Raw genomic sequence first — 129,837 nt, 5'->3', positions numbered from 1 at the left:
CAATCAAAACTAAAAAAGTAAACAAACAAAAATTAAGTCTTCAATAAAATTATGCGATAGCATGACGTGTATTTACTTATTTGAAAAATCGTTACAAAATCTTCTAAGATTGACCAGATACAGAAAAAAAAATAATGACAAATTTGCAAATATTAAAGATTCTTTCGGAGCACTAAACAAATATTTTATTATCTAAGACAGCAAATCAACATTCTCTTTAAGCTAAAATATATAATTATAATTAAAAAAAAAAAGAAGAGTCTAATGTATAACAAAACACATGTTTTTCTTACGGTATACACTTTTCCTTTTGATTTATTTTTAATTTATGTGAACAATTTCTTCAATCAACAATAAGTTATTATTTCTCTGAATGTTTTTTTTTTCTCTTTTTGGTAAACAAATTTCTTAACAAAAATAAGTAAGTAGTACTTTTTTTGTATAGTTTTATAGTTTAATTAAATTTATGTGTGTTTCTTTTTAACAACTCTTGCTGCTTATTGTTTTGTTCGAATTTCGGATTTTTGTTTTTGTTGTAATATCAAAAAAGGAATGATAAAAAATAATGATTAAATATTTTACATGGGGCCATCTATGGCACTAACTTTAAGGCGGAAGTAGTATACCGCTCGGGCGAAGAGAAATGTTGAGATTAGAAAAGCGCCAACATACGCGACGAAAACTCCTCCGTGTTCCTTTTAGAAAAACAAAATATATTTTTCAGTTAATATTTGTATATAGAATTAAATCAAATAATAAAGCTTACTTTGGCATATGAATATGTTCCAATTGTGGCACCAATAGCGATCAGAAGAAACACAAAACCAAACACAGAAAAGATTATTCCACGACCACGAGCAAACTTTGAGCCAACCGATGAAACTTTTCGGCAATGGGGACAACGGGCCAACGCATTGGTGAATGTATTAAACTAAATGACAAAAAGAAGAAAATATTATATGAGAATATGCCCATATACAATTCAATTCAATGATTCAAAGAAGAATGTTGCTATTTTTCCTTCAAGGACCAACCCCTAAACGAATATACAAAATTCTGTGAGTTGCTATAAAAATGTCTGGAAATTCTCAATAAAATAATAAGTATTTTTGACTTTTTTGTTCGAAATTCTTTTCGATTACTCATCTTACCAAAAACGTATCCGAACAATGGCCACAAGTGACACGACACATGCCAGGCATTGCAGGCACAGGGGGTGTAACTGGACTTGGTGCCAGATTGATTATTCGCTTACAATTTGGTCGTGGGCATGCAATTCGTTGTGATGAACTCTTGCAAATCAACAAACAATTGCATGGACAGCGTACATATTTTTTACCAGGTGGAGCGTTACGAATTGGCTACAAAAAAAAAAAAAACAAAAACATTATTTTATTAAACCAATAATTTTAATTTTTGTATTATAACTTACTGTTGCTTCATTACACTGACCACATTTGACAACATGCTGCTCTCGTTTGGTTGTTATGTCAATCATACTCTGACATACCCGGCATGTGACCATTGGAACACCTCCACTGGCCGCCTGTTGGTATGGCGGGGGCAATTCATCTGGACCAATCGATGATACCACCGATGGAGCTACACCTCCTTTAAGTTAAGAAAGAAAAACGCAATTTTAAAGAATAATGAGTGTAAGTTATATATGTATGTATGAAGTAATAAAACAGAATTTTTTAGTCTAAATACATTTGAACTGCCCCTAACTTACAATCTTAAGTGTAAAAGGATGAACTTGTACATAGTTTATCTTAATTCTTATCCGTTGTTATATGCAAGCTTTCCAGATTTTTTTGCCCAACTAGTGGGCTGATCACAGAAGGCTTAGTATTAATCCTCAAAAACAGACATCGTCCTTTTTACACGGAAATACAAGATCCCAGTAATTGTACCTCCTAAAAAAAAGGTGTTCCACTAATTTTTACCAATGAAGCCAACTATCTTGGTCGGATATTGGACCAAAAACTAAGTTGGAAACCTAACATTCAGCAAAGAATTAAAAAAACTACAGTAGCTCTTTTCCTTTGCAAAAAAGCCATAGGAAGCAAATGGGCTTTTTAACCGTGCATAACCTATTGGCTATACACATCGGTCATCCGACCAATACTTATGTACGGCGTGCAGTATGGTGGACTGCACTGGAGAAAGTCACATACTACGTACTGCATGTCTCTGCATAAGCGGGGCATTGAGTGGCAGCGAGTACAGCTATAAGACTCAACGCCTCATCTCAATGGACCAACAACAATCATTTTGAACCTTTTTGGTTCTATACCAAAGTACACAGACTACACTTTTCCTAATCCCCGATTTGGAAAAAACTTCCATGTATCCATTCCATCCAGAGATAAATGGGAAGACAAAAACCTGGATGACAAAAGCCATTTTTATACAGATGGATCCAAGATAAATGAAGGAGTTGGTAGAGGTGTGTACTCAGAAAAGCTTAATCTAAGCATTTCATTCCGCCTCCCTAATCATTGTAGCGTCTACCAAGCGGATATTTTAGCGATCAAAGAGGTTCTGGCTAAGAGAAAACGTGATATCAACTACTGATATTCGCATCTTCTCTGACACTTAGGCTGCTATTAAATCTCTTGACAGTGTCTCAACCAAATCTCAAACGGCCCTCGATTGTCGATCGTCTCTTATGGAGATGGCGCAGCAATTTAGCATTCACCTGTGTTAGGTGCCGGGCCACAGAGACATCACAGGAAATTGTAGAGCCGATGAACTCGCTAAAAATGGAAGGAAGAAGATACACTACCGGTCAAAAGTTTGAGACCACCTTCAAAGGGTTGCTTTATTTGTACCTGGCGCTTGGGTTTATGAATGAATATAGGATTTTTTACCTGGATTGTTAACTTAGACCAAAAGGTGCAAGTGAAAACACCCCAAATATTAATTCTTTTTCTGTAAATTATGAGGAATTTTGTGAAAAAAAAGTTTTTAAAAAAAACAGTATTGGGTTTTTGGCATATATTTAGATTTCCCATAGTTTTTATTTTGTATGACTTTTTACATTCAATATTGAATTTTTTATGACTGCGGTAATATTAAAGGGTAAAAAAATGTAAAATTTTAATACCTACACATTCAGGATTTTGTATATAATGCTCGGTTTGATCCAATTTAAATTTATTTGAGACTGTGAAGAAGGCTATTCGGGCGGTTTTAAGGATAAACCGAAGTCAGGACGACCTAGAGTTACGACGAAAACAGAAGATCTGCATATCATCACCATAAGCAAGCATTCTAGGAAGAAAATAGCAACAGAAATACTCATCGAGATCAATCAAATCCGGGAAGAACCATTGTCTGTATCAACGATACAACGAAGGCTAAGGCATGCTGTACTTTTTGGGCGCGTTGCAGTGCGGAAACCACTTCTACGGCCGCAAAACAAGATCAAACGGTTGGAATTGGCCAAAACCCATAAGGATTGGACAGATGAAGACTTCAACAGAGTCTTATGGAGCGATGAGTCCAAGTTTGAGATATTTGGCTCAAATCGCAGAGTGTACGTCAGGCGCAGTGCTGAATAGAAGATGCTACCAGACTGTTTGGTCCCAACTGTAAAGCATGGAGGCGGTTCAGTAATGGTGTGGGGTTGTTTTTCCTTCAATGGAGTAGGGGAACTAAAACGAGTGATCGGAAGAATGGATAAAGAAGTCTATAAAACGATGTTGGAAGACCACGTTTTAGTATCTGGACTCCGATTAATCGGTGAAGGTTTTGTATTCCAGCAAGACAATGACCCGAAACACACTTCAAAACTTTGCCAGGGATACCTGAAACAAAAAGAAGATGAGAAAATTCTAAAAGTAATGGTATGACCACCGCAGTCTCTAGATATTAACCCCATTGAGCTCTTATGGCAAGAGCTTGACAGAAATGTCCGAAATCACCACATAACATCGGAATCTGTTCTTTGGGAAACTCTACAAAATTGCTGGAATAATATTCCACAAGAAAAAATACAAAACTTTGTAAAAAGATTGCCCAGAATTGTAAAAAAAATTATTGAATTTAAAGGAGGGTTTTTTGATGAAAACTCAATTTAGAACTTATATTGGTTTTTTAAATAAATAATTTATGTTTAGTACAAAACTAGTTTATATTTTTCTGTCATTTACAATTAGACATGCTCTTCACTTTTTTCAGGTATTAACTCTTTTCCTAAAACTTCAGTTAAGAGGTTAAAACTCGATATTTTTCAAATTTCAGAGGTGGTCGCAAAACTTTTGACCGGTAGTGTAGGTATACCGATAGCTACATGTAAACTTCTCCTAAAAGAAACAGGTTTTGCGATAGCAAACTTTTGGTGGCACAATCATATGGCCTTCACTAGACTAAAGCGCTTTAAAAGACTTGTTATCTCAAAGCTGACGTCATATTAGCTCCCTAATAGGTGTCCTTGCGGGACACTGTCTCATAGGCAGACAAGCAATACGACTTGGTGTAGCCTCAAATGACTTCTGCAGGAGCTGTATGGACGAGGAACAAGAGGAAACAATCTCTCACCTTATCTGCACTTGGCCTGCTCTTTCACTAAGACGCAAACTTCATCTGGGAGACTACTCTTTTGATAATCCCAGTAAACTAGCTGAGAAGGATATCAAATATCTTTTTCGCTTTATAAAAAGCTCAAAATGGTTCGACTAGTAAGAAGTAATTTTCTAGATTCATGTGGTATCACAATGGGCTTTTTCTTTTGACCTAATTATGTGGATTCTGAATCCGCAGCCACTTAAACCTAGCCTAACCTTAACCAACTCAGAATACTTCATTTGTTATTACTCAGGGACATTTCTTTAGCTGTTTTTGAAGACACCAAAATGGTACTTCAACCCGTTTCTAAATTGATAAAATGCTGGTACAGCCCATGTGTGCTCACCAATGTTGTTCCTCTACATGCCGACTTTGATTGTCTACCTTTCTACGTAGACAATTGTGTCAACAATGTAGACAAGGTAGACAATGTCGACAATGTAGACAATGATGTCGACAATGAAGAAAATGGGGAAAAATGCAGAGCATTTTATATGGCATAGCACATCTATCATATTGGAAATCTTTAAGCCAAAGACTTAAGCGACAAAAATATTAATGCCAATGTTGCTTTGATTTTAAAAGAGTTCAAAGAAGATATTAAGAGTTACGTCGAGCTTCTTAATCCAGTTTGCACATTAATAAACAGGTGTCAAGGGGATGATTGTTCTGCTGGAGAAGCAGTTCATCTTTGATTGTGTTTAAACTCCCAGATAGATTTAAGGCACAACACGAAACATCTTTGAAATCACGCCTGGATATGGCTCTAAACAAATATGCATTTTCAGCTTATTATTTTCACCCTCATTTTGACAATTTGAAGCTGACGTTTAGTCAAAATGAAATCGCGTGCCAGTTTTTGTCTAAGCATCGCTGAATAGTGATGGAATTTAAGATTGGGACTATTTTAATAGAAAAATCAACTTTTTTTTGTGTTCTTTATAAAAAAAGATATTAAAATACCAATTGTTTTTTGGAATATGGCTTCTATAAAACATCCAAACCTGGCAAATTTGTTAAAAAAAAACTTATTCTTATTCCAGCCTCTTCCGCTCAGATCGAAACAGTTTTTTCAAGTTGGTCGTATGTTCATTCCATGTCGAGAAACCGCTTGACTTTTGAACGATTGAAGAAACTCCTTCATTTTTATTATTTATTGAGAATCAAGGATAATGAATATAATTGTTTTGATGAATACGTCGAAGACGAAAATGAATAAGGCTTCTCATTGTATTTATGAAATACATATGTACATAAGCATTTACAATTTTTATTTTTGTTTAAATAAATACAAAATGCAAAGTGAAAGACTCAAATAATACAAATTTGTTTTGTTTAAATGATTAAAAAAAGAAAAAAAAAGTTGAAAAATTGAAACAAAATTGATTGTCTACATTGCCTACATTGACATGTAGACAATGATGAATTGTGTACGTTGAGTTGTCTACACGTAGACAATCGTGTAGTCTACAATTTTTGTCTACATGGAACAACACTGGTGCTCACTCAACGCCGTAACTAACACAAGGTTAGTTTAAAGTGGCTGTCCATGATAAACACGGACACACTTTGGCCCATTGTAATACCCATAAATCTAATGGCTTCCTCCTAAACTCAATGGAACCAGTTTGAGTCTTTTACGAAACGTTTGAGACTGATTATGCTGATATGATTTAGATCGTTAAAGAAGAATTCTCCTAGGTAATTCCCGCGTTTTTGAGCTAGAGCAGGGCATGTACAGAGAAGGTGGAGAACTTTTTCCTCCTCTTCCTCGTCTATACAGCATCTGCAAAGTCATTTGAGAATACGCCTAGCCGCGTGGCGTGCTTTCCTATTAGACTGTGCGCGGTTATGACACCTATTATGGAGCTTATAGGCGATCTGCTTAGAGTTAGCAACCACCTTGATCGCTTTAAATCTAGTGTTGGCCAGATGTTTTTCGTGACATGACAAGTGGTGATTTTGCTCCACCTGGTGTTTGTTTTCTTCATAGCATTTACAAGTTTACAAGTAGCGATTGGTATGCCAGTATGTGCCAAACGTGGTAGGATGGGCTGCACTGTACCTATCCTAGCGAGTTCATGTATGAATAAATGTCTCTATGGCCCGGCACCCAGCAAAGATGAATGTTAAACTGTTGTGCCATTAGAGATGATCAGCCGTTATGGAATGCAATATAGTTAGTAGAGATTTGATAGCTGCCTGACTATCTGAGAAAATACGGATATCAGATGTTGATATCACGTTTTCTTTCAGCAAGGACAAGATTTCTTTTATCGCCAAAAGAAAAGTTCCGCTTGGAACACGCTACAATGATTGGGAAGGCGGAATGAGAGACTTAATTTCAGACGTTCAGAGTACACACCTCCACCAACCACTTCTTTTGTTTTTGAACCATCTGTATAAAAATTGATTGACTCATCTTCCAGGAATGTCCTATCCTCCCAGAAAGATCTGGGAGATATAGAAATCTGGAACTTTCTGTCAAATTGCAGTTGGGGGATCGTGTAGTCTGTGTACTTTGGAATTGATTATTTATACCTGAGAATTACGGAGTGAGCAATGTTCTTGTAAGCGAATAGCAGAGCTTGCAACTATTTGATTGCTAAAAATTTCAAGAGATGTTAGGTAGAGTAAGGTATCGAGTGTCGCAGATGGGGTCGTGCGAAGCGATCCGCTTATATATAGGCAAGCCGAACGTTGAACTTTATTTAAAATATTTTAAACATAGATAAATTCCCCAATACATTCAATTTGAGTGGAAAGTGTATATTTCAAATCTCAACACCCCGGTAGCGTTTTCTTGTTTTCCCGATTCCAAAAACCGATCTAAGTCTCATTTCAAGAATATAACTGTTAAAATATTGTTGTTGGTTGTTTTTAAAAATGAAAAAACACAAACTCCACAGTTTCTAAATTTGTAATCATAAAATTGATTTTTTTTAATAAGGTTAATATGTCTCGTTTGTACCCAGAAAAAGTGATTACCATAATTTAAAAACACAAACACTTTCGTTTTGTTTTAGTTATTTTCTATGACTGATATCTTTTTTCTCTGAAGTTAATACATTTTTCATTCAAACTTTATTTTTTTGTTTTACTTTCTTAAACTTTTGACAATTTCTATCAACCTTAAACTTAATTAACTTCTTTTTTAAAAATCCACCAAAAATTCTCTTTCAAACAAAACAATGTTATAATAATCAAAACTAATGTTGTCGCTGACATTTGACCAATCATTTCCCGAAGGTTTTTTTTTCTCATTATCGAAAAGTCTTACTATCAGCTTCTCAATGAAATTAATTAATTGAAGTCACAGTGCGATTAGCTAAGCTTTTATAGTAATTTTGATAAAATTTTCAACTAAGGATCAATCCCGACTGATTTCGTAAAAAAAAAAACAAATTTTAAAGACAGGTTTTTAATAAGTAAAAGAAATAAATATTATTACGTTTTAAAATCACTCAATTTACACCTTTCAAGGCACGTTATGATTTTACCTTTTTTGTAATAGAGATTCATCTCGAACTACTTTACACAGTGAGCTCAAGAATAAGCAGCTTGATGTGAACTGATTAAAGATAACGGGCATGAATGAGCTAGCAAAAAGAATTTCATCATAGTTTTGTTTTTTGCTAGTTTATAAAAGAGTAATGATACTCGTAGCTATTTATGTCAATGTTGACGAAATCTTATTTGAAATCTTTAATACAATTCTATCTTTTGTTGTTTTTATTTTTCTATTAATTTAGTCATCCAAAAGTATTTGGAAGAATACTTGTAAATACATTTAAGTTTTTAAATGTGATATATTTTGTTTAGGGCCGAATAATAAATTCAAAAATTGTGTAGCTTGTTTATAGAAAGCGTTCTTCTTTTGCATTTGTTTTGGCATCAGAGATTCTAAGTAAACGAATTAAAAAACATATTTTAAAAAAGGTTTAGCTTACAAAGACAAATATTTATGTGAAATATGATCCAAATTCAAGAAGATGCAGATGCTTTCAATAATTATTCTTTTCATCGGTTGCCTACAACTGCTGGCTGGGAGCTTTAATGTTATCTATCTTTTTTTTTTAAGCAAACAATTGAGTTTACTTAATATAAATATAAAATAATGTAAATTTGAGTGAATGATGTCAGAACAACCGACAAATTATTTTCAAAGATTTTGTATTGGGGCTAAAATAATATTTCAATATAATGAAGTTTTTTTTATATCGCGAAGAAGTACCTTCCAAACCCTGGGTTCCTTTTCAATGTGTAAAATTTGAGTTTATGAAGAGAAGTGCACAACGATTTAGAAAATAAATAAATTAGGTGGCGCAACAGTTAGTTGAGAACTAGAGCCAAACGTGGTAGGATGGTGACTTACAACTCTCAACCATTCCTAAGTGCGAGTTCCGTTGTTAGGGATGAAGGGGAACTAAAGTTTAAATGCGAATCCGAACGGCTAATTTGAGAAAGCACTTTTATGACAAGATTTACTCTTGGAGAATTTTCCTTGCAAGAGGCAGTACCCGTGACAAAAAAAAAAACTTTAGACGGCATAGACTCGGATTGAATCCAAGACCTCTGGCATGACAGTCCAACGCACTAACCATCATGAGAAGAATTTTATTCGTGATTACTGATGAATCTCATAAAATCGCTAAAAATAATAGATAAAAGAAGTAACATTTTTGAATAATTTGGAAACGATTTAAAGAAAGTTACAGTCAATCCTGACTACTATAGTCATGATTACTGACTATTTCGTTCATCAATTGAACAACCAGATTGTTAACAATTGAATGAATTTATAGGTATGGAATTGCCGTCAGCTCGGTTAGCAATTTGATATAAATGTATATAAAAAGTTCTTTTCATTACAAAATAATAAATAAGTATAACTATTCAAATTCAGATAATAGCAACATCCTATACTTGGAGATATCTTTCAAGAATGATGCGAGGGGTTTCCAGTTCGTTTCGTTCAAAAGTTTTATTTTTTCTTGCATTGTTAATGTTTTTTGTCCGCAATACGATATCCGTTGAGATTAAAAAATGGGACATATACTGATAAAATGAAAGCAGTCTTCTTTGGATTTAAGATTACATAAGGAACAAAATTGGTTAAAACTTCCATGGTAGGGTCCTCCGTTGAGTCCTAAGAGTTCGCATCTTGCTTTAAAAATTTAGGAGATTTCGTTGAAGCTCAGTGAGTCTTGGAAGTAATTTGCTTGATTTACGCTCATATTGAGTTGGGAGTACAACACTCTACTGTGGAACTCGCGAGCAGTAGCTTTAAAACCATCCCGAACAGAGTTTTCGTGCTTTCCAATTATGCGATAGAGCTGCTCCTTCTAATCAACCAAGTTTCTTTCTTCCATCAAAACTTCTTCATCAAAACTGATTTTCATATTTTTCCATTTCCTCATCCACCAATCCTCATTTCTTATTTCGTAACGCAGCATTTTTTTGGATAGGCGCTCATCTGGATGATTAAAAGTTTTTACTATATAATACGCCTGAGTCTTTAATGTACTGGTAAACAGTTAAGGAACACCTGTTTCTATGTATAAAGTATAGCTTGGAGTTTTCAGAGGCAGGTTAAAAAGTTTTTTTTTTTTATTTCGGTGGAATTTTTCAATTGCTTAGTATTCACAATAGCGTCAAAAAATTTGTATTTCGCAGAGAGTTGGACTCGTTAACATCACTTATAATTTGTTTGCTAGTATTGAACGATAAATCATTTGATTGAATTCTTGAAATTGATGTTACTAGAAACCCATAGCTTGATGCCAAAAATAAGTATAAAAACTCCGAACATTCTTTTAAAAATGCTTGGCGTAGCTTCGAGCCATGTCCCCCGTGGAATTATGATTGGTTGCGAGGCATGTAACATGCATTATTTTTGGGTAGAAAACTTGAAAAGCTTGTGCCGCTTTTATGATATACGGAGCAGCATCTGATAAAAAAGTAAGATCAAATCTTTATTAAAATCTTCACCCAGAATTCTAACCAAATCATCGAAGAGCCGGGTGATAATGGTTGAATGATTGTCATTTCCGTTTGAGCTACATTTAATACAAATGTTTCTTTTACGAACGTCTCATCTGGATCCAATATTCCAATGATAACCTTTGCAACACATCTGTTTGCTACGTCTGTCGTCTCGTCCATTCAAACCCATAAAAATAGATTTTGTATTTTGTTTTTGATTGCATCGACAAATTGTATTCAAATTTTTACCGAAGGGTTGTTTCTGAAGGAATTTTGTGCTCGGTATATTATACCAAAAAAGAACGAAAAGGTTGCCAATTTATTTTAATTGCTTGCCTTTACAAAATAAGAAGAATATGCACGTTACGTAAACGTGAATTGGTCTCCAGCATCGTGCGATTTAAAGTGACTTGAATATTGTCTGTGGAGTTAGGTGAAGTTGTCGAAAAGCCCAAAACCTTTGAACTAGGAAGACAATATTCACTGCCTTATTGTTATTTACGGCCATGTAGGAAATGTGACTGATATAAATAAATAGTATTTATATTTCATTTTGAAAAAATCAGAATACATTCTTTAATAAAGCTGAATTTGCTCTTATCTCGTGTTCTCGAGTTTCCCACTGAAGGTTGGAGTTTAATTTTTAAATTACTTTTATGTCAAGAGGCTTTGCAGGTGGTTGCATGACATGAGGGCAGTTTCAAATCAATCAAGATTGAACTGCATATTTTCGACTTATAGAATTATAGAATCATCTTTTTTTGTGCCTTTTTAATATCTACAGATTTTACTTCAAAATATTTCAAGTATGGACTTACTTTTTTAAATATAACTTTCGGTTATAAACACTGATGACATAATGCAATAATTCATATCGTGCCCTCATCATGTTGAATTTGCTTATCCAATACTTGGATTAGTGGTTGGTATTTTGCTACATTCTAAAGTCATCCGTTCGTAAAGTGAAATTATCTTTTACAAAAAATTGAAAGAAAAATAAAAAAAATACTCCAAACTATTCCTACTTAATTAAAAAAAATAAAGGAGTTAATTTGTCTATTACTATTGGAATAAGTAACTATTATATTTTTTGAATTCCAAATCGTGGCATATAAATAATAACCTGAGTATGTGATATAGGAACAGTGTTTTAAAAAATCAAGCGATCTTATCTTAATTTATTCTGAGCGTACAACATTATGTAGAGCAAGTTCATACGACCTATTCAAATAATCTTTTCACTGATAGTTCATGAAGAACAAAAAAAATATACTGCTGACAGGGGGGCTGGAAATTCGATAAGAAGACAGAACAACTCTTGGTACCAAAATGTATCATCGCACAGCACAGAATTCTTATCAAACATTTAAATGAGCATAACAAAAATAGAAGCAATTAAATAAAGAAAAATATACTCGCGTATGAAATTAATATCATCCAACCTAGCACCTAAGCCAGCACACACAATAATATAAAGCGAGTGCTTTGAGCTTCAGCTTCTGCTGCTGGAGTTGGATTGGAACAAACGATAATACACAAACAATGAGACGCATTGAGAAAAACAAATCAATGTACCACTCTGATGAGTCATTTGCGCGATAGGCGATTGCCGAAGCGAGTGCCATCGGTGGTGGCAACAAAAAACAATACAAAATAAAACAAAAAGCAAACCAAGTTGATATCAAATCACACCGAGATTGAATATCGTTTCTGGTTTGAATGCTTGTATCAGTTGTATCTAGAGAAAGTGAGATTTTATTTCATTGCAGTTTGCAGCAATTTGCGGCTGCTATTAGCTAATTGGCAAAAAACGCACTTAAAGGGTTTCATTGCAATAAAAGTTCAATAACCAGTCGAATTGGAATTGATACGCGAATGCGTTTTCCTGATCTAATGATGCTAATTCTATATTCTGTTTGTATGACGGACCGAAAGAATATGCAGAATATTTTTGTCTTTCTTTTGATTAAATTGATACGACATACCTGTGCTAGGATTCTCCGAGCCTTCGCCGGCAGCCGAGTACATTTTAGCTTCGTCGTACTCACCACCGCCGGGAAGAAGTGCTTTGGATTCGTCGTCTGCCATGGTTTTACTTGTTTTTCCTTGTTACTTATTGCAGCTCAGTTGGATTTCAGGAGCTTTAATTATCAATTCCAAGAGAATGGACAAGAAAAGATTTTCTTTTTTAATGCAGTAACAATGGCGAATAGGGTTTTTCTTATTCTTTCTGTTTCTTCCTCTTTGTTGAAGTTTCCTCCCTATGATAATCCAGAGATTGGAATGTATATTTTTTCCCTTGCCGCTGTTGTTGATCAATGCTAGAAGGAAAAGTTTTGTTCTAGAATTTTAAACTTTTAAATGTTTATGTTGTATAATTTGTGTGTATTTAATTTTGGGCAAAATTAATTCTTGCATTTTAAGTTGCAGGGAAAATTTTGAAGAAAATTAATCACCTTTCAACACCAAAAACTACTTGCGAAATAGGAGAATCACGAAAAGTACCAACAAGAACAACATGAACAAAACGAAGTAAACAAATGTCAGAAAATTGAAGAGTCATCTTGATGTGAAAAGATAAACTAATTGGGGGTAGATTGCATTGGTTATTGATTGTGTTTTAAGGGGCCAGTTATAGGTACCATTGGTTTCCATCTTTGAAAATGTTGTTTCAAGATTTAAAAGCAATTAAAAATAATTAAGTTTGTAATTTTTAATAACAAAATAATTTACATTTCACACGAGTGTTTTGAATTTGATAGACACGAGCAAATAAATAATTATTATTACAATTTAAGGCAAGAGAACACTTATTTCTATTTTAAATTGATTTTCAATACAATATGATGCCAGACACCTTTCTTTTTTGGATTCCATTGAAATTGTTTTCAATTTTATTTTCAAATTATTAATAAAATTGAGACCCCCATTTAATTGTAAAAAAAGTATAATTATGCCTTAGCAATTAAAATGATTCTATCAGCTAAAGAATTTTTGCAATTAAAAAGAACTTTTATTTAAGTTAATATTTACTTTTTTAAATCATCATTTTGACTTTATAATTTTTAACACTAAATTTTCGGTGTATACCCACCAATCGGTAATGCTTTCATTTATCAACTTTCGTTTGATTTAATTTATCAATCAAAACATATTTTTAAATAATATAAATTTTCATTGATCGCTATAACCTGTCAAAAAATCCATGATTTGAATTAACTGTGAAAACCAATTATAGTTATAAGTGGTTCCTTATAATTAATTCTAAAGGATTAATTTTAAAAATTTAAATTTGCTAAATCAGATGTAAACGTCAAATTTTACTATTTTTCAAGATTGTAAGTGCAATTTAAAATAAAAACCTGTTCAAAGAAAGACAAATTTATTTACAGATGTTTTGAGAGAATAAAAATAATATACGTGGGGTCTCCATTGAAAATTTCGGATAGGCCGATAGTCCTGTCATCAAATAATCCAATAGAGACCAACGATCCAAAATCCAGTCCTTGATCTGGGCATCACAGTTTGGATTTTTTGAGCGGATCAAAATCCTGTCATCAAATTTGACGTTTGTGTTGTATGTAGTGGTGGGCGTCCATTTTTCACAGTCTTTTTGAATTGTCGTAGAGTACGGTCATACCTATGTTAATATTTTGTATACTAAGTAAGTAAAATTAATTCAAGAAAAGTGTAATATATTTAATTTCTTATATTGTTGTTGTTTAATACATATTAATTTCCGTTAGCTGTCGACCGACATCCTACACGAATTTTTATAGTCTGCATCGTCCTCCCATAGTAAGTCTTTGAGTAGGTGCACCTCCAAATCATGAAGTTTCCTTAGTTCGAAAAAAGGGTTCACAAAAAACCTGTGTTTTCTTTTAAGTCTTGAATAGTTGTTCTTAACAGCAGTAATTTGTTTAAAAAGGATAATTTTTGTTTACTCAAAGGCATTTTTTTATATAATTTGAAATTTAATTTTGTTAAATAAAAAAACAACAAAAGTAAACAACTGATTAACCGTTTTGTCAAATGTGATTTTTGAGGTTTCTCATGGCAAGACATAATATGCCCAGTCAAAAAAAAACACTGGATTGCGGAAGAGAAGTTGGGTTGGATTTTACTCTTGTGGAGGCTCAGGGATAAGAAAAGTTTTTTTTTCAAAACTGGAAAACTGAAAATTTCCCTAAATTTACTTTATTTAAGTAAATATCTCATGAAAAAAAATCTGAGCATATAGCCCTTCAAAAGAAAGGCGTGTTTCGCAGGAATAAATATCACTTTTATAACATCCCCGCTTCAAGCCAATTCCAATTCCATCCGTTCCCCAATTGAATAAGGAAGTATTCATAACTGGAATGGGACATTACTCACTTCTCATCTACAGCTCGACCTAAGAACATCCTTCTGCGCATTGAACTTACATTTTCTATTAATAACTTACATTTTCTATTAGTATTTCAATTGATTTCGTAAATTGTAATTAATTCTTAATAAAATAACATTAAATTCTTTATACTTTCATACTTTTTGCAAAATGTTTACAATGCAGTCAATCTTTACTATCACCAATTATAACCCTTGAAAGGTGAAGTGGTTTACCCCTTTAAAACCAATGAAAAGCATTGAATCAGTAATACATATTAAAAAGTAACTTCTGACCGTTCCGAAAAGGTACTAAAATCCAAAAATATACTTCTTCATAATCTTAAGTTATTTTTTCCAAACCATAATTTTCATGCATGTATTTATGTTTTTCCCTTCAATCATGTTTCCTGAACACACTCATTTAAGTGATGCCAATCAACTCATTTTATCAACTTCTCATCTGGCAACATCATTTCCATGGCATTTTATCCCAAACAACACACAAGAAATTTCTTTTAACAGATTTTTCTTTGATTTTTAATTAAAATACTTGTTTTAAACTTGAAAAGAAAACATCTTACAATTTAAATCTAACTCTATTGGTAAGTTTTAGTCCCAATTAAATTTAAAAATCATATCAAATATTTTATAATGCGTCGTATTCCATGCGTTTTGCATTTGCCTTTGCACCGCAGTAGCAGTAGCAGAACATAAGCTAAGCAAATAAGCAGCACAGCACAAAATACGATGATTTCATTTCTCCTTGATTTTTGATTTTCTCTATCTGTCAGTATTAAACAAAAGAAAAATCAAATAAATTTTCTCTTTTTTTATTTTAATTGTTGCAAATCACCTGTTAATAAACAACATTTCATTGTTTAATCAATTGAAACAAAAATAGTTCTTCAAATTCGATTCGGGTTTTTTTGGGATAGGCAAAGACACAAGTGCCCAAGCCAAGGCACTGCGTACATCCAATCAGTAATCAGCAACCAACAAAAACAACAACAACAAAAACAGCTTCACATTTTATTCACAGAAAAATGGACTCACCTCCAATGTTTAATAGTGTCGAAGATGAATGCAGATACTGGAAAGAACGAGCAAAGCTTTATCACAAAGAGTAAGCCTGCGGGAAAAGTCTTAACATTTCTTAGATAATTTCTAATTGAATAACTTCTTAAAGATGGACAGATGTGAAGCAAGAATTCGATGAATATGTTGAACAATCCAGACAAATGGAAGCCGAAATGGATGCAACGTTAGAACAGAAACAGAATTCCATCAAAGATCTCAGAATAAAAGTAGCAAATTTAGAAAAAGAAAATGATTCCTTACGAGTGAGTACCTATTGAATTTTGTTTGTTGTTGCTTAGTTTTAAGTTCAAACGATTGCATAATTACTTTTTCATGAACACGAACAACAATTAATTATTTAGATGAAACAAGATTCACATATAATTGAATTTGCTAATGTTGAAAAACAATTGGAAACTGTTAAAACCGAAAGAGATTCAATGAAGCAATACCTGCGTCAATTGGAACAGAAAAACGACGATCTCGAGCGTGCTCATCGGATATTGAACGAGAGCATTGCATATTTCGAAACTATGCTTGACAAGGAATACGAAAAGAATGCCTTACTCGAAGTGGAAGTTGATGAAAAAGAGAAGCTACAAGTTAAGCTACAAAGGCTGATGGATGAAACAAGAGGTAAGTCAAAGATTTTTCCTATTTTTTTTTTTTTTTATAAACAATCGACATATTTTTTAATGGGATGTTATGTAGTTGTTAATCGATCGAATTATGATTTTCTAATTAGACCTTTCTGGAGTGACTAAACAAGAAACAAATGACTTTAGGGGGGATTCTGAGTATTGGAAAACATGTCCTTGCTGTTTAGGTTAATCATTTGTGTCTGTTTTTCTGAGGTACATATTAGCTTGATCAATGAGTTAGGGTGGGCAATAATCGATAACAAATCGTTAATGTTTATGGATGGATTTTCCTCACTGTTGAAATTTGCTTAAATTATTTGTTTTAAATAGTTTTGTCAATAATTTTAATTATAAAATTTTGGTTTATTAGTTATTGGGAACATATATAAATTAATTTATTTGACTGTACTAGTTTTAATAACTGGAAATGTTTGCGAAAAAGTATATTGACTCTCAAGTGCCCTAAAAAAGGAGACATTTTGATTTCGATACGTTGATTTGCGATCTACGATCAACTGGTGCAAGTGTTAAAAGTTTATGATTTTATTTGTCATTTCAACACTACAAACGATTTTGATAAGAGGGAGATCAAGTAGAAATATTGGTTGAAAAGGTTGTTCCTTCCTTTTTTCTCTGAAGGTGAAGAGGAGAGGTGAATCCGCAACATGAGTTGCGGTCTTCCTCTTCTGCGCCGCTCCTCGGTATAAGATTCGAAAAGTTTCTGGCATGGAGCGTTGATGTCCATTGTGAGTCATTTAAATTGTATTCTTTTGACTAGATCAGTATAGTTGTACAGTGTATATCCTGAACAGTTCCTCATTGTATCTTCTTATCTACTCTCTTTAAGCTGGGTATTTCATATAGGTTGTACGATATGCCCCGTCCGCTACCTAATCTTGATACTATCTAGACAAATTAGTTGGGTCGATTTTATTTATGTTAGGTCCTTAGGCCTAATAGGTTTCAAATTAAAAAGGGTAGCTGAGGCCTACTTAGCTCAGTAGAAAGTGTGTGTTTTTTTTGTTGAAAATGAAAAACTATTACTGAATATGAATGAAATTCTGTCAAATAAACTTATTCTAATTTATAGCCTGTGTTGCACTTTTCTTAAACAGGTTATGGGCCTTTAAAGTCACGATTTAAATTAGATTCAATTAACATTTCAAATAAATGTACAATTAGAAAATTTTAATTTTGTTTTTTTTTTTTAAAACAAATTTATTTTTTGCAAATAATTGTACACGATTACATAGTTTTTTGTTGATTTATAACCTGATAGGTAAGAAATGGCTTCATCATCGATCACATTTCCATTCGAGAAGCTGTGTGGTCGTGAGAACTTCGACATATAGAAGCGACATGCGAAATCATACCTGGCATTGGTGGAATATAATCGAAACAGTATTATCTGCACAGCCGACCAAAAGAGAGTTGGAGTTGAATGAGCTTGCATTAGCATGCCTTAGCTGAAATAACCTTAATAGTTGAGCCAAGTAACTTTGCACGTACCGCAACATCTACTGTGGCAAAAGACCCATCGGAGGCTCTGGTTTCAGCGTAGGATGACAGTGGGTTAACGAGAAAAGTTGAATTGCTAAAGCAACTGGTACAACTCAAGTTAACCGACTGGGAATCAATGCTGGAGTATATCAATACGATGGTTCTGACGCCACTGAAAGTCCAAAACGCCGCGCCGGCTTAAATATTGACGACGAATTAACAGCATCTCTGATGCTTGCCGGGCTGCCTGATGACTTTCGGGCACTGGTTTTGGCATTGGATAATTCTAAAAAGGAGCTTACTGTGGACGTCATGAAGAATTTGCTCCTACAAGACGTTAAGTTTGATAATAAAAGCGCAGATAGTGCACTTTACACAAAAAAGAAATCAAGTATAGTCAGATATGGTTGCCATACGTGTAAGCATGTTGGCCACTTTACAAAAACCTGCCCAAATAGAAATATGAAATCAAACACCAACACCAAGAATAGGAGAGATAAAGTTGTATTTTCTTCTCTCTTCGTCAACAACAAAAGTTCTTTCGACTGGTTTGTCGATTCGGGAGCTACGACTCATATGTGGTAAGAAGAGAATTTGTTGTTCAATAAAAAACAGCCGGTCACAGCCGGACTTTTGCAAAATATATGATAGTGAAAGCAACTTAATTGCCACAACAAGAGATATAAACTATTTGTATCGTCTTAATTGTGAACCCATGAAAGTGCCGGCACATAACGAACAAGCATATGATTTGTGGCATCGTAGATTAGGTCATATTTGTAACCAAAGTTATGAATTCTTCATTTGGTGTCAAACTCTCTGCGGGGAATGGTGAAAATTGCATTGTTTGCATTAAAGGCAAACAAACACGTGCACCTTTTAAAGAAACTGGAACTCGTAAAAAATGTCTTTTTGATCTAGTGCATTCTAATGTCATGGGCCCGCTGACATTAGCTAGCATGGAGCAAGATTTTTGGTCACATTCGTCCACGACTTTCGCAAAGTGTTTGTGGTGCCCATTAAGCACAAATCTTACGTATTTGACGAGTTTGTGAGGTTCAAGAGCCTTGTTGAAAATCAGTGTTCAAAGAAAATCAAAGTGCTACGTACCGACAATGTCACTGAGTACACTGAAAATGTTCTTAAAAGTTTTTTGGAAAAGAATGGTATCATACACCAAAAAACTGCTGTCTACACGCCCGAATAGAATGGCGTTGCGGATAGTATCAACCGCACTATAATTGAAAGAATGCATTGTGTGCTGTTAGGTTCCGGTTTGGACAACAGGTTGTGCGGAAGAAGCGGCCACAACTGCAGCCTTCTTAGTGAATCGAGTACCTTGTAGGAGCAACGACTGTTCACCAGAAGAAATTTGGTCATGGCGAAAACCAGATTTGGGACACCTTCGTATTTTTGGCTGCAAAGCCATGGCGAATATTCGAAAAGAAAAGCGAACCAGATTAGAAGCAAAATAGTGGGATGTATCCTACTTGGGTACAGTTCAGAGTTGAAAGCCTATCGATTTTTCAACCATAGACGAAGAAAATATTTCGAAAAAGATTTGTCGGTGATCAACAGGTGTCAACTTAAATATCTGTCGTTTTGGGCTGAAAACTCTTTCTGTTGATTTATTAAATTGATTATTTAAAAATCAATTTTACTGTTTAGCTCATAGCAGCTTATCCGCATAATAATCCTACACGTTTTCCACTGCGCCACATTTAAAACCCATAAAACTGCGAAATTTTTTTCTCAAACCCTTACTCAGTTTTAAGTCTTTTTTTAGTGATTTCAAGTGCATAGCTTCTTTATCCCTTTAAATTTTCTATCTAAAATTCACAAAGAATTATAACCATACACTTATTTCAATTGGTTAACGTATCACCACCTCTTTCACAAATATGTGTGATTGTTCTCAAGGGTTGAACACAATCAAGTTACACTTTAAAGAGAATCGATTTTTAGCACAAAATAGATATATTGCGCCATATAAATCCTAGACGATAGCCAAACAGTTATTTAATTTTATTTTGTATGTTCACTGTATTCTTATTGCTTCATATTCCAATATTTGCACAAAAAAAAGAAGGCAAAAACAAATGGGGGTAAAGTAAATGGTGTTATCATAGGTTAGTTACATTGTCATGACTTTAGAGTCTTTTTTCTTTTGTGTTGAAATGAAGAAGGGATAGAGGAAGTCTATGTCGTCGTTCTTCACATCGATATACATATTATTTGTTCATGTTCTATTTTAGTATGAATTATGTTAAAAGTGATACCTCGTTTAAAGTGGAATATTTTTTTGGACTTCAGCTCATTTATATTTTCTGTATTTAAGTCGACCCTAATGTATTTACATATGTAGATGCAAACATATAGTACGAGAAGTATTTTTAACTGCGTCATGTGATAATAAATAAAAGAAACTCCGCATCGAAAAATGTGTTCATAGTTTTTAATCACGCTAACTTGGATCGATGTTTTATTATTTATATTCAACCAACTTAAACAACACACATTTAGTTTCATCACTCTTGTAGGCTGTATAGAAAGAAAAAAATATTTTAAAAATGTCAAATTGTAAAAGTTAGTGGTGATGTTTCTTAACTAAAACGTCTGCTTGTAAATGTGAATAACTCATCATTTATTTTTAAAAATATTTTTCATTTTAGATTTAAAACAAGAACTAAATATTAAAACACGATATCCCAGTACCACACCGAATGGAGTTGCTGAAAGTTCAGTTCTATCAGAAAATCTAAGTAATCCGACAATTGCAACCATACCAACTGGCAACAGTCAGTCATCGTTGAATGAATATAATCAAAACTCTTTAAAAAGTAAGATAATTTCATCATTAAAACAAACCAAGCGAGCCTTAAAGATCTCCAAATCATGTCGCATGTGATCTGATTTTTTTTTTATTTAAATCAAAAAAGTCTTATTTATAAGAAAATATTTTATAAAAATTCCTCATCTATCTAAAACCATCCATCTATCCATCCATCGCATTATTATTATATATTTTAAATTTTATTCATTAAAAAAAATATATATTTCTGTAAATTATTATGCACATCACACTCATATAAGAATAAAATAAATATATAGCAAACATAATATAATAATAATAAAAAAAAAAACTAAAAACAAAACACTATTTTTTCGAAGGCAGTTCATTTTTTCCATTTTTCATGTTGTAACTTAAGTGTTGTGTAAATGGATTCTATTTCTCTCACAGAAAAAAAAAAACAAAGCTCCTTTTGCTGTGCTTAAATCGAATGATGTTTTTGAGAAATCTCTTTCAGATCCAGACAATATGCTGAATGGAAACGCTGCCGCCATGACTGCAAGCTCCCGCACAACAGCGTTGAATATTGTTGCTGATATGTTAAGAAAGCTGAATGTGAGTACTGAACATGCAAAATGTATAATATTTTGGAATTGGTATGGTTTTGGAAATATTTAAGCTTATTTTTCTTTTCCTTTTTTTGAAACGTCCTGCACGTACTTTTGTTTTAATTTTTCTTTCCCAAAAATGCTCTTTTTTCAAATATTTTCTTTCAGTTGGATAAAACACTTATATGTTCACGTTGTAGTAAATTTCGTTGTATTTGCAAAGAACAGAGCACACTTCAAGACGATAGTAATATTTTAAATGACACAAGCAGTACCAGTCGAACGAACAGTAACCAGTCAATTGGTTCGTCAAATATTTTTAAACGATTTGCACAACGTTTCAGCGGCGATTTTCAATGCACTTCGCCATCAGTCACATCTTCGACTTCAACAATCGATGATCCAAGCAATGTAACCAATTTTATTTTGTTTATAATTTTCTCTCTTTGCATCTTCATATCTGGCCTTCTTTTCAAAGTTTTCTAAAATGGTTTTTTGTAATAGAGTTGGAAACAGTGTGAAACATTTTGACTTTTGAACACGTCTCCAAGCAACATTAATTCTAAATTATTCTATATTCTCTTCTAAATTCTTTTCATTGCATCTTTAAAAAGAGCATCAAATTCTTATTTACTAACATTTTTAAATACACAAACAACAAAAAAAAAAAAACACTTCACGTGCTGCGACTGTTTAATGTTTTATCAAACTGAAATAGAATATTTGCTTAACTAAACCCATTTTTGTAGTGCCAAACTAACAAACCAAAACCCCGCCCCATTTTGTGATCTTCTCCTCTTAGTTTCATTTCTATGATTAAGAAACTTTAATTTTGTATTTGTTTTTCCAGGCTATGGAAACAAAGCTGAAAGCGTACCGTGAACAGCCGCAAAGCATGCAACCGCGACAATGACAACTAGCCAGAGTACACCACCCTGTTGCGGATAATTGCGCTGCTTAAAAATTACCCATGTCAACAGAGGTCTTGTACTGTGTGCGAAGTGTCCTCCAGCAAGGATATTAATTGTTTTCATTTGTATTATAGGTACTATTTATTTTTTGTTTCAATTTCATTTAGAAAGAAGAAGAAAAAAGTGTTTTTTTAATTCAGAGACGCAATTCCATGATGGGAATTCCAAACAAAAAAAGTGCTTTTGTGATTTATTTAATTTTTATACAATGACGCCCAGGCTTGGGGGAACGAGCGAAAGACTAAATGTTTTTACCATACAACAGACAACTTATTTTATATATATTTTCGCCTGAAAACAACCAAAACACTCTTAAGCTTAATTTTCACTGAACTCCGGCAGAACTAACTAATACTGGTTTATTAGTTTCTTAAAGTATCTGTTGGATAGAAATGATAGCAACAACAACACTGGACAAAAATATATATTTAAACAAAACAAACAACTGATACTGATGATCATTCGATGATATATAAAAAGAAAAAAAAAAACAAAAAAAGGATGGATAGACGTATGAGATAGAAAACAAAAACACATAGGATATAAAAATAGAAGTAGTGCAAAGCAGGACTTAAATTTAAAGAGAAAGTATTTCCTAAGCATTATGTAAGCCTATGAAATAGTTTAACTCATAATTAGAATATCTATGATAATGTATAACCCCAGCAATTATATATATATAAAACACAAAAACAAAAAATCAAAAGAATCCTTCCTATGTGTTTTAATTTGCCTTATTAAATAAAAAAAATATTAATAATAAAAAAATCCGTGAAAAGGATATTTATGTGTTAGGCATGATGTACAATTTTATTTAAAAACAATGAGAAATCCCTTTTTAAAACCTAAATACTATTTAAAAATAAAAATGTTAAATTAAACAAAGTTTATATCAATCTTTCATAATTAGAACTCAAAAACATACCGTCCATTTTAAAAAATAATTAAATTGCCGAACTTTTATTACAGGGGTTAAAATGCTTGTTGTATGGCATTTTTGTATAAAACTTAAAATGTTACGAAATAGGAATTATTATTAAGGAGGTTATTTTAATATATCTAGCAATTTTATCAGAAAAAATTATGGTACATATTTTCGCGGAAACATTTATATCAAAAACCGTTATTCAATGGGGGTTATCGCGATTTAAATGTTTGCCTATCTCGAACATTCATAATCATCTTCGACTCAACAACAGTCCATGTCTAGGAGTCCACCGAGTTTACTAAGGAGCCAACAATTCTCTCGAAGGTACCTGAAAAGTTGGAGTGCATTTTACTTAACATACAGGTGCTGGCAGACCCATTGTCCTGGGGGGTTATTATGAAAAACGAAACTGGTTCAAAATAACGCTTATTCGTTAAATTGCGATTAGAAAAAAACGATTGTAGTGGCACTAAATCGTCAAATTGCGATTAAGAAAAACGAGAATCGTAAAAATGACGATACTCGTATTTTTATTTACGAGTGCCTTCAGCTCTCGTTCAGCTTTCGTTTTGGGGGTAGATGTCAAATGTCATTTATTTTTTTGTTTGGTTGGTTTTTATTTTGTTAAGTGCGCAAAAAAATGTAAGTAAATAATAAATAAAATTGTCAAAAACATACAAATAAGTTATTTCTAACCTTCTAGGCCCACAACTAATGCTAAGCAGTTGGATTTGCTGGTAGCTTTTATGGAAACCAAACATTTGGTTTGGGATTCATCTTCGCTTTCATGGAAATAGTCGCAGTGAAAAAACATTTTATAGAATTTATGCAAATTACATTTATTTTTGAAACTTCCTCGACTTTATTTATATTTTGACATTTGTTAATAGGAGGGAAGTTAGTTGCTCCTTTAAAAAATTATCATTTTTCGTTTTTGCCTGGCAACTTTTTTTGCTTTCTATTTTCGTATCTTATAATCGCTCTTCACCATGACTTTCGTTTCTTCGAGTTTCGTTTTTTCTGCCGTTCGTTTCGTAATTCATAATAAGGGCCCTGTACAACAGAATGTTAGAAGTTATGGTAATTTAATTTTGTTTGAGGGAAATTTATTTTACAGTAAAATATAATATTTTAAGGGAAAAGAAATTCACCGGGCACGAATATAACATAAAATTTCAAAGGAAATTCATTTTCCTGAACAGCTGATACTTTCATGTTCAAAAGTGAAACGTATCGTTCCACTGATTTGTGTTCTTACAATTCCAAAGACAGATTTCTGAGGGGTTATTATGAAAAACGATGATCGTTTTTAATACAGAGTATTTGTAGTACCAGCGTGATGGTTAGTGCGTTGGACTGTCATGCAACCTAACTTTTTTCACGGGAACTGCCTCTTGTGAGGAATTGACAAATTCTCCAAGAGTAATTCTTGTCATGAAAAGTGCTTTCTAAAATTAGCCGTTCGGATTCGGCATATAAACTGTAGGTCCTTTCCATCTCTGACAACATTACTCGCAAACAGGAATGGTAGAGAGTTGTAAGTCACTAGGCCCTGGTTCTTAATGGACTGTTGCGCCACCTATTTTATTTATTTGTAAAATTGCGATTACGAGAATTGTAAAAAAACGATACTCTTATTTTTATTTACGGGTGCCATCAAGCACTCCTTCAGCTTTTGTTTTGGTGGGTTTCGGTCAAGTGTCAAACATTATTGTGTTTTGGTTTGTTTTTTTTTTTTTAATTTTGGTTTTCATTTTGATGAGCGAGTAAAAATGTAAGTTAAATAATAAATATAATGGTGAAAAACATAAAAATAAGATGTTTCTAATACTTAGGCCTACAATGCTAAACAAATAGACTTGATGGTAGCTTTCATGGAAAGTAATGCAAATGTTGCTAACAATTACGTACCCAATAACCAACTTCTATCACCATCATTCCATTTTTGAACAAGGTGCCTGCGACACCTTTGACAAGTAAGAAAAATTATAATAGAAGAGAATGCTTTTGGAAAAATGTATCAATTAAAGTGGATGGTACTTACGATCATTGCATTTATACTATGGTTACCTTTTCTATAAAAGTAAAGGTCTAAAGGTGTTCATTTAATACTGGTCTTATAATTTTAATGTGCGTACCATCTACACACGCGATAATGCCATTAAAACTATATTTCTCATAAAAATATGAAATAAATGTGTACTATTTTCGTATCTTTTAACTTTGACAGTGCTACAGGCAACAGCTACAGCTACACCATTCTGTTCAAGCAGTAAGAGTGCCCTTGCTACACGCATTTCTCCTTCGGATTCAGATTCATCTTCGCTTACAAGAAAGTATCATTTTTGCCTGGCAACATTTTTTGATTCCATTTTCGTTTCTCATTCGCTCTACGCCATGAATTTCTGCCGTTCGGTTTTCGGTGGATTTCAATCAGGAATTTTTTTTCAATTATAGAAATTTGCAATATTTGTTTTCAATGATGAAAATCAATGACAGCTATAACTGGCGCCTAAATGATTAAACAAAATATTCTTTTGAGATCTAATAATTTTAATTTGTAAAGTACCCATTTGCAGCAATAGTTGAGACTAATTTGTTTCTTTAAGCTTAGGGACTACAATCAGGACCAGGCCAGTTATATGTGCACAAGTGATGAGGGCGCATCAGGAGCAAGAAATGTTATTTGGTCTTCCACAAACAAATACTCATGTTTAAATTTTAACCACAAAACTTATTTAAATAATCTCAAAATAAAATCCCTTCTAACTCTGTTATATGTTGCACTTAACTAAAATTATCTTCAAAGCCATGAACAATCATTGAAATCGTCAAATTGCGATTAAGAAAAACGAGAATCGTAAAAATGACGATACTCGTATTTTTATTTACGAGTGCCTTCAGCTCTCGTTCAGCTTTCGTTTTGGGGGTAGATGTCAAATGTCATTTATTTTTTTGTTTGGTTGGTTTTTATTTTGTTAAGTGCGCAAAAAAATGTAAGTAAATAATAAATAAAATTGTCAAAAACATACAAATAAGTTATTTCTAACCTTCTAGGCCCACAACTAATGCTAAGCAGTTGGATTTGCTGGTAGCTTTTATGGAAACCAAACATTTGGTTTGGGATTCATCTTCGCTTTCATGGAAATAGTCGCAGTGAAAAAACATTTTATAGAATTTATGCAAATTACATTTATTTTTGATGGTAGCTTTCATGGAAAGTAATGCAAATGTTGCTAACAATTACGTACCCAATAACCAACTTCTATCACCATCATTCCATTTTTGAACAAGGTGCCTGCGACACCTTTGACAAGTAAGAAAAATTATAATAGAAGAGAATGCTTTTGGAAAAATGTATCAATTAAAGTGGATGGTACTTACGATCATTGCATTTATACTATGGTTACCTTTTCTATAAAAGTAAAGGTCTAAAGGTGTTCATTTAATACTGGTCTTATAATTTTAATGTGCGTACCATCTACACACGCGATAATGCCATTAAAACTATATTTCTCATAAAAATATTTTTTACTTGCAGTTGCCAATGGAAAATATTCTGTGATTCGTCTTCACAAAATATTTTCCATTATTTGCAATATTTTTGCTAGGTGACCGATAAAGTTGGTTGTTCCATACTAACAAGGATATCCTGTCCGGTTCCTCTTTGATATCGACCCTCTACCAGAAAGCGAAGTGTTGCAGGTAATTTCAATACATTTGGTATGTATGTATGTAGAATTAAAGCTTGGAAGGTGTGGATCAATCTCATCCAATACATATTTAAACGCTTCCTTGTTCAGACGAAAAAGGTGCTTGAACCTTGAAAATATTTTAGGAATTTACTTATATACAGCATGAACAAAAGGATTTTCATTTACTTACGTGGAACTTGAAAGGCTCATTGGGTCCTATGAAACTCTTTACTGCTTGAACAGAATGAGATGCGACGCTTATTTTCCATTCAAAACCAAAATGAAACAGAAACCTAAATGATTGAAAAAGTGAACGATTAGAATAGAATGAAATTTGCAAATTTTATTCGCATCCAAATGAAGCATATACCAAAACGATTGAAAAAATGAACGATTGAAAAGAACGAATCATTGAACTGAACGACATATGAACGATTGAATCTTTTAAAACGAACGATTGACACACCTCTAAGATGCAGCTGTAGCTAAAAAAATCGCTGTAGTATAAACTGTCAATAAAAACGCTCACTAATGTAGCAAAGGTCGCCCACAATGGTGTAGCGCAGGAAATTTATTCGGGCATGTTCAACGCATATGAAATTTATATTTGAACTGAATTTGTATGGTAGCATACTATAAAAAAGTTACAAAACCAGACAAAATTCTCAAATGCATTGAACGCTCCCAAAAAAAAAAGTGAAAAGTCAAAGAATGAAATGGGTTTCCCCCATCTGTCATCTCAAATGTAGCTTGGAGCGTCGCCAAAAGTTAAAGTTGAGTCAACTTGCGCTGCAGCTACTGCTACAGCTACAGCTACAGCTACAGCTTCTCATTGTGTCAATGTGTACTATTTTCGTATCTTTTAACTTTGACAGTGCTACAGGCAACAGCTACAGCTACACCATTCTGTTCAAGCAGTAAGAGTGCCCTTGCTACACGCATTTCTCCTTCGGATTCAGATTCATCTTCGCTTACAAGAAAGTATCATTTTTGCCTGGCAACATTTTTTGATTCCATTTTCGTTTCTCATTCGCTCTACGCCATGAATTTCATTTTTTTCTGCCGTTCGGTTTTCGGTGGATTTCAATCAGGAATTTTTTTTCAATTATAGAAATTTGCAATATTTGTTTTCAATGATGAAAATCAATGACAGCTATAACTGGCGCCTAAATGATTAAACAAAATATTCTTTTGAGATCTAATAATTTTAATTTGTAAAGTACCCATTTGCAGCAATAGTTGAGACTAATTTGTTTCTTTAAGCTTAGGGACTACAATCAGGACCAGGCCAGTTATATGTGCACAAGTGATGAGGGCGCATCAGGAGCAAGAAATGTTATTTGGTCTTCCACAAACAAATACTCATGTTTAAATTTTAACCACAAAACTTATTTAAATAATCTCAAAATAAAATCCCTTCTAACTCTGTTATATGTTGCACTTAACTAAAATTATCTTCAAAGCCATGAACAATCATTGAAATCGTCAAATTGCGATTAAGAAAAACGAGAATCGTAAAAATGACGATACTCGTATTTTTATTTACGAGTGCCTTCAGCTCTCGTTCAGCTTTCGTTTTGGGGGTAGATGTCAAATGTCATTTATTTTTTTGTTTGGTTGGTTTTTATTTTGTTAAGTGCGCAAAAAAATGTAAGTAAATAATAAATAAAATTGTCAAAAACATACAAATAAGTTATTTCTAACCTTCTAGGCCCACAACTAATGCTAAGCAGTTGGATTTGCTGGTAGCTTTTATGGAAACCAAACATTTGGTTTGGGATTCATCTTCGCTTTCATGGAAATAGTCGCAGTGAAAAAACATTTTATAGAATTTATGCAAATTACATTTATTTTTGATGGTAGCTTTCATGGAAAGTAATGCAAATGTTGCTAACAATTACGTACCCAATAACCAACTTCTATCACCATCATTCCATTTTTGAACAAGGTGCCTGCGACACCTTTGACAAGTAAGAAAAATTATAATAGAAGAGAATGCTTTTGGAAAAATGTATCAATTAAAGTGGATGGTACTTACGATCATTGCATTTATACTATGGTTACCTTTTCTATAAAAGTAAAGGTCTAAAGGTGTTCATTTAATACTGGTCTTATAATTTTAATGTGCGTACCATCTACACACGCGATAATGCCATTAAAACTATATTTCTCATAAAAATATTTTTTACTTGCAGTTGCCAATGGAAAATATTCTGTGATTCGTCTTCACAAAATATTTTCCATTATTTGCAATATTTTTGCTAGGTGACCGATAAAGTTGGTTGTTCCATACTAACAAGGATATCCTGTCCGGTTCCTCTTTGATATCGACCCTCTACCAGAAAGCGAAGTGTTGCAGGTAATTTCAATACATTTGGTATGTATGTATGTAGAATTAAAGCTTGGAAGGTGTGGATCAATCTCATCCAATACATATTTAAACGCTTCCTTGTTCAGACGAAAAAGGTGCTTGAACCTTGAAAATATTTTAGGAATTTACTTATATACAGCATGAACAAAAGGATTTTCATTTACTTACGTGGAACTTGAAAGGCTCATTGGGTCCTATGAAACTCTTTACTGCTTGAACAGAATGAGATGCGACGCTTATTTTCCATTCAAAACCAAAATGAAACAGAAACCTAAATGATTGAAAAAGTGAACGATTAGAATAGAATGAAATTTGCAAATTTTATTCGCATCCAAATGAAGCATATACCAAAACGATTGAAAAAATGAACAATTGAAAAGAACGAATCATTGAACTGAACGACATATGAACGATTGAATCTTTTAAAACGAACGATTGACACACCTCTAAGATGCAGCTGTAGCTAAAAAAATCGCTGTAGTATAAACTGTCAATAAAAACGCTCACTAATGTAGCAAAGGTCGCCCACAATGGTGTAGCGCAGGAAATTTATTCGGGCATGTTCAACGCATATGAAATTTATATTTGAACTGAATTTGTATGGTAGCATACTATAAAAAAGTTACAAAACCAGACAAAATTCTCAAATGCATTGAACGCTCCCAAAAAAAAAAGTGAAAAGTCAAAGAATGAAATGGGTTTCCCCCATCTGTCATCTCAAATGTAGCTTGGAGCGTCGCCAAAAGTTAAAGTTGAGTCAACTTGCGCTGCAGCTACTGCTACAGCTACAGCTACAGCTACAGCTTCTCATTGTGTCAATGTGTACTATTTTCGTATCTTTTAACTTTGACAGTGCTACAGGCAACAGCTGCAGCTACACCATTCTGTTCAAGCAGTAAGAGTGCCCTTGCTACACGCATTTCTCCTTCGGATTCAGATTCATCTTCGCTTACAAGAAAGTATCATTTTTGCCTGGCAACATTTTTTGATTCCATTTTCGTTTCTCATTCGCTCTACGCCATGAATTTCATTTTTTTCTGCCGTTCGGTTTTCGGTGGATTTCAATCAGGAATTTTTTTTCAATTATAGAAATTTGCAATATTTGTTTTCAATGATGAAAATCAATGACAGCTATAACTGGCGCCTAAATGATTAAACAAAATATTCTTTTGAGATCTAATAATTTTAATTTGTAAAGTACCCATTTGCAGCAATAGTTGAGACTAATTTGTTTCTTTAAGCTTAGGGACTACAATCAGGACCAGGCCAGTTATATGTGCACAAGTGATGAGGGCGCATCAGGAGCAAGAAATGTTATTTGGTCTTCCACAAACAAATACTCATGTTTAAATTTTAACCACAAAACTTATTTAAATAATCTCAAAATAAAATCCCTTCTAACTCTGTTATATGTTGCACTTAACTAAAATTATCTTCAAAGCCATGAACAATCATTGAAATTGTGTGTCAATAAAAAAATTATGATTAAAATCGACTGGATTTTTTTTGACAGAAATCTATCATTTGAATTGTGTAAAATTAAAACAAAAATCAGTGAAATGATTCGTTTCATTTTCCCTTACTAGTTCTGGTAACTATTTATGTTTGCAACAAAAATGTCTGCTTCGTTTGAAAGTGAGTATCGTATTTTTGTTGTTATCACAAGTGACTAGTGACGGTCACTTAAATACAATCTAATTAGTTTCCTTTCAATATTATTACAAGAGAATTACTAAAAATAATCTTTCGTATATGGGTTAATCAAAATCCACATAAAAGTTGAACACAGCTTTAGGTAATTAAAAAAAGTTGTATCCTGAAACGCGAACCACCAAAACAAAAACTCGATCTGTCATACTAATGACAACTGTCAACCGAAACTGTCATTTAAGTTTTTGTTTTCGGTGTGCAGAACACGTGCACTCTCGGTTAATAATTTTGAAATTTTATAAAGAATCTTAATAAAAATGGGTCGTAAATTAATAAAGAAAAAATCTAAAGTAGTTCCAGTGGAAATACCTAAAGATGAAAATCCACCACTTCCATCAAAAAGATTATCAGACGATCCTATCCCTAAAAAAGTAAGACTACAAAAATTTGGTATGAATTTTATCGTCCACTAACTATTTTTTTATTTTATAAATTAAGGAAAAATGGACAAATAAACAACGTGTTTTAGTCTTTGCCGCTCGAGGTATCAATCACAGAGATCGTCATTTAATGAGCGACATCAAAACTCTTATGCCTCACCACAGACCTGAGTCCAAAATGGAACGCTCCAAAACATTGTCGCTTGTGAATGAAATGTGTGAAATGAAGCATTGCAACAGAGCCATCCTTTTCGAAGGCAGACGTAAACGAGACTTGTACATGTGGCTATCGAATGTTCCAAAGGGTCCATCGGCAAAATTCCTAGTCGAGAATATCCACACAATGGGAGAATTGAAAATGACTGGCAATTGCCTCCGTGGTTCTCGGCCATTGCTTTCATTCGATTCGAAATTTGATGAAATTCCACATTTGTCTCTCCTCAAGGAGCTCTTAATTCAGACCTTTGGTGTACCCAATCACCATCCCAAGAGCCAGCCTTTTATTGACCATGTCTACACATTCACATTCCTCGATAATCGAATTTGGTTTAGGAATTTCCAAATACTTTCCGAGGATGGTGGTTTGGCTGAAGTAGGTCCGCGTTTCGTAATGAACCCAGTGAAAATATTCGAAGGTTCATTCACTGGTAATGCAATTTGGGAAAATCCCGACTATGTTAGTCCCTCAAAGCAGAGACAATTGTTGAAGAAGGCATCCAGCGATAAATATGTAAGCAGAGTTGAACAAAAGGTTCGTCACGAAGCATCGCGGCCTATGCATGCTTACGAGGGTGACGACTACGAAGATATATTTGCTGCAAAAGATGCCATAGCAACTGCCAAACTAATTGCAGGTAAAGATTTAAATCAATTAATTTTTTATTTAACTACAATTGTTTGCATCGGTTAATTAATTTATTAACTTATATTTAGCAAAAGTACAGAGATAAAAGATTTGGAAAATTTAATAGGAATATTTGTATGATTATTTTTGTAATTTAATTTCGAGCCTTCAGTATTTCTAAACTCTTTAAATTTAATCTTTCTAAAAAAGATTGTTAATTAGTTTAATGTGTTGTGGACAAGGATCATACAAAATTTGAGAAGCATTTTTCATTACAGTGAAAACTATTTGACTGTACTATTTGACTTAATATTTGTATATCTTAAACAACATGTATAATTTAATAATTATAATATCATATCCTTAAACAAATATTGAAATACGACAAGTGAAAATAAAAATGTTCCTTTATTTATTTTACAGCAAAACAAAAAGAGAAATCTGAAAAGAAAAAACCGATCAAAGCGAAATTGGACCAAAAAATCAAAGAAAAACAACTTAAGTTTGTACAGAAAACAATTGAACAGAGAAAAAGCAAAGGCAAACCTTCAAAGAAGACCACTAAAAAAGTTGAAGCGTAAATAAAAGAGTTTTGTGTTTTTTTTTATATTTAATAAACAATGGTAGTACTACCATAAACAAACCAAAATGTTTTTAATACAATTAAGATTGGTTTTAGCATAGAGACACCATATATACAGTTGTGTCCATAAAAAAACAGTGCTTTTGATTTTATAATTAAAAAGTTGAAAATCCATTTTTTTCTTATTTTTCGGTAAGTAAATGTCTTATTATTTAAAGTTTTAAGTATTGGTAACATACTGGCATATAAAAAATTAATAAATATTAGCTAAAAAATAAACAATGGAACGGTCAAGACACTGCACTGAAGAAATTCTAAAACTTATTCGAATATTCAGAGAATAAGCATTGTAGCAAGTTACTTTATTATCCCCAACGATGCCAATCGCTATTGACATGATTTCATTTGTGGCTGTAAAAGAAGGATGGCTTTGGAACCAATGTGACAGCTTTGCAATGTTTGTGTTATCTGTAATTTTACGTGCCTCCCCAAAATCTTCATGTTGCTCACTATTAGAAAAAAGAACACCAGTGAATTCTTCGAGTGATGAGAAAATTTCATGAGCAGCAGTTAGCCCTAGAACTAATTTGCTAAGTACATTATCAGTGATTCCACGCCATGTTGTCAAGCCATACTCTTCATTCCACGGATTAGAATTTGTTCAATCGTCTGGCCCGACCACATCTCTGTCCAAAATCGGTCAGTTCTTCTCATAGTAAAGTAACCCTCTTGCACAAATTTTTTAAATTCATCTGGGGTCGTCACAAAAGTCACTTTTATCATTTCCTGCAAATATAGGTGACATGATTTGGCGTACGAGAAGTGCCACGGAATGGAAATATGGAATCATATTCTTCACGCAGTTACAGCATCCTTTCAACAGAAACCGGGGCGTATGTATATAGTACTCATTAACTCTTCCAGGCCACTTCCACTCATCAGAAAAAAAATTGGAACAACATAGGATATTAACAGGTTATATCCACCCAATCTGACTTCGCATTTTGATAGACGGGCCTCTGATAAAGCTACAGCAACAATTTCTTCAAAAGTTACCACCAGGCTTTTTTAATCAAATTTGCAACACAAAATTCCAGCATAGTGCAATGCAGTGTAAAGTGTATTATAATCGGACGGTGGAGATTTTATGAACGGAAGAGGAATGATTTTAGTGTTTTTGTACTAAGCAAGTCTGTTGTTATTGAGTGCATGTACCCTTTCCATTTTGGGAAATCGGAAATACGAATAAACTTTGATGCTAACCAAAGTGTGTCATATGGTTTTGGCTGTAACATTTCTTCCCAACACGCATTCACATTTCCAAAAACTACATTTTTAATTTGCCATCTGTTTTCTGAAATGTTTCCAAAGGAAGTACTCCAAGTTATCCAGTTGATTTAGCATAAGGTAGTTTTTGTCAGCTTTTGCCTAGTACTGGAGATATGAATGATCTAAAACGCACAACAGATAAATTGCTATGCCCTATTGCGATGCACTTTCTATTTTCAATGCTCGGTTTCTTTAGAATAAAACGTTTTTAGTGTTTTAGGTACAGAATCGTCATTAACGTGTTTGAAGAAATCATCATATATTTTCCTGACATGCCTATAGATTTATTTTACAAACTAAACCAAGTACAAAAAAAATGAATATAATATTTCTTTAGAAAAGTTAATAAGCTTTAATTTTGTAGAAGATTATGTTTGGTACGACAAATAGTTTTCGAGATAAACGTGAAAAACTGAAACAATCTCCATGTTTCTCATAACTGCCACTAGAGCTCACGTCGGATTACATCCTTTAGTAAGGGTGCCAAGTTTCAAAACTGTTGGATTTTTTTTGAGGTGAAGGCAATTTTTTTCGTTACTTGACTGGACTATACGTAATAGATCCAGTACTTTGTCATGCATTGCTATTTTTATGAACAGCCATATATTTAAAAAAACGTTTTTTTTACTGTGACAAAGCTAACGGTAAAAAATCGATACTTATTTTCTGTTATTATGAATAAAATATTTTAGTTTTGTATTAGAAGTTTAATGAAATATATTATAACGTTGATATTGAAGGCCTTTCATTTTATTTGGAGAGCACTGCTATTTTTATGAACACAACTGTATATATGGTGTGTCTATGGTTTTTAAATTGTAAAAGAGTTCTCAGTATGACATCTTACAGCCTGTTCACACGATCCCGAATCGGCGGTTTTGCCGTATCGTCGATTTTACCGTATAAGCCAGTGTCAATATAATTTAAATGAGTACGGTAAAATTACCGATTAGGTCGATTTTGTCAATCGGTTTTGTCTCTGCAAATCGTTTTCGGTCGTACGGTAAAAAAACCGATTCGGCTTAGAGCCCGTTCACACGATTCTATATTTTCACCGTATCGGATATTTTCTCGATTCGGTGTCTTTCGGTTGGAGTGATCAGACGGTTCGGTAATTTAACCGTACACCGTACTCAACCCTACACCGTACACGTACTCGTGCACAAAAATGACTATTTACAACGAATCGTCTTCTTTACCGTACGACCGAAAAAGATTTGAAGAGACAAAACCGAATGACAAAATCGACCTAATCGGTAATTTTACTGTATACAGTTAAATGCCGTATCGTCTGAATATACTCATTTAAATTAAATTGATTAATATTATATATATTAAAATCGACGATACGGAAAAACACACGATTCGGGATCGTGTGAACGGGCTCTTATCGTGGCAATGTTTTTATAGACAGTGCGTTCAGACGATTCGATATTTTGACCGATAGTGCGTCATTTTTCGTCTGGGCTACTGTCGAATAATTTGTTGCTAGTATATAGTATTTTTTGTGTACGAGTACGAGTACGGTGTAAGGTTGAGTACGGTGTACCTTTAAATTACCGAACCGTCTGATCACTCCAACCGAAAGACACCGAATCGAGAAAATATCCGATACGGTGAAAATATAGAATCGTGTGGACGGGCTCTTATAAGGAATGGGGCTTTATCCACAAGAGTGACTTATTCATTTAATATACAGTCGTGGTCATACAATTAAGCCATTAATACTTAGCAAAAGATTTCGTTAAAAATTACGAAACTTAACACAATGAACAATAAATTGTCAGCATAATCCCTATTTAAATGACTGTCCAAAATGTCCTTGTACATTTCTCCTGCCATATTTTCATGAATTTGCACCAATTGACTATTAAAAAAGTCCTCATTCTTCGAGCAATATTTTTTTTGACAGGTTGGGCTTACGTCTACCAATTCGTCCATTCAAATTTTTTTTTTGAAGTAGCCTTCATATGGTTCTTGCTGATATTCGTACATCATAGTTCTTCTCCATTTGGGCTCTTAATTGAACGGATGTTAAAAATGGATCCACTTTAGATAGCCTAACTAATGTTCTGTCCTCAGTCGGAGTCGTTTTTCATATCTTTTTTCGAGGTAGGTTCTCAAAGTTTTGGTGTTTTTTTTTAATATTGAACTGCGCTCCTAACTTTACCTCTACCAAAACCTATTAATTTGCTTACTTTCATTACATTTTTGAACTTTTTGAAGCATTTGACAATAATTTTTCTTTCACATGGAGTAGAGGTTTAATTTTTTCCAATAACTATATTCCCATAAATATTTTAATTTTTAATAATACATTTTATTAATAATTTTATTAATAATAAAACCAAAACATCTTTGAACCTTAGGAGACATACGGTTTTCATATTGAGATAATTTTAGTTGTTAACCGTTAAAAAAAAACGGACACAAAGTGATACAGGAAATCTTTATTGAAAAGGGTACATTCGTTTTGTGGCTTAATTGTATGACCACGACTTAAGTTTTAACAATTGTAACAGAAGCTTGCTGAACAAGTTTTCGATTTTGGCCCAAAAACAGTTCCAGATTACTTTTTGTCCAACGGCCTATGTGACTATTAATACGGCTATCCTCACAAACGCAGAGACAAATCGTATCCAGAGTCATCTAAGAAATTTTATGATAAAGTGAGTTCTATGTGAGAAATATTTAGAAAACTTACTTCAAAAAACGAGAAAACTATATTTGCTATGCAGTAACCAAAAATTGCACTTAATATCAGTGGAGCTGTAAATAAATGCACATCTTTCAAGTCGTTAACTAAAAAAACTCCAACGAAGCATGTGATTAGAGCGACTATCAGTTTTAGGAAAAATAACATTAAAAAAGCCATATCGCGGATGCTTCTAAGTAGATCCGGTCCTTTTCTAATAATTTTCCATGTCTATAATTTTAAAATAATGTTGATAGTAATTTAAAAAATATATACAAAATATAATAAAATTATGTGAGTAATAGTCACACATTTCTTCCAGCTGGACACAGGTCGATATGTTCTATCGCTACCATAGTATATGCAGCAGGGTGCAGAAATCCTACTTTCGATTCAAGCCAGTCCAACTTTTGTGTGATGTATGGTTTGGAATTGATTTGTTTTACTCTGAAAAAAGATTTCTATGAATTCTTATAACAGATTCAAATTTTTCTCATAAGTTAAATTACAATTTCCCTCCATTCAATATAACTAATTTAGGTATTTTCCAAAATGTAAAAATAAATGAACCCTTTGCTATAGTTCCCAGATGAAGTTGAAGTTGCAAAAAATTATGTTTTTCGGGCAATTGAAAATAGAAATGAACAACTAAAACGCCAACAATAAACTGTTCGAAGGCAACCATAAATTCAGTAACCCATAGGAATCCAATTATATAAATCCAGATAAGACTCCGAATATTGTTGTCTTCAACGTATTCCATTCTATTAAAAGCTAAATACAGACAGAATATAATGGAAATCGTAATCATTAAATTAAAGGACGAGTATATCCTTACATCTTAAAACATTATTATTTTCTGAGTTTTTCTCAATTTCTGTTGTTGGAATTATTTTTGCATAACTTGCAGTCGTCAAACAAAGCATCACATAACTCCATAATGAAAGAACGACAGCAATCACAAGTAATGCAACCAAAGGAATTATCATTAGTTTCTTTAATTTTTTCCAATAGTTTGTTGTTTCATTCAGAAGCAGTGTTATTTCGGAAAAATACTTCCTTAGGAAAATTAGTGCAAAAAAGAATATAATCTAAAAACAAAATAAGACATTAATTTATTTAAAACATTGAAAAAAGGAAAAGTTACGTTACCATTAAAAATACTAAGATGACTCCTGATGTGTAGAGAACTCTTCTATTTGTTATAGCTTCTTCTAGGGTGTAGTATTGTACTGTCTTTTCATCGGTAGAATTCACAATATTATACTGAGGAGGTTTTTTATTCTCCTCATAGAACAAGAGCATACAAAGTCCAATATTACACAAAAACACAAGAGAACAAATTATCCAGCAGATGAATTGAGTGCAAAAATAAATAATCGGCCAAAATGCTAAAGAAATAACTAAACACAAATTATACATTCTTATGGGTTTTCTTATAAGGGAGGACTTAGTTCTCTTACGAATTGCAATCCCACTTAAAGCCAATACGTAAGGCCACGATAAATAAACGGCTATAAAGAACATTTCAGCAAATTTTCTTTCAGCACTTATAGCTCTATAAATCCCTTTAGCATATTCTAATTGAGTTATCGGTATGCAAACGTGTCTGTATATTGTGCTAAAAGTTAATTCATGTATTAATTACTTTTAATAGATGTCATATTTTCAACTTACCTATTGAAAACATTTTCATTAGGGCAATACCGTATAATGGTTGCATCTGATGCTTTAATGCCAGTAATTTGATAATCACAGCGGTAATTTTCAAATTCTCTCCAAAAATCAATAGCTACCTCATGGAAATAATGGGTATCAATGAAACAGTTTTCAAGGCAAATTTTAAAAACAAGTGGAATATTGAAAATATCCATGTAATATAAATATGGTAATTGGGTTGTATCTAATCCAGATTGGGAAAAATTTGCATAGTTTACGTTATCCTTTGAACCACATATGTTGCCAAAACTATCATGACCTTTTATTATGGCATTGTAGCCACTGTTGTTGATCGATATCACTGCAATTAATATCTGAACAAAAAAAATAGCATTTATAGTTAGGATTTATATCAATCTTTTTTTAGCCAATAAACTCAGCTTTGTATTAATTATGTTGAGAAAATTTAAAAAAGATATGGAAGTGAAATAAAATCTTAGTATTTAACTTAGAACGTATCGACCTACTCTATTATTTTGATTTTAAAACTTACAAGCAAAGCCAAAAACGTTAATAACAAAACAAGCCAAACGATATCTGTGCACCTCTTCAAATTCTTATTACGATTGATGTCCATGATTAAAGTTTCTTTTTCAAATGTATATTTGGTTTTTACGAGTATATTTCAAAAATGTACCGATGAGGGTTTATTTTTCGAATATTTTTAATTCACGTGAACATGAAATATTCCCTTTTAACAATTTAGTGGACTCAAAGAGCTCTAGGAACAGAAAAGAAAAAATGGAAGGTTTTCAACTAAGTAAAATCAAATTTTTAAAGTATCTATCATCGATTGGCGTAATTGACCTCTGGGAGGTATGATTTTAAAATTTAATCAATTTGCACATCATCAACCTTTATAATAAGATTTTTCGTTTCAATATGCGTGCTTAAGTAATTAAAGGCTTAAGCTAGCCACAGACGATGAACATGTTGGTGTGATTTGTTGGGCAGCGGTTCGCCACTCACGGGCCAACATGTTTATAAACTTCATTTTTGTGTGACTGTCGTGAAGTCAAGATGTGCGATAGAAGTGCGGATGATGCAATAGCATGTTCGATAATTTATTTATAATATAATAAATTATAATTTACTTATTTTCCCATATTGCCGGCTCACATTTTATCGCTTCAATGAAATTTTTAATAAATAGTTTGCATTGCGACGACATGTTAACTCATTGAAAGTAACAACACAAATGACGAATTGTTGTCCCACAACGCCATACACGACGAATATGTTGGAAAACTTCAAAACGTGTTGTAAACTTGCCCATACACAGCCAACATGTTAGCCCCAACTTCACGGTTTACAAAATATTTCATAAACCGTCGATTTGTTGGCCAACACGCCCATACACGAATGATTTCCAGCCCAACACCAACAAATCACACCAACATGTTCATCGTCTGTGGCCAGCTTTATGCACGCTTGTTTAGGCAGTTGACACTTGATGTAATGAAAAACTAATAACCAGAAGCCTATTCAGCTTTTCGAGAGAGAAGTTAAAAACGAATTTTAACTTTGAACCTAAAAGAATTAACATAGACATAATCTTTAGTGTTTCTTTCTAAGCCAATCAACGGTTTTAACTGAACAAAAATATTGAAGAAATGTTTATTACGACAAAATATTTTCAGTCTTATTTAAAAACGTAATCTCTATAATGCCTCTAAACGCAAAAATGCTATTTATAAAACTTTTGCAAGGTTGCATAGTCCCATAATAAGCTAAACTCGTTTTGAGGTTGAATAGAGCATATGTACATAGGAAAATTATTGTTATTATTATTTTGTAAGATGTTCAAATGGTAGACATGTGTATTCTCAAAACCCACCTCTGTCTATTAACTCCTACTCTCACCTTCCCGTGGTGAACATCGGGTGCCTAGTACCTCAACAGGAGATTGGGTTCCAACCCCGGTGGAGAGTTGTTGGAGGAGCAAGTGAGAGAGAGGGGGGGGGGAGAGGTGTTTCCGCTAAGGAACCTCTCCTTATCCAGACGACAGCGGAGGAATCCCCGAGATGGAATCAACGGTGGCGTCTACAGTTCCAGTAAGGTTGAACTACTTAGTGAACACCTTATAGTGCTTCTACGACTTATCCGAAGCCCATGCCTATAAGGAGCGGTTTTATCCGGCTCCCCGTCCTTGGAGTTATACTAAGGATCTGGCCCCCAGGATGGAGTTTGTGCCATCGGGGTGACTTTCTGACCAAGTAAAAAATACCTTTGTTGCGAGGCACCAACAAGCCTCGAATACGGACGGATTTACTGTTGACAACCTACGCAAACGAATTAAGGGCAACGAACTTCGGATTTGCACGTGGAATGTTAGGTCCTTTAACAGACGACGACGTGCGGCTATAAAGCAGACATCACCGCCATCCAGAAAATACGATGGGATGGGCCTGGCAAAAAGAAGATGGAAAACTGCGATATTAACTATGGTGACTGCTACCGCGAAAACCAGCAGCGCTTATTTGGATGCTGCTTTGTCATTGGAGCCAGACTTAGGCCATAAGCCTTGAGCTTTAGGTGCATCAATAGAAGAGAAAGATGACAACACCAAGGATATGTTCTTGGAGCTCTTAAACAAAACATATGAGCAGTGTCCTAGCTACGATACTAAAATTGTCCTATGGGCGATTTTAATGCAAAGCTAGGAAGTGAAGACATCTTTGGTGGAATAATCGGGAAAAACAGCCTGCACGACAACACTTGCCACAACGGATTCAGCCTCATAGATTTTGCTGCGGGGCGAAACGTCATGGTTCACTATTTCCACACCTCAACATCTACAAAGGAACACCGACTTCTCAGAAGGAAAAAGAGAGGGCATGAGAAGCGTGCGCTCCTAGATGTTGAGAGGTTTTAAAGCAGGAATGAAGTTCGAAAGTTTTATGAACAGGTGAAACGAAATTCACAGGTACATAAACCTAGAGCCGAAGGCTGCAAAGACGAAAGTGGAAACATCATAGTGGAACCGCAGTCAATGCTGATGATATAAGGAAGGAAGATCCATTCAACATAGACGACGAAAGCCAACAATCCCGTCCTCCCGACTTAGATGAAGTAAAGATTGCCATATCTAAGCTGAAGTCTAATAAAGCCGCTAGAGCGGATGGTGTGAATTCCGAGCTCTTTAATGCAGCTTAAAATAAGTTGGTTAGGAGCATGCACCAACTTATCTGTAAGATATGGTCGGAAGAAAGCATGCCCGATGAATGGAACCTCAGTATTGTTTGCCCGATCCTGAAAAAAGGAGACCCTCTAAACTGCACCAACTATAGAGGAATCATTCTACTTAACATCGCCTATAAAATCTTCTCTACGGTAATATGTGAACGTCTAAAGCCCATCGTCAACAACCTGATAGATCCTTATCAATGTGGTTTTAGACCAGGAAAGTTGATCACAGTTGATCAAATATTTACAATAAGGCAGATCCTGGAAAAAACCCGAGAACACCAAATCTACACCCACCATCTTTTCATCGATTACAATGCCGCATATGACAGCATCTACAGGGACGAGCTGTATAGAGCCATGTCTAGTTTTGGCATCCCTGCCAAACTCGTCCGTTTGTTCAGGATGACCTGACCATGGAGAATTCACGCTGATCCATAAAGGTTAGAAACAACTAAACAGAACCTTTCGAAGTCAAAAAAGGTTTTAGACAAGGTGATGCGCTGTCATGCGATTTTTTTAACATCGTGCTTGAAAGAATAGTGCAGAGCTCACACGTCAACACTATCTTTCAAAAGTCTGTCTAATTACTAGCATATGCTGATTACATTGACATTATCCAAAGAGCTCAGCGTGATGTCAGTGGGGTATAAACTCATTTATGTATGCGTAAAAAAACGTCCATTTTTCTCGTTGAATTCGTCCACATTACAAATACAACAATGTTAACAAATGGGTTTTGGGGGGTAATACGTACGAAGAATTTATATCTTCATATATAGTGTTTTTGCTCTGTACTTTACAGTACGCCCAAAATTGGACTAAATGGTAAATTGATGAGCATCATTCTTAGATACGGGTAATACGGTTGAATTCTTTGAAAGCATATATGATGAAAGAATATTTCTAGAGTTTTCCTTTTTTAAATTAAACAACTTCTTCGTACGTTGAACAAAAACAGAATAATACAAATTTTATTTCAAAGTCAAAACATATTTTACAAAACATAAGTGATCATATATAATTAGAACAGTAGATTTTATATAAAGTATTTTTCATTTGCAACATTCCCACTAAAACTTTATTTGATAAAATCTAAAAAATGCCCATTAATTTCGAAAGTTTAATATTCTTTGCAAGAGGTAAAGATTTAGTAAAAATGTCTGCAACCATATTGTTTGTATCTATTGTTCTTAAAGTGATTTGCTTATTAATAATTGTTTCTCTTACAAAATGATGACGAACTTGAATGTGTTTTGTACGTTGTCTATAAGCTTCATTCATAGCAAGATCAATCGCTCCTCGATTATCACAAAAAATGTTGGTTGGAGTTAGGTTTGTATTAAAAATTTCTTCTTCAAGACCTCTTAACCACAACGCTTCTTGCACTGAGGATCCTAAAGCCATATACTCAGCTTCGCAGGTCGATAATGCTGTAGTTGTTTGTTTTTTAGATCCCCAAGAAATCGCTCCACCTTGACTGAGAAACACGTAACCTGTGATTGACTTTCTCTCATCTGGATCATTGGCATAGTCAGCATCACAGAAACCTTTTACATTAAATTCTTCTGACTTGAAATAGTTCAATTTGTAGTCAATTGTTCCTTTTAGGTATCGCAACACACGTTTAGCTGCCTTCCAATGTTCATGTCCGGGGTTATTGTTGAAACGACTGAGTAGGTTTACTGCATAACATATATCGGGACGAGTTAACTGTGCAGCAAACAACAAACTTCCGATTAACTCTTGGTAGGGAATTTTAGCCATTTCTTCTTCTTCTTCTTTTGTTGAGGGACTTTGTTCTTTGCTCAATTTCACATTGGAATCTAAGGGTGTACTAACTGGATTACATGATTGCATGCTAAAACGTTCAAGCATTTTTAAAATGTATTGTTTTTGATTTATTGATATTTTTTTCTTAAAATCATATTCTAAATGTAGTCCCAAAAAAGACTTTGCTGGTCCAAGCACTTTTAATTTGAAATTTTCTTGAAGATGTTCTACTAATTTATTTCTTGAAATTTCATTTTTCCAAAGTATAAAAATGTCATCTACGTATACCATCAAAATTAAAAAATCTTCAGAACCTTCGTCAAAAACATAAATACATTGATCTGTTTTCAACTGCTTGAATCCAAATAGTTTTAATACTTGAGTTAACTTCATGTTCCACATTCTTGACGATTGTTTAAGTCCGTAAATTGGCTTGTGAAGTTTTAAGACTTTACCTTCTGGTATATCGAGACCTTCTGGAGCTTTTAAATAAATCTCCTCTTCAAGATCACCTTGCAAAAAGGCTGTTACTGCATCTAAGTGATCAATATGTAAGTCTTTGTTCAGTGCTAATGATAAAAGATAACGCATCGAGTTGTATCTAATAACTGGTGAATAAGTCTCTTGATAATCCACTCCACTACGTTGTCCACATCCTCGTGCTACAAGTCTTGCCTTGTATCTCGATATTTCACCTTTTTCATTTCGTTTGGTCTTAAAAATCCATTTTGTTGTTAAAGCCTTTCTTTCCTCTGGTAGATCTGCTATAGTCCATGTCTTATTTTCTTCCAATAAATTAACTTCATCTTTTGCTGCTTCTGACCATTTTTTTGCGTTTTCACTGTTTATGGCTTCATAATAATTTTCTGGATCATCGTCACAGTGAACGTTATCAGCCAAAAAACTAACACATTTACTCCTTTTTGTTTGGTTTCGAATTCTTTCAGAACGACGAATAATTATTTCTTTATTTTCTGTTGGCCCTGGTATTTCTTTTGGTTGAGGTGGTATAACATCTGCGTTTGAAGTACTAGGTAAATCTAATTTAACAGAATCAAGATTTCCTTCTTTTTCATAACAGTTTCCCACTAAATCTTGATTTTTTGCTGTTTGTTCTTGGTTGAATTGTTCAGATTTTTCTGTTGCTGGGAAATACATTTCATTTTCTATAAATGTAACATCACGACTTATTAGTAGCTGTCTCTGGATTGGGTCATATAATCTATAGGCTTTAGTTGTTTCGGAATATCCCACCATAATACACTTTGTGGATTTCAAATCCCATTTCTTGCGTTTTTCCTTAGGCGTTAAAACCATAGCAATGCATCCAAAAACGCGCAAATGAGACAAATTCTTGTCTACGCCACTCCAAATTTCTTCTGGCAACTTATAATTTATCTTTTTTCTTGGAATTCTATTAAGTAAATACGCAGCAGTGCATATAGCTTCTGCCCAATAAAATTTCTTCAAATTTGCATCTGCCATCATGGTACGAGCCATTTCACATAAGCTTCTATTCATGCGTTCCGCTTTCCCATTCTGTTGAGGGTTGTACGGAGCTGAAGTTTGGTGAACAATGCCATTTTCTGCACAAACTTTTTTCATATCAGCATTGCAATATTCCAAGCCATTATCCGTTCTTAATATTTTAATCTTTTTTCCAGTTAGATTCTCGGAAACATTTTTGAAAATTTTAAAATATTTAAAAACTTCAGATTTCATTTTCATAATGTAAACAAATACTTTTGATGAGAAATCATCAACAAAAATTACATAATACCTTGAACCACCAATTGAATCTCGTTCCATAGGACCACAAACATCTGAATGTACTATTTGTAGTACATCGGTCGTAGAACTTTTTGAATTTTGATAAGGAATCTTAGATTGTTTACCGAAAAGACATGAAATACATCGTTTTTCTTCCGAACTTCTTGTAAGTTCTATTCCTCGAGCCTTGACTTGAGATAATTTTTGAAGATCGTCGTGATTTGTATGACCTAAACGTTTATGCCATAAATTGGTCTTTGTAGCTTGAAAAATCTTATGATCCTTTCTTATATCAAGTTTATACATATTATGAACTACCTTAGCTGAACCAACCAATTTACCTTTGTGCAAAATATGACATTTTGAATCATAAAAATTGACAGTCAAACCATTCATTGTCAACTGGCTAACAGACAATAAATTTGCACATATTTCTGGCACCAATAAAACATTATGCAATGTAACGTCATAATATTTTTCGTTCAAAAACACTTGTAAAGGAACATTTCCTCTTCCAATGACTCTTAACTTATTGTTATTAGCCACTGTTACAAACTCTTCTGTTTTGAACTCTTGAAAAGTTGAAAAAATATCTCTATTTTTTGACATATGGGAAGATGCACCTGAGTCTATAAACCAGTTCGTTCCATCATCATTAAAATGTGCGATAAATGAACTGAGAAACCAGCTTGAACCCATACCACCATTATTCGAACTATTTATTTTCGATTTGTTCTTGCAAAATTTAGCAACATGACCTTCTTCGTTACATTTGTAACATACAACAGGCTATACAGAGCTGCAGCACTTCCGCCGCTTGCACCTGCATCTTTATTGTAATATTCGTAATCTTGAAGTAGTTTTGTTTTTATTGCATCGCCAGTTATTTTTAATTCACTACTTTCCATTGCCATAATCATGGGTCTAAAATGTTCTGGTAACCCCGAAAGTAACAAACTTCCCACCCATTCTTCAGTTACTACCATTCCTATTTGGTTCAATTTTTGGGCAGTATCAATAATAATGTCAACGTACTCACTCATATTTGCACAATTTTCTAGTTGAGTTGTTGTAAGCTTCCGAAGTAAGCCCCATCGTCTTGTAAGACCGGAATCATCATATATTGAACATAATTTTGTCCAGATATCCTTAGCTGTTGATATTCCCTGAATATGCGGATATAGGTTTGGAGATATATACAATATTAGTCTTGACATTGCCTTCTCTTGAATTTCTTGAGACTCTTCTGTCCCCTGGACCGCCTTCCAAAATCCTTGAAGCTTGAGAGCATGTTCGACCGTGAATTTCCATTTATGAAAATTTTCTCTTCCTTTTAGTTTTTCAATTTGTTCTGAAAATTTATCCATTTTTAAACAATATAGTTCTTAGTTACGTAAGTGGATGTAGCGAGGGCCCATAACCTGATGAAATATTCGTCTCCTTGAAGAATATTTCTAGAGTTTTCCTTTTTTAAATTAAACAACTTCTTCGTACGTTGAACAAAAACAGAATAATACAAATTTTATTTCAAAGTCAAAACATATTTTACAAAACATAAGTGATCATATATAATTAGAACAGTAGATTTTATATAAAGTATTTTTCATTTGCAACAATATATGTAATATGTATGCAATGGAACTGGTTATGGCCCTAAACCTTAGGGTGGTGCTGAAGACAAAAATGTTTCAGTTCGGAATTCTGTCTAAGAGACTCAAGTGAGTTAATATGGAAGTTCTACTAAGTTCTACTAGAGTTTCGAACGAATAAGGGCTTTTTAAATTAAAGCCAGAAGGGTGAAAAACTTCTTGTATTGACTGACACTTAGTATCGTTTTTGGCAGTTTGAAATACGGTCTCACTCTACAAGAGCACTTACACATACCTAGAATTGAAAGGTGTTCAGTCTTCAAGATGCAAGTGCCACTTTGCGACAAAAGACATGATTTTTGGTTCCCCATTGGACAATGCTGCCAAGATCAGAATGAACTTATCGTACACAGGAGTTGCTAGTCCACCTCCGAAGAAGAAGGATGTGAATTTAAAAACTAATATTAAAAACTGAAGGTAATATCTTCAGAAGCGTAGTAATTTAGAGGATTAGAAGCTTCATTTATTTAAGAGAGCTTTACGCCAAACTATATAAAAGGCTTTTGAAATATCAAGTGTAATAATCTTACTTTCTCCAAAGTATAAATCCTAGACGATCTTTGAAAGTAGCAATCTCATAAATGACATTACATTTAAAAATAATATCCTAAGGATTTTAAAGTTCAGTTAACACACAATTTTGAGCTGGATTTTAGTGTTGGGGACTATTTTCAGGTCTATGTTAAAGAGCAGAACTTTCGTATTTGGCGCTCAGAAAATCCTCAACAATTTGCTATTTGGTGCGGTTATTAACTTCCCATAGGAAGTTATTGTAATGGGTCCGATTTGTCAAATTGAAAATTTTGACATTTCTCGACGTTTCAAGGTCCCTAGAGTCGAAATAAAAGATTTTTAGAAAGATGTCTGTGCGTGCGTGTGTACGTACGTTCGTACGTCCGTACGTCTGTACGTCCGTACGTCCGTACTTTCGCGACGTTTTTTTCGTCGTCCATAGCTCAAGAACCAGAAGAGATATCGACTTCAAATAAATTTTGTTATACAGATAATAAGGCAGAAAGATGCAGAAAGGGCTCTCAAGAAAATTGCATGGGTGGTTTTTTAATCATAGCAGTTTAAAAAAAAGGTGAAAATTTTGGTTAACCCTTAATATCTTATGAACCAAAAACGCTAGAGACTTGAATTAAATTTTATATAATAGACTGTAACGTGATCTCAAAGAAGTATATTTTTTGAAAAAAATCTATCTAACGGTTTTTTTTCTAAATCAAAAAAACTAAAAAAAAAATTTGTCACCTCCTAAATTTAACGACTAACATATGATTTCATCTCCACAACAATTTTGAGCAACGGAGAATAATATTTTAAAAATGTGATAAAATTTTGAGAAAAATCGAATTGACAGTTTTTTTTATAAAAAATAAAAATCTAAAAAAAACATTACTCAAAGTTCGTAAAAATTAAATATCGATTCAAATATCTTATCAAAAACTTGAAATTAAGGCTTCAAGCTTATTTTATCTTATAAGAAATATTGTTTTCAACATTCAATAAAATTTTGAGAAAAATGGAATTGACACTTTTTTTACAAAAAAATAAAAACCTAAAAAAAAATGAATAAAAGTTGGTAAAAATTGATTTTCGACTCAAATATCTTTTCAAAACTTTGAGATATTGGCTTTAATTTACTATCATCTTTCAAAAAATATTGTTGTCAACATTCACTAAAATTTTGAAGAAAATCGAATTGACAGTTTTTTTATAAAAAATTAAAAACCGAACAAAAATTAACAAAATTTAGTAAAAATTGAATATGGATTCAAATATCTTTTCAAAAACTTGAAAGTTAGACTTTAAACTTATTTTATCTTATAAGAAATATTGTTTTAAGCATTCTGAAAGATGTTGAGAAAAATCGAATTGACAGTTTTTTTACAAAAAATAAAAACCTTAAAAAAAAATGTATAAAAGTTGGTAAAAATTGATTTTCGACTCAAATATCTTTTCAAAAATTGTAGATATTGGCTTTTAACTACTTTTATCTTTCAAAAAATATTGTTGTTAACATTTAGTAAAATTTTGAAAAAAATCGAATTGATAGTTTTTGTACAAAAAATTAAAAACCTAAAAAAAAATTTAACAAAAGTTGGTAAAAATTGATTTTCGACTCAAATATCTTTTCAAATCTATAAAATATTGGCTTCAAACTAATTTTATCTTATAGAAAATATTGTTTGCAACATTCGATAGAATTTTGAAGAAAATCGAATCGACGGTTTTTTTACAAAAAATAAAACTCTAAAAAAAAACAATACTAAAACTTGGTAATAAACATTTATTTTCGACTCAAATAGCTTTTCAAAAATTCAAAATATTGGCTTTAAACTTATTTTATTTTACAGAAAATATTGTTTTCAATATTCAGTGATTTTTATATAAAAACCCAACAGTCCGTTTTTTCATAAAAAATAGTACGCAAATTTGGTAAAATCGATACTAGCACATAAAGACAAACTTTTAAGCAAGACAAATCGACAGACGGGATGGGAAGTTATCAGTGTGGGTCGCATCCCAGCCTCTTTTTTATTAATCATTTTATAAACCCAGAATTGGAAGACACTAATGTTGACGACGATTATTTTAAAAAAGATGGCACTTTAATGTTGCACATACGCCACCGTGTACAAAATGATTAAACAATCATATGCAGTTATTTATTTTCTTTTAATAAAAAACGAAAGAAAAGAAAGCACCACACTGCAGATTCATTTTTATTATTATGATTTTTTCCTCGGATGTTTGCAGTTAGCATTAAAAACTTTTAACGTCTTTGTGATTTATTTAAAAAGCCATTTTTTAAATACAAATTTTAAAAATATTAAAATGAAGATTGTTCAATACAGTTATTATTTAAGAATTAAGTCTGGGAGTAATTTAGAAATTATTATTGCTTTAATTTATTATATTTATTATTTATTAAATAAATAATTGAAATAGCCTGAAAATGAGAATGACACCAGGTATGAGTCTTTTTTAATGTTGCTAATGTTTGCTTTAATTAATTCTTAAAATTAAAAAAACTTTTACTCAAAGTACCACAAACCAACAGCTGCAATCAAACAGAACTCTTGACATGTGAATAAAAATCCAGTTGTCACAAATAAACCGAAAATATGAACCCAGACCAGGCTTCGAATAGATTCTTCTTCAATGTTTAATTCTGGTGTAATTGTCTATTATATTTGTTTAGTGGATTTTTATAGTCAAACATTAATATTTTTTTCATAAATTATTGTGTAGAACGTTGAGAGACATCGACTTTGCCCTTGGACTTTACTTCAATAAAAACATTCTTCTGTGATCCGGAATTGAAAAGTTCAGCAAACTTACTTTGCTCCCAGCGACCACAATCGTTGTTTAATTGCTTATCCTTACATACACACATCAATATTGAAGCCATAACTTTCTGTAAAATAATACATTAATATCAATCATTGTTTTTTAAGTATTCATAAGGTACTGATTATTTTTAATATTCAAAACTCACTCCAAATAACGCGAATACAGTGTGAGCAATTAAATAAGCAACTAAAGCATTGAATATAATTGGTGCCATATAGAAATATACTTTTTTATTGTCCCTCAGCAATTGAACTCCAATAATACATGTGACATTAGCAATTGTTAGTTTTGCCAAAAATAAAATAAATTTTGATGCGTTGTTGAGATTTTTTTGACCAGATGAATCAAATGATATTTCCTATAATTATGTTTGTTGTTGTTGTTAAACATAATGTTTTAATTTTTTTATAATTTAAAAACTTACATTTCGCCTTCGAAAAAACGATTCAGTTTTTGCTTCCATTCCTATAAATTCATATGCTTTGTAATTCCATTTGGTTGTGTTATTTTCAATTGTACTTAATTTTTCTTTAAGACCTTTTAGACACTTAATATTGAATATATGCAATCTATAAAATAAAGTAGTATTAAAGAATGAGTATAACGGTATAAAGAAAATATATACAGTTCTGTTCACTTTATTAGACGCATATATTTTTTTTTACATAAATTTGATTTTTTTATAAGTGTGTGCAAGAATTATCAAGCAATTGCATTTTTTAGAAAGCTTATTAAGTTCTCAACAAAAAAACACCAAAAAATGGTAGGTGAGTGGAAGATAACGGATATTTTTTCTCATTTTTGTAGATATATGCTGTAAGAAAAAGTGATGTTTTTTTTGTTCACACTTTAAATTATTTCCATATTTGGTCGCGATCTAGTACGTGGATTTGAGTTCGCTTCAAAGTTTAAGCATTTAAGAGCATTTAATATTGTTTTTAATCAAAAATGGGAAAAAAAAAATTTTAACCGCGGAAGAAAAAGGAAAAATTGACGCGTTCCATTCCGAAGGGTTTGCCATGAGAAGTATTGCCAAAAAAATAGGCCGAAGTGACCATGTTATAAGGAATTACATAAAAAACAGTGCTTCATATGGAACGAATTACAAGGGACAGACAAAAACCGCTTTGACTCCTCAGGACAAAAGAAAACTTATAAGAATTGCGTCAAATTCAGCTGCCTCCACCAGCAAAATAAAGGAAAAAGCGGGGATAACTGTAAGCATATTAACTGTTCGGCAAGCTATTTTGATCGCAGACCATCTGAAATTAAAAAAAAACTTAAAAAACAACTTCCACTAAACGCCGTACGATAAGAACAGCGGTTGGAATTCGCACGCCTTCACATTACGTGGGATACCGAATTGGCGAAATGTCGTTTTTTCAGATGAAAAAAAAAAATTTAATTTGGATGGCCCTGATGGGTATAACTACTATTTCCATGATGTAAGAAAAGAGGAAAAGTTTCTGACACGTCACCATTCGAGGCAAGGGGGAGTAATGGTTTGGGTAGCCATTTCGTACTATGGGGCGTTCGATTTAGTGTTCGTTTCCAACAAAATGACGGAACTTTCCTACAAAACTCTTTTGGAATCAGCCTTCCCCGCTATGAAAGAACTGTTTGGACCTATACCTTTGATTTTTCAACAAGATAATGCGCCAATCCACAACGCTCGTGTTGTTAAAACCTTTCTGGCCGCCGAAAATGTGGAATTGTTGTCATGGCCACCTTATTCACCTGTCCTAAATATAATTGAAAATGTTTGGGGATGGCTCACGCGTCAAATTTACGAAGGAAATAGGCAGTATGAGACCTGTGAAGAACTGATTGTCGCCATCAAAGAAGCCTGGAAGAAGATTTCCTTTAAGTATTTAGAAAAATTGTACGATTCACTAAAAAATAGAATTTTTGATGTGATTTTAACACATGATGGTTCTACAAAGTACTAAAAATATAAAAGGAACATAAAAAAAAATAAATGAGAAAAAAGTAAATAAAAAAGTCTGTGTTTCATTTTTACTACCATTTTACAGGCGCGTCTAATCATGTGAACAAAAAAAACTTCACTTTTTCTTAAAAGAGAAAAAATATCCGTTATCTTCCACTCACCTACCATTTTTTGGTGTTTTTTTGTTGAAAACTTCATAAGCTTTCTAAAAAATGCAGTTGCTTGATAATTCTTGCACACACTTATAAAAAATCAAATTTATGTAAAAAGAAATGTGTGCGTCTAATCAAGTCAACAGAACTGTACACTCCGCTCCACTTGAATAGAAACAAACTTTTTTTTTAATATCAGACCGTGCAGCGCTTCAGGAAAACACTATTAGCTTATTTTAACCACTTTTCTAATTACTTGATTAAAAACACTGTTTTTTTTGCGCCACTTGAATAGAAACATTCGCTTAAATAAGGAAACAAATTGAAAAAATGCAGTACAAGGTTATTTTTTTTTAAATGATATTTTAATTATGTGTGCTACCACCTTTATTTGAAATAACTTCAAAAACCCTGTTGGGAAGTAATTTATATAGTTGTATTAAGTAATTTAGTGAAATTGCCCTCCATGCCTCTTTGATAGCAGGAGTAAGTGATTCTTTGTCATCATACTGTCGTCCAGAGTAGTACACTCTACAAACCATCCATCCCCATACGTTATCTATAATATTTAGGTCCGGGGAGTACGGTGGCCATTTAAGTAAGGGAACATTTTTCTCGGCTATCCAACTTTTAATGATCCTTGCGTTGTGGATTGGCGCGTTGTCTTGTTGAAAAGTGCATGGAATTGGTCCAAATACATTGGTAACCTTAGGGAAAGCTTTTTGGAATATTTGCTTGTAGAAGTTTGCCATTATTTTCAACGTGGGAAACTCCAGATCAACTGTTCCAAACCAGGAAATTGATCCCCACACCATTACACCGCCTTCTCGGCTACGGTGGCGCTATAAAAACCTTGGTTCCTTTCTCTTGTCATGAAAACATGAAACCCGTCCGGGCCATCTAAATTAAATTTTTTTTTTCGTCAGAAAATACCACTTTTGTCCACTCCTGCTTCCACGTCATATTCCTTCTGCAAAAATCTATTCTATTTTGTCGTCGGCGCTTCAAATGTTGTGACCTACGAATGACACGTCTAATAGTGTTAAGACTAGATGCAATACCACTCTTCGCCTTGATTTTAGCAGCAGAGTCGCTTAAATTGGAGGCTAGCCTAATAATCTTTCTTCCGTCTGCTTTTGTTGTGGCTCTTGTTTGCCTGCCCTTCATATTTGTTCAATAGCTGTCTTTATTTCTAAGGTACGACGACGACCAAACAATTTTCACACTTCTTTCTACTTATTGTTGGCAATTGTGCGTAGGGGAAGCTTGTTTTCCGCGTATACTTCTATTTTAGCCTTTTCTGCAATAATCTAAATTTCTATTACTAAAATAAGAATTTTTGTCGTAACCGTAACCAATAGAAACAAAACGCACACTGTTTCTATTCAAGTGGCGTAAAAAACAGTGTTTTTTTTAATTTTAATTAAGCAATTAGAAAAGTGGTAAAAAATAACCTAATGGTATTTTCTTGAAATATTCTAACCATGCAGTTTAATTTGCAATAGATTCCTCTTATAGGAACTAAAACAAAGAGGTGAATTTATAAATTTGCCAAAGTGATACACGTTCTGATAGTAAGAAAAAAGTTTGTTTCTATTCAAGTGGAGCGGAGTGTACATATTGTTTTCCAATAAGAGGTATCATTTTTTATTTCAGTTGTTACTTTTGGAGCTGTAATATTTTGATATTAGACAAGTAAATACTACGCCATTGCTATAAACGTTTTTAAATTGTTAAAATTAATTTCAAGCTTGTAAATTTTATGAAAAGAATATGGTCGTTCAACCGTATTTGTGGAATCCATAAAGGCAATCCTTTTTTACATTTAAAAATGTAACCTCTTCTTGAAAAACCTTATATTTTAAAATCACATACACTGCACTAAAAACAAACAATAACTTCCGAGGTACTATCAAAAGTGGTGTTATTATAGCATCTTTTACAACTGTTCCCAGATGATATCGAATTAACCATTTTATAATTTGTTTATATTTGACATTTTCTTTGCCTTCAAAGTACCACAAACCAACAGCTGCACTCAAACAGAACTCTTGACATGTGAATAAAAATCCAGTTGTCACAAATAAACCGAAAATATGAACCCAGACCAGGCTTCGAATAGATTCTTCTTCAATGTACTCTACCTTTTGGTACACTATAAATAATAAAAAGTAAGTTCATAAATTAATATTGATAAGGTAGTTCATTTCGTGGTTTCAAGATGATGGTACTAGTTGACACCTTTCAATCTCAGCTGTCAGTGTTATAATATTATGGGGTTTTAAATGGATAAAATAAATCAATTTATGTTTGATCTTGAACTGTCACAACAAAAATTTCATCTATTTTTCTGGTCTGGAAATCTGAATTTACCCATGAAAAACCCAATTAGTTGAAATTTAAACTGGAACTGGAATTTAAAATCAGCAAACAAAAAAAGCTTACCTCTGTATCTGTTGTCAAAAGGCCTTGATAACTGCATGTCTCTTTCCGGAAGTCTTGTAAATGGTAAAATTTCAGGTTTTGAAGCTGTGGTCATACAAAGCATAACGTACGTCCAAATCCATAGATATCCACAAAGTAAAATTGAAGTAATAAAGGGAAAAATCAAAAGACTTGGCAGTTTTTTTAAACAGTTTGTTGCTTCATAGAAAAAAAGTTTTGTTTCAGAAATATACATTGCCAGTAACAAACATAAAACAACTGTCATAATCTAAAAACATAATAAATCAAAAATCAAGTTTTAATTTAACAAGTACTATGTAATATGTCAAAATTGTTACCGTTAATTTTAAGCTTAAATCCAACAGAGTAAAAAGCACATTATTATTAATATTATACTCTTTCAAAATCATATAGAAAATGGAGTCTTCATTTGTAACGGGTATGTTTTCAGAAGCATATTTCAGCGTAGTGTAAACTCCTCCTTGTGCGATTATAGCAAGACTTAAAATAATCCATAATGCGATCCTCGCTTGTAGGAATATTATTATCAACAATATTATTATTGAAAACACTGCAGATGTTATCAATATGTTATTCTCATCAATAGAAGGTAATTGAAATTTTAATAATACTTACGCAGAGCACCTCCACTTAAAATGACGGTATATTCCCATGTTAAATAAATGTTAGCAAAAAATAGTAAAACGGTTTCAAAAATATTATTCAAATATGAATAAAATGGCGCAACATCATCCATATACGCCATTGGAATGCATCTTTGTCTTATGTTGGAACTTTAAACAGAATCAAAATTGTATGACAAAATTGGTTAAATGTTTTAAGAGTTGTCATGTTACCTTGGAAAAATATTACGAAACGGGCAAGGTCCAACACTCGATTTATAATTTAAATATGGAAAAAATTGAACCAGCCTCAACATTTCAAAATCGTATCGACAATATTTAAATTTTCTAAATTTCCAATTCGATATCAGAGCTAATTCAGTTTCTATTAATTCTCTGGGACATTGATCAATGCAAATTCTTAAGACTGTCGATACATTTTTCCATCCAAAGAATAAAACAAATGGTTTAGATGATGTATCCATTCCGGAAAGTGATATATTCTTATATGGTTTGTTATGATTTATACCACAAATATTTCCAAAGCTATCGTAACCATTGATTATGGCGAGATAGTTTCCGTTTTTTATTGCCAATATTGCAGTAGCGACCTAAAATATAAAGTGGAAAGAACATCTCAAAACGAAGGTATCCATATTAGAATAAAGGTTACGGATCTCCTATGGGGCCCGCCATCAAACTTTTTTTTTTCAACTAGTGCTTATTTCGAGAAGGGTAACACTTCTGATTTGACAGATAATTAGTTATATCCTTCCGCTAAAAGAATATGGTTGTGAATACGCTTGAACACCGCTTGGAACAACGCTTAGAAACGATGCCGATTTTGCCAAAAAAATCATCTTTTCAGATGAAGCTCATTTTGATCTTGGCGGTAATGTAAACAAGCAAAATTGTCGTACTTGGTTCAAAGAAAACCCAATACACCCACAACGAGTTACTGCTTTGTGCGGATTTTGGTTCAGAGGCATAATTGGGCCATTTTTCGAAAAAGAGCTGGGTGTGGCCGTTTAAGTCAATGGCGATCGTTAACGGGCCTTTTGAACGAATTTTTGTTCACAAAAATTAAAGAGGAAGAAATTGGCAACATTTGGTTTCAACAGGATAGCGGCGGCACGTGCCACACAGCCGAAGCTACACTCGATGTTTTTTATAGCATTTTCAACAAAAAAAAAAGTTATTTGGTGGACCCTATATTTTGTTTCAACGACTTCACTGAAGAAATAAGATCATCGCTTGAAAAAAATAAGAAAGAGTTTCAAACAAAGTTGATAGAAAACCACGAATTGCCATTGAATTTAAAGAAGTCTTGAACCATTTAAGGTGATTTAAATAAAGTAAACAAAGTAATACAATTTAACTCTTTTACACAAAATACAAATGTTTAAAATTATTTAAATGAATATCTGGAAGAGCGGGATCTCCATTCCATAAGCCAATTTGTATAAGAATGTCCCATTCCGTATCGTCCGAGTTATTATTTTCCGAAACCAAAAAAATATTGTAGAGCGGAGTAAAACAACCAAAACCGTGTAGGTGTTGCAATCTTTACACGCAGAGGTATAAACTGCAAAATAATTCGCAAGTCTTCACCAGATAGTGAAGTCGAATACTTATCCATTGAAATTAAGTGTAATTAAAGTATTGCTGGGATCGGTATATCGTCCAAATCAAAATATTGAACTAACACCGTTGTTTTCAATATTAGATGAGTCAACCTTTGTTCATAATTGCGGAAGATTTCCACCATGATATGCTAAGGAGCTCGGAACTTGTGGATAGAATGGGCTCATTGAATTTATTTCTTGTAAATAAGGCTACTGCATCATGCTTCTTTAATCATGATTTAATTTACCTTACATTTGAATGTTCATCCTATGGTTTCTTCTTCAACTTACTACTATAGAGATTTAACAAATGTTAACAGGCGGCAACTAGAAACTGATTTGAATTATATTGAGTGGTACCAAATATATAGTATGGCTTCTGTTGATGACCAAGTGCTATTTCTTCAAAATTAATTTGATTATCTCTTCAACCTCCATGTTCCACTTGTTACTAAGCAAGCTAGTAAGAAAGACCAGTTGTGGTTTAGCAACTATTAATTAATTTTGTATATAAGCGATGGAAAATCTTTAGGCTTGAAGCATTGCATAATAAATACAAAATTTTAAGAAATAGAGTATTCTTATTCGGGAAGCTAAGCAACAGTGTTATGCTCCAAAACTTAATCCTTCTTTAGCAAAAGACAAACTGTGGAAGAATTTGAAGGAAATAGGTGTATGCAAGCAAATAAGCAACAAGAATATTTCTATCGATTGTTACGGGCTTAATAATAAATTTGTTACCTTGAACTCGTCAAGTGTTAAAACCCGAACCTATGAGTTGACAGATATGATAAATGATGGTTCATCTTTGAATAATTTTTGCTTCTTGCCTGTTAGTGACTACGATGTTTTGGATAGTGTTATAGGTGTTAAATCTTACTCTATTGGAACTGATGGCATCCATCTGGTTTTTCTTTAAGCCATTCTTCCGTATAGAGTCAAATACATAACCTACATATTACCTTTTCTTTCGAAGGCTTTGGAGAAACTGATAAATAACCAAATAAGAATTTTTCTCACAAGTAATAAATTGATGTGTATCAATCAATCAGACTTTCACCTTAAGCACAGCTGTACTACAGCTTTGATAGACGTTGTTGAAAATATCAGAAATGAATTAGATAATAATTATAAAGTGACTATATTAACGCTTCTTGACTTTTCAAAGGCATTTGATACCGTCAACTTTGTGAAACACTTAAAGGTCAATTTCATTTCTCTTTTGCATCTGTCAAGCCTATTCTATCCTACTAAACCGGTAGATCTCAGGCAGTTTTTGCTAACCATGTTTTGTCTACTTTCCTTCCTCTGTAGAGAGGTGTCCCTCAGGGTTCTATTTTGGGCCCTTTATTGTTCACGATGTATGTCAATGATCTTCCTTCATGTCCACTGAAATCTTCTGTGCACATGTATGCAGACAACGTTCAATTATACAACAGTTTTCAACAAGCATACTTGAGAATGAAATGCATGAAGTCAACTAGGATTTGAATACAATTGTTATGGGGTCCCGCAAAAACGATCTTTGTTTAAATCAAAAAAAACTAAATGCTTAGTCATCTCTAGTACTATAACGAATACCTCAAATTTTCCAGAGATATATTTAAACAACTGTGCTATCGAGTTCGTCGATTCTGCCAAAAATCTTGAACTTACATTTAATAAAACTCTAAGTTGGACACTCATATATTATAGTAATACCAGACCAGATAGATATTTTAGAAACAATAATATCAAAAGGATCCATTAAGTAAGACCCGACATCAACATGTAAAAAAATTGTAAATTGTTGATGAAACATTTACAGAAAATTATAAAATAAAAAAAAAACATTTTTTCTTTGAATTTTCTTAGTTTTTAGTGGCTTATTTAAGTCAACATCAAATTGTTTAGGAGATACAAAATACTCTTACGAGTACTTTGGTAGGCTCCATTGTACTTTATCACGTTTATAGCACTTGTTTCTAGGTAGACCAAGTAGACTAGGTAGCCCAGCACCCATATATTTTTGTCCATTCCCCTTCATGGTTATTTGTATAAATAGAGTTTTAAACTATACTTAATATTATATTAGTTTGGAAGAATCAACCCTTATGAAAAGAAAGCTTTGTGTAAAATCATTTTCCGTAACATAACAAAATAAAAAACATAAGACTTGTTCCCAAACATCTTTGATCCAAAGTAACCTTATAAGTTATATCGAAATTTTTATTATTTAAGGTGTACCTCTTTTAATTTTAAAACAAGCCTTTCATATTTGGCTTTATCACAGGTTCAGAAGATTTTTATTACAAATAGAAAAAAAAGTGTCATATATTAAGTCTACATTTAAAAACAGACACCATATTTAAATTTCATGATAAATAGTTTTCGACATATAACTGGGGTTCCATTTAATATATTTCTTCTAAATAAATTCACAGGTATGAATGAATGTAGATTTACCATTGTACATAGGAATAGAATGAAAATAAAAAGCCATAAAATATTGGTACAAGATTTTTTTTGTTGACTCGGATTCTGAGAAGTATTTTCGTTTTCCTTGTTATTCATGCTAAAACGTTTTCAACTTAACTCACTTATCTCAAAAATTAAACTGTTCATACTAAACTAGACTGCAATTTTGTTACCTCATAAATAGCTTTTATCATAAGTAGTTTGCATCCTTTAGGGAGTTAAAAGCATTTGATCAGAAAAATTAAATCATAATTATACGGATAAGTACTTTGACGTTTTAATTACTTAAGCTTTTATCCATTTATCTAACTGTAAATAAAATAACCAACTTTTTTCTTTTTTTAAGAATAAATGTATATCGAAATATGTTTTATTTGTTTTGTATAAATAATTATTATAAAATTTGTTCGAGGAAATAACCATAAATATTTAGTTATATAAACATGAAAGCTAATATTGTACGTTTCGTGTATTTTATTACTTTGTGCTTAAACATTAAGATACATACTTTAAAATAAGTGTAAATAATAAAAAAGATTGTAAAAAAAATCAGTTGAACAATGGATGGACAACCCAAAAATGGGATATACAATTTTGTTTAGAAGATAATTCGCATAAAAAGCCTCCTGAAGGTTGGAAAAACAAAAAAAAATATGTATAACAAAATATTAATTTTCACGATGAAACATTGAAAGTTGTAGAAAAATAATATAACATCACGTTTTCAATTGAAATTTTAAGATTCAATAGTTTTCGGTTAGTTGAAAATCTTTAATCTCTTTTAATGAGTGTACGAACCGCTCCTGGTCTTTATGTTCACCGCAAGAAAATGATATTTCTATGGCCCATTTTTCTATAAATAAAACACGTCTTTATGCGAATTACAATATAAACTAATTGCTGAGCTTCCAACTGGGATGAGTCAAAATTAAAATAAAATTAAGCAACTAGGAGATCCTATAAATTTGGAACTGCAGTTATCGAGCTAAATGGCTGCTTATTAATTGGTGTCATTTCAACAACTTGTATAGGAGCTTCTTCTGGTCCAATGGGTTCTTCACCCAATAGTTTAGCAAGATTACCTTGTGCCCAACGACCACCGCGACCATTGATTGTTTTATCCTCACAAACACACAGGAATAAAGTGTCCACAACCATCTAGCAAATTCAAAATAAAGCATTTTATTTGTTGGGAAACTTTAAAAGACAAACAAAAGAACTTACCTCAAATAATGATAAAATAATGTGCGCGATAAAGAACGCAAACACTGCAATAATAATAACTGGTGCAATGTAGAAATTAAGGTCAGTACGATCTTTGAGCATTATAATTGCGATAAGGGATGTCAAAGCCGCCACAACCAATTTGCCCAAAAACAATACAAAGTCTCCAACACTGTTGATGGTTGCAACTTGAATGACATTTGTTGCCATTGCATTCCAAGCCTAGAAATTTTAAAATATTCAAGTGCTGCTGAAGTTATGTACTGATTATAATATTCTTACAATTCCTGCAGCTGGACAGAAATTAATAGACTCAATTGCAACGACAGTATAAGCGTTGTGATTCAAGAAGCGAATGAACTTTTCAAGAAGCCAAAAACCACAGATACAACACTTCAAACAGCAAGCCGCACATTCTGACCCCTTATCTTCACCCTTCTTCAATCTAAACAAAAATTATCGGATTAAGTAACAGTAGTTTTTGTGAGTTTATAAAAAAAGAATAAAACTTACTTTGCATAGAGATAAGTTAAAATCAATCTTGGAATCTTAAAAATTGTAATGACGAATGATCCCTTTGCCACAGTACCCAAATGGTACTTTAATAGTTTTCCAATTGCATACCATGTTGGTGAGTTTGTAGGCTTTCTGAAGTACCAATAAGCAACAGCTGCAGCTAAGGCAAATTGTTGACAGGCGAATATAAATTCAGTTGTCCATATGAGACCAATAAGGTACACCCAGAACATGCTACGAATCCATTTAGCTTCAAAATACTCAATTTTCATGAGTGCTAAGAAATAAAATAAAGTTTATAGCACTCGTACAATTTTGTGTTTAATTTCAAACCCTTACATTTATAGTCATCCTGTGAGTTGCTTTTTCCACCCAACAGCGTTGTATTGTGATGTATAACATTAGCATTTGGATCCAAGAATCTACTTTCAGGTGAATTGGCAGTTGCGATACACATCACTACATAAATCCAAAACGTTAAAAATGCAATCAACACAACAAAGGCAATCAACGGAGCAATCATTAAACCCGGCAACTCTAGCATACAAACTCCGGCTTCTTCGAAGAGTGCGGCAAGACCAGCAAGCTTATTTTTCAAGAAGTAAACAATGACAATCAAGATAACCATGGTTATGGTAGCGAGAATAGCTAGAACAAAGACGGCTTGTTCGTTTCTTATGAACTCCTCCAACATTGAATAATGAACTTTAAGATCGGTCTTATGTTTAATATTGTAGTAGGCATACCAAAGAACGGCACACAAAGCTGTACTGGCCACTACCACCAAAATACAAATCAGCCACGATACGATTCTAGTCAGCCAATGCATCATAATAACAAGGACGATAGAGAGAACTGTAAAAATCAACCATTTATTAAATATTCAACGACGGAAAAAAGGATTTTCTGTCCCTACGCAGTGCAAAGCCACACAACATGGCTATGTAGTGCCATGTTGAGTATATATCACCAAGGAACTGTTGAGCAACATCCCAGGTATTCAAAAGACTATAGATCTCTTTTGTAGTATCGATACTTCCTTTAGGAACACATCTATGAAGCACTGGAGAGCTGTAAAGAGAAATTTAAATAATTAAAATGAATCATCTCAAGAAGTTGGACACATGATTCAAAACAGTTTAAAGTATCAAATGTGATTCATGGGCAGCAAGGTTATGAAAATGTTTGTTAATATTTATAGATAATTTTTAATTAAATACTGACCTCTCCATAACAGGAAGCGGTGGACATGGTCCCAGAATATTAAAATAATCCTTATTGCTTGGAAAACTCTGTTGATTGAGAATGGTCATGTCGAAATCATAACGACACAATTGAGTTTTTTCGTCTTTGTAATAATTGTATAGCTCATTAGAAGTGCTAATCTTTCGCTTCGGACATTGATTAACACAAATTTTCAATGATTTACGTAATTCCTTGACATCGAAAAAGAACAAATCGGGTTTGTTGGAGGTGTCCATTCCTGATAATGGAAACTCCTTGAAGTGTTCGTTGTGTTTGAGGCCACATGTATTACCGAACGAATCAAATCCATTTATGATACGAATCGGATTGCCATAAACAAACGAAAATATTGCTATCACAATCTGTAGGTGAAAAAAAGAAAGCAATTGGAATAGTCATTAAATATAGGCATGCACAAATTACATACAATTTACTTTAAGGTATTACTACATTTATGAGTATATCTATTTTCTATGGGAACATGCAATGAGATCATTTTAATTGGTTTCTTTTTAGTCTTATGCGAACATGTTCTTTATGTAGCTTCATATTTAATTTAAGATTTACAAAGATTTATCAAACACCCACTGTTGCTATTCTTCCTCCCAAATTAAAGATTAAATTGGCACAGAATGGGAAACAAGGCTCTGTTTTAGTTTTGTTTTAATTTTACTAAGAACCTCCTCTTCTCACTTGTTTATGGCCGCCTCGCACGGCACGCTTGGGCATAATTACAATTTCGTTTGAAAGTAAACACTTCTACTTTTACTCGACCTAATTAGATTCTTAGTCAATGATTAATCAAAATACTTTTTGCTCATTCTAAATAAATTAACATAAATATAGCTACATAGATCCTTTGTGAATCATAAAATTACTAAAATTTAAATAAAATGCTTACCAGAAAAAGCCAAAAGACAATGAACAAACCAAGCCAAAAAGTGTCGGTACACACCCTGTACTTGGGACGGGTGTTTCCTTCACTATCCCTGCTCTCAGTGCATCCCATGTTGGTCCAAACGAAAGGTTTTTAATTGTTTTTAGATCACTTTTATTCTTAAAGGGTAGATTATATTGTTAAAAATAAATTTGTTAGTCAGTTTAGGGTCTGGATAAAAAAGAAAGCGGCTTTGGCTCTTTTGGGGGTACGAAATACAAGACAAAAACGAAAACTCTAAACCGAATGAAGTAACCAAACCAAGCCAACTAAATAAAAAGAAAAACAAAAAGGCCGTGTTTTGGTATTCCAACCAGGGATGACAACTATATTTTTTAGATAGTAGTAGTAATGTTAGGTAGAAGTACTATTGACTTGTAATATCGGAATGTACAAATTTTGCAGGTTTATTTCTTTACCATTTGCAAAAAGTTTAAATGAAGTAAATATATCATAAATTATTTACTAAGATACGAGCAAATGGTCTGTCATTTTTCTTAACTCGAACAAATTTCAATTAGAAAATTTGGTTTCACAAAAGTAAACTGTAACGTATTTTCGCCCCTGTGATGTCATCATGGATTATTTACTTTTCTTACCACAGAGCTTCAGTGCATGTAAGTAAATCACATTATATCGTATCAATAGGATGATATCGATCCTGTCCGTTAAAATTTTTAGAAATTGCATTTTTCAAAACAATGTTCTATTTAAGATCATAAAATAGTCTGAACAAATGTTTCTTAGCGCAGGGGATTCTTTCATTCATTCTATTTGAAATGTCAGCTTTTAAGACCAGCAATCAGCTACTCCTTTCCAGTCTGGTTTACAATCTCGAAGGCAGCCATGAAGAAGATTTTAGTATCGGAAAGGAAAATTCTCGGGATTTGCACCAGCCTGTACTTCGACCGACAGAGACGGAAACACTACAGGAACAATTATCTATACTCTGAAGCTAAAATAATCCCGCTTGACAAATACCTAGTCCTGTCAGCGAAGAGACTTGTATGGAACATTCTGCACTGCCATTGGACCAGCCTTCTACCGAGGCTAAACACCACTTCCCCAAAACCTACAACAAAAGTATCATTGATAACCAGAAATGAACACCCTGGGAATGATAAATCAGCTGACTTTTAACATTTTTATTGACATGTAATTTATATTTCTATATCAATTATTAATCATAAGTATCATATTATTTAAGCTCCAAATGGTTTATAAAACAAAATTCTAGTTCTAATTCTGATTTTATTTCATTCAAGAACTAAAATTAAATAAATTAGGTGGCGCAACAGTCCATGAAGAACCAGGGCCTAGTGACTAACAAACTCTCAATCATTCCTGTGTGCGAGTAATGTTGTCAGAGATGGAAGGGACCTACAGTTTATATGCCGAATCCGAACGGCTAATTTTAGAAAACACTTTTTCATGACAAGAATTACTCTTGGAGGATTTGTCAATTCCTCGCAAGGGGCAGTACCCGCGAAAATTATTTTTTTAATTTGAACCCAAGACCTCTTGCATCACAGTCCAACGCACTAACATTCAAGAACTGTTATTCAATAATGAACAAAATCAACTTCTTGGCTGAATAGACCCTTGCAAACATTCTTTTTCAGGTTCCCTTGGGAGAAATTAAAGTTTGACTTACTGAATGATAAGTATTTGAGGGCATTCTCTTAAATACACTACAAAATTTGGAATAGGTGCGAAGTTGGGAATATGCAAAGTTTCTTTTGTGTTTAAAGATTATAAAAAAAAGTTCAATTAAGTTCTTAAACAAATTTATTTGTGGATTTTGAAAACTCGTACTTCAGTAAAATAAAGTTTATCCCACCAATTTTGTCAAGCTCAAAATATATCCATCAAGCTAACAGAAAATGTGTACACAAATAGAAAAACAAAATATTTACATTAAAATAAATGAAATGCATATTTTATTATAAATCAACAACACCCTGTGTTGTGTACATTTACGATATCAGTTAAATTGACAAGTTGAATAATGACATCTTCTGTCATTCGCATTCATTGAAAAAATCACTTCTTTATTGAAAACCAAAGGTAATTTTTATTTTCATTTAAATTAATTATTACTTAAAAAAACGCAAATAAATAAAAACACATGTAATTTTTTAAAGAATCACAGCTATGCTCCGTCGACTTTCCCAGACATGTCTTTCTAATGTTCGCTCGAGATCAGCAAACTTCTCCACTCAACCTCAATCCAAAGAAAAATGGGATCTATATGCGAGTGTGCTAGTCGAGAGATTACCAGTGATTTCAAAATCATTAAATCCCATTGAAATGGAATTCCAAAAACTCCTCTGGCAAACTGAATTCGAGAATAGTTTAAAATCAGACCATGAAATGAAACACGAAAAAGATTTAATTCAAGCTGAGCTATTAAAGAAAGGAGAAGCCGAAATTGATTTTGATGATTCTATATCGAAACAAACCGCCCAAGATTTAAAAGATTCTTACATAGAAGAGGCTAAAAAATTCCAATTGGCTTCTCGTGAAACACCCGATGACAAAACAAATAATTTAAAATCGGTTAAGCGACGTCTAGAAGATACCCTTTATTTGTTGGTTGAACAGAAAGTAGGAAAGAATACTATGTTATTGCTGCCACAAGGAATTCGTGAAGAAGGTGAAACAATGCGACAAACTGCTGAAAGAGTGCTTCTTGAGCAGTGTGGAGATCAATTGCAAGTTGTTTTCTATGGTAACGCTCCATGTGGATTCTACAAATATAAATATCCAAGTGCAATAAGAGGTGACAGCGTTGGAGCAAAAGTGTTTTTCTACAGGACCACATTGAAATCTGGAAACGTTTCGGAGGCTAGTAAGAAAAAATTCGAATGGTTAGATCAATTGGCTTTGGGAAAGAAATTAAATGTTCCCGCGTATTCGGAGAGTGTCCAACGAATGCTTTTGTAAATAAAACAAAATAGAACAAAAAAACGTTAAGTTTCAATTGAAATTTTATTTGTACATTTATTTAATAGAACAAAAATTTTTTTAATTTATAAAAAAGACTGAAATTGTTGGTTTTGTTCCCTTAAATGTTGATAGTTTGCTTTTGGAGCAAATGTCTTCAAAAACGTGGAATAAGATAGATAGATACCTATATAATTTGATTCTCAAAAAGATTTTACAAAAAATTAGTATTGCTGGTTTAAAATTAGTTTTGACAATAACTTTAAGTTGCCTGTCAGGTTAAAAAGGAAATTTAAAAAAGGCTTGCTTAGTAAGTAGATTAAGTTACATAGGTCGCATTCACAAAGCTAGTGGCTACGTAGTCAAAATTCAACTAGCTTTGTGAATGCAAAACTACACCACAAAGCTAGTCAATCTGGAACTGTCATATTATTGAAAAATGCAAATATATAAAATAAGAAACTTTTTTGATTTGATAACTTTAACTTATCTTTTGTGTTTTTAAATTCAATAAAGCAAATTTAAGACACAATTTGAATGATTTATATTTTTATTTAAATACTGAACGATTTATTTCATTTTGAATTCGTGTGTCTTTACCGAGCAGCTGATTCTGAAACGTCAAAAGCATTCTTCACTAACTTTGTAGCCAAATTTTTTACACTACGTCGGAGGGGAAATTTCAACTACTTTTGTAGTTAGATTTAACCAATCAGAATCCCTTGACTACGTAGCCTCTAGCTTTGTGAATGCGGCCATACATATAATATGAAAATTCATTTATAAAAAGATTGAGATATTTAATTGACGATTTTAAAAAGTAGGTAATATAAGTTTGAGTAGCAGTAGCCATTAAGAATGTTGAGAAGTTAGAATGACTGTACGTTTTGAATACTGGGCAGGTTCCAATAAAGTGTATGGTATTTTCCGATTCATCAATATTACATAATCCTTGGAAGGCTCTTCCATTGATATAAAGGAGCCCGGTATGCCAGAGTACATCAAGTTGGAATATTCATCGTGAAATTGAGACTGTGTCACACAAACTGTAAATTTAGTCCAGTGTTTTTCTTGCATTTTCAGTAAGAGAATGTTATGTGAGCTCGGCCATTCAAGTAGATTCATGTCAAAGGAAAAATCCAACGAATATCCGTGGAAAAGATCATACCATTCCTTAGCCCAAAAGATTTTCTTGTTTCTAATGGCTTTCGATAAAATGTTGGATAATCTATTATTAGAAAGATTTAGATTTCGTCTAATGAAAGAAAAATGTAGCTGGAGGGACGTTTAAAAACCCTTCGGTAAGCCTGTTTCAATGTGCATAGCATAGTTAGACGTATTATCGGGCAGTAAAAAGAATCTTTTCATGAAGAAACGCTGCATTTTTTCGACTTGGTTGTATTTGCGGTATCCCCAAACTTGAGCACAGTACAACATAATAGCTTTTGATGCGGCATTGTATATTTTGAATATTGTTGAGTGTTGGACGGTATTGTCTCGCAGCAGTCTCGAACACGTAGCAATGATGGAATTTTTAGATGCTCCCAATCTGTTTGTCAGATGCTCATTCCAAGACATTCTGTAATTAAACACTACGCTAAGATATTTGTATTGATTAGACACCTTTATTTCTTCTTCCACCATTGCAAAATATTACTATTTCCGACTTATGAAGATTTATTTCAAGATTCCATTGAATGAAGTAAGTCTTAAAACCCTCAATTAGCTATTGCAAATTGGAAGGATTATCTGACAACAGTAAAATATCGTCCTCATATAAAAGGGCGTTAATTTGAAGATCGTCTAACACAATACTGATTGGAAGATCCGCATGAAGAGTCGATAGCTTATAAATAAGAGCATTCCTGTCAATGCTATTAAAAGCAGCCTTAAGATCGATTAAAATTGTAGAGTTTCTTCTTTGGCAAAGTTGAAGTTGAATTATGCAAGCAAGATTATAAACTTGGTCCACAGTAGAATAGTTGGTTCTATATGCAGCTTGAAATTCATTGATGATGTTGTTTTTTCTAATCAAGCTGACAGTCTGTTCAAGAGAACTGTAGTAAACAGCTTATAGAGTGTATTCAGAAATGAAAGTTTGAAACAACATTCGTATCTCCTTTTTTGAACAGTGGGTATATAATGGACCCTGTTCGCATTTTGATGCGAAGTGTAGTGAACTTTAAAGTTTAAGCAGAGCAACAGGTCATAACTCAATGAGTATTCACATGAACAGAATGGGTATCAGATTATAATAGCCACCTTTTACTTTCTCTCTGGAATAGCCAAGCTGAAAGAAGAATAAAAACACTAAGTAAATACTTTCTTGACCACTGTATCCATCATTTTTTGATACGTTCAACATTTCTGTATTAGCTATGGCAATGATCATATCACGAAAAGGAGGGATTCATGACTTGGTAGTATTTAGTTTACGTCGGGAGCAAGAGATTTAAAGAGAGTTTCAACACAATATTTAGAACACAAAAAAGAAGGTAGAAACACATTTATAATTACTATCTCTCATTCCAAGGTTTCAACCCTTTTTTCTAATTATTTTACTGGACAAAACAGAAAATTCTAAAATTTTTGACACCACCAAACTAAATTCTTACCAACCTCCTTCCCTCACCTAACATAATACTTTTTTTATATACCTACGTTTTAGAGTTGTGCATTTTGTGTTAAAATAATAAAAAAAGATTTAAATTAAATAAGAAAACAATAAATTAAAACATACAACTTAGAACTCAAAGTTAAAGTTAAAGAATTGAGTAATTTTAAACTTAGAAATTGTTTGATCATTTCCCGTCATAAACCTCCATCAAGGCTATCCATAAGTCTTCATTGTACTAATCTGCATGACACGGCATAGATATTTCTTATCCTTTGACTAGATCTTACGTTAAGGATTTATCTTTCTATATTTTGTTGACAAATCCTTAGTTGGTTAAATGATTTAAAAGTTAATCTCAGAGTTTGTAGTTCAAAGGCCAACACATCAAAATAGTGAAGAAGATATTTTCGGGTCTCTATCTATTTAAGGTTCCAGAATTGCTTCCAGGTGTTCCTGTTGCGTCTGCTTATTTCTTTGCTTTCTTGGTCCTTAAAAGAGTTAATTTGTCCCTAATATATATAGTCTACCACGTATTTAATTTTTGCTTCACCTGAAATTATTTCATCTCTGGTCATGACTTTGATTTTTGTTAGTCAGTTATATCACCATTTTATATGTGTATTATGAAGGTTTTGTTGGAATGAGAAGTATGTCATCAACAAGTCTTAAGTTGTTTAGAACTTATCCATAAATCCTTATTCTATATTTTTTCTTTTACTTCATCTTTTAAAAAATATCCACCATGATTAAACTAAAAAGCGGAGGTAAGTGCGGGTCCCCTTGCCTGACTCCGCTTGCTATCCTAATAACATTTGAATTTATGTTTTAAATTCAATAAATAATCCTAATCCTTGTCATATCCTTAGAAGCACAATGGGTCCACAGTGATGCCTTTCTTTCATTGCTGATGCATCACCTAATACAACCTAACCTAACTTTAAATGCACTGTGGTCGTCTTAAAATTAATAATCTAGACAATCTTTTCCTTTTTTTCTTCCTTTGCAAGTGATTAATGCTTAGAAAGTTTCCGAGGAATCTGGTTACGAGAAAAACAAAATGGTTATCATTGTATTGGTTGCAGCTGCTTTAATTATCGGTTAATTATCTCGACAGCTACTCGCAAAATACGAACTGTGTTGGTATTCCGCGAGCTTATCTCGGGTAGTTGAAAACACATGTTTCCACTTGCAAATGACTTTTGAAAGGATCGAATGTCGAGACCGAGAGTAATGTAGTAGTCTACTTGCGAGATCGCTCTCGAGAGCAGCTTGAGAGCGACTCGCAGCACGTTTACTCTCAAATGTGTACCCAGCTTTACGGTACCGATATTAGCAAGAGAAACAATTATTTCAGATAAAATGAAACTTTCCTTTATAATCACAATGAGTTGAAATAAAAAGACTGTTTTTGTTTATTTGACATGAATCTGTATTTTTTTATTATTGTTTTGCTCATTTAAATATATAATTTACTATTATATACGTGTAAATATATTATTATATTCTTTTTGTTTGTAGTAAAAATTATTTTGATAAAAAGCCTAGCTTTATATTATGCTGCCGGTTGTTGATAATATTTATTTGAATAAAATGGGGATATCAACTTTTTTTCTCTAACAAACCAGTTTATAAGAAGTTATACATTTGACATACATTTATATTGTTAAATACAGTAGGTATATATTTATGTAGATTGAAGATATATTTCGTTATTTATTTTAGAAAAAAAATGTAGTAGGATAATTGTGTTTTGAAAAATGAATAGCAAATACGTTTTATTTTTTAAAGCTACTCGCAACATTTTTGTTTTTCTTTTTTAGGCAAATTTTAATTTGTATGAATATAGTTTTGGAAGGAAATATAACACTGGTTCGTTTGGTAGATGTTTTTTTTTATTATTTTTATTTTAATTCGTCGATTATGTCTATGACATCAATTTTTTATAAATTTGTTCTTCTATGAAAAAAGCTTTTTCAGCTGTAAACTTAGCAGAAACTATTTATTGTAAATGCATTTGAATTGTTGTGAAAACATGGCGCACATATTCTTTATAAAATTGAAGCTTCTCTTGAGAAGTTAAAAGAAGAAAAAAAAGAAACAAAAGAAATGCAGACATATATTTTTGTTTCTGTTTATCAGCAGGGACAAACCTTGACTTAATATTGCGTTTTAAATACTTGATTTTTTTTTTTATAAATATAAAGACTCTTTCATAAAATACTTAAGTTCTAAAATAAAATTATGATGTTAAAACGTTAAACAAAGACATATCCCGTTGGGCGATGCTTAATTTTGGAATAATGTTCGAGTGAAATCGATATAGTCAAGGGCATCTTTGATAGACTGGCCAGAGCGGGTGTCACTGTAGGGTTTCATGCGCTGAACACAATAATCCGCCATGTCCTTGGTAAGGTTCTAAAAAAAAGAAGAGATTTCATTTAGATCACACTCGAAAGAAAATTTATATAAAAACTTACGCAATAAAGCTCTTCCTTTGTAACATAGGGACGATCGGAGGCAGTAATAGCGCGGAAAGCATTTTCGATTTCTTCATAACTTTGAACATTTTCTGTTTCTTTGGAAATCATAAATGCAATATATTCTTGCAATGATACATATCCATCGCGATTGGGATCGACAACATCTAGAATAGCCTCGAATTCTGGGTCGGGTTGTCCTTCATCGACCATTGGCAGATCATAACCAAGAGCGCGCAGACAGGATTTGAATTCTTGATGATTAAGTTTGCCGGACTTGTCTTTGTCAAAGTGTTTGAACATCATTGAGAATTCTTTGAGTGAATCCTCTGATACTCCCGAATGGTTTCTGGCTTGAATTTGTTGTTCCAAATTGTGTTGCATTCTCATTGATAGTTGATCCAATTGATCCCATTGCTGGGCCAGGCCGACAGTTGAGTGTTCTGTGTAACGATTGTCCAAAATTAGATGCTCCTCTAGAAGTGCACCGAGCTCTTCGATTTTCTTCAAATCGACACGACGTGCACGCACTTCGGAGGCTTTAATACGAAGGGCTTCCAGTTGTTGTTCCAGAGAACCAGATCCTTCCATCATAGATGTTCTATTAAAGAGCAGAAAAACGAGGTGTTATTAAAAATGAAATTTAACTTCATATGAAACGCAATCCAAGAAACACAGCTCGAGTATACGTTTGGTTGTTAAAAAAAAAGCTTTCATTAATTCGTTGTTGTTATGGACAAAAATATTTACAAAATGGTTAATGCAATTGGCGAAATCATTTTGTGAGTAAAATTCAAACAAGAGCTTGTCGAAAAAAACGACAGAAAGTACTTAAAAGTTCCTCAACGACAAGAGGGCCAGATAGAAACAAACTCGTTGTAGAAGAGAGATTGCTTAAACCAAGATTTTGGTTAGACTCAGAATTCACCTCAGCAATTAATCGAGAACGGCAAACGTTCGGGGCGACAACCGACTCTTTTCCAACCTTTATTTTAAGTCAGTTGAAACACAACACACTGGCGGGCGCTGAGTTAATAGAAGCTTTTTCAATATTATTTCACCTTGGGCGACAACTAAGCTAAGCACTCGTTAAATAGCAAAAAAAAGTATATATTCACGCTATTTACAAAAAATAATGTTTATAGTTTACCCTTGACCATTATAACCGAGCATATAATATCTAAAAAATGAAGATTTTTATTTCCAAAGAGAAGAGTAATAGAATTTCTTTGAGAAAAAACAAATAAAATAAAATTGCGAACACTCACCTTGTTTCAGTTAACCATTGATGGAATAGATTGGCATGTTTGGCAAATTCCTTTCTAAGTTTGTCATTCTCTTCTTGACGTTTGGCCTCCTTGGCTAACTCACCATCACGTTCCTCGATGATCTTTTGCAAATTACGCCAAGTCTCTTCGAGGGCCTCCATTGTGAACCAGGTATATGGATTTGGTCCAACATTGAAACTCTTAATCTTCTGGTCGAGGGCAGCGAGAGCTTTGAAGTCAGCCTCAGCCGATGACAAAGATGCCTGGAATTGGGCATGAGCCTCACGAAGGGCACGAATTTCTTCGATTGAATTACAACGAACTGGATCGGTAAGATCCTCTTCGGCATTCTCGAACCATGAGTTGAATGCCGAAGCCTTCTTGGCGAATGTCAAGTACAACTCCTCGATTTGACGGAATTGCTCTTGCATGGCAAGAAGGCGCTGTTTGCGTGTCTCGGAAGCATCGCGAAGTTTTTGCCAACGCGAAAGAACATCCTCGTGACGCTTGAGGATTGCTGGCGATTGAGCGTGATTTGCATTGATCAGTTGATCTTTAAGGGCTGTGATGTTATGGATTCCCTCCTGTTCAAAGGCATTGAGACCTGACAAAAAAAACAATAGAAGACAATATTTTAGAACATATACCAATTTGTGTTTGTTGTTGTTAACTTACCAGCATCGAATGTCTCTTGTTTTGTCAAAAGCGTTTGAACCGTGGACAAATCACGGCCATATTCATCTGATCGAACATAGTTTTCTTTGTCGGCAATCCAACTTTCAACAACATCTGCCTTCCACATGAACTGCAAGTAGGCTGAGTTATCCAACAAAGCTCCCTTGCGTCTGGCTGCCAAGGAGTTCAAATTCTCCAGCTTAGAACGAAGTTGCTGGCATCTTTGGGCAATCGATTCTCCGTGGTGGTTCTTGGCCTCTACTAAGTCAGAACCTTGCTCGCAAATCAACGAGCAGCGATCTTTGTGTGCAGCGAAATCAGTTTCAAAAGCATCGTGCTTCTTCAAGAGACCCTGAACAGCAGCCATGGAATCACCATAATCATCAACGGACAACAGTTGTTGCTTCTCGGTAATCCAAGCTTCTTCCTCTTCGACCTGGGCCAAGAATTGTTGATAAGTCAATGATTCATCGAGTTTTTGTCCACGAGTGGCAGCCAAATTCTTGAGTTCTGCCCATGCTTGGTTGAGAGCCTTCAATCTTTGTTCGATTTCGGGTACTCCCAAATTTGAAACATCCATAAGTTTCTCTCCAGCCTCTTGGACGGCTTGAATTGCTGGCTCATGAGAAGCCAACTCAGCTTCCAAACGCTTATGCTTCTTCTTCAAGTTTTGCACTCCGGTCAAATCGCGACCGTAATCATCGGAGCCAACCAATAACTTCTTCTCCTTGATCCAACTCTCTTCGTCGGCAATATCGCGGAAGAACTGGTGCAGAGTAAGGGCTTCATTCAAACGAGCCTGGCGATGGGCAGCCAAATTGCAGATGCGCTCATAACGTTCATTGATGCTTTGACGTTTTTCTTGAATTCCAGCACTGTCAAACTGACCACTATCTACCAAAGAATCGGCTTGGTTGTTCATGTCCTTGATGCGGTCTTCATGAGCAAGGATATCGGCCTCAACAAGTTGATGCTTCTTCATCAGGTTTTGAACGGAAGCAAGATCCTTTCCAGCATCCTCGGTTGTCAGCAGGCTTTCTACTTCACCCAACCAGAAGTCCAAATCCTTGACAGCAGCAATGTATGTTCGTTGTTTGTTAGCTTCTTTAAGTTTCAACGACTTCTCAGTAGTCTTGTGGGTAAGGTATTCCCATTGGTCAGCGATTTGGGTAAGACGCTTTTGAACAGCATCTTCAGAGCCACTGCACTGCTTCTTGTCAATCAAATTCTCACCCATTGCCAATACACTTTGGATACGATCAGCGTTGGCAGCCAACTCAGCCTCGAAGGCTTGATGCTTTTGGTGCTTGGATTGAATGTTGGCTGGATCTTTGTAGCTCTCTTCCTTGGCCAATTGCAACTTTTCGGCGATCCAGTTCTCAATTTCATCAGCATCGCGTGAAAATTGCTGCAATGTCTGCTCATCTCCCAAACGAGAACGCTTTTCGATCAATCCCTCCTTAAGATGACGCCAGCGTTCCAAAACCTGCTTGCGCTTGTCATCGATCAAATTAGCAGCATAGTGATTCTGTGCAATCAGAGTGTCGGCCAACACTTGCAAAGCTGCTATCTTCTCCTCATGGCCATTGATGGCCTTGTCAAAGTCCTCGTGCTTCTTAATCAAAGCCTCAACATTGTCGCCCTTTGAGTCGACTTCCTCGGCATTCAAGAATGCCTCACGAGCAGACATCCAGTTTTCAGCTTGTTCACAATCGCGCATGTACAACTGCAAGTCAAGATTCTGCTCCAACTGCAAACGACGTTCGGTCCATGCCTTCTCCAAATTCTCCCTTGTCTTAGCCAAATCGTCAATCTTCTCCCTGATTTCAGGTGAAGCATAGTGATTTGCCTGCAGAAGCTCAGAGCCGAACTGCTCGAATGCAGCAAAGGTTCCAGAACGGGCATCAATTTCTGTACGGTGTTCCTATTGATTTGCAAACAAAAATAATTATAGAGGGATATTTTTTTTGAAAAGTTTGGGTTATAGTTAAATTTAGTCCAGAACCACAGAAACAGGAGGCATTTAAGTAAATGAATGCTTGGCAACACTGACAAATTTTATGAATGAATGAAAGATACAATATGTATATATGGACGTGTGTATTTTGTTACAAAAAAAAACACTGTTGATGAATGAAATGGTGCTTTCTTTGAATGAATGAATTTATTACAAAAATGAATTGCAACACAAAAATACAAAAAATATAATCACATATGTATGAATTGGGTTAAGACGAAGAAAACATTAAATATTTCAACAACGCAACGCAACGTTTGGGACGTATATTTTTAACAACATCGCGGGCGGACGTAGGTTAGCTGTACAATGAAACAATTACAAATTAACGACTTTATACTAGCTAGCATTTTATGTTTTATTGTTTAAAATATGGATAAATGTAGGTAGGTAAGAATGTTTATAATTTGATCTAAGGTTTTCAATTCGAAATTTAAGAAAATGTTTTTTTTTTAATAATACTCCTAAACTGAATAAATTGAATATATTTGATAAAAAGTTCTAGGAAGGAGTAGACCATGAGCAAACTACATAATAATCAGAAATAAGTGGAAGCCGATAAGGACTCGAATGTATCACTAGAAACCAATCAGCCGGCGCTAGAAGTGCAAGAGAGATTTAGATCGTTGTGAATTTATATTTGAAATATGTATTCGAACAAAATAAACAACCGAAACAAAAGAAATGCTTACAGTGATGGAAAAAGAAGATAAACAGAAGCATTCATTTTATTCAACGATTAATAACTTATCTGTACCGCAAACAAAACAATTCTTTTTTAAATGACTAAGATGTCCTAAACTAAAGTTTCGGCTTTAAATTTAAATAACATAAAAAAACGAAGTTTCTGATGCTACGTTAAAACTCAAAATATCTCTTAATAATAAAATATATGATGAGCGCAAGAGTACAACTCTTTGTCTTCTAGGTACAATTTCAATTATTTTAGTATCTTTCTTAGTTTCTGGAGATTCTCATTAGTAGGGCTAGGATTTCCAGGCAAATGCATATATTTTTTTTTGACAAATTTAAGAAGTAAGCGAACAAATTATCTTTACGAATCATTTATTTTCCTTTAAAATTGCATTCAATCGTTAATGCATATTTTTATAATAAATGCATATTGTTCGTTCATATTTAAAAAAAATGAACATAAAATAAAACAAACATCGGTTTCAAAGAAATGCAAAGGAACCATTAAAATTAGAATCAATGAACTAGGTCAAAATACAAACAAATTCTTCTCTTTTTAACCGATGCGGTTAAGGCAGCTAGAGAGTTAAAACTATTTTATCCGAAGTTGATAAATGTAACGTGTTAAGCTTATGCAGTGCATCGAGTTGCAGAGAAAATACGTAGTACTTTTCATAATGTTGATTTATTGGTGCAAACGGAAAACAAATATTTTTAAAAGCACCATCTCGCGTGGAACTTTTTATAGAAAAGTACCCTTTAACACCTCTTTCACCACAGCCTAACGTTATCAAATGGGGAACTTGACTACAAGCAATTGCCTTTTACGTAAAGCACTATGAGAAGTCTGTTAGTCGTTAATAATTTCGATAATTCTGATCCAGTTGCAATTAAAAATGCAAAAGATACTTAATTAAAACCCAAATAATATTCATTAGCTCTAACTGGGATCTATTGCTCCAGCCATACAAAAGAAGCTTGACAATGTTCTAGCAAAAAATGAAGAGTTTTCAACAATGAGAAATATATGCAACTTTACAAACGATGAAGTTTCTTCCGTTAAGTATGCACCACTTACGTCAATTGACGTAGAACGTTCCTTTTCGATGTATAAGACGTTTAAAGGCGCAATCGCCAAAGCTTTGTTTTTGAAAATTTAAAGAAAAATTTCATGATTTATGTCAATTTTTCTATTGTTTGTGTTATTTTTTTTTAATTTGAAAAAAAAAAGTATCAAAGGGATGTCTTTTTTTTATGTTGATGTAATTTTAATTTATTGTTTATGTTTTGTGTATTTTTTTTATGTACCTTTTTGTTTTTTAGCTCCTTTAAAAGATAAAATAAAGGTTAGGTTAAAGTGGCTGTTGGTTGCGAAGTCCAACACACTTAGACCAAAGTATGGTCCGTTGTGATACCACATGGATCAGTTGATCAGCTTAATTCGTCGAGCCAATTGGAGCTCCGAATGAAGCGTAGGAGACAAATACTGTCAGAATTTTTTAGATCGCTGGTATCGTTGAAGTAGTAGTCTCCAAGGTGGATTCTACGTCTTTGTGATAAGGCAGGGCATGTGCACAGGAGATGAGACGATGAGAGATTGTATCCTCCTCCTCCTCGTCCATTCAACTCCTACAAAAATCTTTTGCAGAAGCTCCAAGTCGAATAGCATTCCTTCCTATAAAGGAGTGCCCAGTCCGGACACCTAAAACGTAGCTAATGTGAAATCTACTCAGAGAGATTAATTGTTTTGAGCGCCTGGCGCTAAGATCAGGCCAAATTAGTTTTGTCGCTAAACAGGTGTTGGTATTATTCCACCTGAAGTTTGTTTTCTCTAGTGTATCTTACTTTTGCATGAGTTTACATGTAGTTGAAGGGGTACCTATGCTAGCATTGTGAGCCAGTAGAGGTAAAGTTGTTCCGCTTTTTGCAAGTTCGTCAGCTTTGAAATTTCCTGGAATGTCTCTATGGCCCGGCACCCAGAACAGGTGAATGTTGAACTGTGTAGCCATCTCCGTAAGAGATGATCGACAAATTTGGGGCTGTTAGTGAGTTAGCGGAGAAAGAGTCAAGGGACTTTAACGCAGCTTTGCTATCCGAGAAGATGCGTGTATCATTAGTTGATATCGTCGTCATTCTCCCTAAGTCCATTTTCCGCAAAAATTAAATAAATACACTAAGTTCATGCAAATGACAAAATCTATATTTTTTTTCAAAAATTCCCTAAGCTTAACGATGCACCAATTTTAAATTATAACGAATTAAAACTCCCAAAAGCTATTGATTTGCATATTGATTTCAAATTTCTAATGCAAATATCTCAAAACACAAAAAATGGACTTAGGGAATTTTAATAGAACGACGATGATATAACGTTTTCTCTAAGTCATGATAGGACATCTTTTATAGCCAGGATTTCAGCTTGGAACACGCTACAATGATCGGGTAGACGAAAGAAGGGACTTAAGTTTAGTCTATCTGAGTATACGCCTCCACCAACCCCATCCTGTATACCTACTAAGTTTTTGTGTTCATTGAAAAGAGGGAGATAAACATAAAATATATGATTTTAAATGCATATTTTAAGTTATCATTAGTTATGCCTCTTTATGTGACTCCATATGAAGTTTTGTGCTCGAGTTTTAAAAATACCCGTTTCAAGTTTATTTTTATATTTTTTAATATAAGTATATTAAGGTTTTGATTGTTAAGATAAAACGTTCGTTAAAAGAACAAAAATTACTTTCAAACCATTTTACCTTTTTGTGTTGAAAACAGATGACATAATTATGAATTTTTTCGAATATAACATGAAATAATATAAATAATTGACCTCAATATTGAAGAAACGGATTATACTCGTAGATTTGGAATATCATCACGGATTTTATTTGATATACGTGTTTTTCGAATTTTTAAAATTAATATTTCAAAAACCTGACGTGATACATTAATTTTGAAGTTGGTCTTAAATCAAGGCCATCAAAAGCCATTGAAAAATTCAATTTTAGTGGCACGAAGAAAACCTTGTTCTAAAATGTACTCAAGCTAAACACTTAAGTTATAATGGTAAGTGTTTTTGTTATGATTCATTCTAACAGATTATTCTTTTTATTTTAAATGTCAATGCAGTGGACCCTGCTCAGGCTCACGAATGAATACATACAAGTCGGCCGGCCGGAAGTACTTGGCGAATAATGGTTGAACAGGAATCAGCACGACTGGGGCTAAGTTAGAGAGAGCTGAGATATATCTCCAGAAATTGTAAACGATGGCGAGTAGTAGCTGTGGAGGCCCTATGCCCCGTGAGAGAACGTTAAAGGTCCAAAGACCTAAGTGATAAGTAAAGTTTTTTAGCAGTAGTCAAAAAATAAATACTTCCACCATGCAATGAATATTGTCATACGCCTAAAGGGCTGTAAATTTGATTCCAAATACACGCAGATGACAGTTTAGATTTTTGGCGGAATCACTATTATCATCTGAAGTTGGGGCAATTTTATATAATAAAGGAAACAAAGTGCAGCAGATGAATTTCGGACTCTGCCATTTGCCGAAAAGGAAATTCCAATTAAGTAGGATGTAAGGCATGTACAAAATTTTCACAATTTTTATCGTTGAATAACTCTATTCCAAAAATTAAAACAATAGCATTCTTAATTTTGATGTAATAATTTTTTCTAAGACAAAACCGCCGGAAATATTTTATAATTTATTTTATTTGTTTAAGATTACCAATTTAATTGATAAGTACATTTTTAAATTTTGTATACTCTTTTCAATACAAATTACGATACAAGTTTCAGCCAAAGATTGTTTCCATATTTTTTTCCAACACTGTATTTACACTTATACAAAGGGCTGCTCTTTAGATCCACTTCAAATGGATCAAGTTTTTCAAAATATTCTTTAAAACAATCAAAACATTTTTCTAAGCGTGTCCATGAATTTTAGAAACAATTTTTCACTAAGCTTTAAAGATCTCTAAACACTTAAGTATGATTTAAGTTTCTTCTGGGATATAAAATCTTGATTTATACAATTTACTTTAGAAGTTTGAGAACAAGAAAAGTTTGCTGGTCAGAGCTTTACGGTGGTTGACACACATTATTTCAACGTTTCGAGTCTTAAACAATTCTATAGTTGAAACTGTTTTGTGAAGGTTACCGTTTTGACGATGTAGAATAATTCGACGCCTTTTTTTTTTGTTTTGCACATTTTACCTCTCGTTAAAGGCTTAAGGTGTCTCAAGTGGCTGGTGGGACGGTGTCGCATGTCCGGTTATTGCAAATAAACATGCTATAATTTGTATGGAGGGATAATATGCAGAATATGTTTATGTTTTATCACCTTTATGGATAGGCTTTAACAGCTAAACAGACTTCAAAACTAAACGTAAATTTAAGCTTTAATTCTTGCCTTTCACATCGAAATTCTTTAATAAAAATGATGTGCTTATTTATTTCTACTTTTTTTAAAGAAGATACAAATTTCCTACTCCTTGTAAGCAAAATAAATCGCGCCTAAATACTAAGAAAATCTTAAAATAGTAATTCCCATAAATGATACATTCACAGTGCCAAAGTCAAAAAGCGCCTACAATAGTTTATCTTATCAAGGCTAAAAATATAATGTGCAAACTCTTTATTGTACAATTTTGTGACTGACATTTTTCAGCAATTGGAAAACACTTCATCAGGCATAGACAACAAATATTTTGGTAGTTTTTAGGAATTAGCAAGACAGAAAAAAAGGTTTTCATATTTGACTTGGGTTTAGAAATAACATTCCAATTTAAATAATAACGAACAACTTTACCAAATCACTCAGAGTGATCAAACTGAGACAAGACGATGTTTAATTAGTATATATAGTAAATCCTAATGAAATGCGATAAGCTAAGTTTATTTAGTTTTAATTTCTTAACATACTGCTGTCATATTAAAAATTATTTTACACTTATATAAATAAATAAAAAAAAACGAACGAATTTTGTTAAAACGACAAATAAGACAAAAAGTACACAATAATTTAAAGATTAAAATAATATAAAGCTGATTAAAAATTATATTTTATAAAAGAACACAATTATTATTATTGCTTTAGAACGAAAATAAAATCGAGTGTCAATATTTGTAAAAAGAAAACAAAATATAAGAAAAATCTATTTTTCCAACTACCTCTGGCAATAGATTGATTCCATTAAGGAATTCAATTTCGGCGCGATGACCCTATTTTCATTTTGAAATTGTATTTTATGTTTTAATTTTTTTATTTTGCGGGGAAATTTTGGTGGTTGCAATTGAGTGACGTGTGTGATTTTATCCAGCAAACGAACGAAAAAGCAATATAAAAACGAAACAAACGGAAAGAGAAAAATTAAATAAAAAAAAGTTACATATGAGTTTTGTTTTTTGTTTTTTGTTTTTGATTTTGATTTTGTTTGTTGTTGTCGACTTTAATCCTCATTGTGTCCAAATGAAACAAATTCTATTATTAAAATATTCATTCTTTTGTTTTGTGGGTAAAACTTCAAAGCATTTGGATGGAAACAATATGTTTAAAAGAAAATGATAGAAGTTTCGAATAGTCTTACCTGGTGGCGTTCAATTAGTGCCTCAGCACCGGTTACATCGTTGGCGAGTTCATCAGATGTCACGAGTCCCATCATCGAGTTGATCCAGGCCAATAAGTCACGGTAATCGCTGAGGAATCGCTGCAAGTCGTATGAATCCAGCAACTTCTCTTTGCGAGTGGTGGCCTTGGTGATGATTTGATCCCACATCTCGTTGATTTCCTTTTGCTTGTTGTAAGTTTGATCGGCGGTGTCGGGATGAGATTGCATCAAACGGTTTGCAGTTTCGTCGAGCTGACGAATCTTATCGCGCAAAGCGGCCAAATCACGTTCAACTCCCTCGTGCTTCCTCTGCAGAGTCTGTACGCTGCGTAAGTCCTTTCCAAGATCATCATTGTTGAGGGCGTTCTCCTTTTCAGCAATCCAATCCTTCGTCTCGTCAATGTCACGATGGAAACGTTGCACTTCATGTGCCGATCCCAACTGGCTGGCCTTTTCAGCCGTCAATTGTTGCAAGTTAGTCCACTTGTCGTTCAAATCTTGCATCTGGGTTTGGATTTTCAGGGCTGCTTCAGTTTGGCCCAGAGATGTCAACTGGACGGCGATTTCATTCATATTGGCTAAACGCACTTCGTTAGCCTTAAGATCGTCATTGAAATCGTCGAATTTCTTTTGCAACACTTCAACTTCCTCAAGATCTTCTCCAACAACGTCGGCAATCTGGGCATGGTTCTCCTTGTCCTTGATCCAAGCAGCCAAATCAGCGGCTTCACGGACCAACACGTAGGCCTTTGTGGTCTCGTTAAGCTTGTTTTGACGTTCCCTAGCCAAAGCCAGTAGGTTGTCATATTGCGAGTTGATTTGGTTTTGCCTCTTTGAAATCGAATGGTTGTCCACAAGATTCTGCTGACTGGCGCTGAGTCCAGCTTCGATTTTCTTAATGTATGCAGCTGGAACGAAACCTTGACGGTCATTTACTTCAACCTTCCACCAGTCCTTGTTGTTGGAGTTGAGGAGTGTCAAAACATCTCCCTTCTTCATGGATACCTCGCGAGGGGACTTCTCAGAGTAGTCATACAAAGCTACAACGCATTCCTTTCCGGTGATGTCCACTACGGGAGTTTCTTGCTGGCGACAATTCTTAGCTTGTTCTTGCAGTCCTTGGATGGTGTTTCCGAAAGCCTCCAAGTCAGACACTAAAGCTTCGTGTTTCTTAAGAAGCGCCTCAGAGGAATCTTCATCCTTGCCATAATCATTACCGGTGGCAATGGGTTCCTTCTCACGCATCCAGGATTCTGCTTCATTTGCATCAGCAAAGTATTGATGAGCCTGAAGGGAATCTTCCAAGTCCTGCTTGCGTTGGTTGGATTTCTCCTTCAATGAGTTCCATTGCTCTTGCAGAGTATCCAACCTTTGACGAATGTCCTCACTGGCGAATGGTTGATCCTTCAATAGATTCTCTCCTGAACTAATGACATTAGCAAGACGAGCATCATGGTTATTAACTTCAGCCAAGACAGCTTGATGTTTTTTGATGAGATTCTGCACACCAATCAAGTCACGACCACGGTTGGTAGAAGCAGCAATGGGCTCCTTCTCACGGATCCAAGCAGCTTCGTCTTCAAGATCTCTGAACAATTGCTGCACCTGAAGGGAGTCCAACAAATGCTGTTTACGTTCTCCCATTGGTGCTGCCAAAGCTGAGTAGCGAGCTGTCAAGTTTGATTCTTTGTTCTTGATGTTATCGGCGTCAAAATGTCCAGATTCGATGAACTTATTGGCATTCACTTTGATGCTCTCAATGCGGTCTTGATGGGCCATAACATCGGCCTCCAACAGAGCGTGCTTCTTTTGTAAATTCTGAACGGATGTCAAATCCTTTCCATGATCTTCTGACAACAATTGCCCTTCGATCTCGCTCAACCACAACTCGATGTCCTCAATGGTTCGGTTAAATTGTTGCTGCTGGCAAGCTTCTTGCAATTTGCAACCTTTCTTGTCTGATGCTCGCACCAGAGTTTCCCAAAGAACCACAACTTCTTGCATCCTGGTGTTAATCTGATCGGCAGCATAATGCTTCTTCTCGATCAACTCGGTTCCCACGGTTGTGATGTCCTCAATGCGGGACTTATTGGCATTCAGCTCGTGTTCGAAGTTTTGGTGCTTTTGCATTTTTCCGTTCAAGTTTGTGGGATCCAAATAGCTGTCATCAGTGGCGAACTTCAGTTTTTCGCTTATCCATCCCTTAGTCTCATCACAATCCCTTTCGAATTGCTGGTAACGATTTGAGTCGTCCAACAACTGTCGACGTCTGGATGATTTCTCCTGCAAAGCCAATCGGCGGTTGAGAAGCATTTGACGCCGCTGAGCAACATCATCAGCTGCATAATGCTGTCCATCAATCAGCTTGGTAGCAAAGATGTCCAAGGCCTTAATTTTTTCCTCCTGAGCAGCCAAGCTCTTCTCGAAGTCTTCGTGCTTCTTGATCAAAGCTTCTACGGAATCAAGTGAATCACCAAGATCTTCATTTGCCAAGAATGCCTCTTGCCTTGCCATCCAAGTGTCGGCTTGTTCAGTGTCACGATAGAACAACTGCAAGTCCATGCACTGCTCGTACAGAATACGACGGTCCTCCCACAGGGACAACAGCGAACTCTTGTCATTTTCCAGAGCAGCCAACTTTTCTTGGATTTCGGCGGCGGCATAATGTTCACGCTCCAACAACTTCTGTCCGGATTCGGTAGTTAGCTTGAAACTGTCTTCACGGGCATCAATCTCTCCCTTATGCTCTTGGTGACGTTCCAATAGGGCTTCAGCACCAGCAACATCCTTAGCCAACTCATCGGCAGAGATGATTGCCTTCATGCCATTGATCCATGATACCAAGTCACGGAAATCGGCCAAGAATCGGTGCAAGTAGTACGACTCGTCGAGTTTCTGCTTACGCTCTCTAGCCTTGGCTGTAAGACTCTGCCAATAATCGGCAATCTCAGATTGCTTATCACGAATCTGGTCACTGTGGTCCGAGTGAATCGAGCAAAGACGTTGAGCCTCAGCGCCAAGGGTCGACACTTTGTCTTCCAAGGCAGCCAAATCACGCTCAACCCCCTCATGCTTTCTCTGCAGAGTCTGCACACTAGCCAAATCACGTCCATAGTCGTCGGACGATAAAACCACATCCTTCTCGGAAATCCATGCAACAGTCTCGTCGGCATCGCGATTGAAGCGCTGAATCTCATGTGCTCCGAAAAGTTTCTCCTGCCTAACGATGGCCAACTGCTTCAATCTCTGCCAAGCCTCATTTAACTCTTCCTTCCTCTTGGTGATTGTGTCTCGCTCTGGATGACCATCTTGAATCAGCTTATCAGCTAACTGATTAACTTCTGTAACGCGGTACTCTTGCGAAGCCATATCCTTTTGGAACTCGTCAAATTTGCGCTGTAATACTTCGACATGCTCCAAATCCTGTCCGAATTCATCGGCAGTCACAAATGCCTCCTTGTCCTTGATCCAGAACATGACTTCTTCGCATTGACGCAAAAACTGCACCAACACTAAAGCCTGCTGCAATTTCTGACCCTTTTCGGCCAAACGACTCAATAACAACTCCCACAACCGATGGAGTTCATCAAGGCGCTTCTGAATGGTTTCCGAAGCAAAATGCTGCTGATTGATCATCTCCTGACCGGTGTTGTCCAACGAAACAATTGCATTGCTGTGAGCTGATACTTCAGCCTCGAAAGCCTGATGCTTCTGTATTTTGGCCTGCAAATTTGTTGGGTCACGATAACTTTCCTCGCTGGCCGCTTGCAATTTCTCGTTAATCCAGCTTTCCAACTCATCGGCATCACGCTTAAAGTATTGAAAGCGACGCGAATCTTCGAGCTTCTCACGCTTGTGTCTGGTCTCGATTTTAAAGTCATTGTATCGAGAGAGTACCTGCTCACGACGTTCTTGAATATCCTCAACGGTTTCGAGGATTTTCACCTCTTTCGGAGTAAAATTCTCCATTCTGTGTCAAAAATGTGGTTGCTTCGTTCGTTCGTTTCTTTTTAATAATTGTAAAATGGGATTCTTTTTTATTTACTCTTAGTTTTGTTGTTCTTTCTGGAATAAATATATAAAAAAAAAGAATATTTAAATTTCATTTATTATTTTGATTTTTTAAATTATTATCTCACTAACCTAGTTTTGTTCTTCCTTTCGCTTTTAAATCTTCTCTTTCGATTCTATTTGACGCTGGCTAGCCTATTGAACAAATAAAAAGATCATGAATAAAATATGAGTCATTTCAAATTCAAAACGCTTACATAATCAACGAACGAAACCGACTGACTGAATACCGAATAGAATGTGCAATAATTTTTAAATAATGTTAATTATAAAAGAGAGCTTAATGTTTTAAACAAATATATTCACAGACTTGATGATGATCGGCAAAACAACGATGACGTGATTGTAGCCGACATTAGTTAATAGTTGTGCAAATTTTGTGGATGTGAAATTAGTTCATTTTAAATTGGACTTATGTAGTTATAAAACTACCGCCCGTCTCTTATCTTATTTTCACAGATACCAACATATTTTTGCCATTGATTAAGTTAAGGAGTGGTTTTTTGTTTGATTTTTTTCATAAACAGGTGAAATATTGATAAAATTCTTGTTCAAATTCAAATAAAAAAGATAAGGCAATGATATTTGGTTGTAGAAAGTTTTTCTATCGCCAATTCTTTATGTTGGTGGATAAAGTTCAAATTTTAAAACTTATGTGATTTACCCATGTTTTAATATGAATTAAATATTAACAATTGTTTCTACGAACTGTATCGAATTGTTTATTAAAAGAATTTTATTGTGTTTTTATAAATCAATAAATTGCGTGACTAAATACAGTGCAACAACTGGAAAAGGACATATTTTGGTCATGCATGGAAACATGAAGAACACTATTGACATAGACAAAGATATTAAAACAGACTATTTGAAGACTTAGAAAGATTTTAACTCAGTAGCCTTAACAGATATCTCTTCGAGGCAGGAATGGATGGTATTTTATTCATAAATCTTGTTCTGCTTCATAAAATCCTTCTCTGGAAAGACCAATAAAGCTTACATAGGACTGTCAGTGTTTTTGAAGCAGATGTATTTGCGTTTTTGAAACAACTAGAAGATCTCTCCTCTTCCCACAATGTAACGATACCCAAGCGGCACTAACGGCTATCTCCGGCATTGGTAAGGCAGTACGGTAGGGAGCTTCTATTCTTTAGCAAAGCCAACACGGTTAGCCTCCGTTGATTTCCAGAACATAAAGTTATTTAAGGGAATGAAAGAGCTTGCAAATTGTTGAAAACCTGATGGCAAACAAATAAGAAAATTAACATAATTAAAAGCAAATAGACAGCCCTTAAAGTTTTCCCGGTTTCAAGACGTCAATGGACGAATATTTTCAAGGAAAAATACAGGACCCTACTCTGTAATGCCGTTCGAAAGGAAATATTTTCGAAAACGTATTATTATAATACGGATAAGAAATCTAGTACTTACCGAATGACAAATCCGCATTCGGATTTTTCGTATCAGGCATTGCGTTTCTGAATGTCGTTAGCGTTCGAAAACGAAAATTTTGTTTTTACACCAAGAGAGGTAATTACAATTCGAAGGTCGTTTTTAAAGGACACAAAAAGAAAATTGTGTTTAGTTGTGCGAAATAGATAAAATATAAGTTAGGAAATAATTATTGTATTCAAAATTTAAAAAAATTAATCCCATTACAGGGAATCATCAGCGAAAAATGTGCATACCACACAAAAGCAATTTGAAATTATGGTGGAATTCGTATGACTGGAAGGAAGAAAAATATAGCCTGACTATGAAAAAAATCAGCTGAAACTTTCTAAGCTTGAATTAAAAAAAGAGATGTGGCAATTGCAAAGCAATGAAGTGTAAAAAAGACATTACGATAATTCTCAAGTGATAATAATGACTGAATTTGTATTTTTATTTTTTCATCGTCTTCTTTGTGATTTGTTTTGATTTATTTTTTGTATATTTACTTTGACAAATCTTATAAAAAATACTTTGAGCAAATCTATTATATAAATAGAAACAGTACTAGATGATTGTTTTATTCGATTCGAACATTTTACAGAGTACGAATTCATAAACGAATCGAATATCAGATTCGAATCGGATTGGCTTTCGAAAACGCATTATAGAGTAGGGCCCCTGGATTGTGTTTTGCACAAACTCAATGAGTACCCTCATTAGCAGAAAATGTATCAGCTAACTTGATGTAGATGTTGCGATGAAAGAATGACTAGACTTTAACATCTCAATATACCATCTGTTTATAGATTTCAAAGGCCTCTATGACAGTATAGCCAGGATAGAACTTTGTAAATTCAGTAGAGAATTGGACATCCCAAATAAACAGATAAGATTGTTTAGGATAACAACGACCAATTGAACAATGTTTCAAACCAAGTTATGGTATTCGGATTACTATTCAGGACCGTCAACATCTTCAATGGGCTCTGACAAAGGATTTAGAGAAAGAAAACTGGGAATCTAAAACATCTACCTACCAGAAGCAAAATCGTCAACAATCTCAAACAACAACTGGCTTACGCAGATGAAGGAACCAAAACACTGTAGAATACTTATTTATCCAGATCGAGCGAGCAGCGAAAAATCTAGGATTGCACATAAATGAGGGAAAAATAAAGTCTATGGTGGCTTCGTCTGCGGGAAACGTTGGAAACTAAGAAGCAATAACACTAGGTCAATAGTAAATAAATTAATAAATTGGGTGGCGCAACAGTCCGTTGAGAACTAGGGCCTAGTGACTAGTGGGCCGCATCTATCTAAAAAGAGGAATGCCTCTGGTGGAATGAAGCCGCTCAAACGTGTACTTCCAAAATACTCGTCGTTCGGATAGAACGCCCCGAAAATAAAATTGTTGGTCAAAGACATAGTTTTAGCAATGTGACCTCGAACGAGTTTTATCACGAATTTTTCAATTCTGTTGATTCGAGCACCGTTGTATAGGACCTCGTTGAAAAAGTAATGCACATAAGAAGATTCGGCTGTTCGATATAAGCCGGTACAGCGTCATAAACACTGCCGCTCGAACACCCGAAACCTCTCCATCTGGGAAGGGGCAACGTTGAACCACACAGGACAACCATAAACGATCATTGGCCGTATGAGGCCCATGTAGCAAATTACCTTCACTCTGGGGTCAAGCCGTCTGCTAAAAAACAGTCTTTCGTCAGATCGAAAGCTCCTCTGGCCTTGGTCAGAGCAGCATTTATATGTCTGTCGAAATATAAATACTGATCTAACCAGATACCGAGGTACTTCACTACACATTTGCTCGCTAATGGCTGGCCGTGAAGATCAACGATGACCATCTTGCGCCAATTCTTACACGTATCCCTCGTGGCCCTAGCCAACGGATTCCGGAACAGAATTGCCTCTTACTTCTGGACATTTATTTTCAGTTTCCAGTCGTCGCAATATCGCTGAATCTTTTCGAAATCACGTTGCAAGAGAATTCTAATAACCTCAACCTTTCGGGCCGTTCTGTACGCAATTAGATCGTCGACGTACGCAATTGTCTTTATAAGACTACATATCAGATCGCTGGTGTAAATGCTGAAGAGAATCGGCGAATTCACCGCTCCCTGTTAAAGAACATTTTTAATTAAGAAAGTTGTGAAGTTACATTGCCACTTTTGACAACAACTGTCTATCGTTAAGCATATTATAAAGTATATACAACAATGGCTTGCTTATGCCAAGCTTGCTCAGTTTTAGGTAAAAACTCTCTAACCATACGGTGTCAAAGGCCTTTTCCAAATCAACCAGAACAGCACCTGTGCATTGTTGTTTTGATTTATTCCATTGGATATCAGAAACGAGTTTAGACGCAGCATGAATTGTGTCATGACCCGCCTTGAACCCGAACTGTTTATCCGGAATTATTTTGTTGTCCTCAACCCACTTAGTCAGAGCTCTATTGAAGATCTTTTCGAAAACTTTGCTGATGCTCGGAAGAAGACTTATCGACCGAAGATTTGACGGGTTGGAGTTGTCCTTTCCCTTTTTCGGGAGAGGATGAACCACAGCGATCTTCCAATGCACTGGATAATGTGCATTATTGAAGAGTGTGGTGTAAATGTCAATAGGCTCCATCGGTCAATGTCTTAGTACAACGTTGGATATACTATCGACACCTACTGACTACCGCCTCCACTTTTTCCTTCGGATGTTCAAATACGTAAAAGTCATCGTCAAAGATGGCTTCTTCTGGATCTATTTGTGCTGTACGTCCCTGTTCCCTTTAGTTTTTTGCAGTTTCATACACGGAAGGTCATTATCGTTCTTTTTACTGTATATCTTGTTGATTTTTGGGAACATACTAGGGTCACAATCCAACGCACTAACCACCATGCAACGGGTACTACTTAGGTCAATAGTAGTGTCCGATAATTACAAAGACAATTCTGGAGGAGGTTAAACAATGAGTTACACAAAATATACCGTGAAACTGATATAGTCAAGAATATAGTAGAAAAGGGTGGCGTAGATCAGGACGCTCGGAGCCTTCGAGTGCACAACTGAATGGCGTCGGCGCTTTAACTTAAAGCAGGAGAAAATTTACGTGAGAACAATTAATGCTCGGTTATTAGCTAATTTAGGCTGGATCTGATCTTTAGACCTCTAAGCGATTGACAAATTGGACTCTGTATTTTATTACGTATAAAAATTCATCACTTCTCACTCCTATTTCCATCGTTTACTTTATTCAATTAATTTAATTCAATTTCTATCGCTCTGAGAGAAAAAATGAAGAGCCAAAAATTTATTTAGCTCAACTAATTTCTTCATGTATTCACGCCAACAAATTAATAAAAGAAATGACCTTGTTTACCTACAATTTCAATTGTTGAGATCATAACATAAAAGAAGAAGGAACAAATTAATAAATATATTTTGTTATAGTCAGACAGACGTCATTAAGTTTTGAAAAGAGAAAATTATGCTTAGAATAAAGGAATTTGGATGTATTTTTGGTTCAAATTTCACATCTCTCTTCAATATTTATATTTGTGTAAAAAAAAAAACAAACCTTACAACTCTTCAAATTAATTAACAACAACTAATTTCTTTTAGCTATGTAAAAACATTTAATCAACTTTCAAACATACATTTTTTTCAATTAAATTTCGTGTAACAAATCTTATTAAAGAACGAATATCAATAAAACTTTAAGGCAAGCATAACTTATGTAATACTAAAACGAGTCTACGTCTCTGGAAAAATCAGCTAAGGCTTCCATAAACAAATTCGAACGGCCATCGTCTTCTTTCAGTTTTTTGTTTCTTTTACCGGATACGGTTTGTAGTAAAGCTGATATTTTACTAAGGATTTTTTCGTTCCATTCAACTTTGAATATCCGCACAAAGAGTTCATTTAAATGATCAATTGTAATAACATTGTTTTCGATCAGTTCCAAAAGTAGAAGTTCAAGCTTATTGAATGATTCATCGGTCTTGAGAGATCGCACGAATGAAATCGTTATAAGCGAGGAGAATAAATTCGTTGATGGATTTTGTTTTTCAGATGATGTATCTTCTTCTTCGCTGTTTTGCTTTGAACCAAGCATTTTTTTGGACGAAGGAGTATTGCCATACCATTGGGTAAAAGTATGCATTCCTTCAACAGTCCAAATGGCAGTTAGACTCTTTATCAAATCCCTCGACACTATTTGACTATGATTCTGTATAAGATTCTGAATTAAGTTGACCACGGAGGAGCCAATTATGCGATAGAACGACTGCGGTAGGATGTTGTCAAAAGTTTTTTGTAGGTCTTGCAGGAACATCTTGATTTTACCCTCTTCAACAAGTTCAGGTCGTCTTGATGATGCATGCATCCAGAATTGTAGATCTTCCAACACGTCAGATAAACAAGGTGTATCAACAATTATTTCAAGATTCGTTGACAATGGCTTTTGCTTGAGCGTATTTGTTCTAACGATCTTATCCACCGTAACATCAATGCCCTTGATATAGAAATCAATGTTTTTCAAGTTTGTCGTCCTCCAGTCGTTGATTTTTAGTTGGCATTTTTGCAGAATTAGAGAGAGACATGTTGTTTTAACGACTTCTGGAGTTTCATGAGGCAATAAGGCATCCAGTGCCATTTTCACTCGAGACTCCACCATTGAAGGTAGCTCATTATTCCATCGGGCGATGGCGTCATCATTTGCTTCAGTATAAATTTGTAGAATCTCCTTCTTTACTTTTAGAATATCTGTTGCAGTAATGTCTTGGATTTTGATATTAGCTTCAGTTTTCGATGGCAGAAGAATTTCTATTTGAGCGTCTTTGATGACTGCCGAAGTTGTTCGCTCAATAACAAATTCAATAATTCGACGGACGGATAAATTCTGGGAGTGCAGGAAAGCTTCTATTAACTTGCTTTGGCTATCTTGGCTTGGTTGGTGTTTAGGACTCTGAGAGCTGGTAATTTCAGATATCTTCGGTGTAACATGTCTATAGCGCCCGCTGCGAGACACACATTTGGAATACTTTAACGGCATTATATTGACACGGAACTCAGATAGAAAGGGACACGCTACGTTTAAGATGCATTCAAGCATCGGATCAAACTGACCAATTGTTCGTTTTACTGCATACTCATCGTCGTAAGTATCTTCGACCCTTTCACATTGATCCAAGGCCACTACGAAGCCTTCTTCTTCTTTGATTTCTTTCTTTATACTCTTCACAACCATTGGCTTGTCTTTGTTGTGTGCAAATTCCGATACCAATGCGTTTGGTACCAGCACAGAGATCTCTTTCATGGCGACTAATTGGCTGAATGACACAGTGCGATTTTGTCTGTAAGCGTAATACGATTCGGCGACATTGGTTCCCTCAAAAAACCATCCTAAGCAGGTTTGCAGAATAAACACCGACGTTGGTCGCATCCGCAGCAGATCCGCTTTCCCCCCCAAATAGATGTAAAGCTCATAGAGCAAGTGTAGCACATTTCGATAGTAGTCCAACTGTAACGTTATATGATCCAACATCGCTAGGTACTGCACAATCCATGGAATTGTTATGAGAAGTTTCCTTTCTGAAACTGCCACCTTCAACATACCCATGACATCAAATCCCGGTTGCACCATGTTTCTCAGCTCGATCTGTTTTTTGTCTATGCTCAAACAGCCACTGGATGAAGAATAAAGAAACGGTTGTGCATGCAGCAGACCTAAGAACTTCGCCAGCACTTGCATTGTAGATAGAACTTCTGGACGCACAACATATTCCATCACAGAGTCAGTGCTTTCATTCGATGCCAAATTGATGACTTCATAGGTGGAACTGTTCAATTGAACCAACTCAGCCAAGAGCGCAATCTTCACTTGCTCACTAAATGCCAAACACGACGAGGTGAGAAGAAAGTCCTTGAAAAAAGCCTGTTTCGCCGGGAATTGATAGTCAATACTAAAATTGCTTGGTTCGACAAGCCTCTGAGTGAGTTTACTGAACTTCTGCAGGTCCACGTGTGCCTTCAATTCGACCCCAATGTCAGTGGGCGATGTCTCATTGTAGTTCGACGAAACTAACAGCTGCGAAACGAAAAGCTTTGCCAAATGTGCCATATTGATAGGATGGTCGCTGATATTGAAGAGAACTTGAATTTTTGTATGGAGTTCCGTACGAAAGTTCCAAGTGTGACTGAGATGATTCGAATCCCAACACTTAAAAATCGTGTAAAATTGATCCCGTTGCGATTTGAAATTACTGAACTCTTTATCATTGGGAAAATTGTTTTTCGTGTCGTTTTCTTCCTGATAGAAGACATTATTGAAGGTTTTACTTATGCGGAATGATGCTTCATATGATGATTTCTTAACTTCCAGCTGCTGCTTTTCAACCATGATCTTCTCGAGGAATTCTTTGAGATCCGCAGCGAGGTCACTAATACGATCATTGTTCAAAACAACCCTCAGGGTCTTCACATCCAACAAGGCCAACAGATGCCTCTGTCGCTTGAGAACTTCCAAAGAAAAATACATGCAATTCGTGAGGGTTTTTAAGGCAGTATACGCTTCGTTACTTGTGCGATTGATGACATTTAGCTTTTCGTCTAAATGAAATTCCATATCTGAGGAGATTTGAGGAGTTAGGCATTGAGCAGAGAAGCTATTATCGGCGTTGAGAAGTCCCAGCAGGTATGACAGCTCACTCAAAACATTGGCAGTAATATGGACATCGATTAGAAATGAATATATCTCAGCCAAGCAATCTAAAGTTCGACGATGCGTCAGTTTTGTGAAATCGATTTTTGGTTCTTCTACAATCGAACTCTCTCCATCATTCTCCATATTCAATTTCTCCATTCTCTTAACTGCTTCCCGCAAACTTTGATTGATGAGGTTGGGACGATTCTCTTCTTCGATTTCTTTGCTGATCTCTAAAATGTTCGATTTGAGAGATTTTCTTGCTTCCATCACGGAACATTTTCCTTTGTCGACGATTTCGGCATCATTGAACATTTTTAGTATGTTGTTTTCGCTGCTGAAAGTCGGACTACTGAACGAGTTGTTTGCAGCCACTGAAGTTTTGCTCACCTGCGTTGGCACTACTCTCTTCTTTGGCTTTTCAGTCTTGTTCTTAGTCTTGGGATCCGAGATATTACCATCAGAAATATTTGTCGCCGAAGAGTCCTTCTGTTGTTGTTTCTTCCTTGTCCGGGAATTCGATACTATAAAGTCACCCAAACAGAATCCACTGCTGTTGCTACTGCGATTGAAGTCATTAGATCCATTGCCGCCACTTGATTTGTTCAAACTCTTGTGTGGAGTCGATGTGAAACCTTTGTGATTTGACTGATTGAGATTCTCATTCAACAGTGAGGTATTCCTAATGGGAGTGCTTCGCAATTGGAAGGAATCATCACCTCTAAAACGATTATCAGGAGTTATTTGTTGCTGTTGTTGCGAATTGTTTGGGAAAATTCTCCGCGGCGTACGTGTGGCACTTGTATCTCTTCGAATGTTAGCCTTACCAACGGGGCTACTAACACACTTAGGTGTCCCTGGAGTTTTCGTGTATTCCTCGGTTTGTTGGCGAATAAAATTTAGGAAGAATAATCCAAATTCTTCCAATGTACAAGTCGAATTGTTTTTGATTTGTTTTAAGAACCACTCGGAGAAGATCGGTTCGAAGGGTTCTTTTGTCGTTATGATTAAATTTAGGAGTTGGTCAGCCATAATTTATATTTCTTATTGTCTTAGTTTTATTTTTCTTTCGAGTACTTAGTGCATTTTTTTTTTAAAACTATTTCTTATGTGAGTGAGGAGAATCGATCCCAAAAATTAAAAGAAAATTCGCTTTTCGTCGTCACGATCTGTAGAAAAACAGAAAAAAGCAGAATGACGTCAGGTTTGATTGATATTGAAGTTTTCTTTTTTAATTTAATAATTAAAACAATTATTTTTTTTTTTATTTTGTTTAAACAGAGAAGAAAAGAGCCGTATTGAAAATTTTACACCGTACTTCGCGCTCTGTTGTGTGATTATGTTTTTTTTGTTGTTTTAATTTTTTAAGCGAATTTTCTTTTATAATTTTTGGGAATAAATAAAATATTTTATTTTAATATCACAAAAAAAATGTAAACAGTAATAATTGTATTAAATTAACGCACAAGAGCTGAATTGTTGTAAAAGAATAACCAAGATTATTCCCAGGTGTTCTATTTTATAAACAAAAATCAGGTACCAAGGGAAAAAAAAGGACACAAAGGTACATTTACACAATTAGCATACAGGTAAATGGACGTGTGCACATTATGTATAGATAAGGATAGGAAATACCTGTATGTACGTTTATATGCAGGTATGTATAAAAATTAAAAACGCATTAACAAAATTAAACAGTACTGTGCAATAGTCTTCCTACATGTGAGTTAAGTTAATTTTGTTTCCATCAATAAACATCATATAAAAAATGTCATTAAACAAAATAAAATGATCACCTTAAATTATTTAAAGAGCCTGGAAACCAGCTTTTTAGTTGAAGTAGTTTTTTGTAAAACATAAACAAATAATAAAACATTGTGAGCAAACATACACACTACATCTTCAAACAACAAAGTGCATTCTTTTGGATGAGAGGAAAATAAAACCATCATCCCTAATTGAATGTCTTTTGCTTCGATATAATTTATTTACTGCCTGCAGGTCGTTGAATAATGGAACGTTTTTCTTTACTTATTTTTTTTAGGATGCACATCCGATCGGGTTCTGTTGATTTGTTTGCTCGGATATATACTTTTTTATTTTATTTTTAGATCACAGGTATAAATTAGTTGTGGTTGAATAAAATACACAAATCTGATTGTATGTAAGTCACTTGCTTAAGTGGATTAGATTAATTTTAGAAAAATTTTTCTGAAACTGAAATTTTTCAAGAATTGGTATATGACGAAATAATTAGTTGGGTTTTAGAATAGGCTTGGGGATTTATGTTTATTTGGAGGTCGTTCAAAAGACTTAATTGATTTGAATTACTGTTTATGTAAGTAAGTAAGTAATTCATTTATTTACAAACATTGTATACAATTTTTGAATGTTTTCCAATCATGCTCGTTAAGGATGTTTATAGTCTCTTGTAGGGTGAGAGTATTTTTCCCGAAAAAGTTGTGTCTTTGAGTTTTGAATATTGGTCAGATACCAATGAAATGTAGACAATCTTCTTTTGTTTAAAAGTTGCACAGCGTACAGAACTGGTTAAAACTACCATTATAAGGACTTCAATTTAAGTTGAGAACTTCACATCCTTCTTTAAAGATTAGGGATATCTCTTCATAACTCAGTGAATTCTTGAAATAATTTCTGGCACCAAGATTATAGCTGAGCTGACTGTAGATTATTCTACTGAATGAGTCTTGAGCTTCGTCTATCAGATGCTGTACATTTGTTCTTTCACATGGTTCACATTGCTGAAATCATCATCCAATCTCACTCCACACTCATTGCTAACAGATTGCAATCTTGCAAACCACCAGTCCTTGTTTCGCAGCTCATATAAAAGAAGTTTTTTCGAAAGTCGTGTGCTCCGATGGTTGCTGCAGCCTTTGATGATGTAGTCAGCTTGAGACTTCAGGGTGCTTGTTAGAAGTTTTGGAAGTCCTGTTTCTAAATATATGGCATAACTAGGCGTATTCAGAGGTAGGTTAGGTTAGAGTGGCTGTCTAGATATCATTGACACACGTAGACCTCAAGGGTCCATTGTGATACCACTAGTGAGGTTACTCATGGGAGAGTAATGAATTTAAACAAACCATTTTGTACTTTTAATAAAGTTAGAGAGACGTTTTGTGTCAATATTTGCCAGTTCACTGGTATTATCGAAGAAGGGATTACCGAGAAAGTAATTCCTTCTAATGGAGAGTGCTGGACATGTACATAGAAGGTGTTGGACTGTTTCCTCTTCCTCCTCGTCCATGCAGCTTCAACAGAAGTCATTTGTGTAGACCCCTAGCCTCAGAGCATGTCTACCTATGAGGCAGTGTCCCGTTATTACTCCAATTGTAGAGCTTATACTTTGTCTGCTTAGTGCTTAGAGGTAGGTTAAAAAGTTTCTTTATAAAGTTCCTGTAAAATTGTTTCGATTTCTCTATATTCTACTGATCCCCAAACCTATGCAGCATACAAGACAGTAGATTTCACTACTGAATTAAATATTTTGTATTTTGTAGATAGTTAAATTTGTTTGTTACGGAAGATATTTTTCCATGTTTAATTTATCAAACTTTGTGAGCTTTGGGCTTTCTCCGATAAATGAATTTAGAAATTTAATGTTGGATTCAATTTCAAGCCTAGATATTTGATCTCTTTTGCTACCTCTGATTGCGTACCATTATATTTGAAGCTTCTTACATTAAAAGTGCATATACCATTATTTTGGATTTTGTCGTGTTGATAGAAAGTCCCCATCTGTTACAATATGCAGATTACCGATTAATCATCAATTGCAAACCTTCAGGTGATTCTGAAAGTATAACACATTCACGGTGCAGCTAGCTATTCTTATTCCCCTAGGAAGTTCATCCGCAACATCATTTATAAATAACGGGAACAAAAGAGCGCTAAGTGGACAACCTTGTTTGACTACTGTGCTGGTGCTAAACCACTCTGAAAAGCTCACTCCATCCCAAACAGCAGCCTTCGTCCCGTGTACATCTCTCTAATTACTTTCAGGAACTTTGTAGATATACCGATTTGTGTCAACTTATAAATAAGAGCATTCCTATTGATTAGGTCAAAAGCAGCTTTAAAGTCAACGTAATATACAAAGACCTTTTTGTTACATGCTTGAAACGCTTTGACTATAGATGATAGTGTAAAAATGTGATCGATCGTTGAAAAGTTTTTTTTTTCTGAAACCAGCCTGTAGATCAGATAAAATATTGTTCTGTTCGATCCATTTCTCGAGCCTTACAACAAGTGTACTGCAAAATATTTTTGCAATTACATTCATGACTGAAATTCCTCTGTAATTTTCGGGTGAGTCTAGTGAGCCTTTTTATGTATAGGGAAAATGACGGATTTTTTGAACGATGAAGGTATGTCCGCATTCATAAAGATTTTATTGAAAATAATTTTGAAATGTTTTAGAAGCATAGGGGTTGCATTTTTGAAGAATTTGTAAGGAATTCCATCTTCACCAGATGCCTTGTTGTTTTTTTCTTTGTTTAACACAGCTTCAATTTTTTCGCTTTCAATGTATGGATCTAATATTTGGTCAGTGATTAAAGGATCCGTTGTGAAAGTTGTAAAGCTGGAATCACTGGCGAGAAGAAGCTTAAAGTGAGTGGGAAGGGTTTCGGTAGAAATACCCACACCTATTTTATAGTTGTTTCCGTTTATTTCTCTCGCAATTTTCCTGAAGTCCTTTGGATTTTTAGTTAGGCCTAGTTTTTTTTTCAATCCATAACATTTTATAACTTGCGTTCGCTTCTAGATACCAGCTTCTCAATTGAAGATCATTTGATGAGCGCAGTGTCAAACCATTTTTGCTTAATTTTAAGTTGGGTGAGAGTGATTTGTTATGCGTTGAACTTCGTATGTATTCAGCCAACTTATTAGTGAGAACTTCCGGCAGTTCTGATGAAGCGTTGCTGTTTAAAAGAAACGAATCTAAAGAATGTTGGTATAGGGTAGATGATTCATTTCTTCAACAAAGTCTAGGTAGCAGATTCAGATTAGTTTCTGTCGTTTGTGAAGAGTTCGCGATTTTTACTCTAATAGGCATATGAACAGAATACGGCTTGCACTGAACTTCAAAGTGTTGAATCCTGTCAATCCAGTCATTATTGGCATCGCAAAGATCGATAACAGATCTATCTTGTCCTCCATTGAACGTGTAATGTCCATCCATGACACCTTGTGTGCAACTATATATATAAAACCAATGGGTTGGTTATGTTATTTGTTGTTAGAATTTTAAACTTCCTAATTCTTGCATTGAAATCTACATTATTATTGTTTATGTTTTGATGGAAAGGAAGGCTTAAGTTTGTTCTTTTTCGGAAAATACCTGATATCGTGTGTAAGTCCCGGCTATCAGTAGTTTATTCTTTACCTTCTATTGGTGTTTATAAAATTATTTTTCAATTTATTTAATTAATGTTTGACTGCATCTGCATCGTTCTACATACTTCAATAATTTCTTTCTTTAAAATAAAAAAAAAATGTATGTTTATGACAACATTATTTGATATGTTTATTGAAGAGGTTTATGACGTAAAACAGTGTTCATATTTGGACTCATTTGATACCGCTAAATATGAAGTTATCTGTCAAGCATTTATTAAAGTCTCTAACTATTACACCTGTTGCTTAGCTGTTTGGTTTGAAGGCCATAATATTAAGAGTAAAGGAAAATACGAGAAAAAGTTACAAAAGTGTTTGAATAACTCGTCAACAGGGCGGTTATAAGCAATTTGTAAAGGCAGTTCTCCCGAGAAAACGATTTTCCCGTTTTACGCGATTTCATAGTTTTATTTGTGTTACAAAAAAAGATTAAAAGTGAATGTTTGAGTGCTCAAAGATGGAGTGCGGTGTTTGTTCTGGGAGTCCCTAAATGTAGCCAAATCCTTTGGGCTTCCTGACTTTGCTAGCGTTTTTCAGGCTAAACTGCTGGCAATAAGGGAGGCATGTAAGATACTTAAACAAAACCCCAAACCAAAACCGAAATGCGGCTATCTTTACAGACAGTCAGGCAGCTATCAAAGCCATTAACTCAGCCTATTCTCATCTAAATTGGTCCACCAATGCCGCGATGAGTTTGCGAGCCTGAATATTAACCTTGGTGTCACCCTGATCTGGGCTCCGGGCCATAGTGGTATCGTGGGAAATGAACGGGATGACGAGCTAGCCAGGCAAGGATCGGCCCTTCATAGCTCACCTTTTGCCGTAGCTGTAGTCACCAAAGAGAAAGTGAAACGATAATCCATTTCCTCTGCAAATGTCCTGCTTTGGCAAACACTAGAATGAAATATTTTGGAAAAGCATTCTTTCACGAACTTAATGAGCTATCTGAGAAAAAGATTAGAGACCTAATCTTTTTTCTCAATGCAACAAAATGGCTCTAACATAATCGCTATGAAGCTTCTCTATAAATCTATCCCTTTCAATCAAAGGTCAAACGAGTTTTTGGTATCAAAACGGCGCACTACAGCGCTAATTGGATCTCAGGCTAGGTTGCCTTGAGATCGCCATTTCTACCTACCGAATGTTTGAGTTGTTCAGATGTAGCGAATGGTTTAAAAGATTCAAAGAAGGTAAGACATTAATTGCTGAAAATGCTTGTTAAGGATGCGCAGCAGTTTCAATCGCCGACGTGCATTTTTTCCAATTGAATAATTTCAAATCACGAGTCAATGCACGACAAATGCGATGACAGAAATGCCCTAGCCTCCCTATACACCAGATATGACCCCAGCAGGCTTCTTTTTGTTTCAAAAAATGATAAAGAACATAAAAGGAGAAAGGATTGAAGATTTAAAGACCATTAAAAATCTATGGAGGAGGTGAACAGTAGCGAAATTGGAGCTATTGGAATTGTATTGTCACCAAAGGAGAGTAATTTAAGGACCATACTAATTTGTAATTTTAAAATAAATATATATATAAAAGTCTGGAAAATATCAGACTTTTCAATGTCCTCAATTGAAATCCTTGAATTTAATCTGGTTTTACACCAACTGACGAATTCAATAGCTTTTTTGTGTTTCCTCTTTTGGTGCATGAGCCCATCACAGTTTCAAAGTATGTGATTATGCATTTAATCATGACTGTTTAAAAACCTACAACTGACACTACTTCAAAAACAATGGATGTTTAAGGGCCTATTTGTTTTACAACATTAGCTAGTGAAGTGAGTAGTGTTGTTCCTATTTGACTGCCTGATTGACAATTTTTTAACTGTATTAAAGTTTTGTAATTAACTAACTAAAAATGTTCATCTCTAATTCTGCTTCTCTAAATAAGTGCTGTTTTGCAATATAAAAGCATATTAGACACATCTACTTCATTGAAGAGAGCTAAAGTTTCGTTTTCTGATAAAAAGTCTCTACCAAGTTCATTTCTTCTAGTTTCTCTCACGACTGGACACCTTCCGACAAAATGAAAAATATCCTCTCGTTCAGCCATGTTGCAAATATCACATAGCAGTGGAAGATCTTCGCGATGTGGAACGTAATTTATGTTGAGTAGTTCACATCTTAGCCGAAACATGTTGGAGATTTGCTCTACAGTATTTATGTCCTGGAAGTACTTTCTTTCATTAAGATTATAATTCAGCCTGCTATCGATCATCCGATGAAGTAAGCTGGATGCCTGGTACAGTGACGATTTCCATGTACTGTGTCCATTGAGATTTAAAGTTACACCTTTATCTTCTGCTAGCCCAATCCACTCTTTAACCCATCCTGTTTTGCTTTGTATCGCCTCTAAAGCTGCTTTATTTGATAAGCGATTGTTGGGCATATTCAGTACTTTCATAATGTAATCGACTTGCAGCTTCAACGTTTTTATGAAGAGTGGGGATAATCCTGTTTCTAACATTATCATGAAGTTTATATAATATATAATTCTCAAACAGTGTTTTTTAGTGCCTAACTTTATTGAGTTTTTTCCGCATCTTTTTTGATTTAACTCAAATGTCAGAGTAGAGTTCGAGTCCTGTCTTTTCATTTCCCTTAACACCTTTATGACCTGTTACCGAAAATAGTTTAGTTCTCACACTTTTTTCGAGCTAATAGAGTTGGAAATATGTGCGTTTTGACTAATTGACATAATACACACATTTTTGTACATAAAAACATACAAAAACAAATCCTTTCCATTATCAAACAAATCCTCCAAATCAAGCACTCCTTAGCTGAATAACTTTCTTGATTTATTTAAAAAAGAGAATACATTTCAAATGTCATTTAAACACGAAAAACTGCACCTTAAAAGAAAATAATATCAAAGAAAAGAAAATACCAACATCGGAATGAGAACATAAAACACAAATCATCTGGAACGAGTGGAATAGGCGAGTAGCTAAAGCAAAACTAAAAGGTTTAAGAAATTAAATTAGCACATTATTTCATATTAATTGATTAATTAGTGTCAGAAGTCTAGGCCTTCAATGTTCCCAACTCAGATAAGATAATTTTCTTTAAGTGAATTTAAAGCCTTTTTGCTGTTTTCATTTGCTTAGGTTGAAATGAATTTGTATATAAAAATTAATTTGGTAGTTAAATATAAATATTTAAAAACATATCACTTAAGCTCAAAAATATACATGTATGAATGTACTTTACCTTTTAGGTTTATGTACCTTCTGGCCGACTAATCTATTTTTTAAGTATGATCTTAAAACATTTTTATCATTGCTATTTGTTCAACTAACACTACAGAAAAAAAGAATAAACAATTACTTCATTAAAAATCCGAATAATCTAACAGAAATAAGCCTTTTAATTCTTAAATTTGTTTTCCAAAATAGCAATATGACGTAATCCATTGAAAATGAAGAATATACTCTCTCTTTCCTCTCCCCCTCCCTACGTTCTAACAGGCTTTAGAAGTACAATACAAGAATAGAGAAGCTCAACGAATTGAAACACAACATCTCACATAGAGCACATACTCAGCGCCGCAACATACGAATAAAAACAAGCGAGGGGAGGATGAACGATGGAATTAATCAAGCTGACCCCAAGAAATTTCTTTCCCTCCCCACAATATATTGTTGTAGTGCAACAATTAAGTTTGCTCTTTGAACAATTAGATGTTAAATTATGGTACATATTTTTTTTGTATCAATGCCACAGTCAATAAATTTGTCAACCTGCAGCAATCTAAGGAATTTAGGCAAATATTTGAGTAATTCTTGAAATGAAACTAGATTACTCATGAATTTTTATCGATTTGTCCCGAGTTATGTATGTACACAGAAGCCCACAGCAGAAAAAGAAAATCTCACTTTGCCGATGATGACGTCGTCATCGTATTTGCTCACTCAAATTTTGCAGTTTTAACCAACTTATTTCCGGTATTTTATTCATTTTTTGATATTTACTTAATTTAATGTTTTATTTTAACACTTTGAAAAAGAAAATTTAGTAATTTGTGTGATTTTATGGACGGCTTTTCACTGAATTTTTCTTTTTGCTGTGGGTGTGGCGAAACGAAGATGACCCAAAATTTTCAACAAAGCTTTTTCATACAAAAAACACATTCGATTCGAGATATTTTTTTAGAAACTTTTAAAATAATTGTTAACTTACACTTTTTTTAGTTATTATTTTTATTATCTAGCACAATTTATTGTAAATATTTCTTTTTTAATTCGAATTTTTTCAGCGTAAGCTCATTCCCATTTGAATGCTTAAAGAGTACTTTACAAAATGGTGAAGATTTTCTAATTAGCAGTGGGGCCAACATTGACGTTTTATTTTATTTTTCAAATTACCCTGGTTACAAGACGAGATCGAGGAATCGAATCGAATCGAATTGAGATTTCGATCCAGGTATATGGTGGCACTGAATCGAGGAATCGAATTCAAATGGAATCGAAATGACATTTCGGTTTTATTTGTGTGCGTACTGCTACTTTTAAATAAACTTAAAATTTTGGAACAATGCTCTAAACACAAAGACGAGCGCCAAATTAAATTCAGCTTAGAACCAAAAATACTCCATTTAAATGGACTATTTTTGCTTAGAACAAACAAGAGGGAAAAAACTTATCGCACGCACACAAGCAAAACCTCACACACCAATAACTCGATTCCCCGATTCGGGTTTACAAACAAATGTTCGATTCGATTCACCTCTTGCAGTGGGATTGGATCGAGTAATCCTATTTCGATCCGATCCAGGTCTATACGGCGCTAAATCCTGATTCAATTCGGATTCAATTCTCCTTGTAAACGCGGTAAATATGTCAGACAAAAAGATCTGTTTGAATGATAATGATAAGTTAAAATAGGATCCTTTTGTGAACCTATAAGAAAACTGGAATTAGCTCAAGTACACAGTACATGTACACAGATAATCAAATTTATTCACATACATTTTGAAGGAAAATAAGAAGCAAAATTTCTTTTGCAATCAAAGACCAGAAGAAATTTTTGTTTGTCTCTTCAAAAAGCACCTGCCTTAAAATTCCTGAAATGTTCCTTAAATTAATGAATAACTTCTAAAAAATAAAAAAAGAAATTTTTGTTTGTCTCTTCAAAAAGCACCTGCCTTAAAATTCCTGAAACGTTCCTTAAATGAATGAATAACTTCTTAAAAATAAAAAAAGATAAAGTCTCCCCAAAGTCATGATAAGAAATTTCAAAATAAATCAATTTCCTGTGTGTTTTTTTGTAAAAAGTTGTAATTTAAAAATAATGTTAAAATAGAAATGAATGATTCCGAATTCTAAAATGCATTTTTTTATTTTTGCGTGATGGTTTATGCTAGGGCTGTCATGCTAGAGGTCTTCGAATCACTGCGTGTGTAATCTAAAATTTTGTTCACGGGTGCTGTCTCTTACGAGGAATTGGCAAGTCTTCCAAGAGTAATTCTTGTCATGAAAAGTCCTTTCTTCAATAAAAATTTTGTAACAGGCTTAAAACTGTAGGTCCCCTCCATTCCTGACAACATAACTCGCATACTGGAATGGTTGAGAATTGTAATTCACTGACCTTAGCTCTCAATGGATTGTTGACTCCATTTTTGTGTACATTTAAACCGGTAAAAAATATATTCACAGACATTTTGCGGGTGAATAAAAACTGCTTACCTATTTCAGAACTATAATAATTGTATCATTATTACTTTAAGAATTCATAAGAACGAAATACAATGTTTTCAAGGTTTTTGTTCCTTCAGGACTGTTGTACTCGCAAGACAAATTTAAGTCCGAGTTGTTCAACTAAAGTTCAAGGACCAATTGCCAATTTAGGTGATTAAACTGAGCGTTATCTAAGATTTATCCTACTTACTTACTTAAGGTGGCGCTACATTCCATACCAACATGCTTCTCCAGCCAGTTCGGTCCCTAGCTAGCTGTCTCCAGTTTCGTACGCCAAGTTAGTTGAGGTCCTCTCCCACCTGAGTGCACCACCTGAGTCGTGGTCTTCCTCTACTGCGACGTCCCTAGGGATTAATTTCGAAGACCTTCCGGGGTGGAGCGTTGATGTCCATCCGCTCTACATGACCTAGCCATCTAAGCCGTTGGACTTTAATTCTGCTAACTAGGTCAGTGTAGCTTTGCAGCCCGTACAATTCGTCGTTATATCTTCCCCTCCATTCTCCATATATGCGTACGGGACCAAAAATCACCCGAAGAGTTTTTCTCTCAAAGCATCCTAAGACGCTCTCATCTTTCTTTGACAGGTTCCAGGCCTCAGCGCCATAAATGAGAACCGGGATGATGAGTATCTTATAGATGGTGATTTTAGATGCTCGAGAGAGGACAGCGATTTGCAAGAGCTATTTTTCGTTTGATTTCAGCGCTGGTGTCGTTGTTTATGTTAATAGCGGTGCCTAGGTAGACAAAGACCTTTACTACCTCGAAGTTATAGCTGTCAATGGTGACATTTTGTCGAAGACGTCGTTGTTCAATGTCTTTTTTTGATGACAGCATATACTTGGTCTTGCCCTCATTTACCACTAAACCCATCTTCTTCGCTTCCCTCACAATGCGCAAAAACGCTCCTCTGGCATCACGCATTGGTCTTCCAATTATGTCAATATCATCTGCGTATCCGAGTAATTGGATATATCCACGATGTTTATATCATACGTATTTTAACAACACGTGTTCTTAATACAGGTCTAGACTTGCCTAAGTTTTAAAAAAGACTGCTTTTCCATATAAGATAACATTCTTGAATCGGGATTGGTTTCCTTAGAAAGAGCTAGTTTTTTAAGAAAATGTTTGGAAACTTTCCTTCAATGTTTTAAACAATCATAATCAGCTGCTTACATTTACCCATATTAATGTCTCAAACTATGAAATGTTTTATGAACATTTTTTTATTTGTGAATCTTTTTCAACAAAAACATGTTTAGTGATTGTTAAGTAGTATTCACGACCAACGAACGACGATTGAATTACAAAATGTGAGTTTATATACGTTTGAAGACCTATTTCCACACAAATTCTTAACAAAACGCTATGGTTTCTATTTAATTTATGATGCATACTTTTACTTTTTAACATCATTTATTAATAAATTTAAGAAAATAAATTCATTAGTCGCGAAAAAAATTGTACTTGATACGAACTGTCAAACTTTATTCGCGTTTCACATTATCCACTCTCACAACGAATAAAATAATCGCTCGTACTTAACCTACAAAAATCATTCTTGTTTTGGTTTCAGTGGTAAATGGTGTTTGGCTGTGGTCAAAGTCAAACTTTATTCGCGACGAATTAAAAAATCTCATGTGAAGGAAATGTCAAAGTCGACGAATATTCGTTAATTCATTGGTCGTTGGTCCTGCTGATGTGAATAGTGCTTAAGGCATTAAAATCGTAAAAGAATCTGTAGCTTCGGATGTAAGCAAACGTATCTAATTATAAATAAAGCCACTACTCTCTGGCAACTCCCTTAATTTGTATTCGTCAATGTTGTCAGTACTGTTTGTTTATTTCTCTTATCAGCTGTCCCTGTCATCGAAATCTTTTAATTGTATGTCATCTGAATCTGATATCTGCACAAAGAACTTTTGTCCATCCATTTATTGTTTATTTTTATCAATAGAAAACATGGAAAAGATTGGAAACCAAATTGGCTACTTGATCCTCAAGGACGATGGTGCCGTCCTAGAATCCGGTGGTGATCTCGAAAACGATGAACGTAGTGCAAACATTTTCATGGGCATCCTACAAATGTCTGAAACGTAAGTTTTCCCACTTTTTTTTTGTTTAAATAAATAGAAACATACTAAATTTAAATATAATTTATTAACTAGAATTGATGAAAACTTCATGGCAAAAAGCAGTTGTGAGAAAATATCAATCATCTACGAAGACCACAGCTACACCATGTGTATGTCTAATCGTAAGATTTATGTTATCAAACAAAAGCACACAACATCGAGCAGTGGCTTCTCAGATCTAAGCGCAGACGTGGGAAACTCGATAATTGCTTGAGATTCATTTGGGTCGAATGGAGGAACCAATAGGAAAAGGGAAAAACGCATTAATTGGAGAACACCATTTATTCTAATTATAATTATGTTTATTTGTCAAAAAATACATCATTTGTAATTTCTTGGTCGAAGATCTTCTTGGCTTCGTTCGTTATATCCAATAAAGTAGCTCTGTTATTTGAGATTATTACATAAAACTGACGCCAGTTGGAACTTTTCTTCACTATCCAATAATCATTGATGCATTTGATGTGGACCTCTTCTAGTTTGTCTGATTTCTTGTCTTCATGTAAATCGGCAATAAGGTTCATAACATTTGGTGGAATGGTACAAGTTTTAGGTCGGCGATGGTCAGCATAGATGTTTGTATGATGAATGAGACTGAGTTCGTTGATGAAGAGAAATTTGGGGTTGTTGGTGTCCGTTGGATCGGTTGGAGGATTGTTGGCGTCACTTGTAAGTTTCGATTTGATTGATTCTCCTATGTCTGAGGCAATACTTGACAGTTGTGGTCCCATAAAGGAGTGCAATTCAAGGAAAAAGTCATCGGTTAATTCATTGGAAGCTTAAAAAAGAAAGTTTAAAATTAGAAGAGCCATCAGTTCTAGAAGCACAGAGTGGCACTTACAATCCACCATTAAGCACAACGTAGCACTCATTGCTCGATAAATAATCATGTGATAGCATTTCAAATCCGCATCTTTGATTGTTAGGTAAATTTTGGGAGCTTTCGAGGAGTTGGGGAATGACTCGGACTTGTCTGGTCCATTTATAAATGAACCTTGTCGATATCCATCCAGACTAATCGAACGTTGTAATGAGGCTCCACTCAGTTCAATGTTGGTTACATTAGGAAACACTGTACCCAACAAATACTCATGAATACAATACAAATCATGTGGATCTATTTTAGAACTAAAAGAACCAAGTCAATGTTTGTATCAAAATAAATGGGACTCAAAGTTTACCACACAACTTGTTCATTGTAGAAGAATATTGTGTTCTCTACTGTAGGAAATGTGGCTTGTATCATATTTATAAAATTATGAACCCTAAGGAAAAGGGCCTTCTCCAGGGGAATATATTGAATAGTTCGAAGTGCATCTAAGATATCACAAGATGGCAATTTTAATGTCAGTACATACTAAAAAGACAAAAGGAATAACCTTGTAGTGAAATGAACTCATCGTTGGTAAATATTACTCACCATGGAATAGAAATCATAGAGTTTTTTACGCAAGTTCTCAGCCTGTTGCAGTTCTGATTCACCAATCATATTTGATACGAATTTTCCAGCAAATAAACGAAACATTCTATATGACTGCTCGAGAACTGCACGGAAGACCTTATCGTGAACTTCTCCGCCCCTATAATCGGCTTCTTCAACACCATCTTTATTGAGTTTAATTTCTTTTGGAACATTTAGCACCTATGAGGCCAGAAAAAAAACTTGTTGCTATGATTTGTTGAGATTTTATTAAAAGATGATCATACCAAGACCATCCAGTAATCTTTTTCTGGTTGGAAAAATATTTGTGTCGTCTTTTGGGTGTGAACAGCTTTGCATCCATCGTTAGTAGAAAATTTACTTCAAATTACAAATAGATTTTAAAACATTGCAATTTTAGGACGTTGTTTACTTCTTACCTAGAAAACTGGATAATTGCTTCACTTAGTCCAACATCATTCTTTTTATTGTCCAATTCGATGTCTGAGGGGTGATAGAAAAGGATTTTGTTTTCATCCTTTAAACCATGGAATTGAATTTGTTATTTAGAAATAAGAATTGTCTTTAAAGGATTTACTTACTTCTCCTTCTTTTTTCGCTAAGGTTGAATTGAATATGTAAAAACTACGGAGGGACATTTCTACTTTCTGAATCATTTTTACGGTGTTGTTTTCTTCCTTTTATTTTGTGAAAAACTATTTTGTATTTTGTGAAGAAAAAAAATATCAACAAGAAATCAGCTGAAATGTTTTGCAGACTTGAAATTTGACATTTAAGAGAATTGTTTGATTTTGTTATAGAAATTGGCCAATTTAAGCTCTGTATACATTCAAACACATGAAAATAGGTCACTTCTTTATAATTTGGATTTTAGATGTTTCGGTTTAATGTCACTAATCAATATAAATCGGTTTATTAGCTTAGGATCCATTTATACTACTTATCATAAGTTTTCCCCATTTAGAGGTTGGTTATGGGGTTAGGTTAGGTTAGGTTAGGTTATAGTGGCTGTCCAAGATGGAACGGACACACTTAGGCCAGTTTAATGGCCCATTGTGATACCACATGAATCTTGAGGCTTCCTCCTAAGCTCAATGGAACCAGTTAGAGTCTCTTACGAAACGTGAGAGGCTGATTATCCCGATATGATTTAGATCGTTTAGATCGTTAAAGAAGAATTCTCCTAGGTAATTCTTGCGTTTTCGAGCTAGAGCAGGGCATGTGCAGAGAAGATGAAGAACCGTTTCTTCCTCTTCCTCGTCCATACAGCTTCTGCAAAAGTCATTTGAGAATACGCCTAATCTCATGGCGTGCTTTCCTATTAGACAGTGTCCGGTTATGACACCTATTATCGAGCTTATATGCGATCTGCTTAGAGAGAGCAAGCACCTTGAACGTTTTAAATCCAGTGTTGGCCAGATGTTTTTTGTGGCTTGACACGTGGTGATGTTGGTCCACCTGGTGCCTGCCCTCCTCACAGCGTCTTGCATTAGTAGCAGTTTACAAGTAGCGATTGGTATGCCAGTACTTGCCAAACGTGGTAGGATGGGTTGTACTGTACCGTTCCTGGCGAGTTCATCTGCCTTACAGTTACCTGGAATGTCTCTATGGCCCGGCACCCAGCAAAGGTGAATATTAAACTGTTGCGCCATCTCCATTAGAGATGATCGACAGTTATGGACTGTTATAGAGTTTGTAGAGACTGAGTCCAGAGATTTGATAGCGGCCTGGCTGTCGGAGAAAATACGGATATCAGATGTTGATATCACGTTTTCTTTGAGCCAAGACAAGACTTCCTTAATCGCCAAAAGTTCCGCCTGGAACACGCTACAATGATTGGGAAGGCGGAATGAGAGACTTAATTTCAGTCGTTCAGAGTACACACCACCACCAACCCCTTCTTTGGTCTTTGAGCCATCTGTGTAAAAGTGGATTGACCCATCCTCTAAGAATGTCCTATCCTCCCAAAAAGATCTGGTAGGTATAGAAATCTGGAAATTCCTATCGAATTGTAGTTGGGGGATGGTGTAGTCTGTGTGCTTTGGAATTGATTCTAAGTACCTTAGAATTACGGAGTGGCCAATGTTGTTGTTAGTCCACTGCGAGGAAGCATTGAGGCGGATAGCAGAGCTTGCAGCTATTTGTTTACTAAATATGTCAAGAGGTGGTCGTGCGAAGCGATCCGCTTATACATAGGCAGGCTGAACGTTGAACTTTATTCAACTTATCCCTGTTTATACCTTTCTCTAAAGCAGTCCACCATACTGCCACACCGTACGTTAAAATCGGTCTGATTACCGATGTGTATAGCCAATGCGTGATTCTGGGTTGTAAACCCCATTTATTACCAATAGCTTTTTTGCAAGAAAAGAGAGCTACAGTAGCTTTTTTGACTCTTTCCTGTACGTTGCGTTTCCAATTTAGTTTTTTGTCTAAGACAAGACCTAGGTATTTGGCCTCGTCTGAGAATTTTAATTGGATTCCTTTAATGTAAGGAGGGTTGACAAATGGAATTTTGTATCTCCTCGAAAATAAGACCAGATCGGTTTTGTGTGGGTTAACAACCAGTCCACACCGATCAGCCCAGAGTATTAGCCTGTCCAAGGCATTTTGTAAGAGTTCTTTTAGGATATTAAGATGCTTTCCTGAAACTGCTATAGCAACGTCGTCCGCATAGGCTATCACTCTGAAACCCTCCGCATCCAGACTAGTTAGGATTTCATTCACCACTAGGTTCCAGAGGAGAGGGGATAGAACACCACCTTGCGGTGTCCCTCTACTAACGAATCGTCTACTAGAAGAGTTGCCCAGTTTTGAATTAATTATTCTGCTAGTAAGCATTAAATGAATTAACTCCCGAAGCGAACTCTCTACATTTAGAGATGTCAGTGCAGAAGTGATTTCAGATGTGTCCACGTTGTTAAAGGCACCTTCGATGTCAAGGAAAGCAACCATAGTGAACTCTTTATGATGGAGGGAATATTCGATGGTGCGTACTAAAGTGTGTAACGCTGTTTCCACCGATTTACCCTTACAGTAGGCATGTTGAGACGAAGACAGAAGTCTTGTATCGATACGTGCCCTTAAATGGATATCGATCAATCTTTCCAGGGTCTTAAGAAGGAATGATGATAGACTTATAGGTCGTAAATCTTTAGGATTAACTTGGGAGCATTTACCTGCTTTAGGTATAAAGACAACTTTAACTTCTCTCCATGCCGAGGGAACATGGACCAGGTAAAGACAGCTGGTAAAAATTGCCTCAAGGATTGGTGCAATTATATCAGAGGCTTTTTGTAATTCTGCTGGTATTATTCCATCTGGTCCTGCAGCTTTAAATGGTTTGAAGCTGTTGAGAGCCCATTGTAACTTATCCTTTGTGATCAGACCTTGTGGATATGTTGTATTTGAACTTGAACGTGCAAAGCTGTTGCAAGTTTCGGTAAGAGAACTACCAGGAAAGTGAGTGTCCAATAGTAGGTTCAGTGATTCATAACTTGAATTAGTCCAGGAGCCGTCTGCATTTTTCAAGCAGCTTGGCATAGCTGGATTAGTTGAAAGAATTTTCCGTAACCTAGAGGCTTCAGAAGTTTCTTCTATCATGCCACAGAAGGATCGCCAAGAAGATCGCTTGGATTTCCTTAGTGCCTTCTTGTAGATTCTTAGGGATTCTTTGTAGGAGTCCCAATGAGAGGCTAGTCTTGCAGCTTTGGCTCGGTTGAAAAGTTTCCTGCATTCCTTCCTGAGCGAGTCAAGCTCTGAGGACCACCATTGTGGTTTCCTCTTTCCTCTTATGTGTATAAGTGGACAAGAAATTTCTAGCGATCTGTTCATAGCTGAGGTAAGGTCATTGACTTTGTTGTCAAGTTCGTTAGCGTTAGAGGAAGGACTAGATAGTCCAGGTTCTAGTAAACTCTGTAATAAGTTCCTGTATAAAGCCCAGTCAGTTTTCCGATAGTTTCGAAAAGTCAATGGACTCGGGTTATCATCCACATTTATATTGAACTGGATATATCTATGATCAGAGAACGAGTGTTCTTTGGATACTTTCCAGTCCAAGATCATATGGTGTATACTATCTGAGACAAGAGTTATGTCTAAGACTTCTTGTCGAGTTTTAGTTATGAAGGTTGGTTCATTACCAACATTACTTACTAAGAGGTTAGTACCAAGAATATAATCAAAAAGAGACTCACCTCTGTCGTTGATATTCGTACTGCCCCATACAGTATGATGAGCGTTAGCATCGCTCCCAATAATTAGGCGGATCCTTTGCCTTTCCGCTTCAGCGACGACTTTCTCCAGGGTTTTTCCAGGGAGAGGGCCAAGGTGGTCATGCCCAAGATACGCCGATACCAGCCAGAAACTTCCTTTGGCTGTTTCTAGCCTAGCTACGGTGGTATCTTTGTCACTGAAACGATGGAGTAAAAATACATTAATGCTACGTTTCACTAGTATGCAAGATCTAGGTTCACCTTTATCTGTCACACAAAGTGTGTAGTATCCAGGAGTCCTGAGTCCTCGAACAACGGATCCTGCAACCCATGGCTCTTGGATCAGGACAATATCTTCCCCGTTAGTCGCCAGACGGAGAAGAAGTGAGGCCGAGGCCTTTATGGAGTGTTGGAGATTAATCTGTACTAACTGCAGCATTTTGGCTACAATTAGGCAGATCAACCTCCACCACGGTTTTGTTTTGATCCTCTGTGTCTGAGGATGAACCCAAGAGTTCGTCCTCGCTCAGAAGGATCATGTTAAGGTCGTCCTCAGTCTCCATTAAGGATGGACTGTCCACGACTTTTGTAGAGGGTGCATTCGCGATTGGAGAGGACAAGAGTGCATCGTCACCCTCTGTTAGGAGAGAAGACGACGTCCCAGGTTCACCAACCGCTAGTTCACCTTCGGTAGTTTTTGGAGGCCCGCTTTCCGCGTTAACCTCATCTTTTTTATATATTCGAATTTTAATGGTTTCGAAACCATAGTTTATGGAGCCCTCGTTTAGGGCTAGAGGAGCCAAGGATTCTTTATTGAGTACCACAATGGCGCTCCTATAAAGACCCTTCACCTCCTCTAGCTTGGCTATTTTCCAGTTATGCGTCGGAAGGGACGGGTTACACACTTTGACCATCTCGAGAATGTCCTCGATACCAGCAGGTTCAATCGGTATCCAGATACGGGCTCTAGGTCTGCTGGGAATGTCTTCCACAGCGACAACCTCGAGCTTCGCACCTGGCCAAACTTCACCTAACCGGCTGACAGCAAGCTTGTAAAGGTCACAAGATCTCTGGTCGCCACAAACCATGAGTTTGACATGGCCTTGATGCCAACCCCCATCGCTTATGGAAGGAAGTGGTCCTGGAAGCTCTCTCAAAATGCTCAAAAAGCCACCCGAGAGCTTAACCTTGACCAACTGCCAACGATCAGCCGATATTGTGCCATCATCATCGCTCCTGTCAATGACCGCAACCACGACTTTGCCCTTCGCGACGTCACTGAAACTAGATTGTTTCCTGATGGGATTGAGGGGGGTGCTCGTGTTATGCACCCGAGGCCGTTTTGGTGTCGGTGCGGCCCCCTCAAGAGATCTTTCTCTTTTGGACGTAGAGTCCTTATTGGATCTAGTTGTAGCAATTATGCTTTTGGCCCATTCGACGCTAGCGGTTTGCTGCGGTGTCTTTTCAGCCCCCGATGATGCACCAGAGGCCTTCAAGATTCTCGCCGCATGCCGCCTTTGTTTATAAAGACCTTTAGAGATTTTTCCATTTCTGGAAGTGTTCTCAGTAGTAGTGGTAGGGCCATTTTTCACAACCCTGCCACTACTGAAATTAGGTATCGCTACCTTTTTATTCTCGTTGCTACCAACAGCAGAGGAGGGTCCATGGTTAGCCACTACTCCCTTCTCTGTGTTGGCCGCAAGAGATACGACAGCAGGCTTTGACACCAAGCTGCCGCCCGGTCCTGAAGTGATACCGGTCTCACATGTGTTTTTGTTTTTGGTTTTGTTCATTTTGGTCCCACGAGATGCGAAGAAAAGAGGTCCATCTGCACAGAGATTCGCATGTACAGATAAGGCTAGTTAATCCGGAGGTCGCCAGGTATCCGGATACTCCGTTAGAGACTGGGCTATTTTTGAATTGGGCCCCCAGCCAGGCTGATCATCGGCACGGGTCGTTTAACACCTTAGATCCAGCCCAATAATGATGAGAGGTGGTGGGGAGGAAGAGAAAGGGTGAGGAGTCAGTTGACGTTAATTCATCATTCTGACTTGTAAGGAAAGATTGGGATTCGGTAACAGCAATTCAGCTAGGTTACCTAGAGTGAGAAGGAGTATAGGAGATAGGATCGTTGCTAAATTCTCGAGAATCATTGACCTTACTCAGCTTCTACAACTCGACAAGTTCGACGTTCAGAGTAGAAGTTGGTTATGGGGATCATTGAAAATTTCTATTATCGAAAAAAAATGTCTTTATTGAAATTCTACCTAAAAGCTTTTTTTTTTAAATTCAATTGATCAGTAAAATCTTTGCTTATTGATTTTCTTTTTGATTCCTATCGTTTAAATTTTTGCTTACGGTAAGCTGAAACTGTGTATTTTGACAGAGCTGCTTTGCTTGTTAGCGCTTTATAGACGTTGGCATGGCATGGGATCATGAATTTCTGACTTGCTGAAAATGCAAATAAATCAATAGAGCCAAACCAAGCCACCTCAGTTTCTCCATAAACGGCCGATTTTGTGTCGTCTCGCCATTTGTATTTTTGACTTCATCGTGCATGGTCAGCTTAAGATCCTTAACGTCTGCATTTTGACGTATTACTTTGAAGCTCTTTGAACACATTTGTCTTAGAATATTTTTATTTTAACAAAGTGAAAATTTAAACAAGGTTTAATTTCAGTCAATTTAATTGAGCTGTCAATTAAAAATTTGAAACTCTTTTGAAGTCTACAGAATGTTTATTAAAAACAATTGTTTGACCTACAAACCTCACGGGAGCTTAGAAAAAGCATATTTATTTTTAAATAATTTGGATTTAGTTTTAACAAACTGTTTGTATTTCCTTCGTAGCTTTCTATATAAAGGGTCAATAATAAATCGCTAAACACGCGTTTAGGTATCGTTGAGTTGAATTTTAACAGCGAGTTAATTTGCGTGTATACTAATTACCAAAATAAACACATCTTTTCTAATTAGCCTCCTATTACAATATCTACTACATTCTCTGTCAAAAACAAAGTATTGAATTGACATAAGTGAATTTTGCAAACATAAAAAATAAACAAAAATATTTGGTTAAAATTAAATTATGTAAAGTTTAAATTCAAATTATTGAGAGTTCGAAATAGTAAATGTTTTCAAATTTTTGAAAAAAAAAATGAGAACAAAACAAATTTATGAGTAACAATTATTTATAAGTGACTTTTTAAAACTGCACATACGTTGGTTCATGTTTTAAAACTTATGATTTAGTTAGATTTTACAGACAATCTATCTACCAATCAAATTCCAGTGAAGGAAATGAAGCTAAATTCATTAAAACGCACAATTCTCGTCCATTGGCAGATAAATTATCCATAAAATTCAGGTTCTGGTGGATTTGATGGGGATGGTATGTTTTCTTTGGAATACAAAATAAATATTTTAAAAACAATTGCAAATCATATAGAGAAAATATTCTACTTGTCATCATAATCATCAATCCATATTGCATGGCAATCAAATTCTGCAGCATCTTTAACAAACTTCAACAATTTCATAATCGATCTCAGAAGGTTCCTCAGGAAGTTTTCCCCCACCGGTCTCCCTCTGAGATCGATTAAATTTACTTAAATTGGTCTGCGTCTCCTCCTTGTAGCGGCTCCATCCCTTACTTGTTTCGGCGTCGGTTCAAAGCCACTTGCCTGAAACGTTGCAGCAATATTTTGCCAGGCTATAGCTGTGGCTTTTAATAACTTGCCATCATTTAGCTTTGAATCTATAACATGTGCAAGTGGTCTAGCTGCTTGGACCAGTAGCCCCTTCATTGCCATCGTTGCCAATTTGACGATCTGCTCCGTTCTACATTTTGTTTTTTAGCCATTTCTAAAGTGATGAATATTTATTAGAACAAAATCACAATTATATATTAAAACAAGTATTATTCGACTTACTTTTTTATAAAATATTGCCATCAACAAATCTCAACTCTTTTAACCTGAAAAGTATTTGTTGCGTGTGCTGTCAAAATGACAGTGAAAACCATGTAGTTTAATTTAACTGTCCGTTTATAATTCAGTCTCCCTACAAAAAAATTTAACTGGGCGTTAGACCTTAACCTAACTATTAAAATGTTTATTGGTATGGCAAAATATTTAAAACCCAGTTAAATATTAATTAGTGAGCTTTAATTTTGATTATTGGTAAGGCCCAAAATCTATAGTATTATCATAGAACTGTTTTTGTTACATTCACCGTAGTTGAAAGTTTTGTATGCAAAAGGTAAGTAGAAAAAACTGCAATAGCTCACGGGGTCCGCCACCGTAAAACGTACGATGATAGTACCATAGGTTTTGTAAACAAAGTCCGTGTGTGATTAAAAAAAATCAAAATTTCGATATGAAAACATACCAAGAAAACAATAAAATAAAAAGATTGTATTTTGTTTAATTCTCAAATCACGTTTGTAATTTAACGTGGGAATCATTTGCTTTATCATCTCTTTTTAACTTATTCCAATTGGATAGAGAATAAAATTATAACACCTCAAAACAAGTTGATTCAAAATCGTGCAATGTTCCATCGTCAAGAAAAGTTATAAACATTCCCTTACACAAATTTAATTTAAATGAAAACTTGGCATCACTCTTTGAAACTTCAAAAAATCAACTTGCGTGTCACTGTGACACACACACATTTTTGTGCAGTTGTCTGTTGTCCTCGTTATTATTTCTAGTTCTTGTCATTTTTTCTTGTTTTGTTGGCTGTTGGTGTTGGCAGAACAAAATTATTTGTATTGTTTTCCTCCAACAAAAATAATTATTTATAAATAAAAATGGATAGAATAAATGTAAAACCAGATGAGCAAAATTCTACAGAATCAACTCCTGTTGATTTTTCACAAATTCTCGTGGCATTAATTGTTGGATTGGTTGTTCTAGGTGAGAAAACAAAATAAATTTTCCTTTTTAAATAAAATCAAATTATAAAAATATTTTCCCCAAGTCCATTTGACTCGATTTAAAAATGTTTTACTTTCTTCTTTTTGGGTGTTAAAAAGTCATCTACTTCATTTACAAGAAACGATCATCAACCAGAAGCACATTCATTCTTACCGGGCTTTGTGATTCCGGCAAAAGTGTTGTATTCAGTCAACTCCTTTATTCAAAAGTTCCAGAAACTTTCACCTCGATTGCTGAGAATGTTGGTACTTACCATGCTGGAAGACTTTCAACTCGTCTCATTGATATCCCAGGTCATGAGCGAGTTAGAGATAAGTTCTTTGATCAATACAAAAACACAGCAAAGGGAGTCATCTTTGTCGTAGACTCAGTGAACATACAAAAGGATGTTAGAGATGTTGCAGAGTGAGTTGTCTTACAGAATCAATTTAAAGTGGTTTTATTTTTAAAATATATTATTTTGTTCCAGTTATTTGTACACTTTGTTATCAGATTCTGCTATAAATCCTTGTTCAGTTTTGATTTTCTGCAACAAACAAGATGAAGAAATGGCCAAGAGCATTCAGGTTATCAAAACTCTGTTAGAGAAGGAAATGTAAGTTTGAGCAATCATCTCAAGAATAATCACGAGTTATTGTAAATTTAAATTTCATTACAGGAACACAGTAAGAAAAACTCGTACAAGCAAGCTACAATCTGTTGACGATTCCGAGAATAAGGTTGTTTACTTGGGCAAAGACGGCAAGGATTTCGAATTCTCTCATCTCAATCAGAACATCCAATTCTACGAGGGCTCTGGAAAGAACAATGAACTCGAAAATCTATCCGATTGGATTGATCGAATGATGTGAAAATATTTGTTTCGTTCTCCTTCTCAATTTTGTAATGCCTAAATTTTCTGCTTATTTTTTTCATTATGAAAAGACTATTTTTTGATATCTTCAATTTTATTTTTACCATTAAAAAAAAATAGAAAAAAAAGTTCATTTGATTTTTGTATTTGTTAAAATGTACCAGACTAGCCCAAAAGAATGGGTTTCATTTAGGACAAGAAATGTAGGCCAATGGTTTTTAATCAAGAAAAAATTAAAACCTGTTCTGCGGCAGGGATTTCTCTTTATTTTTGTTGGTACATTATTAAAATAACAAAAATGCATACATACGCACGTCTTTGATAAGCTACCTAATTTTCGATTGGATCGCCTCAGAGTATGCAGTTTTTTATATTTCAATATTTAAAACACCTAAAAGACAGTTTAAAGTCGTCTCAACAGAGAGGTTATGGACGTTACGTTTGAAAATAAAAGGTTATAGAGGGCCTGATTATGGGATTCGTGGCGAATCGTTGTGCTAGTTAGTTTGCCATTTTTGAATTCGACCGATTAACAAATTCGAAGGCGAATTTGAAAATGCTTTTTTTTGGAGGATTCATAGGCGAAAGAGTTGGCAAGTTCAGACAACATAAGGAACTTCATTTGCAGTCAACTTCATTCTTTGAACGTACATTTTGACCAATGCAACTAGTTAGTTCTTTAAGTGTCATAAATTTAAATTAAGAAATTTACTTCACAAACCTTTATTTCAAGTTCATAGTACAAAAACTACCAAAATCATTATTGTCTACAGAACACTTCTTATGCAAGCTACATTTTGTATTGTAAAGAAATATTACTTATTTCTTTTCCAAATTTACAAGGAAGCTTTTTACAGAAAGTATTTAATGAAGGTGTGCAGAAAATAAATAAATCATAGAGCAATATTGTTCAGCTTTCAGTTGAATAAAAAAACATGATTAATTGTCATTTTGACATAAGTTGACGTGACTTGATAGTTAGGGAGGTTTTTCTTGACTAACTTTCCAGTCAACTTTCCAATAAAGTTGCCTTAATTGTAAGGCAATTTTTTGACAGCTGGCCAATCAGATGCAAGAATCTTGCCTTACTTTCAAGTCCCTTATGTTGTCTGAACCTGTCCAGTGTTTATTATTATTCACTGTTTGATTTCGTGGATTCTTTCTTGATTGTAATTATATACAAATGTGAGTTTTTTTTTATTTTCTTATAATTTATCCACAATCCATAATAAAATATAACATTTTAAAATTCATTTAAGGAAGGACAAAAACAAGCAAACAAATCGATACCAATTTTTGGCTCTCGTCGAGCTTATGAAGTAAAATAAGGGCATTGCAACGGGAGCATGAGCTGTGGGATGATATTTCAAAAGTTTTTAATAGCCTAGAACCCCCTTTGAAAAAATATTCAAAGCTGGAAAAAAGTATGCATACATTTTGTTCTTTTACATACTTACGTAAGGTGGCGTTATAGTCTAGTGTGAACTAGGGCCTCACTCAACAAACTTCTCCATCTAGCTCGGTCCCTAGCTAGTTGTCTCCAGTTTCGAGCTCCAAGTTGGGTGAGGTCACTTTCCACTTGAGCGCTCCATCTGATCCACGGTCTTCTTCTACTGCGCTGTCCTCTTGGTGTGGATTCGAAGAATTTTCAGGCCGGAGCAGCTATCTTAGTCTTTTCACTTTTATCCTTGTGGCTAAGTCTACGTCGCTGTACGGCCCTTACAGCTCGTCGTTCCTTCTTCTCCTCCACTCCCTTCGATGCATACGGGACCGTAGATCACACGAAAAACTTTTCTCTCGACCCGACCCAAGGTGCTTTCATCCGCTTTTTCCGCTTCTGCACCGTATAGCCGGACGGGGATGAGAAGGGTCTTATAAAGCGACACTTTGGTCCTTCCAGAGAGGACTTTTTCACTCAATTGCTTTCTTAGCCCAAAGAAACAGCGTTTAGCAAGAGTTATTCTGCGTTTGATCTCAGCGCTGGTGTTGTTTACTGCGTTTACAGTGGAGCCTAGGTAGACGAAGTCCTTGACTACCTCAAAGTTATGTCTGTCGATGGTGACGTTTTCACCAAGACTTCGGTGTTGTAGGTCCTTTCTTGACGACAGTATGTACTTTGTTTTGCCCTCATTAACCGTTAAATCCATTTTTGCGGCCTCTGCCTCAATACTCACAAAAGCCCCATTTACATCACACTGAGTTCTTCCGATTATGTCAATGTCATCAGCATATGCTAGTAATTGGACAAACTTTTGAAAGGAAGTGCCTCTAGTGTTGACGTGTGAGCTCGGCACTATTCTTTCAAGCACGATGTTAAAAAAATCACATGACAGCGCATCACCTTGTCTAAAACCTTTTTTGACATCGAAAGGTTCTGTTAAGTTGTTTCCAACCTTTATGGAGAAGCGTGAATTCTTCATGGTCATCTTGCACAAATGGACGAGTTTGGCAGCTCGTCCCTGTAGATGCTGTCATATGCAGCCTTGAAATCGATGAGAAGATGGTGGGTGTCGATTTGGTGTTCTTGGGTTTTTTCCAGGATCAGCCGTGATGTGAATATTTGATCGACTGTGGACTTTCCTGGTCTAAAAGCACACTGATAAGGACCTATCAGGATGTTGACGGTGGGTTTTAGACGTTCACATACTACGGCAGAGAAGATTTTATAGGCGATGTTAAGTAGACTGGTTCTTCTATAGTTGGTGCAGTTTAAAGGGTCTCCCTTTTTCAGGATCGGGCAAAACAAAACTGAGGTTCCATTCATCGGGCAAGCTTTCTTCCGACCATATTTTACAGATAAGTTGGTGCATGCTTCTAACCAACTTATCTCCAGCTGCTTTAAAGAGATCGGCATTCAAGCCTACCGCTCCAGCGGCTTTATTAGACTTCAACTTAGATATGGCAATCTTTACTTCGTCTAAGTCGCGTCTAAGTCGGGAGGACGGGATTGTTGGCTTTCGTCGTCTATGTAGAATGGATCATCATCCTCCCTGACAGCGGAAATCGGTTCGTCATCGGCTTTATACAGTCTGCAGAAGTGGTCCTTTCATATCTTCAGCGTTGACAGCGGTTCCGGTGTTAGAAGCAGCGAACTTCGAGAGAGGTTACTTGTAACTCGGTCGGAAAAGGATTTGGCGATCTCTTGCGATTGCAGCCGTTCGACGTTGTACGTTCTCCCAGCATCTCCTTGTTTTGCCTTGGGTCTGAAAACCTTAAGTGCTACCTTGGCTACAACGAGGTAGTGGTCCATGATGGTGGAAGCGTGTTTGATGTCGATCGCAATATGGTCAATCTGGTTGACGGTAGATTGATCTGGAGGACTCCAAGTTCCTTTGTGGATGTTGCGGTGCGGAAAACGCTTACTGGCTACCATGACGTTTCGCTCCGCAGCAAAATCTATGAGCCTGAATCTGTTGTCGGAAGTGTTGTCGTGCAGGCTGTTTTGTTATTTTAACCCTATAAAATGAATCACCGCAACTTTCACAAATTCAATCAAAACAAAACAAAATGTGTGGAAAGCTGTCAAACCAAAAGTGTCAAATCACTGGTCGAATTTGAAAGGTCGAATTGAAAACGATTCGCCGCGAACCTTATAATCAGGCCCCTGGTATCTTCACTTCACCGACAAACCGGCAATAATTTCAATTAACAATTATTAATACCTTTACTTACTTAATGTCCAAACATATTCGTTTTACTTAAAATATAAACATATGTAGGTACACGTTATAAATTATTATTCAACTAAAATTATTACTGAAAAAAGAATCAAAACAAAAAGTAGAAATTCCATAATAACAAAATATGAACTAAACTATATGATTAAGATAAAGAGCGTTTATACCTTGCTGATGTAAAATATAGAGTTCTTCCCACGGAATGGCGTCGCGCAAGCGTACGTATTAGGAATGCGTAAGTTGAGTCTTGAGTGGGTATTTTTTGTGTTGTTGTTTTTATAACGCTTGCCAAAGCATATTACTCCCATCTTTGGACGACAAGTCAAGTCGACAGACGGCGACAACAATGACAACGATGTCGACTTCACTATACGACAAAAGAAATTGTAGAATCGCGGGAAACGGAATAAAATTACTAGATTGGATTATTATGATGTCAACATCATTCTAGATGGGTAAAGGTACATTTACCCTCCCACCAATGTCCACTTTAGTCCACAAAGTCAAAGTGTGACATGCATCCATATACATTATATTTTTTATGAGGAATGGATGTATAAGGAATGCAAAAAAGCTTCGCCTTTATTTTATTGTTGTTATGAATGATTCTTTCAAGAAAAGGCGAAGTATATAGTTTCAGTTTGTTGAATGTTGTGTTGTTTGATATTCTAAGTTATTTGATGTAAGGCGAAGGTATCTTGCATAAGGGCAAGACACAGTTAAAACATTAGGAAAGTAGGAGGTGTTGGAAAGGTGTACACTGATTTTTTTATTCTTGAACATTGCAAATTAAGGGAAAGATGGAGCATTTTTAAGTATTCCACATTCGCGTAGTTCGTCTAAAGAACGAATCTCTGTACTTCACAGTAGGGCCATTTTATTTACTTTTTGAATTCGTTAAACATTACATTTATTTTTAAACTTAGGGACTGTTTTTACCATAGTTCGATTTGCTTGATATAGGACGTACAGGAACTTGTCTTCTAATACTTGAACAACTATAAATAAAGTTTTATTGTTCCAAAATTGATGGTGATACGTCTGACCCATTGATTAATTTTATAATAAAGCAAAGCTGAATGTACTTTCTGTGTTTAGAAAACGATGGAAGATTTATGAGCGAGAGCCTATGATTGTACGATGGAAGTTCGAGCCTATTGGACCTCGCACGAATCTTCTTTGTACTCCTTCTATTCTGTTTATATGGACTGAATAAAAGGGATCCCATATTATGCAGCCATATTCCAATATTGGTCTTATAAATGTTATATAAAGAAGTTTAAGAATATAAGGGTCGCGAAAATCACGTGAAAACCGTTTTATATATCCGAGTGTCTTATTTGCTTTTTTAATATTATAGTTATAATGATTTGTAAAAGTTAATTTATAATTTCAAGAATAATACCTAGGTCAGAGAAAGTAGAGAGTTTATTAAAATAAGGAGAGTCTAATTGATAAATGAAAGTCAAAACATTTTGTTTGCGTGTAAAACACATTAATTTACATTTGTCTATGTTTAGTAAAAGCTTATTTATGAACCACCATTCCCGAAAACTATTTAGATCATCTTGTTGGAGTAAACAGACGTCAAGTGAGTCAATAAGTTTGAAAATTTTAATGTCATCTGCGTAAATTAAAACAGATGAGTGTTTTATAATAGAAGGTAAGTCGTTAACGTACAAAATAAACAGTAAAGGTTCTAAGTGGCTACCTTGTGGTACTCAAGAGTTGGTATAAAAATATGATGACCGGTCTTTCCTAAAAACTACGCTGTATGATCTATTATATAAGTACGACGTAACCCAACTAACAAATTTATCGTTAGAGCCTTGGGATTTAAGATTGGAAGTTAATGTCTTATGGCACAATTAATCAAAGGCCTTACAATAAATAAAAGGCCTTAAAATAGTCAACTTGTTTCCGTTTTTCAAACGAATCTAAACAAAAAGAACTGAAATGAAAGAGGTTAGTAACTGTTGACTTATTTTGAACAAAACCATGTTGACTGTCACAAATTATGGACTAACAATTAAACGATATGACTTTACAAATAATGGGCTCAAATAACTTAGGGATGATGTACAGTGTTGCAATGCGACGATTATTTTGTATTTCATTTTTACTGCCCTTTCTATGTATCGGTGTTATGTACGAACTCTTCCAAATTTCGATTTGAGCGATTCATTAAAAAGAATATGAAGAGGATAGGATAAAGAGAATGCTCATTTTTTCAAAATATAAGAAGGTACACCATCTGGACCAGGGCTATAACAAACGTCAAGTTCTGAAGCTTTGCGAACGATTTCAAATGAGGGACATTTTGTGAGAGGGCCAATGACTCAGGAGTTCGCACTTCTAAAGTATCTTTCAAAAAATTAGAAATATATTTGAAATTTTTTCAGTCATGTCTAAGTTCGTTGTTGAAAGACATGCAGTTTGTATACCCGTCAGTATTTCTCTTACTATCAACATAGCTCCAAAAGTTTTTTGGGTTATTTTTTATGTCTGTTTCAGTATTTAAAATAAAGTGATTATAAAGAATATCTGAATAAACAATAAACATATTTCTTAGCTCATTGTATATTACCAAGTCATTATCAGCTCTTGTTTTATTATATTTAATCCAGGCCTTGTTTCTTTTACTTTTTAAGTTTTTTTTAGCAAGAGTCAAACCCTAGAGGTCTCATAAAAAACTTAAAGAGAACACAGAAGAATTTATACCACATAGAATTAATGTCACAGTTCTCAAACAGCATTTTTTAAAGTTAAATTCTAGATTTTCTTTGGAGCAATTAGAAACATTCCATACATTTAAATTAAAAGATAGGTCTAATGCTGGGTAATGTCGGTCTTCTTCGACAAGTAGGGTATTGGCTGAATTTACAGCAATATCAGCATTGAGTGTGTTCTAGAAGAATATAAGGTCCAATATTTTGTTGAAGTTCTTGGCAATCCCATTTAATTGGCTTAGTCAACATGAGAAAAGACCGTCAATTGTCAAGAATTCGTTGGTAGTAGACATGTTAATAGGAGATAGATAGTTCTCGTGCGTCTGTTTAGTCCAGATCAAGTTTGAAAGATTGAAACGTCCTAAGACTAGTAACTCGTCTTGTGGCTCAATTTGATCGTTCATTTTGTCTATGCATTCCATTAAGTTTTCATAAAAGTTGTTAGGAGAGCTTGGAGGTTTGAGATATGTGGCGATAATTTATAGCAGTCCTGTCTCAGTTCTAACTTTTATGCAAATCATTTCTACATCAGATTGATGAAAGACGTCAACCGAAGTGCATATGAAACACTTAAGCAGTGTCTATCACGATAATTCGTTGAGCTTAATAGTAAACTGATAGGCGTTTCTAGAAGCGTGATTATGGTCAAACTGTTTACGGGAAGGAATGCATATGGCTAATTCACTAGAAAAAAGTCCGTTAAATAACGTTAACAAAAGGTAAATTCCAGGCGGTTTCTTATTCCCTATTCTACAATGTTGGATATGTCGGAATTTAATTAGATTATCATATTTTGTTGTTGCGGTTCCAAACCCAAAGAAGAGATGTAAGTCTGCAAAAGAATATGAATAGCTAAGAGGGCGAAAAAACTAATTGTGTTAGAAGTTGCAGAAGGGAAGATTGTTTGAGACAAAATGGAGCAATGGGGCACATGAGCATTTATGTTGTGAGTTTCAGAATTAAATCCGTCCAAAACAACTTGTATTAAACCGTCAATACTGAAATCAAACATTTTCGTTAAAAAAGCAAGATGCTAGACTTTATCAAATGCCCTTGAAATATCAAGTGCAATAATCTTACTTTCTCTCAAAAACGATGTTAAGATTTGTTCGAATGTTCGGTAAGATGATCACCTGTGTAACTCTTGCTACGAAAGGCTTTAGGATAGGTTAGGTTAGGTTAAAGTGGCTGTCCATGATGTAATAGGACACAATAAGCCAGTTTACTAAACGTGGTAGGATGGGCTGCTCTGTACCGTTCCTGGCGAGTTCATCTGCCTTACAGTTAACTGGAATGTCTCTATGGGCGGGCCGAGCACCGCAGCAAAGATAATTATTAAACTGATTTGCCATCTTCATTAGAGATGATCGACAGCTATGGACTGTTATAGAGTTTGTAGAGAAAGAGTCCAGAGATTTGATAGCGGCCTGGCTATCTGAGAAAATACGAATATCAGATGTCGATATCACGTTTTCTTTAAGCCAGGACAAGACTCCCTTTGTCTCCAAAAGTTCCACCTGGAACACGCTACAACGATTGGGAAGGCGGAATGAGAGACTTAATTTCAGTCGTTCAGAGTACACACTTCCTTTTTTTGTTTTTGAACCATCTGTGTAAAAATGGATTGACTCGTCTTCCATCGCCTATCTTAGATGATGGCCCTGGAAGCTCTCTCAAAATGTTTGAAAAGCCACCTGAAAGCTTTACGTTGACCAGCTGCCAACGATCAGCCGATATTGTGCCATCATCATTGCTCCTGTCAATGACCGCAACCACGATTTTGCCCTTCGTGACGTTATGAAACTGGCTGGTTGAGGTTTGTGCACACAAGTGCGTTTTGGCGTTTGGTGTCTTTCCCGGTACTTGCTGCAGCAAGAACACTCTTTGCTCATTCAACGCGAGTGGTTTGCTGAAGTGTCCTTCCAGCCTCCAATGATTCACCAGAGGCTTTCAGGATGCTAGCAGCTTGCAGCTTTTGTTTATAGAGTCTTTTCAAGAGTTTCTCCTTTCCATTTGTGGATGTGCTCTCAATAGTAGAGGTAGGGCCATTCTTCACAACACTGCCACTACTGGAATTAGTTATCACTACCTTCTTACTCTCGTTGATGCCAACAGCAGAAGAGGGTCCACAGATTGCCACTACTCCCTTCTCTGTGTTGGCCGTAGGAGATACGGCAACAGGCTTTGGCGCCAAACTGCCGCCCGGTCTTGAAGAGATACCGGTCTCATCATTTTTCTTTTTTATTTACATTCATACTTGGTCTCACAGAGACCGCATTAAACAGATAAGGCTAGTTAATCCAGGTATCCGGATACTCCGTTAGAGACTGAATTGGGCTCACAGCCAGGCTGATCATCGGCACGGGTCGTTTAACACCTTAGATCCAGCCCAATAAAGATAAGAGGTGGTTGGAAGGAAGAAATAGGGTAAGGAGTCAGTTGATGTTAAGAACATCATGCTGATATGTAAGGAAATGATTAGGATCGGTAAACAGCAATTGAGTTAGGTTTCCTAGGGTGGGAAGGTGCACCGGAAAGAGGAGCGCTGTCTAGCTTTTTCTCCATTACATCGTGGGAGGTGGGATGAGAGTTGGTGACAAAAGCGTTGGGTGGTATGCCTTGTTTAAGTGGGAGGAGGTGATGATTTTGAAAAGGTGGAGGGATACGAACGTCCTTTAGTTTCAGGAGAATCATTGACATTACTTAACTTCTACAATTTGACAAGTTCGATGTTCTTACGACGAAAGGCTTACTGCTGGTCCTTATGAATAGAACACCTCTTGAGAATAATAAAGCGACCAAAAGATTTAAGAATATATTCAGATCTTCTAGGACTCTTTCCACAGTACGTGTTTGGAAAAATATAGAATAATTAATTTAATGCGCTGAAGAACTGTTGCAGCCATGACACTATCAGATAAGGTGAAGTTTACGGCAAACTGGCTTGTAAACAAATTAACTTAATTAGGTTAATAGACATTCTATACTTATGAGTACATATTGAAAGCCATGTTTTATAAAATTAGGTACCTAACTAATCCATTTTTATAACTGTTCTTAACAAAATCCACCAAAACATCTTTTAGCGGAAAATATTAAAGCAGTATAACATTTCTTGGAAATTCATTTTACCGTATGTCCTAGAAATCCTAGCAAGGGTTTTCTGTTGAAAAACTACTTTGACGATGCCGCCACGAACAAGATAGAGCTTTCATATCAAACATCTGCCCCTTTTTTTAATGGACATAATACAACAACAGTCCCAAATCAATTAGCATCATTGACTTTGAGTTCTTTATTTTTTCGTTTTTTGATTTTGTGTTTTTTAACATAAGGCGCTAGCATAACGTTGATGGTGGATCCAAGTTTATAGATCTTCGTCTATTACGAACCAACATTATTGCCATGTATTAATAAACAAAAAAATAATACTATGGCCTGAATTTTGATACTTTCAAGCACAAAGGCGGTATCAATCATCTGTGTCGCCGCGCAGTGCCGCGCCGCCACCGATAGAGAACCAAGTAAAAAAGAAACTGATATTATTCGTACATCTTTTCATAGGGAGGCTGTGTGTGCGCTGAACTATCTTATTTTGGTCCACGTGCTGAATTTTAATTGAATTTGATACGCGACCATCCAACGAACTATGGAGAAGAGACCACGGACCTCTTTTGTAAAGTCAGACAAACGAACATAAATGTACCTATGTACACTCAATTCCTTCTAATCGAATTTGTGTCATTTATGAATTTAGAACTTTTCTGAACAAGAATACCTTATACCTTACCTATGTAAATAGCGACTCTCCTCCATATGCTTTGTGGATGAGCCCTTTATTATAGGTCTTGGTGGGTCTATAGAGCTCATGTAGTGTGCTGTAGGTAATTTCGGAATGAGGTTAAACAGATTAGATTAATGCCAGTTGGTAGATGGACAGCATTTAAAATTCATAAAGTTCGATTAGACTTTTAGTTTAAAAATCTTGTGCCTGGGTGGGCACATTGTATTGTCCCGAGTATAGCCATTCATTTTATTTGCGTCTTAGAGGATCATAAAAACAATGAAAATTGTTTTAGTTCTTCATCCATCATTACAATGAAAAGAGGAATAGAAAAAATGGATTTTATCTGATTTTAAAGAGTTAGATTACCAAAGAACATGTCTGATATGAACATAAAGTTTAAACTCACTTTTAATGGTCATGGAATTCATTCATTTAAATTTGACTCTGGTCAAGTTCATTTTATAATAAAATATAAGCTTTATCCGTTATTTTGGAAATCACAAAAGAAAAAGAAGAAGTTTGATTCCTATTTAACATTGGGCAGGTTCAGACAATATAATGGCTGAAACACAAGCTGAAGCGTGTCTGTGTTTCGGCCATAAAGGACTTCATTTGCAGTGAATTGCATTCTTTGAATGTAAAATTTGACCAAGGTACATAGTTAGTTAGTTTTTCAAGTGTCAACAAATTAAAACTCGGCACTTTACTTCACTAACCTCGACCTAAAGTTGATTG

General features: G+C 34.8%; 13 protein-coding genes and 1 long non-coding RNA gene across 22 annotated transcripts; 5 read left to right on the top strand and 9 right to left on the bottom strand.

Moving 5' to 3' along the window:
* Positions 1-473: 473 nt before the first annotated feature.
* On the bottom strand, positions 474-13,119 carry LOC129946653 (type 1 phosphatidylinositol 4,5-bisphosphate 4-phosphatase). 2 transcript variants are annotated; one of them, XM_056056906.1, is made up of 6 exons: positions 13,014-13,119; positions 12,543-12,878; positions 1,433-1,611; positions 1,152-1,361; positions 767-931; positions 474-695 (listed from the first exon to the last, which is right to left on the bottom strand). In XM_056056906.1, exons 2-6 carry the CDS (start codon positions 12,643-12,645, stop codon positions 579-581), a joined length of 774 nt encoding a protein of 257 aa, XP_055912881.1. In that variant the 5' UTR covers positions 12,646-12,878; positions 13,014-13,119; the 3' UTR covers positions 474-578. The 2 variants fall into 2 exon arrangements, with proteins under 2 accessions (XP_055912881.1, XP_055912882.1); XM_056056907.1 differs by lacking the exons at positions 12,543-12,878; positions 13,014-13,119 and adding an exon at positions 8,073-8,109.
* Positions 13,120-15,393: 2,274 nt separating this feature from the next.
* On the top strand, positions 15,394-23,403 carry LOC129946744 (nuclear distribution protein nudE homolog). Of its 5 annotated transcripts, none has more exons than XM_056057054.1 (8): positions 15,394-15,527; positions 15,827-16,048; positions 16,112-16,265; positions 16,365-16,638; positions 20,816-20,983; positions 21,452-21,549; positions 21,711-21,953; positions 22,393-23,403. In XM_056057054.1, exons 2-8 carry the CDS (start codon positions 15,969-15,971, stop codon positions 22,453-22,455), a joined length of 1,080 nt encoding a protein of 359 aa, XP_055913029.1. In that variant the 5' UTR covers positions 15,394-15,527; positions 15,827-15,968; the 3' UTR covers positions 22,456-23,403. The 5 variants fall into 5 exon arrangements, 3 of the variants coding, with proteins under 3 accessions (XP_055913029.1, XP_055913030.1, XP_055913032.1); XM_056057055.1 differs by having other exon boundaries at positions 15,400-15,527; positions 15,861-16,048; XR_008781639.1 differs by lacking the exon at positions 15,394-15,527 and having other exon boundaries at positions 15,911-16,048; positions 22,393-22,524; positions 22,588-23,403.
* On the bottom strand, positions 15,398-15,906 carry LOC129946745 (uncharacterized). Its single transcript, XR_008781640.1, has 2 exons — positions 15,779-15,906; positions 15,398-15,709 (listed from the first exon to the last, which is right to left on the bottom strand). It is a non-coding gene; the product is annotated as an uncharacterized LOC129946745 (long non-coding RNA).
* Positions 23,404-31,399: 7,996 nt separating the features above from the next.
* On the top strand, positions 31,400-33,090 carry LOC129945656 (ribosome biogenesis protein BRX1 homolog). The gene is made up of 3 exons (XM_056055499.1): positions 31,400-31,588; positions 31,656-32,451; positions 32,865-33,090. Exons 1-3 carry the CDS (start codon positions 31,475-31,477, stop codon positions 33,020-33,022), a joined length of 1,068 nt encoding a protein of 355 aa, XP_055911474.1. The 5' UTR covers positions 31,400-31,474; the 3' UTR covers positions 33,023-33,090.
* A 3,661-nt stretch (positions 33,091-36,751) lies between these two features.
* On the bottom strand, positions 36,752-38,445 carry LOC129947888 (choline transporter-like 1). Its single transcript, XM_056058640.1, has 6 exons — positions 38,201-38,445; positions 37,887-38,139; positions 37,558-37,822; positions 37,360-37,495; positions 37,058-37,279; positions 36,752-37,002 (listed from the first exon to the last, which is right to left on the bottom strand). The coding sequence occupies exons 1-6, from the start codon at positions 38,351-38,353 to the stop codon at positions 36,853-36,855; spliced, it is 1,179 nt and encodes a 392-aa protein (XP_055914615.1). The 5' UTR covers positions 38,354-38,445; the 3' UTR covers positions 36,752-36,852.
* Positions 38,446-38,721: 276 nt separating this feature from the next.
* On the bottom strand, positions 38,722-39,479 carry LOC129945203 (choline transporter-like 1). The gene is made up of 2 exons (XM_056054859.1): positions 39,261-39,479; positions 38,722-39,081 (listed from the first exon to the last, which is right to left on the bottom strand). Exons 1-2 carry the CDS (start codon positions 39,342-39,344, stop codon positions 38,722-38,724), a joined length of 444 nt encoding a protein of 147 aa, XP_055910834.1. The 5' UTR covers positions 39,345-39,479.
* A 10,853-nt stretch (positions 39,480-50,332) lies between these two features.
* Positions 50,333-59,894, bottom strand: LOC129946792 (choline transporter-like 1). The gene is made up of 9 exons (XM_056057125.1): positions 59,744-59,894; positions 55,908-56,284; positions 55,687-55,844; positions 55,389-55,621; positions 55,051-55,318; positions 54,481-54,760; positions 50,930-51,074; positions 50,651-50,863; positions 50,333-50,569 (listed from the first exon to the last, which is right to left on the bottom strand). The coding sequence occupies exons 1-9, from the start codon at positions 59,849-59,851 to the stop codon at positions 50,393-50,395; spliced, it is 1,959 nt and encodes a 652-aa protein (XP_055913100.1). The 5' UTR covers positions 59,852-59,894; the 3' UTR covers positions 50,333-50,392.
* A 312-nt stretch (positions 59,895-60,206) lies between these two features.
* Positions 60,207-63,951, bottom strand: LOC129946545 (choline transporter-like 1). Its single transcript, XM_056056772.1, has 8 exons — positions 63,642-63,951; positions 62,720-63,102; positions 62,412-62,566; positions 61,835-62,350; positions 61,493-61,772; positions 61,262-61,424; positions 60,980-61,201; positions 60,207-60,913 (listed from the first exon to the last, which is right to left on the bottom strand). The coding sequence occupies exons 1-8, from the start codon at positions 63,747-63,749 to the stop codon at positions 60,713-60,715; spliced, it is 2,028 nt and encodes a 675-aa protein (XP_055912747.1). The 5' UTR covers positions 63,750-63,951; the 3' UTR covers positions 60,207-60,712.
* Positions 63,952-65,598: 1,647 nt separating this feature from the next.
* Positions 65,599-66,666, top strand: LOC129945679 (39S ribosomal protein L46, mitochondrial). Its single transcript, XM_056055533.1, has 2 exons — positions 65,599-65,744; positions 65,822-66,666. The coding sequence occupies exon 2, from the start codon at positions 65,832-65,834 to the stop codon at positions 66,621-66,623; it is 792 nt and encodes a 263-aa protein (XP_055911508.1). The 5' UTR covers positions 65,599-65,744; positions 65,822-65,831; the 3' UTR covers positions 66,624-66,666.
* Positions 66,667-71,015: 4,349 nt separating this feature from the next.
* On the bottom strand, positions 71,016-103,927 carry LOC129944569 (spectrin alpha chain). Of its 4 annotated transcripts, XM_056054097.1 has the most exons (9): positions 103,810-103,927; positions 86,128-86,190; positions 81,964-86,049; positions 81,548-81,598; positions 73,661-75,584; positions 72,986-73,589; positions 72,868-72,897; positions 71,718-72,318; positions 71,016-71,655 (listed from the first exon to the last, which is right to left on the bottom strand). In XM_056054097.1, exons 3-9 carry the CDS (start codon positions 85,951-85,953, stop codon positions 71,527-71,529), a joined length of 7,329 nt encoding a protein of 2,442 aa, XP_055910072.1. In that variant the 5' UTR covers positions 85,954-86,049; positions 86,128-86,190; positions 103,810-103,927; the 3' UTR covers positions 71,016-71,526. The 4 variants fall into 4 exon arrangements, with proteins under 4 accessions (XP_055910072.1, XP_055910073.1, XP_055910074.1 ...); XM_056054098.1 differs by lacking the exon at positions 72,868-72,897; XM_056054099.1 differs by lacking the exon at positions 81,548-81,598.
* Positions 91,241-95,233, bottom strand: LOC129945202 (protein disks lost). Its single transcript, XM_056054858.1, has one exon. It carries the CDS (start codon positions 95,231-95,233, stop codon positions 91,241-91,243), a length of 3,993 nt encoding a protein of 1,330 aa, XP_055910833.1.
* Positions 103,928-107,204: 3,277 nt separating the features above from the next.
* Positions 107,205-107,875, top strand: LOC129944572 (ragulator complex protein LAMTOR4 homolog). Its single transcript, XM_056054103.1, has 2 exons — positions 107,205-107,422; positions 107,495-107,875. Exons 1-2 carry the CDS (start codon positions 107,214-107,216, stop codon positions 107,673-107,675), a joined length of 390 nt encoding a protein of 129 aa, XP_055910078.1. The 5' UTR covers positions 107,205-107,213; the 3' UTR covers positions 107,676-107,875.
* On the bottom strand, positions 107,742-109,653 carry LOC129944570 (vacuolar fusion protein CCZ1 homolog). The gene is made up of 7 exons (XM_056054101.1): positions 109,484-109,653; positions 109,322-109,419; positions 109,169-109,262; positions 108,882-109,103; positions 108,643-108,818; positions 108,303-108,589; positions 107,742-108,239 (listed from the first exon to the last, which is right to left on the bottom strand). Exons 1-7 carry the CDS (start codon positions 109,556-109,558, stop codon positions 107,764-107,766), a joined length of 1,428 nt encoding a protein of 475 aa, XP_055910076.1. The 5' UTR covers positions 109,559-109,653; the 3' UTR covers positions 107,742-107,763.
* An 8,143-nt stretch (positions 109,654-117,796) lies between these two features.
* Positions 117,797-119,042, top strand: LOC129944571 (signal recognition particle receptor subunit beta). The gene is made up of 4 exons (XM_056054102.1): positions 117,797-118,035; positions 118,155-118,461; positions 118,526-118,651; positions 118,715-119,042. Exons 1-4 carry the CDS (start codon positions 117,930-117,932, stop codon positions 118,905-118,907), a joined length of 732 nt encoding a protein of 243 aa, XP_055910077.1. The 5' UTR covers positions 117,797-117,929; the 3' UTR covers positions 118,908-119,042.
* Positions 119,043-129,837: the final 10,795 nt, after the last annotated feature.

Source organism: Eupeodes corollae, chromosome 2, assembly GCF_945859685.1.
Source record: "Eupeodes corollae chromosome 2, idEupCoro1.1, whole genome shotgun sequence".
Taxonomy (NCBI): domain Eukaryota; kingdom Metazoa; phylum Arthropoda; class Insecta; order Diptera; family Syrphidae; genus Eupeodes; species Eupeodes corollae.
Note: the sequence above shows the minus strand (reverse complement) of the source record. Positions and strands in the feature narration are given on the sequence as shown.

Bases quoted from the DNA above. Each gene is read 5' to 3' on its own strand.
- LOC129946653 (XM_056056906.1), bottom strand. From the start codon at position 12,645: ATGGCAGACGACGAATCCAAAGCACTTCTTCCCGGCGGTGGTGAGTAC. The intron at 932-1,151 runs GTAAGATGAGTA...TTTGTCATTTAG, and splicing joins ATTGTTCGGATACGTTTTTG to TTTAATACATTCACCAATGC. The intron at 696-766 runs GTAAGCTTTATT...TTTTTCTAAAAG, and splicing joins GAACATATTCATATGCCAAA to GAACACGGAGGAGTTTTCGT.
- LOC129946744 (XM_056057054.1), top strand. From the start codon at position 15,969: ATGGACTCACCTCCAATGTTTAATAGTGTCGAAGATGAATGCAGATAC. The intron at 16,266-16,364 runs GTGAGTACCTAT...TTAATTATTTAG, and splicing joins AAGAAAATGATTCCTTACGA to ATGAAACAAGATTCACATAT. The intron at 21,550-21,710 runs GTGAGTACTGAA...ATTTTCTTTCAG, and splicing joins ATATGTTAAGAAAGCTGAAT to TTGGATAAAACACTTATATG.
- LOC129945656 (XM_056055499.1), top strand. From the start codon at position 31,475: ATGGGTCGTAAATTAATAAAGAAAAAATCTAAAGTAGTTCCAGTGGAA. The intron at 31,589-31,655 runs GTAAGACTACAA...TTATAAATTAAG, and splicing joins ACGATCCTATCCCTAAAAAA to GAAAAATGGACAAATAAACA. The intron at 32,452-32,864 runs GTAAAGATTTAA...TTTATTTTACAG, and splicing joins AACTGCCAAACTAATTGCAG to CAAAACAAAAAGAGAAATCT.
- LOC129947888 (XM_056058640.1), bottom strand. From the start codon at position 38,353: ATGCTCTTGTTCTATGAGGAGAATAAAAAACCTCCTCAGTATAATATT. The intron at 37,496-37,557 runs GTAATTTAACTT...ATCTTTTTTCAG, and splicing joins ATATTGAATGGAGGGAAATT to AGTAAAACAAATCAATTCCA. The intron at 37,280-37,359 runs GTGTGACTATTA...TTAAAATTATAG, and splicing joins TGTGTCCAGCTGGAAGAAAT to ACATGGAAAATTATTAGAAA.
- LOC129945203 (XM_056054859.1), bottom strand. From the start codon at position 39,344: ATGGACATCAATCGTAATAAGAATTTGAAGAGGTGCACAGATATCGTT. The intron at 39,082-39,260 runs GTAAGTTTTAAA...TTTTTTGTTCAG, and splicing joins TAACGTTTTTGGCTTTGCTT to ATATTAATTGCAGTGATATC.
- LOC129946792 (XM_056057125.1), bottom strand. From the start codon at position 59,851: ATGAATAACAAGGAAAACGAAAATACTTCTCAGAATCCGAGTCAACAA. The intron at 55,622-55,686 runs GTAAGTATTATT...TAACATCTGCAG, and splicing joins TTTAAGTGGAGGTGCTCTGC to TGTTTTCAATAATAATATTG. The intron at 55,319-55,388 runs GTAACAATTTTG...TTATGTTTTTAG, and splicing joins ATTTAAGCTTAAAATTAACG to ATTATGACAGTTGTTTTATG.
- LOC129946545 (XM_056056772.1), bottom strand. From the start codon at position 63,749: ATGGGATGCACTGAGAGCAGGGATAGTGAAGGAAACACCCGTCCCAAG. The intron at 61,425-61,492 runs GTAAGTTTTATT...ATTTTTGTTTAG, and splicing joins TTAACTTATCTCTATGCAAA to ATTGAAGAAGGGTGAAGATA. The intron at 60,914-60,979 runs GTAAGTTCTTTT...TGAATTTGCTAG, and splicing joins TTATTTTATCATTATTTGAG to ATGGTTGTGGACACTTTATT.
- LOC129945679 (XM_056055533.1), top strand. From the start codon at position 65,832: ATGCTCCGTCGACTTTCCCAGACATGTCTTTCTAATGTTCGCTCGAGA.
- LOC129944569 (XM_056054097.1), bottom strand. From the start codon at position 85,953: ATGGAGAATTTTACTCCGAAAGAGGTGAAAATCCTCGAAACCGTTGAG. The intron at 72,898-72,985 runs GTGAGTGTTCGC...TTCATTTTTTAG, and splicing joins CAATGGTTAACTGAAACAAG to ATATTATATGCTCGGTTATA. The intron at 72,319-72,867 runs GTAAACTATAAA...GCTCTTTAATAG, and splicing joins CTCGGTTATAATGGTCAAGG to AACATCTATGATGGAAGGAT.
- LOC129945202 (XM_056054858.1), bottom strand. From the start codon at position 95,233: ATGGCTGACCAACTCCTAAATTTAATCATAACGACAAAAGAACCCTTC.
- LOC129944572 (XM_056054103.1), top strand. From the start codon at position 107,214: ATGTCATCTGAATCTGATATCTGCACAAAGAACTTTTGTCCATCCATT. The intron at 107,423-107,494 runs GTAAGTTTTCCC...TTTATTAACTAG, and splicing joins ATCCTACAAATGTCTGAAAC to AATTGATGAAAACTTCATGG.
- LOC129944570 (XM_056054101.1), bottom strand. From the start codon at position 109,558: ATGATTCAGAAAGTAGAAATGTCCCTCCGTAGTTTTTACATATTCAAT. The intron at 109,104-109,168 runs GTATGATCATCT...CTGGCCTCATAG, and splicing joins AAGATTACTGGATGGTCTTG to GTGCTAAATGTTCCAAAAGA. The intron at 108,590-108,642 runs GTAAACTTTGAG...TGGTTCTTTTAG, and splicing joins TACAATGAACAAGTTGTGTG to TTCTAAAATAGATCCACATG.
- LOC129944571 (XM_056054102.1), top strand. From the start codon at position 117,930: ATGGATAGAATAAATGTAAAACCAGATGAGCAAAATTCTACAGAATCA. The intron at 118,036-118,154 runs GTGAGAAAACAA...GGTGTTAAAAAG, and splicing joins TGTTGGATTGGTTGTTCTAG to TCATCTACTTCATTTACAAG. The intron at 118,652-118,714 runs GTAAGTTTGAGC...ATTTCATTACAG, and splicing joins ACTCTGTTAGAGAAGGAAAT to GAACACAGTAAGAAAAACTC.